This window comes from Watersipora subatra, chromosome 1 (assembly GCF_963576615.1).
Source record: "Watersipora subatra chromosome 1, tzWatSuba1.1, whole genome shotgun sequence".
NCBI classification, from domain to species: Eukaryota; Metazoa; Bryozoa; class Gymnolaemata; order Cheilostomatida; family Watersiporidae; genus Watersipora; species Watersipora subatra.
In genome coordinates, this window is record NC_088708.1 from 8,072,695 (window position 1) to 8,187,357 (window position 114,663).

Consider the following 114,663-nt stretch of genomic DNA (forward strand, 5'->3'; position numbering starts at 1 on the left):
TATTACAAAAACAATCTTTTTTTTTCAAAACGGCTTATTTTTTAGTTGCTAACAAAGACCAATCTATTGTAGTTTACTACGGTATTAGTAAAAAAATTAAACAAAAAAAAGGCAATAAGCTAACCAGAAATCAATTTATAAAAACGTTCGTGTGGCGACATAATAGTCGCTCTACCCATTGTCAGTATGGCAAAACAGCAATGATGTTGCTATGCCTGCAAAAGGGTTAATAATAATAATTAATTATATATATAGATGTGATCATGTAAATTATACAATAGCTATTTTATAGAATAATTATAAGTCACGTTATCTCACCTTAATTGTCTGAGTAGTAAAGTACCTCAAGTCTAGAAAATACTCACCTACCTTACTGTGTTTTTTTCCTAGCAAGCTCAATGTGTTCTTGCTAGTGAAGTAAATTCTGATCGTTGAGGATAGCCAACTCTCAACTCAAGAGCGAGTCCACGCAAACTTAATGAGTTGATGAACAGACTCGTGGGCGAGTCGATGAACAGACTCGTGGGCGAGTCGATAAACAGACTCGTGGGTGAGCCGATAAACAGACTCGATGGTGAGCCGATAAACAGACTCGATGGCGAGCCGATAAACAGACTCGAGGGCGAGCCGATAAACAGACTCGAGGGCGAGCCGATAAACAGACTCGATGGTGAGCCGATAAGCAGACTCGATGGTGAGCCGATGAACAGACTCGATGGCGAGCCGATAAACAGACTCGTGGGTGAGCCGATAAACAGACTCGGGAGTGAGCCGATAAACAGACTCGATGGTGAGCCGATAAACAGACTCGATGGTGAGCCGATAAACAGACTCGATGGTGAGCCGATAAACAGACTCGATGGCGACTTCTCTCAATTGTTACACCCTAGCAAGCCAAGCGCAATAATTCTTGATGTTCGGTCAATAGCATTTATAGTGAAAGCAGCTATGATACGCTGGCTAATATCACAATGCTGAAGGCAGAAACAGTGACAAGAATTTTATACCCTATTTGCTTTTGAAAATCAAACAGAGCTTATTCTAAAGAACGCAGTATCTTTATTGGTGTTATATCTCTCAGTACCAAGCAGTAACACACCAGCAATGATAAAACTGACAGGTTATATAGCAATTCCAAGAAAAATCTACAGTTGATTGGCTGCACAGTAATTAGGTCAACCAATTCCACAATAACATATTTCGAATACAAAAACGGTAACATTTGTCCCTAACTAATCACGCAATACGGGTATTAATAATTTTTAGTGTTTGTATAGTAACATACAAATTTTAGAACAATATGGTAATAAATGATTAACATAAAAAAAACTGCTAGTATAACCCATACATATACACTACATTGGACAAGTGTTAAGCGTGTGCCTTATAAATGACTATTCAAATTTGTCTGAATTGCGACGAACGTAATATAGATCCATTGAGTCAGCAATTTGAAGCTGCCTGATTATAGGCTTGGAAAAGACGTCATCAACTCTCTTACGCATGCTGACTGTCTATAAATACGGGTACACACTGATTTACAGTTCATTCGCTTTTACAAGCATGAAGCACTCGTGCACCTTTTGCGATTTTTCTTGCCACAAGGAGCGTGACCTACAGAGGCACGCTCGTGTACACAGACACCGTTGCTCCTCCTGTGATGAGGTATTCACCACTCAGCCTCTCCTGCATGCGCACGTCTCTGCTGAGCACCGGAGAACACAGTCTACCCAGACTGAATCCCAGAGACCGAGGGCGCGTTCACCTCGTCGCCAACACCATCACCATCACCGAGGGCAACGCTACCAAAGGCCACGGCAGGACCGAAGGCCGTACTGGAGGCCAGCCCGTGATGCTTGCCCTACTCCACGGCATGAAGTGGAGTCCAAGATCGTCCGCCCATCGGTAGACTCCATCGGGGATGATAGTGACCCTCTCGGGCTACTGGACTCACCAGTCAAAATTGACTTCTGAGTGCCAGTAGTCCCACCAACCACCTCGGCCCTTCTCAGGGCCACCATTTCCATTTTAAGGGTTTTGTTCTGCGTCAACAATGGCGGAAACTCAGTGTCGTACTTATCATCCATTTTTTTTATTACACTAGTCAGCATCTGATAGCACGCTCTGTGAATCTGAGAAGCTTTGCAGACAAGTTGAAGGCATATACCATTGGACACAGAACTGTCAGGCTTTTTAAAAAGTATTTGTCAGGACTTGTGTGTTCGGTCAATGTTATCAAATTATTTTCTTGAGAACCAGTTATGCGGGCTACGCAAGCCATGTCAAAGCTCAAACCGTGCATGTTAAGAAAAAACAATTTCAGCTGGCAATGCTTTGACCTTGACTTTCGTAATAAAGCGACAAAATGTGGCTCACTCAGTAAAGAGCCAATTACATTTCAGTGTAAAAGGAGACAACTTTTTAAAATCTACCAAACATAAAATGTGAAAATTTTCCGACTAGTGGGAATGGTAGGCATGGCAACGCATAGGATATAATAGGATATAGACTCTACACCAGGGGTGTCCAAACTTTTTGCAAAGGGGGTCAGATTTGGCGTGTTAAAAATATAGGGGGCCAACCTTGGCAGACATTTTTCACATATAACAGCAAATAATTGAAATAAATTTTACCGAGCCAATCTGTGTTTCATATTTGCTTTTTTATTTCAATTTCAGTTATCTTACGCATGTTTTTTGGTTCGTTTGAAACATGCTTATAAAAATTGCATTGACATTATGATTGAAATTTAATAATCACTTAACTTTTTTTTAAACTAACTTTTTTGTAACAATTGAACAGAAGTAATTGTATTCTTGAGTACAAATTACACTTGCAATGTGTAACAATTATCTCACTATCTTAACACGCAGGCAACAGCGCTTCTGCCCAATTTATTAACCCCCTAGAACCCTGGTCGTTTTTGTGAGTGGTGTCAGTAACCCTAAGCAATCTGTCCAACGATCCAAAGTTTTTAAACTTATTAAATATAACTAAACATGCTCATAATACAATGATATTTGGTAAAACATTAGTAAAAAGGTCGAGCAACTCACAGCAAATGTCATCAAACAGAAAAAACAGTGCGTAAACATTATCCGGGCCAAAACTATAAAAGCTTGTACAATTTTAAAAAAATCATAAAAACATTTACAGTAGCATCATATCCATTGAGCACATGTTCATCATCATTTTATGACTCAACATATAGTGGAAAATTGTAGTTAGTATCATAAAATTTGTTATTTGCATCACCATCATTTATGACCTACCAACAAACGAGTCGAATCAATTTTTTCGCGATATCGTTCTCATAAAATTTGCTATTAAATCGAAGGAAGTGAAGATATTTGAAAACTGTTACAAATGGACGAGACATTTCTGGTCAAACATCCTGTGCAAGAATTAATGATTGGTTTACGCTGCTACTTAGAAACTGATTTTGTAAACAAAGCCATGCGAATGCCAGATTTCAAGCCGTTAGGGATTTTGACACTCCCTACGCAAGGCTGGAAAATCGGCGTTAGGGTTCAAAGGGTTAATTCCACAGGCAGGCCAGACGTTATTGATTTTATGACAGAGGCTGCGGGCCAGATGAAAATTGACCCTGGGCCACATTTGGCCCACGATCCGAACTTTGGACATGCCGGCTCAACACCATCATGACCTATCTCCGGGGTGTCAAACTCATTTTCACCGAGGGTCACATCAGCGTAATGGCTGTCCTCAAAGGGCCAGATGTAAGTTATAGTTGTAACAAAATGTAATCGAATAATGTAAAATAAATTTAACTAATCTTTGGTAGCAAATAAATCTGACTTTATTACTTGAAATCGCAAACAGAACAGTTGCACAGCAAAACATGCAGAACACTTTTTTTGTAAAAGAATCAGAAAAATTACACAGTACCCATTAACATGGGCATACTTTCAGTAAAATCAAAAAGTGTGAGCTGCTAAGAACATGCATTTGTTTGCATACACGCATTAAACCTGCAAACACTAAATAATTGCAATAGCAGCAACACAAAATCACTATGTAAGCAGATAAAAACAAAACACTATTTGCTATTTGCTGAAACAAAGTTAGACTTGCACCAAAAAATTGCAAAATATACAGTGTTTGACTTAAATTACTTATTTATTGCGTACAATACAAAGTTATGAATATTATTTATACATATACAGTTTGTCATGAACATGAAAATCATGAAACGCTAATTCCGAACTTTTTCTTGCGAGTATTATCTTTCAAACCAGAGCATAGCAAATCTACATGCCAATATAACTCAAATAAACTGTCATGAACATGTTTCAAATAATAAAAATAAGTTAAGTAACTCTGTTCTTGACTTCTCAGACTTCATAGGAAGCTGTAAGAATCAATATGATCCTATCGAGATTGAATGATAACTTTAGTCTGACTACGGCTAACAGCCTAAAGTGCATTTTTATTCGAGCATAACGATTCAAAGTGACAAAATTAAAAGTTGGTAAAAACTTTGAAACATTAAAAATTATGTATCGGTTTGATTTATGCAGTCTTTCACTGTCTTACCCCTTCTGAATCTGCATATTTACCTCTGGAATTGAAAAAAAATTGATCGCGAACGATAAATTTTAAAGTGACCGCGATGATTTTCAGTTTGGCTAGATGTCGAAATGGGTGTAGTATTGAAGTTATAACTTTTGCGACAGAAATCACTGAGGCATATTTGTACATCTGTTTGATTAGCCAAAAAGATTTTTTTCTGACTAATCAAAATTATTCTTATGTAATTTAAAAATAACGATACAAGGAATAGATAAATTTTAGAGACAAGCTAACTCACGTTGGGTGCCTAGCAACGTTATAAATACGGGAGCTAACTCCGTCGCATGTGAATGAGTAATTAAGCTCTCGCAGGCCACATAAAATGACATGGCGGGCCACATGTGGCCCGCGGGCCATGTGTTTGACACCTGTGACCTATCTAGCAAATGCAAAAAGATTTCTAGTGAAAAGAGGTGCCAACAGAAATGCAAGATGAACTGCCTTGGATCGCGGCCTACAACACTGAAGCATTCAATGAGAAACTAGGGCTTTTTTGGGTTTCACGCATTATTTTTATGGGCGTACCTTTTTCCTCAATGTCTATTTAGATACTGATTATAACTTCATTAGTTTTTTTGCGTATTTTATCAATTATTTTATGTGGAAATATTTTAAACTAGCCTTTTTACAGCACCGTATTTATAAACAATAGTTTATTATGACTTCATGATAACTGAACTATAACTCCTGGTCAGCCAGAAATAAATGTCATCAAAGAACTACAATGGAACCTCGGTTCTCGAATGCTCTGGTTCTGGGCCAACTCGGTTTTCGACCAAAAGCTTTGAGATTTGTTCGTTTCGGATCTCGAACATAAATTCGGTTCTCGACCAAACCAGAGCATGCACATTGAAATTTAACTTTCGGAGCAACTCGGGAAACAGCATGAAAAAAAATCCGTTAACAAAGGGAGAAGCAAGTTACAGTTAATAAATTCTTTACAAAAAGGAAAAGCAGCAAATCTTTGTTGTTTCCCTAGCAAATCTTCTCTATCGAAGAGATTTGCTAGGGAGACAACTCCTCCAGTCGAGTTACCCTAAACTGTTTTCGAGGAGGATTCTACTTCAAGGATGTGAAGTAAATATGCCATTGCGGTTTATATTTTCTCTTTTGCACGATTTTTGATGTAACCGATCTGTTGCACTTTGTTGTTTCATTATCAATTTCTGGTAATTTTTGGTATTGCATCTTAACCTTTAATGTTTTAAGAGCAAAATTAACGAAATGTTTACTTTTTGTTTTCTTTTTTTCATCATCATAGATACAAAATCTTTAATGAAAATCAAAAACGATCTATCTCTACCTGTTTTTATTGATAGTATGCAGTATACAGTACAGTTAATGAAGTAAAAGGTTAAAAAAAGACTTCACCAAAGTTGTTTTCTCGACTTGGAATGAATTAAAATTTACATACATTAATTTTAATGGGAAAAATTGTTTAGGATCTCGAAAAACTCGGTTTTCGAACAACCTTCTGGAACGGGTTATGTTCGAAAACCGAAGTTCCACTGTACTTAAAATAATGGAAAAAATTGAAGAGGCTGAACAAGTTTACAGGGGCCCCCATGAAAGTATTTAAATAAGCCCTAAGTTCAGAGTTACCAAATCACATCAATTTAAATAGCCAATCATAAATTTCCATTCTGATGAACTAAAGAAATCTCATATGAAATAATGCTATGACATACAAAACAACAAAACCTATTGTGACATCTACAAGGGGTCTCACTTCAATATTCTACCAAACAATCTGGAATGAAATAATCCAAGTGTATAGGTGAACCGGTGCCAAAATTTTGTGATGGCAAACAATTTTGCTAGATGTCACACGTTTAACCATTGCGTATAATACTACAATGTTTACCTGTGACAACATAATGCAGAATTTTATTCGAACAAGAGTAAAAAGCTCAAGTTATAGTGATATAGCGAGTCATAGACCCACAAATGATGAGAGATACCTTCAGGCATATCTTTCTGCATCTCAGAATCCATGAAACTGCATTGCATGCAAATTTTCGAGGCCTTTGCTTTGTGTAATGTAATTTGAAAGTCAGGTCTGGACTCCATCTGCAAAAGGAGAACTAGCATGGAAATGGCCACACATTAAAATCCTACTAAAAAAATTTTTTTCGTCTATATATTATTACTTATACCTATATATTATATTATTCGTTTGTACATGCGCTCATTCGCGAAAACGCCACCATATTTGTAGACAAACAATCGTCATCCTTGTTCACTTTACGTTATTGAATAGTATTTTTGGTGTTATGTCGATATTATATCAGGATTCTCTAGAAGAAAGTGTTCAGCATCGCGATACTGGATTGTGAATAACAGCGTCGTTCTCAAAAATTAATTGCAGAAGCTTCATGTTTTCAATGGTAAAAGTTGTCTACAAAGATGGCGGACCACGATAGAATGACGTCACGAAAAAATCAAGGACTGTGCCACGAAGTCTAATCCTGAATATTTTGGGATGCGATACACACTTTTGGTCTTAGTTTTGATTGGTCATGCAACCTCTTTCCCAACATAGCCACAATAAATCAATAGGTACACACATCTTTGTTGACAAATCAATAGGTACAGACATCTTTGTTGACAAATCAACGGGTGCACATCTTTGTTTACAGGTCATGTATAAAATGTCATCACAGTAGTTGAAGAATCATTGCATGTAGGAGCAAAAACAATAGAGCTGTTTCAGACTTTCAAACAACATGGCTGAACATTTGAGACACAAGTAGTTCAGTAAATTATTAAGACGTCGACTGGGAATGCAGCCAGGATGAATATTGAGATAGTGAGGAGAACGACTTTCATGGGTGTACATTTTTTTTAGTACCACGTCAACCCTGATTACATTTACAACTTGGTTTTTTATTAGTTTTTGCTTTATGATCAATCATGTGACATAAATATAATCTGAAAAATTACACATATGCATGTGACAGAGTTTTCTCTACAACGTATACATAGCTTTATGTATAGCTATTCCAGGTTCCATCAATGTTAATCCTCAAATGCTCATTCATGTAATAGCTAACTCAGGTCTGCTGCTCAAACTATACGATTCTAGGTGAACCCTCAATGAGTGGAAGACAAACAATGGTTGTAGGCCTTTGTAAAGATAAAAATTTAACACAACGAAACGCAGTATTCATTTAGGTATTGATCACAACCTGTTATTAAACGCTATAGACACTTAACAGCCTCTGCCTTACTATGGACTAACTACAAATTGGGAAACCAAGTAGAACATTGTAAGTGTGGATGTAGACAAGACTAGCACAGTATCATCTAAAGCAATAGTAGTGCTGATAGGACAGCCACGAAGGCCAGACGAATATAAAATACAGTTGGAATAGGAAGCACAAGTTTACCTCCGACTGCGGGCTATTCTCATCATGAATGACATCTTCATCTGGTGATGCTACAGAATGGTTCACATTGAACTCCACTGTAATTCTAAAATAATATACGATGATATGGGGTAAGCGATTGAAAAACAGCCTAAAGGGCTACGGAGTTTTTTCTCGTCATTTTTTCTCTATTACAATCTATTCACTCAATAGCATAGGGCAAGGGTGTCAAACTCATTTTCACTGAGGGCCACATCAGCGTAATGGCTGTCCTCAAAGGGCCAAATGTAACTTATAATTGTAACGAAATGTAGAAGAATAATGTAAAATAACTTAAACTAGTCTTTGATATTAAACAACTCTGACTTTATTACTTAAAGTTGCAAACAGAACAGTTGCACAGCAAAACATGCAGAAAACTTGTTTTCGAAAAAAAAATCCGAAAAATTGTACAAAGCCCATCAACATGGGCATACTTTTAGTAAAATCAAAAATTGTGAGCTGCCAAAAACATGAATTTGTTTGCATACACACATTAAACCTGCAAACACTAAATAATTGCAACGGCAGCAACACAAAATCAATATGTAAGCAGCAAAAAATCAAAACATTATTTGCTATTTGATGAAACAAAGTTAGACTTGCACCAAAGAAATTGCAAAATATACAGTGTTTGACTTAAATTACTAATTTATTACATACAATACAAAGTTATGAATATTATTTATACATATACAGTTAGTCATGAACATGAAAATCGCGAAACTATAATTTCGAATTGTTCCTCACGAGTATTATCCTTCCGAGCATAGCAAATCTACATCCCAATATAACTGAAATAAACTGTCATAAACATGTTTCAAACAATAAATATATGTTCAGTAACACTGTTCTTGACTTTTTAGACTTCAGGGGCAGCTCTAAAAATCTATATGATCCTATCAAGAATGAATGATATCTTTAGTCTGACTACGGTTGACAGCCTAAAAGGTGCATTTTTATTCGAGCATAACGATTCAAATTGACAAAATTAAAAGTTAGTAAAAACTTTGAAACATTAAAAATAATGTTTCGATTTGATTTATGCAGTCTTTCACTGTCTTACCCCTTCTGAATCTGCATATTTACTTCTGGAGTTGAAAAAAATTGATTGCGAACGATAAATTTTCAAGTGACCGCGATGATTTTCGGTTTAGCTAGATGTCAACATGGGCGTAGCAGTTTAGTTATAACTTTTGCCAGAGAGATCATTGAGGCATACTTGTGCGTTTGTTTGATTAGCCAGAAAAATTTTTTCTGACTAATCAAAATTATTCTTACATAATGTAAAAATAACAATACAAGAAATAGATAAATTTCATAGGCAAGATAACTCGCGTTGGTGTGCCTAGCAACGTTATAAATACGGGAGAATGAGTCTCGGGCGAATGAGTAATTAAGCCCTCGCGGCCACATAAAATGAGGTGGCGGGCCACATGTGGCCCGCGGGCCATGTGTTGGACACCTGTGGCATAGGGTAACCAACATTTATCTACGAATTAAACAGAGCATTTGCGGTAAAGTATTGAAACACGTCATATACTCACGTTTCATCGTTGATAACCTTTGTCAACTTTACAGTGCTTCCTTCCACCGCTGTTGTAAAACCAGATACACTTGGAGCACTCTTTAGAACATCATTCTTTTCTGTTTGAATTTCACTTTGTAGAAATTCTAAAAACTGTTGGTCACCTGAAACATTAGGTACACAAGCCAATTCCTTACATTCATTTTGGTAGCTACTGCCATAAACGGCTTTATCTTCTGCTTGTGAGACTATTCACTATTAACGACATCGCTAGCAACATGTACAAAAAGCAAACTGCAGATGCAACCTACAATCTAGACATGTAATATCAAACGAGGGTTTGCGCAGCTGTATGGCCATAAGGCTCATGACAAGTTTATTGGTGATTCATGACGATAGCAGCTACATCGATCTGCTATAATGGTCATGCAAATCCCAAATAATAATATGAGACAAAACATTTGCAAACAGCTAACATCTTTACAAAGAATGCTTATATATATATATATATATATGTTTATAAATGTAAATGGTAAATGTTTATATATACTATCGAAATTATTCTACGTAGATAATAATCAAGCTTTAATAAAAACCATTAAAGGTTGACTTGCAACAAAATTCACATTACAGCTATTTGATATCAAAACATTCACCATGTCTTACTCTGTTGTGTTGTAGGTGCAAAATATGTGGGAATGCGATTACAAGCTCTTAAAAGCTCAAAAACGAACAGTTAATCGCAGCCACACGAGGCCGCCGTAGTTTGGATTCTCTTTCCAAAACGGCTCAAATGTGACGTAGTTGTGGTAGATGGTTTCTGTTTACACTTTCATGCAACCTTATTCGTCGAAATATTTCCACAAATATACTTCACGCATTCAATAAAACCATGTCTATTGTTCTTACGCGTCTGTTTTATCGTCATTGTAATGCTGTCACTTTTAGCAGTGATATCTTATAACTTGCCGTAAAAATTCGTTTAATTTTTTAGCCTTAGCTTGAAGGAGTACATATCATTGTCTGATAATCATGACGAGCCTGTTGGTCACCTGTGATAATCGAAAAGTGCTGCAGAAATTTTTTGCGAAGTATTGGGTCACATGATCAGATTACGACTTGCCGATTAGACCAAACCAAAACAAAACTGTAAAGTAGCGAGCAACTATATTTGATACGGGGTCTTCGGTAAAACCCGAAGTGTTTGTCATAAACTAGTGCTACGATAAGTTTTATATTGAGCTTTTTATTGGCCTTTCAATTCACGTGAGAACATCACGTGACAAAACAATAACCAAACTGTAATGACTACGTCAGATAAATAAACAGATTCCAATCTACAGCGGCTTTTCGTTTTTGAGCTTTTAAGAGCTTGTAATCGCATTTCCACATATTTGGCACCTACAACACAACAGAGTAAAACATGGTGAACCTTTTGATACCAAATAACTGTAATGTGAATTTTGTTGCAAGTCAACCTTTAACAATATTTTATATATTCAAATGCTTGTTGCATCATATTTTTTCGATTCATTTGTAGCTATGTAAAAAACTACTCACTTAAAGCAATCTGAGCATCTTGCTTTGGTAAAATACCTTGCAGATTGTTACCGAATGAAAACTAAAGAGAACTTATGTCTACACTACTACAGTTTGGGCTGATTAGTACTTTTGGCATCAATTTAAATTTTTCGTGGTGAACCATAATCCAATAGAAATGCTGTAAAATAACAGAGCGTTGCTTCTGGAACATAAGCCATATAATAGGTGCCCTGGTCATTCATGACAAGAATGACATGAAAAAGGAAACATTGAAAACGAGAGATATCCTGAGTAAATACAACCAGCTAGCGGTAGAAGCAAGGGAGATTATCCCGGTGAGTAGTGAATTTTACATAGCGCCCCTGATGGAACATGAAGAAATACAGTGCACCCTCAGAATACGATTACCCTGATATACACTTTTTTCATCTTACCAAGTGGAACATGATGATTTTTTCACCTTACCATACGAATCTTATTTCACCATTCAAATTCAACAAAATCTTCGCCCGTGTTCAAATTTGGCAGATGGTGTGCTTATTACATACGTCAAAATAACTAAGACGCCGAAAACACTTTCACAATGCCTGAAAGAGACACGATGATCGATTTTTCTCAGTTCAGCAATTTTGTGAGTAAAATGGCAATATTTGTCAATTGAAACCAGTAGCGAAGTTGGAGTTGCAATCCCTTGAAATAGAAGGTCAGTGGTCAGACAACTTCCTTTAACCTGCTAACAAAATCCACTTTTTACAAAAAACCAACATTCAGGCTTTCTTGGCGAATTAGTGAATTATGTTGCAAATTAGCGAATTATATAGAAAACCAAGCAAGAAACTAATTGGTTATAAAATTTTAGTATTAAAAAGGTGAACTTCAGTAAAATACTTGACTGCAATAAAGGTTGACTTGCAACAAAATTCGCATTACAGTTATTTGGTATCAAAAATTATTCACCATGTCTTGCCCTGCTGTGTTGTAGGTGCAAAATATGTGGAAACGTGATTACAAGCTCTTAAAAGCTAAAATACGAACAGATAATCGTAGCCATCACGAAAACGCTGTAGATTTCCCTAGATAGATCCCTTTACAAAACGGCTCAAATGGGACATAATTAAACACGATGGCTTCTGTTTACACTTTCATGCAACCTCCTTCGTCGAAATATTTTCACAAATATACTTTAGAATTCAATAAAACCATTTCTATTCTCTTTACGTGTCTATTTCATCATCATTGTAATGCTTGCTGTCACTTTCAGCACTGATATCTCCAAACCTACCGTAAAATATCGTTTAATTTTTAAACCATAGCTCGAAGGAGTACATATCATCTTCTGATAAACATGACAAGCCTGTTGGTCACCTGTGATAGTCGACAAATGCTGCAGAAATTGTTTGCGCCAATTGGAAGGAAGTATGGGTTACATGATCAGATTACGACTAGATGATTAGACCAAGCTGAAACGGAACTGTAAAGTAGCAAGCGTCTACATTTGATACGGGCTTTCTGGTAGAACCCGAAGTGTTTGTCATAAACTAGTGTTTGTGTATACATGAAGACATTTTATATTGAGATTTTTATTGGCCTTTAATTTCACGTGATAACATCATGTGTCAAAACAATGTTTGAGTATGTCATCGAAATAAAGAGATTCCAGACTACGATGTTTTCATGATGGCTGCGATTAATTGTTCATTTTTGAGCTTTTAAAAGCTTGTAATCACATTTCCACACATTTTGCATCTACAACACAGCAGAGTAAGACATGGTGAACCTTTTGATCCCCAATAGCTTTAATGTGAATATTGTTGCAAGTGAACCTTAAAAATACATACTAAAACTTAGCTCCAAGTGTGTGTTTAGTAAGCTAAACTTATTTAAAATGAATTTAAAGTTTACCTTATACATACGTCTGTCGTGAAGGTATGAACTCTCTCAGTACGTACTGCACATAGCACATTGCAACGTTACATTTTAATGCAGATCATAACCAATAAATACACTAAATATACTACAGTTACTGTAGGTAACTATGGTTACTAAGGTTGACTAATTAACTATAGTTAACTGCAGTAACTAAGGTTAGTTAAGGTATTTTGCTACTAATTTTTAATATGTATAACACTGGTATAAAATTTTGATGATTTTTACCAGGGGATGTTTGCATTATATAATTACTATGGTTTCTATACCCCTTCATATGATTTTTTCACCATGATGCCAACCAGTGTCTGAAGTGGAGAAAGATTCTTGGGGTACTCTTCATCATGCTAGGAGGGTAGTGTCCAGGGCCAATGGCCTTGCTCGCCGCTCACAGGGTGAGTCTGAGAGGGGTGCTGCGCCCTCTCAGTAGAGAGGGGTCTGGGGGTACTCCCCCGGAATTTTTTTTAGCATGAATGTCCCTAAATTATGCTGTTTTCCATAACTTAAAAGCCTGTGTTGTGTCCAATAAGAAATTAAAAGTGGGCTTAGCTGCTTAACCTGTGCATTCTATGACTATGGAGACTCCAGGTTGTGATGTGAGTGAATCAAAAAACCCTATGGACAGTCCACACAGACCCCAGACACAAGACAGTCCCATCTCCAAGCCACCATGAATATTACTATATGATAAGCTCAGTCACTATTTTTTGTAAATAGAGAGACTCTAAATTCATGAGTCACAAATTCCTACTCACCTTTAAAGAAGCTATCTATTGGCCCATGCCGTTTCACTATGAATTGAAAGAAACGAAGAAACTAGTATAATAAGCAAAAGTTTATTCAAAACTACCATCCAAAACACAAGAGAAGAATCCAAGCAATGATTAATCTCAAGCTATTCAAGGATTCTACAGGGCGGCCGCCACAGGGCCCGGTCGATTGTGTCGGTTGGTAAAAAACTGATCGGTTCTCAGGTTTTTAACAAAACAATCTAGTTGATCCGCTATATTAGCAAAAGACTAACAGAAGAAATTAAAGATCAGTAGCGTAATTCTCTCGTCTCGAAAACGCGTACTGTTTTTGGTATAATGAACTCGAGCTAATATAAGTTCGGGAAAAAAAGGAAAAAACGTTGCGTGAATATTTCACTTCATTCCGGTTTTACTGATTTTAATAAGATATAAGCAACCTTATATGAGCGGGTACGCGTCCTAGGGAGTACCCCCACTAATTCTTCTTAGGGGTACGCCGTACCCCTGCGTACCCCCCCCCATTTCGAACACTGATGCCAACCCTGGAGCGAATTAAAACCATATCCCAAGGGTGCACTGTACTTGTTGGGTTCAGTCAGCTGGACAATGTCATCAGAAGAGCTCATTTTATTGACAGTTTGAGCAGTGATGGTCAGAGGGCATTTTTAGTCTGGGGATTGGTGATGATAGTTTGGCAGCAGCAAAGAACAGTCAAAGCACAAGCCAAAGCACATTACGTGGGCATAATATGAGGAAATGATGAGACATAAGTTTAAAGCTCAAGCACAGGATGTGGATGCAAGCATTGATGATATTTTGATTGACTTATTGAGAAGACTGCTAGTAGGATAATATTATGATAGATATGGAGGGGAATGTGAGAAGGGAATGCGATGGATAGTGAAGAAGATAAATGACAGTAAGGTTAAAAAAGTCACTACTGAAAGCTAATGAATTGAGTAGACAAGCTAAATGTATGTCGTTACATGATGCTGTTGAGATCTGCTAAGCGTCTGAATCGGTAAAACGATATTCAAGCTTGTTGCAAGAAAATAACTCTAGTACAAGGGGAGTGAATAAAGTAAATTTTGAACAGAAACCTGTCCAGTCTCATTGAAGAAACTGATGTTAAACTGGAAGAATTTAACGTAAAGGATGCAGAGCTACAAATGAGACCAATAGCAAGCCAACAGAATAAACAGCAAAACACCAAGAGACAGTTGAGAAAGAAGTAGTGTGGCTCAAGACAAATAATAAAAACAAAAGTAAGAAAGGCCTAGCAGAGACGAAGAGACTGGAACCAGAAGGTTACAATGTTTAGATTGACACGAGAACATTGAGAAATAAAATCGAAACTCTTGATGAAATTAATTGTTTGACAACCTTGTAAAGAAGATTTTCCTAGTAGTCATTACAGGAGAAAGCAAACTTATCAATGAAATTCAAGTGCAAATCTGAGCCAGAAAAGTAGAAAGCATCCGCCCTACCACTAGCCAAGTAGACTGAAGAAACACTGTCATGAAGGCATCAAACAACCATAATTAGAATATGCCAAGTAAGAGAGTTGCTCAAGTTTCCTCCATCAAAAACAAAAGAAAACCAAATCAAAATACCAGTTTGGAGATTTACAGGATTTTGTCACAAGGCTAAAAGCCTTTGGCCATGCAGCTATTAATGGGGTACCACAAGTTTAAAAAGTACAGAAAAAAGGGGATGGAAAGTCTTATCCAGTTTCTCATTATTTTAATTTTAGTCACAATTATGGTGAAGAATCAACTTCCTTTACATTTAGATATATGCGAGTGTAAATGATATAGAAGGACTAATAAAACAAATTAATGTAAACTAACCCTGTGGTTCAGACGGAATATCGGCTTTATTTGTCAAAAAAACTTGTTCAGCTATTGTTACATCCTTATGTTTTTTTATTAACCAAAGTTTAAAAACTGGTATTTTTCCATCTAATTTAAAACAAGCTACAGTAACCCCATTATATAAAAAAGTTGATGTAAATCTATGTGATAATTATTGTCCCATTTCAATACTTACAATTTTTAATAAAATATTCAAAATGAAACTTTTGTGAACATTGCCATGATTTTTGGAAAATCATAATACGGTTTCAGAAAACAACTATCTACAGCTGATGCCCTTGCGAAGTTTAAACATCAGACCTTACAAGCCCGTAGTGAAGGGAAGTGTGTATGAGGAATTTTTGTGGATTTCAAAAAGGCTTTTGATACCATCAATCATAAAATTCTGACAACAAAACTTGAAAAACACGGCTTTGACAATACATATTGTCAATGGTTGAAAAGTTATCTAACAAATCGAACACAATCAACTAAGATTCAAAATAGTATTTTTTCATCGCAAACATTACTTCATGGAGTTCCTCAAGGCTCTGTCTTAGGTCCTTCATTGTTTTTAATTTGTATAAACGATCTACATAACTGTTTGCTACATTGTCGCTGGATACTATATGCCGATGATATAAATGTGTTTCACGAATCAAAAGACCTTAATAAAGTTTCCAATGATCAAAACAATGACCTTTAAAGTTTATATATTTGGTGAACCTCAAACAAATTGACTATTAATATGGAAAAACCCAATACATTGTTTTGCAAAACCCCCAAAATAAATTTAAGTTTACTGATAAAATCCTTAACATAAACTCACAAATTATCTCTAACTCTGATACTATTAAATTTTTAGGTATAACGTTAAATAAACATGTAAATTGGTCACACAAAATTTATTTGATCTTGCAAAAATTACATCCTATTTCAGGGTTATTGTTTAGATGTTCCCAGCGTCTTCCTGAATATATTTTACTACGGATTTACAATTCTTATGTAAACTCAAAAATAACTTACTGTGTTGAAGTATGGGGAAATGCTCCAGCTGTGTACTTAAATCATCTATTTTTTCTTCAAAAAAGGCTCGTTCGTATTATTTGTAAAAAATATTTCCTATATCCTACTAAAGAGCTTTTCCAAACCTTTAAACTTTTGGACATTTTTCGGTTATATAAATATCATACTTTGCTTCGTGCTTTTCTAACATTTCAAGATTATCTTCAAAACATTGTGTCTGTAAAAATTACGAGACAAAGTTTTATAAGTTTACCCTTTCCACCATCTAGCTCCACTGCCAGCCATTGAAAAACAACATACCAAGAATCGGTGCTATGGAATCAACTACCTATCTATATGTTAAACAACAGGACCATTTCCGAATTTAAAAATAGTCTAAGAGTTCATTTTCTGGAGCGGGAGTGTCTATTTTTTTCTGCTATCATCTAACTGGGCCTTGCCTTGACCGGTTCGCCATTGCATATAGGCCTCATCATCATCTCCTTTGTGTTGCTATATTTATTGCTCGTTATTAGAAATTAATTATACACTTTTATGTTGACAACCATGTGATGTGTTTATCACTTCAATTTTTTGTTCTATTTTCCCATTGATGAAATAAACAAACACATCTTGAAGGGAAAACTTAGCTTCTCTTAATTGTCCCATTTTAATATAATTGTCTTGTCTCCTCACTCTGTTGTTTTGTCAGGAAAAGGGGACACGGAATGGCACTTGTAGGACATTAAACATGTGCCATATAACACATGTAATAGATATTCATGACAAGTGCTTCATCAAGAAGAAACCCTTTGAAAAATGAGAGAGAGAGACACTCTGTGTAGTTACCACGAGCTAGCACTAGAAACAAGTCAAACAACAGAAACTACACTACCAACAGTGAAGAATCGTAAGGTCAAAATGCTTATTTAGACCAGGGTGATTCTATACAGTTAGTTAGGTCTGCAGAAAATGTTAGCGAAGCAATAAAGACATTTTGAAAACCTAGAAAATCTCTGTTAAACTGTGTTTTACAAACGCGATTTGTGTTGGAATTGTGATAATTTCAGAGTTATTTTCTCCTTTTAAGAGTTAAAAACAATACTATTTATACATGCACTGAATATATATATATATATATATATATATAAATATATATATATATATATATATATATATATATATATATATAAATATATATATATATATATATCTAAAAATATTACCTTCACTTTTGGAATGAACACCCCGAGTCAGTATTCTGTTGGTACCAATTGAGCTACTAATTTGTAACTCGGGCACAGAAAAAAGAGGTGATCTATCTTTTTGTTCATTGCAGGTTAGCAAGGACTGAATGCGACTACTAACAGATAAACTTCGAGGCTTGATGACGCTGGCCTTTAACAATATATCTGTTTGTTTGCGAAGCAAAGATGCTGCTTTGATACCACGTTGAAAAAGTGCCATGCTGAGCAACGTTGAAATTTGCAAGTCTAGCGCTTCACCGGAAAACGTGAGTTTGGTTGGGTTCACTTGATGGCATGTCGGATAATATTTAAAAGGAATTATGGACGGTTGGGCGACAGTCAATAGGGCGACAGACACTTAGGCGACACTTTCGGTTTGAAAGGCGACAACTTCAGACGGAAAGGCGACACAGCGGACAAACAGGCGACAATTCTGGACATTGAGGCGACAATTCTGAGGACAGGATTAATTCAAAATATTAAGTCCTGTTATGGCTTGTTATGTTGTTGTGAGTTAGTAGTGAAAACTAACAAAACACCAACTTTATTGATGCCCAGATCAGAAATCTTGCATTAGTATATTTTTTACGCCTTGCTCCACCTTATTTCCTTAGCATCTATTACCTGCTTATATCCTCATTAATCTGATTACATTATTCTTTTACACACAGTAGAATTTCATATTGTATTAATGAATGTACCAAATATTTATTTAATTGAGATAGTTATTATTTAAAAAAACTGCTGAGATTAATCTGTCTTTAATCACCCAACTATTCTTCTGTTCATCTTTTTCCACAAATTTAACTTTAGAGTCTGTCAACACGCTCAGACGTCATTTAGCCAGTCACTATTTTCTTTTTCACTTTCTTTCTTGAATGCTTGGAAAAACTGGCAAGTTGCTTATCAGTGTGGCAAGAGTCTGAGATTCCTTACCGCCTAATTTATGACATCATAGATTTACCAACTTTTTCAACCTCTTTGAAGCGATGCATTCTTGAGTCACTAGCATACCGCTGTTGATGAGTCATTATACTACCTTTGGCTCATGTATCATGTATTAGGACCCTCAGTAGTAGATCTCAAATTAATGTATATTCTTGTTCTGATTGCAGTATGAAAATAAATACATACATATGGGTTTAGCTTTATACATTTTAATAAATTTGCTTTTTGGTACATTTATACAAATATTAAAGCTGATTTTTATCATATATAACTTTTAAAAATACGTATATCAATAGTTTGCAGCATTAATTTTTTTTACAATGACTTTATTCTGATTGATACTATGTAGATAAACCCATCTAGCGATAGAACTTCTCTTTCCTATCTAGAATGACGAGATCAGGTTCACGGTTATAAACTGGCAACTGAATATTACTTTCTACTAATTCTAAAACTTACATGAGAAGATAATTTGAATTACAGGAGTATAATTGTACACAGTGACTCGCAGGTGCTCGAATGCACTTGCACTTCCAATCATACACAAAAATAATTGCAGGAAATTCTCTACACCACTATTTAATAAAGTTGATATTAAAGTTCAAGCCGATGGCTGCCTATGTAATATCTTCCCATCTTTTCTGAAGTCTGTCCTTTGTTAAAACAGTCGTGTATAAAAAAGATGCCATGATGTGGCATATGGCAGCATTAACCTGCAACTGAGTATATATCACAAAGGTCTTTGAGGTGTTGATCACTTCTCATTGTCTCAAACTACAGGTTGTGTGTGCCATCGGGATCTGTGACAAGGGTAATTCGGTCAAATATCCCAAGTGACTCTAGGGTAACATGGCATCAGGACCGGTTGATTTCTATGCTTTGGAATGGATCATTTCTCCATAAGCTTTCTGTGATGCTGTTTAGTCTTCTTGCAACAAGCTGCAGAAGTTAGTAAAATATGGATATATCTTAGACACCTATGTCAGAAAAAGCCTTCATTCTTCATACTCAAATAAAATCTCAACAAATATAGATCAGTGTGAACCGCAATTTAGCCTATTGAGTCTGCATTATAATGACATTGAATAATTATTATAATTGTAAAGAAACAAGGATAAGGAAATCATTATTTCCACAAGTAAATGAGAAAACACAATAATAGGGAATTGTCTTTTCATCTCACACAAAGAGCAAACTCTTCTCCCAGTTACTGTTAATTTCGACGATCGAAACCATAAAACTATTTTTTCTTGAGGTAAGATAACTCTAAAGTTTCAACAATCCGAGACAAGATAACTCTAAAGTTTCAATAATCAGAGACAAGATTGTCGACAATTCAGCCGAGAATGTGACTTTTCGAACAGTTTTGAACAAACATGCTGATACAAAAGCAAGTTTTGATGTTTTAATTGAATAAGCTAGATGCATGTTTAAAAAAAAAACCTTATTATTTTGTTAACTGTCTGGGCTAGCATAATCAGAGAAATCTCAATCCCACCAATGATATACAGCCCCCCATGGGGGCTGTTTATCATTGATCCCACCAATGGCGTTTAAAAATACATGTTGCAATTTCGATTTATAAAAAATTCTGTAAAAAAAACATTAACACTGTCAAGGCTACGTTTCAAAAATATACGTAAGCATTGCACACAACGACAGCATCTCATAGTTTGTCAGTACATTACCTTGCCTTCAACCAAACAGCAAACCAATTTGTCGCCTTTTAGTCTAGAATTGTCGCCGGCTTGTCTGCCGTGTCGCCTTTCTGTCTAAAGTTGTCGCCTTTTGAACCAAAAGTGTCGCCTAAGTGTCTGTCGCCCTAGTGACTGTCGCCCAAAAGTCCAGTTACCATTTAAAAGTCCCTCGACAACCTTTTATTAAATCTGCTACCACACAAACAACGAGTCCCACAAAATTGAGTTCAGTTTTAGGAGTAGCGTATATGTTTCGCGTAAATATGTACGTGCTCTTCCGACATCGTCATGTTCAGAGGACGTTTTATCTTTTAAAAGATAAATTAACAAAATCAAACCATTGTATAAAATCAGTAAACAGTAAATTATTGTTTATTTAAAACGATATTTTGTTGATTGTGGTTTTAAAACTTTAAATGTTAATTAATAGCTTTCCGTAGGTTAAACCAATGATATAAACCCCCGTGGGGGTTTATATCATAGGTTAAACTTCGACGACAATGTCATTTTATCGATATTTTATATTTTATTAGCAGAACAATTGTAACTATGTTTCATATTATTACATTCAATCAATTGTACGCTGTAATCAATAGGTTGAACAGTTTTTAAATCGATTTTCGTAGTTTTATGCTAGCATGTCAAACTAGTTTCCTGAATATTTAGCAGAGAAGACGAAAATGTAAAATAGTTTGTAAAAATCCTGTTGTATTTCTTTTGTTTCTACTGACTAGGATTTGGCAACAATTGGTAGGTTATCAGATTTAGGCATCAGTTAGTTTTATGCCAAAAGTGTACCTTTATTTCTATTGCTAACATAGTAATTTTTAGAGGGTGTTTTACAACATAGTGACACTGTCATGGGTGGATGTGGAAAAATTATGTTATGCATAATTAATCTGAATCTACACACAACATCAGTGTTGAATTTGCTTTGTCAGCTCATTCTATTTTGACTATGTTCAGTTGGTGTTCTTTTGCTTTGTCATGTGGGAACTATTTTGATTGTTACTGGTTCAGGTACAAGTGAAGGTATGAAGCTATTGTAAGCAATTCTGAATTTACCAGTAAAATTTAGTTTTTATTCTATAAGTCCAACAATTAAAATACACAACCAACAAAATTCTAAACAATAATATTAATGACAAAAGGTTAAAATATCCAATAAAAGTTACATCCTCACTCGAACGGTCATCCATGTTTGCTTGCTTGGTTCTTACAGCTGCGGGTTTCAACAGTCAAACAAGAGTCATTGCATTCCTTATGTATAGAGGCTCGTTAGTTGAGATAGGAAAGTTGAGTAGGGAAGGGAGGCTCCAGAGGCAGGGGAAAAGAGAGGGAGGCTCCAGAAACAGGAATGTGCCTCAGCAGGCAGAGGGACCCTCAGCTGGTCCTTGAGAAGGAGAGATAAATAGATCAATTAACAGACGCTGAGTCGTTGGAGCTGTTCTCTTTTATAGATGTCTCTGTTAGCCTGTGAGAAGGTGTTTAGGCAATCAGGTTCTGTTCCTTGCGTTGCAGAGAGTTAGAAATTGAGTGAACTTGTTTTAAGTACATCATGGGAGTGTAATGATTGGAAATAATGACTACTAACTCCAATTGTCCTGGTCGTGTTTGGTACAGGTCTGATATCTTTTAATGGTTTTCTGGCATGTCAATTGACGTCCCTTTACTCATGGGCTCATGAATGGCACCCCTCTAATGCAAAGAGTTTCAGTAGCTTTCTATGGCGTTTCCAATAAAAAGTCGAACTGTTTAATTTGACGTTTTTTAATTTTATTAAATCAGAGCAACTGCTTTTCGTGTGCAAAATATTGCGAGAGCAAATGCAATATTGTATGCGATGTCTGTTGTTTATAATATATTTACAAAACTGATAACTATCTATTAATTCTTATTTTCAACGCGGCTTTGTATATACGCATGTAACTAAATATTGTATTATTATCTTATTGCCGTTGATTGAAAAATTCCGCAAATAAACGTAATAATATATAAAATTATTACTGATTCGCACAGCATCCCTGCTTATCACAATGGCTTCTAAATTCACTGTTGCATTGACTGAATTCACTGACTGCATTGGCCAATATCAGACTGCAATTTGTTTAGACCATAAAAGATACTTGTAGCTAGCTTTGTTTAAGTAATGAGGTTTATGGTAATGGTTATTTTAGCCGATTGTTCACTTTAATCACACTCATTGTACTTGTGAGATAGGCATAAAGTTTGTATATCGCTGTTAATTGGTATCTTTGAGTAGTAGATAGATTCGGGCATCGTTTGGTAGAGTTTGTCATCCTGGCATTTGGTTGCATTCATTTGAAGTTCTTTTTAATGTAAATAATAAACCAATTCTTTCATTTTTGGTAGTTTCAATCTATCAAATCACATGCATTTAAAGCATCTCTAAATCAATGTATATTATTTTGGAACATGGCCTATGAGCTTTTTCATGAGCTGTTTTGAAGGTGGTTTTGTTTGTTTACTGGATTGTCATGTCTGACACCACTATACAATTAACTTTAGGCTGTGCAGTATTACAAGTTATGACACTTTTAAATAGCAAAGTAATATAGTGCCTAGACATGCCGAAAGTCTGCTGTAATGTGGGTAATATGACTCCATTTTTTTTATTTAAAGAGCTAATCTCTTTAAAATTTTAAGTCAATTTGGCCCAACCAATTTACTGAAATAGCATGTTCTGTAAATTGACAAGAATAGAATGTACAATAGCATGTCCATGAGAATGGATTTTATATGGTAGATTCCATGAAATTTAATGCTCATTTCTAGTATTACACTCCTAAGAGGTGAAAGAGATACAAAAACATTTGTTCACAGGCTGAGACTCAATGTTGTTCACATGTTTGGTTCGATGTAGCTATAGTTCGATTCTTACTATACAATAAAATTGTCCGAAAGGGCAACAGCGCTATGGATATCTATCTGTTAGACTACTAAAGACATCAATATAATAAAACCTTAAATTGCTGTCCAGCTTATCGGGAATCTGACCGATTCATCTGCTAGTCATCCTATATTAATCATGTGAATTTTGATCTTGCAATGCTAAGTGTTTGGTGTTGGCAGCCTGTTGCATATTTTTTAAGGACAATTACTGCTAATCAAAAACTCTTGCTCACTAGCTAAATCTATATATATATATAAATCTCCAAGTTTTTCATCTGTTGATAAGCTGTTTTTTAATAGCCATGCAATGTCGGGCATTCGGCTAGTATTGACTGTAATATGAGCAGTGTCCTTCCGTCTGTCTGTCCGAAGCCACACTAAAGTTGCAAACATACTAGACGATTTTATCGCATGCTTCATGAGGAGCGCGAAGATATCGCTGGCATGTGCCTAAACACACTTGAGTGATTCACCAGCAAACAATAACATGGGCACGCAGTAGTATGTAATATGGAGATTCTGGACCAGAATTTTTGCCCTGGCATTTTTTGTCTAAAGATGGAAAAATTTAGAATTTAAAGTTTTCAAAATCCGAGGGATTTTGAAAAATGGATGTTAGAAATAAAATGGAGAGAGTTAGAAACAGGCACGGCTGTCACCTAGGTGACACGCGACTGCAGGACCTTTCGGTGCTGGTCACGCTTGCCATTTGTACCTTTATTATACAAAATTCTTTAAACCATGAAAACTCAAAATCAGATACACAAACTCATGCTGATTTAAAAAAATGGATATTAGAAATAAAATGGAGAGAGTTAGAAACAGGCACGGCTGTCACCTAGGTGACACGCGACTGCAGGACCTTTCGGTGCTGGTCACGCTTGCTTTTTTTGCACCTATTTATTATACAAAATTCTTTAAACCTCTGATTGTCTATTTATTATACGCTTTTCTTTAAGCCTACATCAATTCATTTGACTAACATTTAAAGCTTTGTAATAATAAATAAAATGGAGAGAGTTAGAAAGCGGGCACCACCTGAGGCGGTGTCTGACATTAGAAACCTCTACGGAGAGGGGAATATGAGCTGGCTTCAACAGGATGCCAAGCGAAGCGGTATTAAAGGATACAGCAAAATGAGCAAAGCGGAGCTAGCGTATCGTGCTGGCGATCGATCCAAAGTGATTGGTAAAACTAGTAAGGGTATACCAATAGTGGTAGACGGTACTTACAAAAAGCCACACCCGGATGATGCCCTCCGCAATGTGAGAAACCTGTACGGAGACTCTACCTCCAGTCAGATGAGGGAGGAGGCGAAGCGTATGGGGTTTGGGAATACAGCGAAGCTGAGAAAAGCCGAGTTAAAGGATATTGTCGATGGCAAGAAACGTCTTACAGTGGATGACTTGAGTATGAAAGATCTAAAATCTTTAGCTCGAGCCAGAGATATAACAGTTGGGCCGCGTGTGAAAAAAGCGGACTTGGTGGACGCATTGAGAGGTGTTGATAGAGCGCCACGGGTGGAGATAAGAACCACTTTTGTAGACGAGGTCACCAACAAATCTACTATAGATGTATCCAGTTATCAATCAGCCAACATAGACTTTGTATGGAATCATGCCAAACCCGTCATTATAGGTAGGATTAATGATGCGTTTAACCGAACTAAAAAACTTCGCGTAAGTGCTGAAGTTGCATTTTCCCATCTGGAGCGTGGTACTATAATCACTCGATTCTGGGGTACCCCTAGAGAAGGCGCCGTACCAATCCTAGCATCAACCAATCTGGATGAAGAATTAAACAGACAGCTAGCGAATATAATCAGAAAAATTGATGAATTTACGAACAATGGTTCGGGGTGGATTTTGGAGCGAGTATCTAGATTTTATTTGGAAATTTATCGGTGGAAACCTCTAAGAGGTGGAACGTACAAACCAACCCCTAAAGCTTTAGCGAACAAAAATGCCATCATAAACGTCAACAATGGAGGTGCCAAAACAATGGCAGTGATAAAACGGATTGCAAAATCTATGGACATTCCTTTTACTACCAAAACCGAGAAATCAGCGTTAGTTAAAAAAATAAAAGAAATAGATCCAGAGGCTTTGGATGATAACAAGTGCTTCTTGTGGGCGATACTCTCATGCCTATACCCATCATCAGATCACGTAGACAGGTTATCAAATTACACGCCATATCAAAACAGCTTGAATACCAAAATGTTAAGTACCCGGTCACCATAGACCAGATTCAAAAGTTTGCTAACAAGAACAAACTTGTGATTAATGTGTTTGAGTGGAAAGATGGTGGAATGGGGATTGTTCACACGGATGACAGGTTGTATACAGATAGTGCAAAAGGTCTCCCAGAGGTGAATTTAATTCTTTATAAAAATCACTACATGTGGATCAAGAGTATGTCAGCGTTAATGAGGAAGCAAACTGATCACAGAGGACATAGAAACTATACCTGCCTACGCTGCCTTCATCATTCTACTTGTGAGAGAACATTTAAGGACCACATCAAAGGGTGCCTAGCCGCTCACGATGGTACTTGCGTCGTCAAGATGCCTGAACCTGGCTCGGTCATGAAGTTTAAGAACATTAAAAATATGGAAAAGGTGCCTTACACCGTCTACGGGGACTTTGAGTCTGTTATAGACAAAAATACCAAAGTCCATACAGCGTGTGGCTACGGCGTAAACCTGGTGAACAGCTTAGGAAAGTCATTGAGGTTTGAGACTTACAGGGGTGAGGATTGCATGGAGAGATTCTTTGCAGAGCTGGATAGAATAGAAGAGTTGATAGATAGCATTCCAATCGCGAAAATAATAATCACTCCGGAGCAAGAGCGAGAATTTAAAACTGCGACAGAGTGCTACATGTGTGGGCGCGAGGCTACGGAAGAAGATTGGCTAGTTAGAGATCATGATCATGTCTCTGGGTCGTACAGAGGCCCCGCGCACAATAGCTGCAATCTCAAGCACAGACAGACAAAAAAGATTAACGTGATATTTCACAACCTCAAGGGGTATGACTCTCATTTAATTGTCAAGGCTTACGAGGGGTACAAGGGCATCGATGTTATAGCGAACACGGATGAAAAGTACATGTCAATGAGAATAGATCGCTTTAAGTTTATGGACAGCCTCCAGCACCTCAATAGCTCATTGGCTACATTGGTGGAAGGTCTAGATGATCTACCGCACCTGAAACGAGAGTATCCAGAACACTACGGCTTGTTGGCGAGAAAGGGCGTGTATCCGTACGAGTACATGGATTCTCACGAGCGGTTTAAAGAAAAGCAACTTCCAAAGATTATACACTTTAGTTCATCGCTTGACAATTATGCCGGTATAAGTGATGAGGACTATCGGCATGCTCAAAAAGTGTGGAAGGAGCTGGGGTGTGAGACTTTGGGTGATTATCACGATCTCTATCTTAAGACGGATGTCTTGCTTTTGACTGATGTTTTTGAGAGCCATAGATCGACAGCCATGGATGTATATGGTCTCGATCCGTGTCACCACATCTCAGCACCCTCATTGTCATGGGATGCATTGCTTAAAATAACAAAACAAGAACTGGAGCTCATCAGTGATGTAGACATGTACAATTTTGTAGAGAGTGGTATAAGAGGTGGTGTGTCTACATGCGGAGGCTTGCGATACGCCAAGGCCAACAATCCTTATGTAGAGGGGTATGATAAAAAGAAACCAGCTACCTACCTGATGTACTTGGATGAGAATAACCTGTACAGGTGGGCCATGTCGCAAAAGCTACCGACTGGTGGTTTCGAATGGTTGAAATCGAAAGGGCTGCCAGACATTAATAATGATGAGGGCTACATGGCGGAGGTAGATCTAGAATACCCAAACAAGCTCCACGACGAACACAATGATTATCCGCTGGCACCCGAATCAATGAAACCTGATCAGTGGTCAGAGTATATGCGCGATGTGGGAGAGCTTGGCAAGCTTGGAGAGCCGTGCTATGCAAAAGTTCCTAAGCTGGTGCCAAACCTTCGAGATAAGCGCAAGTACGTCGTACATCACAGTATCTTAAAGTGTTATTTGAAAAAGGGTCTGCATTTGACTAAAGTACACCGAGTTCTCAAGTTTAAAGAAAGTGCATGGATGGAGCCGTACATTCGACTAAACACCAATCTTCGAAAGCAAGCTAAGACTGATTTTGAGAAAGATTTTTTCAAGCTCATGAACAATGCGGTATTCGGGAAATCGATGGAGAATGTTCGCAAACGGATAGATGTAGAGTTGACTACTAAAATGAATCGCAAACAAAAGCTCATAAATAAGCCGCGATTCAAGTGTAAGAAAGAGTTTAATGAAAACTTGGCGGCCATTCTCATGAGCAAATCTACAGTGACCCTAAACAAACCTATTTACGTCGGTCAGGCCATTTTAGATCTGTCCAAACTGCTCATGTACGAATTCTTTTACGATGACATACGATGGCAATACCCCGATGCTAAAATGATGTACACTGACACGGACAGCTTAGTGTTATTAATCGAGACAGAAGATTTTTATAAGGAAATGCCGCTCGAAAAGTATGATACGAGCAACTACCCTAAAGATCATCCGTGCTACAGTGAGAAAAACAAGAAAGTGATAGGTCTGCCCAAGGATGAAGGTGGTGGTAAGGCGATATCGGAGTTTGTGGCTTTGCGAGCCAAGTCATACTGCGTAGAGGGTGAGGGTTGGGGACTGACAAAATGCAAAGGAGTAAAAAAGTGTATAACCAAAAACCTAAAGTTTGATACCTACAAACAATGCCTGGATAGTGGAGATCCGGCTCCGAATGCAACCATGACGACACTCCAGTCCAAGCTACACGAGATAAAAAATTGGACATTCAGCAAAAAGACTCTGTCGGCCTTTGACGACAAACGCTATTACCTAGATTCAATAAATAGCTTGGCACACGGACATTACAGAATAAATGACATTAACAATGCCGCACTTCTTGAATAGGAAAGCAAAAGAAAGTTTAGATGAGTTGAGTCAAAGATGGATCAATGCGATGGAGTTGTTTGATCTCGTCCTACCCCCTGTGTATGACGAATATAAAGAGTCGACGGAAAGATATACAGTTCGAGGTAGACCCATACCTAGGTATGAGAATAGAATGCCACCAGAACTGTGCGTTAACTTACCCGAACTCAAAAAGCTGGCCAAGGCAAAAGATATACCCGGGTACAAAACGATGAAAAAGGCGGCTCTACAAGCCGCATTGTCATAATTTTATACGACTGTATAAAATTACATCATGGAATAAGCTATACCCGCGATGACTATAGTGCCGCCAATTAACAATTTATTTCCTTCGTGAACGTTGCCCTCGGGCGGTGACAATTCTGTTGATGGCTTTACAGAAGGGGCAGGTTTTGGTGAAAATAATTCTGTAGGAAATATAGATGGCTTTACAGAAGGAGTTGATTTTAGTGTCGGTGCTGGAGGCTGCTTTAGTGGTGCAGGTTTGGGTTTCGGTGGCTGTTGTAGTGGCACAGGTTGCGCAGGTTTTGGCTGTTGCGTGGGTTTGGGTTTTGGTGAAGGCTTTAGCGGTGTGGGTTTTGGTTTCGGTGGTGGAGGTTTTATTCCTACGCTATCAAACGCTTGGGCTATTTTAATTTTATCGTTAAATCCTTTTACGCTTTGTCCTAAAGCGTTCAAGTTCAAGTCTGACGGTATCATGTACAGACCTTTGGCTATAACATAATTTGTTTGCCCGCGAGTTTTAGTGAGGGCGTCCTCAAAGTTTGATATAGAATCTTGGAGAGATTGCTTTTTCATGATCAAGTCATTGACCAGAACTAAAAATTCTTGTTGAGACTCGAGGGAGGAACCCGCTTGTCTAGCTTGCACCTGAGCTCCCAGTAAACAGTAGACGTAAGCTCTAATACTATCATTAAGTCTAACTATTCCGGGGGATGTGAATGACTTACTATGGTCGGGCACTACCCTTTTGTAGTCAAATGGGTCTTGAGTTACAGAAACCATTTTAGTACCCGCACTCGAATTCCACTCCGGAAATTGGTAATAAGTACCCCAACCATTGGCACCACTCCGATGCACATCCATATCCGTCTTATCTTTACTGCTTGATGGATATTTTGGATACGGTTTGTGATGCCTGCCTAGATCAGCCATCTGTTTTTGTAGAGAACCTACTTTACTACCACCGTCTTGTATGATAAATCCGAGACCTCCGGCTGGTTGATCAATCTCAGGAATATCTTTAGCGCTTACTCTAAACTCATTGAGCAATTTGCAGTACTCGGTTTTGTTGTAAGGATTGTTGTACGGATCAAAATCTCGATCTCCGGGACTTCTAATCTCCATTTGCGCCAACATCTTTTTAGTTTGGTACATAACGTGAAAGTTTAAAATAGCTTTTGTAAGAGGTAGACCACGTGTCAACTGATCTTTACTGACACCGCACAAAGCAGTCGCGCAGTATAAGGCAAACTTATATTGCTGAAAATAATATAACATGGGGTCATCATACCATCGATTGACATCATCAAAGCTTTTAACCACTACCGGTGCTGGTGAGATATCGACAAACTTTTTGACAAAGCTATACGATATTTTGTTATGTTCGTCTATCGCTACGACGACAGTTAAGTTGTAAAAATCTATGGGATAACCGCTAAATAGTTGTCCAGTCATTTATTAATAAATGACCTCTTTGACAATAAACAAAACCGGTCGCATTGAGCTCGATCGATCCGTGAAGGCAACCGGTATTAGCCTTAAGACAATTACGTTATATTTATCTTTTTACAATTTGACCGAGGTGACCAGTTACACGTACAACGGTAGAACGACTACTATTCAGCCGGGGTATTACACGTACGAGCAGCTCCTTTCCAAATTACCAGGCTCATTTAAAGTTCATCAAAACACTTTAAAGGTTAGTACTGACGCGACGATTACGGGTGGACTAGCCAAACTGATAGAGAATGAATATTTATATCTGACCCCATTGTGTTTGTATTTATACATCGATGGAATAGACACGTCTAAAAATTTATGGAACGGTAAACGATCAAATCTCCTTTCAATTATTCCCATAGGCAGAACTGATGTGGGAGAAATAATACAACACCATCCTACTAATAATTACAAATCCATGCTCATTGGCGAGCTCAACAGCTTAAACGTGTCAATCTCGGATGAACGAGGTAACGCTTATCCCGGAAAATTTATTGCGGAGCTCGAGTTATCGTAGAATAAATGTATGGCAGTAAATCAAAATCTGTAAATGTGCATCAAGTCAAGCTAGATCGGGCGAGGCTTTATGATGGTAAATCCTTGTTTATGCCAGTTATTCCTCGAGGTGGAACTATTAAGGATATTATTCTCTACCGGCCGTACACACCCGGAGTGGAATTGAATATACAATTTTTAAATGACGAATCCGAGGTTGTAGGAACGTATTCCGGGTTGTTAACTAATAAACTTCATGCGATCAATCTTCGGGTAGAGGGAATTGTGTCCTGTCTCATATTCAGTCCTAATATAAAAGAGCTTATAGTATTTTATGAGATATAATAAATGGCTAGTATCGCGATTATGGTAGTGGGAGCCGTCGTAAACTCTTTAGCGTTCGCCGGTGGAAATTATCTTTTTTCAAAGATTGATAAAAATGGAGCTCAGGAAGAAGCCAAGAGACATAATGCGGCGTTAGAAAAGCTAAACGCTGAACAAGCGGATTACAACATCAAACGAGCCAAAAACCAAGATTGGCTAAACGAGCAAAATGCTCGAAAGCAGGAGGCTACCGATGAAATATACTCGGTAAATTCGGCCTTTGATACTTATGAAAAGCTCTACGGTGAAAAGCCTACACTACCTCACCCTGATTTAAAAGCGCCTTCTTTAGATTACACCCCTAGCTCTGAACAAAAAAAATATGAGCGAGTTTTTGTAGGCGCTACCACGGCTGCGGGTGTAGGAGGTTTTGCGCTAATCCAATAAGGTAACAATTTTTGTAATCTTTGCAATCTTCGCAAACTTCGCAATCTTTGCAATCTTCGCAAACCTCAACAATTCCTCGTAGCAATTCCTCGCAATCTTTGCAATCTTCGCAATCTTTGTAATCTTTGTAACAATTCCTCGTAACAATTCCTCGCAATCTTTGTAATCTTTGCAATCTTTGTAACAATTCCTCGCAATCTTTTATGGCGTCATAAAAGATTTATCTGTGCTTATTTATTTCATACGCTAACAAAGTTAATGCCGCGGCGATGATTATCCACAAGTTGCTTTCGAGATAATCTACAGCATTTTCCATCATGTGCCAAAATGCTTGTACTGCGCCGGAAGTGTTTAGATATCTGTCATGAAAGTACGCGGCCAAGTCTTCCAGATTTTTCTTGATAATTTTGCCAATGCCGCTTTCGATAATATCCTTCGGATCGGTAGATTTAGGAATAAGATCTTTTACCGCATCAGATCCCAACGCATTCGCTACCGCTTCGAATATGGCCGTTAAAATTCCTCCAGCGGCTAACCCACCACCAATACCTAAAATTAGGTTGCGCTGCTTTCGCATCTTTGCTGTATTATCCGAAAGGTCTCCTTTTAGATCACTGATTAAACCGTTTTGCGCATCCAACTCTTCTTTTAGTTGTTGCAACTTTGCGAGTTCATTAGGAGATTTGTCCTCTTTAGCATCGAGTTGTTGTATCTGCTCTGTCAGGTTCGCAGCTTTTGACACAGCCACTGATATTTGTCCTTCTATAGTTTGAAATCTCTGATCAATAGCTACTAACTCTCGTTCCGGTAACCTTCCCCCTATATCACTCATATCACTCATATCAAATTCTTCGCGATAATTAAACTCTGATGTTTTTCTGTTACTTTTGAGCCGATCTATGAAATTTTTTGCTCGGTCTTTCACCGTGTCTCCCTGTTTAGATAGCCATGACTTGAAGTCAGTCAAATTGCCTTGATCCGCATCCACTTCTTCATCCACCGGAGCGATGGTTCTAGCATTGGCTTTTTCTACTCTTTTCGTGTATTCATCTTTGTTCAAGCCAAAAAGTCCTTGATATTCCACGGTTGGGATCTTTGGATTCTTGACAAAAAGCTCAGGGTTACGCACATAAGTCAACATTTGCGAGCCTTTGCTCGTTTTTACCGCGAGGCCACCGTCATCCATCAGAACAAACTTGGAATGATCTATACCAGAGTATATATCCAGCTTGGATAGTTTTACACCGATTGTATTTTGCGTGTGTGTGTCTACACCAGGCGTATTAACGGGAGGATTAGGTACACTATCTATAGAAGAGGCGAGATAGCTATCAATTTCTTCTCGCGTAAGAAACCTTTTACTAACAAAGTCATCATAAGTACCTCCGCGTCGCGAGTATTCGTCATAAATATTTATAGCCGCATTTATTCCATCAACATCTCGGGGTTTTACGACTTCAACAATAGCCGAAAACAATCGTTTATCTACAACCCTACCTTTCCCCTTTTTTAAAATTATTTCATCAATGCTGGGCAAGTCAGCTTGAGCGAGCCAATTATTCGCCTTGGATATCGCATCATTTTGTTCATGAATGCGCGGCTCGGTAAATGATGATGCGGGCTCGATAAATGATGGTTCTCCCGGGATTTCATCGACATCGGGGTTAAAGTCTTTACCTTCCAAATCCATATTTATTTATTATAATAAATGTATACAGGAGAATTAAACCATAACCTGTCCGCGAGAGACAGGCAGGGTCTAAAAGAGCACAAGATGCGCGCGCGAGTCGTGCACAATCCATCTACAGCGAGTCCTAGCGATGAGCTAGTAATTAAAATGCCCCAGCTAACGCCCAATGCAGTTCTTTACCCCAAATCGCTTAATCTAACCTACAATTTCAAACTAGCCAGCGATGGAACTGAAGCGGACATTCCCGATCACCTTACATCGGCGATCGTAGAAAAGTTTAAGATGACCATAAATGGTCAAACTATATCCGACATATCCAACTACGCTCATCTAGCGATATATAGAGAGTTTTGGCATTCGAAGCAAAAGTATACATACAATCTTACGCATAGAGGTATTCAGTCTACAGCGACTAAAAAGAAATGACATTCAATAAACGGCGCGGCTGAAGACATTCTCGCAAAGATTCACGGTGAGAGATATTCTTTTCACCTAGGATCATTTTTGACTTACGCCGCCTTTACTCCGCAGGCGATCCAAAACAATGTAGAGTTTCATATCAAATTCGCCGCGGGTAAGTATACGCTGACCAACCTCTGCTTAGAATATGACTACATTTTAGAACCCAGTTTGGCTGAAGGTATTAAACAAAAATATTCTAATCATAGTCACATTATCAACGATTACAAATCTCACACGATCAAGGATATACAAAAAGAAGAGTCCGAGTTTGAAATAAACATAAACGCGAGCTATGAAAGTCTTCGAGCGATCTTGGTGTTTTTCAAGAAGGATAACTCTGTTGACACTAAATTTTGGAATCTGATGCTAAAAGATGTCGGACTAGATATAGACGGCGCAACAAACCAGCAATTTACATCAAATTACTTAGCTCCCTACTCGTATGAGAACGCGGTCAAGTACTTTGGTGATGGAGAAGCGTTCATCAACCAAGAAAAATTTTACACGGACAAGTTTTGTTTAATTATAGATATGAGGACTTTGAATGATGAAAGATCGAGTGGGACGGGTCGACAGATCAAAGACTATGTCAAGCTTAAGCTATCAAAAGATGTAACGCAAGACGATGGCAAAGCGTTTGTATTTCTAGTGACTGACAAATGTGTATCTTTTGTAAATAACCAACTGAGTAATATCGAACAATAAATGGACAATTTACTTCCAAAGCATCCGCACAACGCAATCCTTTGCGGATGAACAAACTCGGGTAAGACTTATCACGCGCTAAATGTAATTGAAAGGTATTACCTTCATGCTTTTGATCACATTTTTATCATCTGTCCCACATTCCATGACAACAAGACTTACAATCGTCCTTGGCTGAATAGGTGCACAGTTTTGTGCAACGGTAACTTGGTTGACAACCTAGAAAGCCTGATCAAGCGACACTCCAAAGGCGGCCAACTGTCGGGTAAAAAGTCGCTCATCATCATTGACGACTGCAGCGCGGAAAAAGACCTCAACAAACACCGCACATCACTCAGCAAGATCGCTTTTAGCGGGCGCCATGCCAACCTAACCACTTGGTTCATAACGCAGCGCTACGTTTCGGCTCCCAAAGATTTTAGAGAAAATATTCATTGGGTCTTGGTAACCAAAAACAATTGTAAAAAGTCTTTTGAGACTCTTACCAGCGAGAATGACATTATCCCGTCAGAGCGCCGCGCTGAAATAAAGGCTGGACTAGTAAATACTTTTATGCTGTTTGTCAACACTGACCTTGGACAGTATTTGATCCTTAGCAAATGATTGAACAAATATTCTACGCGACGGGTTCACTCTTCTTTTCTCTGGGAAGCTTTGTAATCATCAAGTGCTACCTGACATGGAAACGGTTGTATAATAAAATGGAACCAACAATTTCACTACCGGAGCAGGCTGAAGAGACATCAGTACATGATGCCAACTATCGAAAAAGGCTGGTAAAGGCACGCGTCAAGACGAAAGAAGACCTTGCCAAAATGTCAGAGAATGAAGTTAAAAAGTTATATCTCAAACACGAGCAGAGCATCATTGACAACGTTGCCGGTAACGTATCCAAGGTGTTCGCCAAACTCTGGACAAAATCTGTGTCTAGAGTCGTGTCTGTAGATGAGGTGGAACTGGAAGCTGAACTAAACAAAGACGTCTTTGTCGAGGCATTCCTCAAAGAATATTTCCCGCCATTCTACTACGACTACGGAATGTATTTGGCCCCTTTCTCAGTACTGCTCACTACTGCCAACCACATCGACTACAAGTGGGTAGGAAATTCTCTAGAAATAAATGACAACGGTCAAGAAGAACCCCAAGAGGATGACGCCGATGCAGACTCCTCTAGAACCTCTGAGTGACATTAACGATGAGCTCTCCGCGATAACCCAGCAAACTGAACATCCCGAAGAAACTGAACATCCCAAAGAAACTGAACACGCGTGGATAACCGTCGGTCTCGGTATAGCTCTACTGTTGATAGGTTGGCAATGGTACACAAAGCCACTAGCACTAACGTCTACACCAACTCCCACACCAAAGCCTACACCAACTCCCACACCAAAGCCTACACCAACGCCCGCTGTAAAAGCGAGAATATTCTAGTATAATAAATGGCGCAGATGAACAACACTCTCAAGGATATTGGTAACGCGCTGTACCAAGGCGCTTTGTTAGCTACAGGGTTAGTAGTCACTAGAAAAGCGGTTAAGGAACTGGGTTTCAAGGACAGACCCGTCGAAATGAAGGTCAAGAGTCTTGGCATGTTGTCCGCAGAAATTGCAACGGCTAGCTTTGTTCTGAAAAAACTACAGGACGCCGGACTGCCCGCAAACGTATTTAAATAAAAATTTTATACTCGAGAGTATAAAATTTTGCGAGGTTTACTGTGCAGCTTCTTTTGTGCCAGGCATACGCTGAAGCAGCTGCTGAGTTAGCTCTTCTTTAGCCTCCGCTCTTATTTTGTCAACGTCAAAAGACTCGAGCTCCCGACGTACGGCATTGTATTCATTCACAATGTCCTCAAACTCCGCGTCATTAATAAAGTTATCATCCAGCACGCGTGAGATCTTTTTGTTTAGCACAGATATGCCAGTGCACAGAATGGCGTGCTTCTTGGCATGCTTGACCTTTTTCTTGGCGCAGTGCTTCGCTATGGGTGTCAGTACCGCAGCCATCAGACCTGACGCAACACCTAGACCCGTTAGTACCACACCAATGGGCAGCCCTACTATAGTAAGGGATGTAGCGATACCAGCTGTCGATTCCACGGCGGCCAGTGACGATAGAGTTATTTGAGCATTCTGTAGACCACTTACCGCCTTGCTGTATTTCTTGTAATAACCATTCCGATTGTCTCTCAGAACCTGCAGCTCATTGCGAATGTCGCGCACTCTGTTGTACCGCTCAAAACCTCCATCCGGAGGCGCTGTCGGCAGTTTGGGATATATTTTTTCCGTCATTTATTGTATATCTAATCCCTCCGTATCGGGTGGTACAACTTGCAGCTGCTCTGCAGTAAACGTTCGGTCATCAATGCCTTGGAGCGTGTACACGGATGGTTGATTCTCAGCTGAACGAATCTCATCTATGGTGTATACATCTACTGACCAAATGGCATCAGTGGCTCTGTACCGCGTGTCATTGTGCTCTTCTCCGGGTTTGTACAAATACCGCACCAATGAGTCTATCGGCAAGTCTTCAGTGACCTCGTCATACTCGGGTTGTGTTACACTGTCAAGTTTTATAGCATCCATCGGTTTCATATTTATCATACTAGTTTCTTCATCATTTATCGCAGCCACTACACCCGGCAACCTCTTTACCCACTCTCGGTTGGTCTTGTCAGTTTTAATTTCCTCAGCGTACTGGTGAGCGAACAATCTTTCTGACAACGTTCTATTAAAACGCTCTACAAACGCTACCTTTTTCTTATTAAGGCTTCTAGATATTTTTATGCCTTTCTCGTTCATCAGCTCTGTGAAAGTTCCCATAAACTCACGCCCCTTGTCAGACATTATTTCTTTTGGATATTCCAGTGGTGACCTATTATATATACATTTAATAGCCTCAACCGTATCAGCCGCTGTTTTCTTTTTGAGTGGCTCCGCCTCTTTGTACCTAGAAGCGATGTCCACCACTGTCAGCGCGTACTTGTACCCCTTGTCAGTGGGAAGGCTCAGCAGATCAATTTGGTGAGTATGGTTTGGTTTGTCTTGGCTGTAGTGGGGAAATTTTATACGCTTTGGCTTTGCCTTGTAAATCTGGTAGATGGGTTGACGGTCAAGCCAGTTTTGAATCTGACTTCGTTTCAACTCGGGGATTTTTTCATGCAGCTTCCTAGCAGCTGTCTTACCACGCTGATAGCCAGACGGCGAATAATATAGTTTCTTTAGCTTGTCCATTTATTTTATGTCGACGGTTTTTAAAATTGGTTGACAGTTTTTAAAATTGGTTGACGGTTTTTAAAATTGGTTGACAGTTTTTAAAATTGGTTGACGGTTTTTAAAATTGGTTGACGGTTTTATTGTATGTCGACGTATAATAAATGGAAAGGAGAAATAGACAACAAATAGAGCAGAAAGCAAGAGAATTTGCTATAGAAGGCTATCAGGGTATGAGCAACAATGAGCTAGGAAAAGCAATACAGCGAGCTCACTGTGAAGGTCAAGCGAGAAAGTTTGAAATAGAAGGCTATCAGCAAATGGATAAAAAAGAGCTAAGAAATGCTACAAAAAAAGCTAAGAAAAAAGCTAGAAAAGCAAGAAGATTGCGAGCACAGTTTGAGAGTGATATGGAAGAATTTAATTTACAAGACTACCAACAAATGAGCATTGATGATATAAGAAATATTTACATAAGAGCATGGCGGGATAATTGGCGGTATTATCGAAAATGTGCACTAAGATCTGTGATATTATCTCATCCAAGCTTGCGAGTGTACTGTGACCAGCAAGCACAGAGACTAAACATACTAGACTATCAAAATATAAGCAATGAAACTCTAGGAAGTGCTATATCGCAAGCACTGTTTCAAGAAGAACGAGAAAGAGGAAGATCACAGAGATTAAACAACTATATTGTATATACGAGTTTCTGGTTAGATGAGCGTGCAATAGAACCTATAGTACTTACCTCTGCAGAAGCAAAAGATCCATGCTCTATATGCTTAGCTGATATTTCAGAAGCGGTGGCTACACTTTGCAAGCATATATTTCATAAAGAATGCATAGAGGAATGGGCTAAAAACTCAATCATATGTCCAATGTGCAGACAATCAATGCATATAAAAACTAAACTAAGCCTACATCAAATGACCTAATGTTCAGTCAAGCGTATAATAAATAGACAATCAGAGGTTTAAAGAATTTTGTATAATAAATAGGTGCAAAAAAAGCAAGCGTGACCAGCACCGAAAGGTCCTGCAGTCGCGTGTCACCTAGGTGACAGCCGTGCCTGTTTCTAACTCTCTCCATTTTATTTCTAATATCCATTTTTTAAAATCAGCATGAGTTTGTGTATCTGATTTTGAGTTTTCATGGTTTAAAGAATTTTGTATAATAAAGGTACAAATGGCAAGCGTGACCAGCACCGAAAGGTCCTGCAGTCGCGTGTCATCTAGGTGACAGCCGTGCCTGTTTCTAACTCTCTCCATTTTATTTCTAACATCCATTTTTCAAAATCCCTCGGATTTTGAAAACTTTAAATTCTAAATTTTTCCATCTTTAGACAAAAAATGCCAGGGCGAAAATTCTGGTCCAGAATCTCCATATTACATACTACTGCACGCTCACAAACTGCCAATAAAATTCCATATCATTAGTTTCTTCGGAGTTATTGATAAATTTAAGTCAATATGGTGCCTTTTAGGCAACTTCTGCTTTTGTTATTAGGCCTATCTCACTTTCACAGATTGTACATTACAAGAAGACATAAAAAAGATTATTGTATTTTTAACAATGATATTTTACAATTTTTATATATAGTTTACTTTGTAGTAGTTTTTTGTTTTTAATATAATAAATATTTACCATGCTCAAGATGGTCAACCTGCACAACGATTGACTCCAAATGTTCGTTTTCAACTGGGTCTCTTTGTAATTTTTGTGTGTTGTGTCGTACTGGACTGGGAGTACTCTTATTAAATTTATGAACAATTTAGTTTGTAAGGTTCTTTGTTCATTGTAAAATTTTATCTTGCCATTGATGGCTGCTTGTCCATTGTCGCATCGTTTGCAGTCCGGTCATGACCCAATGTGCCCACTGCTTTAATCACCTCGTTTTTGAAATAGCCATATATGCTCCCATATTACAAGAATATTAGTGAGCCTTCTACACCGCAACAGCTACCACAGCCACATAAAGTTTATTACTTTGACAAACCGCTGACCGTGTCCTCACAATTGCAATACATTTTGAACCATCACTTTTGTTTTTAGCGTAGGTTTTATCTTTCTTGGCATTTCAGTCTAAGACCTCAGAGAATGAGGTTGTACAGAATTTCTGTTTCTGTTCACTTACTATTACTGTTTTTACTATTCACTCAAAGAGACATACTTATACATATTTACTCAACCACATTTTAACTCTCTCCTGGATAAGGTGATAGAGATATGTACACATAAATTTTTTTTATTCAATATTTGACTTTTTAAAAGATTCTTTAAATATTGTTATAAACATTTGATGTCGTATTGTTATATAACTTCTTGTAAAAACTACAATGTTGTAAAGTAAACCTCATATAGTATTCTTGTATGCTTTATTTTATCTTTGTTTCATATTATAATTCGTAGTTTTACGGTGTCCACGTCTATAACAGCAAATAAAATTATCTAACAAATGAAACCCGTTCGAAACTCCACGTTGTCTTTGGAAGGGCAGTTACACAGTGTTCATTTTGATGATGTTTCAATCGTAACCAAATAACAAAATGTTGTTGCTGTAGTTACATCGGTGAACATCAATACAAAAAAATTATCAGCCATAGAATTGCATTCTAGGAAAATCCAACCAATCAAAATGCTCCTCGTGCGTAATAAAGTTGTGAGAGAGAATGCCTAGCGTTATCGCTTTGCATGAGCTCGCTGAGCGACTTCTAGCGCAAATTAGTGCCACGCAGCGCGAGATCGCACCAAATATCGTCGAATGTATTTGCACTTTCAGCGCGTTAGGAAAACAGATAGCCTCACACAGGAATTCTACTCGAATATCCTGTTTCGCTGCATGGTATAGCATTTTTATTTGGGCTTCATAGACAAAAGCTGAGGTGTTACTTTGAAAAATTGACTAGGTTTGATGTTTGGCAATTTTATGAAATCAGAAACTAAAAAAATTATGTGTAGCGTTTACAAAATAGTTGCATAGATAAATAACATATATTATCAATGTATCTGGATACAACTGCCTTTGTTCAAGCTTGATGAAAGCTGATTCTGGTGTTAAAGCTTTTGCTGGATTGAGGAGCAACAAGCTGACTGGCCATAGTGTGACACAAGGAGTACTTGTACATGTACCTAATGGGTATAAAATTTCAGATTTTTGGCAACCGTTAACCAGAACATCTACGCCTCTTCCCATCGTTGTGCTTTAGATTCTCAACCATCTTTAATTAATCTGCTTACTAAATCTTACCATTCTCCGTGTAATTGCTGGTTCATGAACTGCAGGTTGAGAATAGCGGAAGTAGATGGCGACACCTGTGGCAGATATCAATGGAAGTAGCAATGAATCGAAACTATTAGAATGTATCGACAGACTGCACACAGAAACTCGGTCGGATTTACCTAGCATACAGTCAGCCATGCTCGAGTCGCATGGGCAGAGTTACGAGCAAACAGAAGCCATGATCAACTCATTGACAAATTCTACCAAAATATTTAAAGTCGAGCGAAAAGGAGTAACGCACTACTTGACCATTAAAACTGAAAATCATTTGCGGAGATCGGGAAGTGTCGAAGTTAAAGAAGTCAGTGAATTACTGGCAAGGTGTGTTAAGGCTATCAACCAGGTGAGAGGTCAAATGCTGTCGTTGAGACCTGACTATTTGAATGAATTTTCTCTATTTCCAATATTTATTTTCCTTGTAACCATTTGTTTGAGTTCTTACACTTGGAAGTTCTGTGAAGTACCAGTCAAATTTTTGTAATTTTATTGCTAATCTATCACTTTAGTTTCCATCTTTGATTGTGTCACTTAAATATTTCTCTTCTCACTTAGTCCTAATTTAGTTGAGTCAAGGTTTATTTTTTCTACAACTTGAACAAAGCTTCTTTAACAGTTGTACAATTCAATTGCAACAGAAAATGCTAACAGTTATATAATTAGTATAAGTTCGGGAGGCTTTTGAAAATTATGCTACCAAAAGCTGAGTTTGACCTTTCTGCGGAATTGAAGGAGATCACTGCAGTCATTTGCTATCATCAGACCAATAATTGCAAGTTGATTTCAGGCATTTCAGAAGGCAGTTTTTATTGTAGCAGATGTTGAGTGAAGAGTTAAATAAATTGGCTCAATGACTTCTTTAGAGGTTTACAAAAGATACTGTTGTAAATTAGCCAGTAAATGTATTTACATGAGCGCTATAATGTAGGGGAATGGTAGTGCTGGAGCTTCTGTAGATGAGATCATAAACTGGTTGGGCGCTAATGGCGGACCTGCCCATCTTTCTGAGAAGAAAGAATTGGAGGCAACATTGCAAGATGAGGTATGAGGTATCAAGATTGTTGCGTGTGTTCTGTAACTCAGAGATGCATTAATCCGGCTTAATAGAGAAGGAACAAAGAACATGAGTTATATCAAGGACTGGGTTTACCTCCCTTTTAATTACTGTTCGTATTATTCATAGGATGGCATTGAATCAATCTCTTGTCTATCATTTGTTGAATTTTTCCATGAAAATGTGTTTTACTATGACTTTTTTCCAAAATGATCTTTTTACCATAGCATTTGCTGACAGGAATTTTGTAACCGCTGTTCGATGGACAATAAAAAGCATGTCATTTCACATTTGTTACTGTGCGTGTGAACGGTGGCATATAAAATTTCCTGTGTGCTGGTGTTGTTGTAGTTACAAGAAATACAATGTTGACATGAATATGAAGCGTGGCTATGTTGGTTAAGATATCCTTCAAACATGCTAATACTTTAATTTTGAATCTTTTAAAAAGATTTCAAGATTTCATATCAATTTTTACCAAACAGGTTAGCCTCATGAAGATCAAAACAAATGCGACAGGGCTGTATTTCTCTGTAAAAAGAAGAGGCCGACCTTGTGGCAGTCCTTCCAATGCCAAGTCAAAGGTTCTCTGTATGCCAAGTGTGACAACTGTCAAGCCCTCACCTAACAAATCTCCGTCTACCAAGTCAACAATGCTAAAACGGAGTCCTGAAGAAACACATAAACGTACAGGCAATCTAGGCAAAAGAAAGGTAACGCTCGCGCTTGATGTACGGCTAGTTAGGCCTATTGTGTATGTTGTATATGTTCACATGTTTGCCTTGACTAAACATAAAGAGCACACATTTGTGTAAAATATCTGCTTGTATCTAGCTCATAGGATAGACAGGGGATTGACTTTAAATAAAATGGCTGAAGTTTGAAAGATTTACAAACATGCTATCCGTTCAATAATCATTCTATGATCATAGAAATAATGTTAAACCTTTGGGAGTTGTCCTTCTGTAGGAGAGTTTTGTGCACGGTGTATAGCTTTTAAGTGGGGCGCACTTCGCATAATTGCTGCTAAGAAGTCGTAGTTTACTTCAATATTTGATGTGCTCTTACCATATTCAAGCTGACATGATATCGTACTCTTGGTTCTCAAACTATGAAAGTTAATTTCAGTGAATTAGCCAATTATATTCCCATGATTGTTGTGCTATGGAATGAACCTTGGTGCCAAAAGATGTTGCTCGAAAAGCTCTGCGGGTATTGTTAACAAAACTAATAAAGGGTTAGAATTAAGTCAGCCATCTTATTGTCTATGAGGTGCAGGAGAAAGATCTTTAACAAACATACTGCTTTGTCAGTAAAAATAAAACGTGTATTAGTAACAAAAAAGGCAAAATAATATAAAACAAGCAGCAATATCAAACCTCAGACTTCATGGTCACCAGCAGACACCCTAACTAACTGCACTATCTGTCCTTCACAAATATGCCCTTCACATTATATACTAGCTGTGCTACCCAGCGTTGCCCGGGTAATAAAAAAGTCTTTGGTCAGAAAATTGATTTGTATTATAAAATATAACAACATTATATTTCATATCATGAGGAAAAAGTTTCGTGCAGGTCAAATAAATTTAAAAAAATACAATCTATAAAAAGGTTTAGTTGTAAATGTGAAATAATTAGCAAGTAATAGCTAAATTAAGTCTGTTTTGCTGTGATTACAATAAAAGATGATTTGGTAATGATACAATTAATACAAACTGAGAAAACAAAACAAAAGTCCTGACTATGTAGAATTAATAATAACAATTCTTGCATAGAAGTGTGTGTGTATAAAAAAGGTTACTGTTCCACCAGAAGCTATCCATTAAAACTTTGAATACGACGATACGGAGACAATAAAATTGTCCGCGCGAGAAGAATTGGCCTTGACCCCAGATATAGTAGTCGAACCTTACGAAAAATATTTCTTAACAGGGGCATTGTAGTGCGTGGCCGCATCGGTAAAATAATCAGCGTGCGCTATAGCTGAACGCACCTACAGACGACAGACGACCAACTGTGAGAAATATATATATAGATAAGTAAGATAAGATTTATAAGTAAAAAGATAAGTAACATTAACCTATTCCAACACTCTAGTTAGTTATTATAACACTCCGCACTTTTTAGAGCGTAGAGTGCTGCTAGCAGTAGGCCTGACCACTTATCTATTCTATTATACATGTATGTATATATATATATTTATATATATATATAAGCTATATATTGTAGCTTCATTTTCATTCACAAGAAAGTCTTTAACAGCCTTTGCGCCCCTTTTGAGCCTAAAAACCTAGAGGAGTGTCAAAAAAAATACTTGCAAAACTTACGATCATCCTGTTATCAGGAAGTTAGTTTTTATAGAGAACATACCGATGGACAAATGAAACCAAATCATAATATAGCTATATCTAGTGTAGGTTACACTACGCATGTCCGTCACTCATTCTTTCATCGAACCTACGCATTGCCAAACCTATACCTTTGTTCACATGTCTAACAATTAATAATAAAGCCTCTTTTTCTGATTATTACATTATCTATTATCTCGTATATATATTTCTCAAAGTATGTGTGTCCCTCCAGCTATAGCTATTATTAGGATAGCTTAGCTGGACAGTGCTTACGCAATGTCATGGCTTACCGTCATTAGAAGCCTTGTACTTATTAACTAGTTTACTGAAATTTGCCATTTCCTATGTGCCAGGCTAAAAGTGGTAGGTGGGCAAGTGGTAGGCAACTCTCATCACTTCTCATCGTTTATAAGCTGATTTTTAATACCATTTTCCATTGGCAATGTGCCAGGCTAATAGGAAGTAGTAGGCAGCTCTCATCACTTCTCATTGTTTATAAGCTGATTTTTAATACCCGGGCAACGCCAGGAAGCACAGCTAGTTAATTATATATTCAGTGTACTCATAATCCATTCATTCTAATGCTATATATAGTTACATCAAATACAATACTAATCATCAAGTGTTCAAGTTGTGAAATAAATTAAATGAAATACAATGCTACATTCTTATATGAATATCTGCTGCAACATGCAACAAAGTTGACACATAAAGCAAATATTATTAAATTATCATTAACTTTATATGGCTGGGTTGGGCCATACGTTGAGCTTTGACTGTATTTTAAGACTAACTCATAATTTTTTTATAATAACAGAAATAAAGCAGTTTTACAGACACATTCGCATTCATTTTTGTATGACGACATAAAACCACATTTGTTAGCGTTGTGGTCTTTTCTAAATGATTACTACAACAGGGTAATTTTTAACAAGGCCTTCCTTAGTATCAGCTAGTATAATACTCAGTCTAAAAAAAGAAATGGTTTGATGTCATTTTAGTTACAGCTGTTTAAGTCTTCTTTGGAGTTGCTCACACATGTAAAAGTCTTGCAGTGATACAGTTTTCATATACACCCAGACCCCAACCATTAATTAGGCACAGTCTTGAATTCCTAGTTTGTAGCATGAGTGTCTATTCATAGACTTACATTCCTCCCATATTCTCTAGCATGAGCTTTCTTGTTGACAGAGAATAAAAAAAAGCAACGAGGATTATGAGTTCTATGACACACCAGGAAACACAAGCATGCACCTCAACACAGCAGGCAAAGGCGAGCCCATTTGTGATTTTTGTCTAAAATCTTCATCATGTAATCGTCAAAGCATGTTCGAAGAGCTTCTCCTATGCAAGGACTGCAACGCCAAAGGTATTATATAATTTTTACCCATTTTAAATTAGAAATTAGTTTCAGTAAATCAAAGGTTTAGGAATATGGTCTAACGTATGATTGGTCCTTTTGTACACTATTACGTTTTTTGCAGCTCACCCCTCATGCATGGGGTATTGTGAGGTGCTTGCTCGCCGTGCCAGTATGGGGCCCTGGCAGTGCATTGACTGCAAGACTTGCTGCCTCTGTCTCGAGTCTGGGCATCCTGATGATTTGCTGTTTTGCGACGCCTGTGACAAAGGCTACCATATGTTCTGTCATTCACCTGCCATCAAGGAAAAACCTAAAAGTAAGTAAACCCATGGGAGGTGATGGCTAGCACATGTATTGCTATTTCACATTTAGACCGCCTGTATTGCAGCTTTGGCTGGGCACCAGTATTTATATTTGGATAGACAAGTGGGCTTGCAACGCTTGTATACACGACGGAGTTTGCCCAGAGGACCTCATTACTGATGTGCCGGAGGATGGGATGCAAGACCAAGTGACAGATTCTGCAGCGGATACGGGCGTTTCCGGAGCCACTCATCCTCTTCCTACTAGCTCTAATGGACCAACTATCTCAAATTCCCAATCAAACATGGCAGGTTGGCTCACCACTTGTTGATGATGAACAGTTTGCTAGTGAAGGATTCAATTTCAGATGCATGTGTATTACCTGATCATTATTAAGAGCTTTGCCATTCCTTCTACCATTGATTATTGCGACAACGTGTTATAGCAGTGTTATAGTATTGTCAGTCCAATATAGCTTAGATTGCTAATAATAAGTTTTTGAGTTGTTTATATGCGAAGGCTATAGAAATGATATGGGCAAGCTCTTTGCTGTTGGCTATGTGAATCATCTCTAACATTAACGCTACACACCAATGCCGCTAGTCACAATCAGCCTTGCGTTCCTTCGCGGTGTCGGCTTTATCTTTGTCTCTCATATGCAGTTGCTCTAAAGTTTTGTTCCTCATGCTACAGCCAGATATAATACGCTCTACATTTAATGGTATTTTGTATAACAGTGGAGGTCAAATCACCGTCCAATTCATCTCCGGCTCCAGCTGGTCCGACTCAAGCACCACTCGCCTCACCAAAGGTGATGCTTCCAGAGGTTCCAAGTCACTGGAGTGTCACTCACGTCTCCCAATACATTCATCAATGCGGCTTCCCTGCAGAAGCCCAGAGGTTTTATGAGCAAGTAAGCCATGTAGCTTTCTTTTCATTAGCTCAGACAACTTACTGCTGTCATATCTGTGTTGTCAAGCAGCATCCTGAGCAATGTCCATAGGGTGATGTTAATACTTAATAACTGTTGTAAAACTTTGTGTTGACTCAACGCCAATCCTGTGGTTGGAGTTACCTCATCTTGCCGCTAGGCCCTAACTTATATTATTTTAATACCAGAAGTTTATTCCTTATTTTATACGTATCAGTAAGATGTGTCATGATGACAATTGAAATGGGCAGCAAGAGGTTTTTTGCATAGACTGTTTATGTGGTAGCAAGATTTGTTGTCAATGGTACTTGTCCCTTGATTTCTTCAAAAGCTATAGATGGAATATCTCACCAGCTTTATTCTTAGATATACGACTTACAATGAAGATTGGTACGGCTTCAACAAAATAGATCCAACAACAAACATTTGTGTTTAGGTACCAATTAGTGTAAAATAGTCTCTCTGTCGGTAGCCCAGTATATTTTAGCTCCATCTTGATGTTCTTCGCCTTAACCTCAACTCTGAGGGTGTTTCATGCAATGGCTATCATCAAAATATACACTCGGCTCCCCCAGAGTCCTCTTTTTATGTTTAAACAATGTTTTTAAATGGAAGACACTTATCAATAACACTAAATGCAGAATCGTTATTGTACAGGAAATGTAAATATTAAACATATTTTATGAATAACGATAAACTGAAAGAACAATACTAGTGTGAGGGTAATGTTTTAGCCTACTCTTGTGAAGCCTAATGTTTCCTACTCTTGTGAAGAGAGTTACTAAATAAAGTCATTGCCCACCCTACCTCTGCAGTATTTAGTTTGCAGCGACACATTGGTGAACCATTGGTGAACAGAGTCAGCGATCAAGCAGGCGTAGTGGTAACACCTTTTGTCTCCAATCGCAAGAAACTTGGGTTATAGTGATTTTAGCATTAGATTTATATATGTCAAGGTCTTCATTTTCCATAGATATTTTACTGTGTGTTTCCAGCAAGCTTGCGATTAGATAAAGAAATAAATATATTTTATATCTGTAATATCTGTATTTTTTACACATGTATGCGCAATCATTGCTTGTATGAAAAAGTAATTCTAGCAGTAATACATGTACTACATATTTGAAGTCGAAATCATCCAGACCTAACATAAACAGAATGTACAGCGTAACCTTCTATTGTTGTATACTCGCAAGCATCTTGTTATTTCCACAAACCTTTAGGTTTATATGGTTCGCTTACACCATTTTCTTACAATACGTAATGGTTACTTTCATACAATACTGAGGAAAGGAGTAGCTCGTGTTATCTAAAGAGGCACTGAATATTTAGCAGCAAGGATAGTGAAATAGAATCTGCATGTACAGCTACTGCTGAACTGGTTTGAGGCATATAGCTGGAACAGATTGAAGACATTGCTATATATATTACAGGAGATAGATGGCAAGTCATTCATGCTGCTCATGAGGCAAGATGTACTCTGTAACATGAACCTCAAACTTGGACCAGCCCTGAAGATCTATGAGAAGATTAAGATGTTGCAGAAAGGCCCTGCAGTTCGTTTGCATCAGCAGTAGACGAGACCAATTTCTGATTTTGCTCTTTGTTGTCGTCTCTGTTGAGATGCTAGCTAAACTTTTTAAGGCATTTACTAGTAACACTCTTCCTAGCTTTCAACAGAAGAGTGTGACTGTAATTTCTATGTAAGTTATATATCAATAGTTTGCTCACCAAACCTCCCTAACAGAAGGATGATTTTGCTTAGAAATAGTGATAACAATTTTCTAGAATGCATTTGAACTGAGAATTCTCATTCCTTTTTACTTCATATTTATATTTAGTTGCAACATACATATCAGTACGCGTGTGTTTGCAGCACTCTATGAGCATTTTTATTATTTTAGGGCGCTGATGGGTGTGATATTTAAAATACAGTGATTTTTCACTAAAAATAACCAGTTAAATAATCTATGACAGCCATCAGCATAAATAGCATTCAACGGAACACCCAGAATATTGGCTGGCAAGTGTTCCATAACCACAGACAATCTGATCACCATTTCAATAGCCAAGAATATCGACTAGGCATACAAGGCATACAAGCAGGAAAGGGAGTGGAGAATTGAACACCTTCTAATGACTAGTGACAAGGTTTGCTGCCTGATAAAGCCGACCTTGATCAAGACATTTGATGCAGCCTATGTCACGATTGCGAAGTTGAATGTGGCTCCCTAAATGAAGTAGCGAGAGAGTTGCTAGCAACACCCAAGTCCTCCAGCATGCTGTCTGTATCAGCATCAGCACTTAATTCAGTGCTGGGTGTGTACTCTGTCGCCTCTCCAGAGCTGCCTTCCGAGCCCGCCTCTGCCTACAGAAATCATTTGACAATTAGCAACAATTGCAGCAACATTTAAAGGTGGTATGGTAGTCACAGTTTATATTTTTTTTTAAATGGTTGCAAGACAATTTTCCTTCACAAGCTTCCTCATCAAACAATTTATAATTGTTCAGCTCACTTGCTGCCAGACCTGTCAACCTGGTGCTATGCAAATGAGGGAGAAATTAGGGTCTAAAGCCTCGCACCAGCGGACAATTGGTTAAATGGGGACCTAAGCAGGTTAACGTTGGATTTCAGCTCTAAAATTATGCTCAACTCACATCCTAACTACCCTTAGTGCTTGATGCAATGAGGACAGGGCTGTATCTACCTGTTTGAAAATGGTACTGCGGGGAGCGCCTTCTCAGTGGGGGGGGGTCCGGGGGGTTCTCCCCTGGGAAATTTTATAGTATAACTAGTCAAAATGGTGCAAATCTAGCACACTTGGCTCCCGATGGGGCTCATGTTCTAACAGCAAATTTGACATTGTAAACCAGTTTTCTAAACACAAAACTGTTTATTAAGATTGTCTTTAACAACACTTATTAAAAATATAATGTGAATGAAAGCTGGTAAAGGGGTTGGCCACAGCTAACATGAGGTAGAATTATCACCAAGTACAATGCTGAATGGTGTAGGAGACAAGTAGTCTCCTATAAAATGATCTCCAAACCAAAGCATAGCAAACCTACATGCCCATATAACTCAAATAACCTGTCATAAACATGTTTCAAATAATAAAAATATGTTCAGTAACTCTGTTCTTGACTTCTCAGACTTCATAGGCAGCTCTAAGAATCAATATGATCCTATCGAGATTGAATGACAGCTTTAGTCTGACTACGGCTGACAGCCTAAAAAGTGCATTTTCATTCGAGCATAACGCTTCAAATTGACAAAATTAAAAGTTAATATGAACTTTGAAACATTAAAAACAATGTTTTGATTAGATTTATGTAGTTTTTCACTGTCTTACCCTTTCTGAATCAGCATATTTACTTCTGGAGTTGAAAAAAAATTGAAAGCGAAAAATTTAAAGTGACCGCGATGATTTCCGGTTTAGCTAGATGTCAAAAAAGATGTAGTATTTTAGTTTAAACTTTTGTCATAGACATCATTGACGCATATTTGTATGTTTGTTTGATTAGCCAGAATTTTTTTTCAACTAATCAAAAATATTCTTCTGTAATTTGAAAATAATGATACAAGGAATAGATAAAATTCAGAGGCAAGATAACTCACGTTGGGTGCCTAGCAACGTTATAAATACGGGTGTTAACTTCGTCGAGTGCGAACGAGTTGAGCTCTCGCGGGCCACATAAAATGACGTGGTGGGCCACATGCGGCCCACGAGCCATGTGATTGACACCTGTGTTCTAGAGCACAAAACATAAATCCGGGAGGTTTTATTTTTGCGGGAGGGTAATCTCAATTCCAGGAGGGTCCCGCAAAATCCGGGAGAGTTGACAGCTCTGCTTGCTGCATGGACGCAGTAACGCAGGGTAATGGCAAATGCAGAATTGCCATTATCATCAGGTAGCACACTATCTACTCTGGGCTAATTAAAAGCTCAACGATTTGGCTACCATTATTGTTAGTAGCTTTCTGGGATCTAAGGCTTTCAACTAGCTCTGATTATGACCCGAATGTCGGTCAAGAAAACAAATGTTGTCATATGGGTAATTACAGATGCACTGTCCCTTTGCAGATTCTTCAGATGGGGATACGTAGATGTAAGCTACCGCATGCCTGTCATCATCTTTTAATAGAGAAATTGTATATTAACTAACTTGTTTGTGCTAAATTCTGGTTTCGTTTTATCAAACTTATTCTGATACAGTCATACCTTGGCTTTTAAAGATTCTGTTCTCGACAAAATTGAATTTTTGACCAGCAAATTCAAGATTTTTACGCCACTGACTTTAACCAGAAATTTGATTTTCGACCGTATCTTACTGTACTTGAAAATAAAATTTCATGTTACAATTGGTGGAAATATAAAAAACAAATGTTTCTGCTAAGCTTTTCTTTTCACATGATCTTTGCTAAAGCACATTATTTTGCCGTTTCATAAGAATTATTTTAGATCATAACATAAGTGTAGGCTAGCCTTTGCTGCTTTAACATTCATGTTAAAATTAATAAAAATATGGTTTTTTTCATGTGCTTTGACTGTGTTTTATTCTAATAAAAATATTTATTTCTACACTTTGTTATTTATAGTATACAGTACAGAGACTTTGAGTAAACAAGGCTAAGATACGAGGTGCTACAGATACAGTAGTACAGTACATTCCTCAACCTAGTCTAGTCTATAAATAGATTTTTATTAAACAATCTCTGTATTTTACATCAGCAAAATTCATAGACACTCCATGGACACACCTAGGTTAATCATCTCAGAACATCGAACACACCTAGGTTAATCATCTCAGAACATCGAAACACCTAGGTTAATCACCTCAGTACATCGACACACTTAAGTTAATCACCTCAGTACATCGACATCACTAGGTTGATCACCTCGGTACATCGACAAACCTAGGTTAATCACCTCAGTACATCGACACACCTAGGTTAATCACCTCAGTACATCAACATCACTAGGTTGATCACCTCGGTACATCGACAAACCTATGTTAATCACCTCAGTACATCGACATACCTTGGCCAATCACCTCGGTACATCGACAGACCTAACTTAATCACTTTGGTACATCGATACACCTAGGTCAATAAACGCAAGTCCGTAATTGATACCTGTGTGTATTCTCAAATTCGGAGTTATCTTCTATACACTGATTCAAATGATACACAATCGACAGGGTAATCGTTCTTATGACCAGAGGTAAGCCTGTAAAAGAATTTCAGTTATCCTAGCTTAAAAACATTTAATATTGAAGGTCGGATCTACTTTCCCTGCTTTCCTGCTGCTTTCCCTCTCCTGAAGGCCTACACTGCCCCGCTGCCAATGAGGCCACTACGACCCAATGCTCGTGTCGCATTTTGTACCCATATCACCGCTAAAACTACAGCAATTCTTTTAACAATTGTGAAAAAAAGGCCGTTGAAAGCTGAACGCGACATAACTTTCAAGTAAAGTTCACGTAGGGCGCACTTCCATATATTTCCTTTCCGCCTCATGGAGACTTTGTGAATAAAAAAGACGTATCTAGAATATGCCCTTGCAGGACAGTTAAAGTAAGAATAAGCTACCCTTGCACAACAGCCAGAATATTTACCTGCAAGATGAGAAATGATTCACAGTTCAGCCTGTCCACCAAATGCACATACCTGTGTACTTGACGCCTGTACGGGTGTAGTGGTAACTTCTACACGAGAGGTCGATGTTGATCGGTCTTGCTGATTAGGCCTCCTCTCCGGGGCTTGTTGATGCTCATGTATATTAACAGTAGCAGCAATGTGGTGTACTGTACTCATCTGCACGACCGCAGGCAACTCATAGTGATGGAAGAAATAGACCATCGAATGCTACAATTGACGATATGCCAAGCTACACAATAACACAGCCTGTGCTCTCATCAACCATTCATTTTAATCGCGCATAGCCCAGGCCTTTATTAATATGGCAAATGGCAATTGCGATTTGCTGAAAGTAAGACTTGCAATTAAAATAAAATTGTGTATTGCGGCAAAAGTGCACCTAGTTACATAAAATATACTAGCTTTGCTGCCTATGGTTGACAAGCTTGTTCGACATCATTCGATTGGAGCAATATAAGGCCTGAAAGTGGCGGCAGCAGAGGCAACACAACACCAGTGATGCTCATGACTGTAAGTCGAACCAATCTACCAAATTACCAACCTTGCAACCAAATCTAGTGGCATGCAATTGAGCTATTCGTGGGACTCCTGTGAATTCAATTTATTTAGCCCTTGAAAACCAGTCAGAGGATTAATGGCGTATTGAACAAATTATTTCCAGTAGAGAGAAATTTATATTGCAGATGATTGCCGGTAAGAGATATTGTTAGAAAGCACAAACATACTATTATATTAGCCATTGTAAAGATGTGAGTGTGTGATAAACTTGCTACTTATTCTGAAGATGAATATTAACAGCGCGTACAGTTAGCCTGGCCTCCTTACCAATTCTTAGACGTAAAACACAGAATTCGTACAAATATTTGTCTTAACATACGATGTAACTTCCATCGTACAATGCCCCAAATTTCTGGAAATATTAAATTTATGCAAATGAAATTGAAAAAGCAAATGTATTTTACATAGACATGTAAAATACATTTGCTTTACTGTTACACACAATAATGTGAAGTATATACATTAATCATTGTTTTTGGGTTCTAGAATGAATTAAACAGGAAACAATCATTCTTACAAGAATATTTGGCCAACATATAACAAAGATGAAGCAAACATCAGAACAGGTTCGGCTGTACATTGTCAGCCGAACAAGGGTTGTAATATAAATGCATAACTGTAAGTTTGATGCTAGAAGTAAGGCTAGTACATGCATACACACAGATGCTATAGGTCCTATTACTCATCTAAGAATGCTGCCGTTATTGTTGACCTATAATAAAAAAGAGCAAATAATGCCTGCACCTTTTTTACAGTATTTTAAGAGATCTGAAGAGTACGCGAGTACAAAATAATGATATACCTGTATGAAGAGCCAAGAAATGACCAATGCAAGGAAGCTGTACTGGCCATTAAATCGGTAGTGGTATGCGTAGAAAGCAAAGTGGTAAAGGTAGAAGAATCTAAAATTGATTCACACAGACATAGATGAACATTTATCAGACAAATGTCATACAACTCAGCGCATCAACTCAACTCATACAACGCATCATACTGTCAAGCGCTATTATATAATATACATGTATGTCATGCATCAAGGCGTGCCATACATAGTGGTGCGTGGCACACCAAGTGTTTAGACTGAAATTCTGTGCATGGAATCTACACATACATTATTATCCTCACCTAAAATTTACTTTAAATATCCTCATAATGACTGCAATTTATGACTCAGAGCAACAATTTATGATTGATGTTTGAGCAATCCCTCGCAGAATGAGTATGATGTTTGCGTAGCTTATTGCGAGCAGACGCTGTGCGGGGTTTTTAAGAGTGTTGTTGTACAAACAATGGCTCTGTGATCTTAGCTGGACATGTTTGAGTCAAGGTGCAAGAGAACCTCCACGACTGGAGACATGCCCAGTCGGAGAGAGAAATTTAAGGTTGGCTGACATACCTGTCACAAGCAGCAGCCTCTTTTTGAAATCAAACCCCTACCAGTTGTTTGCAGATCGAGTATTCTAGCCTACAACTGCTTTCTTATGGTTGTTATATGCATGTAAGTACGTACAATAACCATCACCTCCAATTGACCGAGCACCATTATACATTATAGTGTCATCTTTACTGACAGCATAGCAGTTTAAAGCTTTTAGAGACCATAAAGGTATGGCCACACGTGACGATTTTATAGTTAGTTCTGACCGAAATCACGAAATGAACGAAAAACACAACTAGTTTACCAGTTTTACAGCGACCAATCAGTTTCCTTACCACTGGCAGCAACCATAGCACAAGCTGACTGGACTACACTGCTAAGAATGTAATATATTTGTATAAAAGGCTAATTAGTAATCTACTAAGATAGATTGGACTCATTAGATTAGGCTTATTAGAAATCCATCAACATGCCGGACTGATGAGTATTCAGAAGAGTGCACATGTGTAATTCTTGATACAAACTGACTATAATTGTGTAAAAACAGTTGATACATGTGTTCAGGCACTCGCGGTTGAAGCGCTATACAGTGCACCCCAGAATACGACATCCCCGTTTTACGGTTTTTTTGCCTTACGATGTGGAACACAATGTTTTTTCGTCCCCTCATTACAACCTTTTTTCACCACACGGCATCAAAAAAATTTCTCTCGAAATTTAAATTTGGCGGTTGGTGTGCTGAATACATCAGCGTCGTAAAGATCCTGATATGCTATTCGTCAAAATCCCTAATGACACCGCCTGAAAGAGATGTGATGCTCGCTCTCTTTCCCTCTCCCTCTCATAGGCCCTAAGATTGATAACAAAATCACAGCAAGAAGAATCATAATAATATGCAGATCGTAACCACCAAACACACTAAAGTTACTGCAGGTAATTATAGTTACTAAGGTTAATATAAGCACTATTCTGTTACTAATTTTTAATATGTACAGTACGATATACAAAATATTGATACTTTTAACCAGGGCTGTTTGCATTAGATAATTATTATGGATTTGCATACCCCTCTATACAACATTTTCACCTTACAATGACAAAACTGGAACGAATTAATGTCATATGGCAGGGGTCCACTGCACTAACAATACATATTTTGTTAAACAGAAATTTGCTGCTATGATTAATACTCGCTTGTCATTAATTTAAAGAATGTGTTTATTCCACCTTTAGAATCTTCAGCAACTCATTTACAAAAGTTTTCAGAACATTGTCTTTACCATTAATAATTTTGCGAGCATCGGTTGAACTAGACTGTTCAGAGCAGTCTGTTGAAGAGTTGGTACGACAAAAGAAAGTTTGCAAGTCTTAATTGACTGGTTCTGGTTTTAACCATATGTATTAAAAGATAATACTATACTTAAACTAGGAGAATACCCGGCGTTGCCTGGGTAATAAAAAATCTTTGGACAAAAAACTTATTTTTATTTAACATATAAAACATTTATCATTCTAACCTTTAAAATTCATACCATGAAAAGTGTTGTTGTGCAGTTCAAATGAACTGATAGGTAAAATAAAACAACTGTAAATATTTTGAAAAATTTTCAAACAGCTGCAGCTTGAAATAAATTAGGAGGAAAAATAAAACTGTAAAGGTGTTATAATGTAGATGTGAAATAATTAGCAAGTAATGGCTAAATATAATCTATTTTGCTGCAATTACAGCAAAAAATTATTTGGTATACAATTATATGATTTTAGTTCGTTTCAGTGTTGGCATCACAAGACGAAAATATCGTAGAGTGGTATAGAAACTCAGTCATTATCTAATGCAATCACTTCCCGGTAAAAATCATCATCATTAAAAAATAGTAACAAAACAATATGTTAGCCTTAGTAACTATAGGTACCTACAATAACTTTAGTGCATTTTGTGGTAGTGATCTGCAAGAAAATGTAATATTACAATGTACTGAGGCTCTCACCTTCGAGACACACGTGTAACATAAACGTTGAATCTAACTTAAATGGATTTAGCTTACTAAAAACATACATTACTTGAAGAAAGTTTTAGTATGCATTTTATTAAATTTAAACTAAAATTTTATCAATTATCTGTTTGCGAATCCGTTGTTACTCAAACGGATTCGCAAACAGATAACGCATAACAGTCGCCAAAGAATAATTTCGAGTTGTTGAAATTATTGTTGATATAGCATGGCAGAAAACCAATTCGCCCAAGTAGGGCGAGGAAAAAGCGCAACGCGTTTACAGAGTCAGGTAAAAAATATTTTATAACATGAGCATCGTAACCGTGGGCGCAATATATCACTTAATATGTCATTTACCTTGTGCCATCGACAAAAGGATATACGATAAGAGCACTAGATTTCTGGGGACTGTGTAGCTCAGTGGTTAAATGCGTGGTTAGAAACTTGTGATTGTAATCTCCGTTAGTTCAAATCCAGCATGCAGTGAGCTTTTCATTCCAAGATTTTAATAGCTATAACTAGACGGACCGATTCACAGACACAAACTTTGAGAAATATTATAAATAAAATAATTTAAATATATATATAAAGACTAGCATTAAAGATGAATCTACAAAAACTTTTGGTAGATTTTATCAGAAAGTCTCGGTACTTCTCTATCATTTGTGATTGTTTTTTATGTTTGAGGTGATCTGACTGCCAAGATGTTTCAAGATCAAAATCAGCAAAACTTGGTCACAGTTAAAACGATTAGAAGAACAATAGATACTACTTTTCCTTGATTTGAGCGCATCAACCACGATCAAGTTTTGGTGATTTTAACCGCTCTTAAACATCCTGACAGTTAGACAACATCGATGGCAAATGATAGACAAATACCAATACTTTCTGATAAGACCAACTAAAATTTTGTGGAAATTCATCTTTAAGCTGGAGACTCTTATACATTGTAGTAAGCCTGGCATTACTCGAGATTTATTTCATTTTCAATCTGCCCGCGGCATACGTGAAGATTCTCAATGCTAATTACTAGACTGCTGTCATGACAAGAATCCATGAACAAGCATTTGAGTTTCCAATCAGCTGAGTGTTTAAGATTAAAAGGCTGGTTCTCAGAAACCGGACAGAGTTTTAAAACTAAGTATTTTTGGCAACCTGGCGGAAGGCGTAGAAGCATATGCGTATGAAGTTTGAACAAAATCAGCAAAAAATTGAAAACATAGTTTTTACACATTCGGGATTTATGAATTTACTAATAGTGATTTGATATATTCTTACAGAGCAATTCTCTAAAAATCTTTCAAAGTTGTTTACTAGCATCTTTAGCAATGACTATTGCCTTTATGAACAACATAAACGACGTCACAAAGTTTGATCAGCTTATTGTAGGCCTTCGACAACCGACCGGCCGAAATGTTCTAGAATGTGCGCTATGAAAGAGACTGCAATGATATAACTTTGAACTATGACACACTTACCTCAGCCAATGACGCTTGCTTATTTGTGTGTGACAGCAGACAGCATCATATTGGTCAGCCATCCACACTATCACTATTATGTAGAAGGCTGTCACTGTGTCGTTGAAGAATTCAGACATTATTGCCTCCATGCCAATGAGAGCCATTATAATGGTGAGAAGTGGAGCAGCAGGGAATGTCACCGTTGTGTTGGTTTCTATCATATTGAGCAAATCAACTGCAAGTGAAGCGGAGCATTTAAGTCAAAGTTAGAAACAGGGTTGGCTTGGTTTAAACCGATGGTTTAAACCCGGTTTAAACCAGCCCGAAAAAAACCAATTTTTATGGTTTTTTCATTATTTTTTGTGAAAAACAATATTTTTGGCTCCTAGTGGTTGATGGGCGGTAGAAATGCAATTATATGTAATTATCAGCTGTGGAAGTTTATTTAGGACACAGCAGTAAATTGATGGCAGAGCTCAAGTTGAAACTACATGAAATCCTAGCACAGCAATGAATTAGTGAATTTCATTTTCAATTGGTTTTATCAAAAGATATGATGATCTCTTTACTGATGAAATATAAAAACCATGTGAAATATACTAATCCAATCATCGTCTCTAATAATGAATGAATACTTTCTCAAGTCTGGTCAGTGAGAAAGGATTACTTATAATTAGAAAATAAATCAATAAAATCCTTTTGGGCAAAAGCTTTAAGTTTGCAAACTAATATTTCATTTATTGGGCACAAGACAAAGTAGTTGGATTGTTAGAATTCTGTTTATCAAGTTTGTTGTGTTTTGAAAGGCAAAGGTTTTAAGGCAAAACGTAATAGGTGTGCTGTCGTAATGCGAGGTCACGCAGATAGGCTTAAAGCTCACGTAGCAAAATGTCAAGCTAAAAACACCAATTTAGACAGCGATGCTAATATTCAGGTGATAGAAGTTGAGTCATCTGCCACTTCTCCAAACGCTAGCAATGCATCTGCATTATGCTCTGTTCTACACTACCACACGACTAATCACTGGGATTAAAGTTCCTACTTTTACATAGAGCTGTATGTAAAATATTCACTTTATGTGATAGGATTTCTGCTCTGTATTTCATCGATCATGTTTGATTTAAGACTCATTCTGAAATTTCCATATGTTTTCTCTCTTTTTTCCTATAACAACTCCCACAGTACCATCTTTAACAGATGATTTCACATATGTGTGTTCAATACTCAATCATGCAGCTATAGTAAGTGATGTTAATTAGACTTAAAATTGCAAAAACCTTGGTAAAATTATAAAAACAATAAAAACCGGTTTAAACCATAAAAACTGGTTTAAAGCAAAAAAACCTGGTTTTTTTCAATTTTTTCATAAAAACCGTGGTTTTTTCCAACCTTGGTTAGAAAACATAAAAACTCAGTGACAGAATAAATACAAGTCATGATGCGCGTTACTCACCGATAAACACGAGAATCTGGTGATGAGAATACCTCAACAGCATGGATATGGACAGCGTCTGTCAAGAAATGCAGACAATTGTTTGAAAAGAACAGGAAATACATGCTAAATGGATTCGCCAATTTACAAATAAACAAGGTGTATCAGGCTCTACAGTTAGGACTTTTACAACAGAACGATGGTTACCGAATGGTCTCAGAACATAGCGGTGTGTGTGCAAGGAATCAATTAATTTGTTTATAAATGTCACAATGCAGTTTTTAAGAGTAAAACTAACCGAAAATTATTGGAGGAAGGCAGAGATTGGCCATGGCATTGTGTCTTTTTACATGTTCCTTCATAAAACTATCCAACTTATGCAGCAGGGATAAGTTATGTATAAACGTAACATCAAGTAGTACACAGCAACAAAGTGTTTTAGGCATTGTTTTAACAGTATTTACTGTGAAGAAGGATATAACCATTTTTACAAGTCTTGTATTTTCTAAGGTACAATAAAATTTAAGGATTGTTCGTCTTGAAGCAGTCCGAAAACACAGCTAGATAAACTTTGGAAATAATTACATACATGCATACATTCTATTGAATTGATAGTCAACTTTTGATTTGTAAAGCACCATTTACCAGTCCACAAAAATAAGACATTTTCTATATGTTGGCAAAGTGATCCAAACAGTTTTTGAATTAAATAACTTTCTACAGGCACTACACATTTCGCCAAGAGTGAATCTAACTGATTCTTAGTGAGTGCATTTACTAGCTGCCTGAGATGCCATTATAGTTGTCAGACCTGTAACTTGATCACAACACCTCAGGAGATTGTGGGCGATCTTTTCTATAGCAACTACAACTCATTTATAAGATGTAACCTGTTGCAGACAATTCCGTGTGGCATGTCTCTCAACTAAACCATGCATGCACCAACTGCTTCCATGAATGTAAAATAGACCAACTCGCTGTAAGCAAGCAGGCTCGTACCATCTGTAATGCATAAGATATTGACTTAAACTAGTATCTATAGTTGATAGTTTTTGTAAAACTGCTCAGCAGCAATGCTGTAAGTACATCCCATGGTTACCACAACCAAATTGTAAATATTTACAGCTGCAATAATGCAAACAACATGAGGCCAATCAGTAAAACCGTTCATTCGTTTTGGAAACTCTTCAATTGCATGGAGGTTGTGAGAACTGCCGAAGGATGTTATAGAAAAACTATGAGAGTTATGAGACTACTTGGACCTGCCAGTATGCCAAGCTTGATGACTTACAAATATAATCATGACGAATAGGGCAGCTACATAGGAAGATCTCTCCATCCAAATACTGACAAACCTGTAGTGCTCATTTGTGACGACGTTACGAAAGTAACCTACAAAAAAAAAACTAACATCTGATCGACATTAAATTGACCTTGAGATGGGAGCGCTGACGACAAATGAAAAGCATGGTCAAATAATTCGAAGATAAAGGATATGACACCTTGATTGGACTCATGTTTACCCTTGTTGTTGTCCTTCTCCGCAAGGGCTTTAACACTAGACATCAGCACGTCATCATAGCCTAAAAACTCATCCATTATAAATCTGCTCATCCAGTCTCCGAAGCACTCGTCCACATCTGGATCTGAAACCAACACAATGGCAAGCTGAACAATAGGGAGCAAATTTGTCCAGCTGCAAAAAGTTGGCGACAAAAACTTTATTTTATCTTTATCATTCAGGTCTATTCAAACTACTCAAATGAAAATTATTTACTTTAAATTAGTTACAAAACCGATACTTTATAAAAGATATATTGTTTGGTGATAAAATAAACAAATAACCGCAGTAACCAAAAAATATACAGACATCAAGCATAGACAACACAAGCTACAAATGTCTGACCTACCCAAAACTTTAAGGAGGACTGTAATATTCAACCGGTGTCTTGTTTTGGGTGACAAGCGAAGGAAGCCATACTCGAGGGCATATTCTACAATGTACTTCTCCTCAGGCCAGACTGCAGGACACAAAAGAACAAACTACTGTCAGGAATACGCAAGCTGACTGTCATCTACAGGGCATCAACTGATCGTTAGATTAGCTCCTACCAGTGTGAATGGCAGCAGTTGACTCACCGGCTTGTGACAGCATTTCTAATTCACTTGCAGAATTTGTTACAAAATTGTATACTGTTTGTGTAGTCTCAGAACCCTCATCCAAGACCTCATCTGAAGTAAAACCCTGAAAACATATACACCAGTTGGTTCCTTACCATGCAGTAGGGACATCGCGTAGCTAACACATACTCAAGCGCTTGACTACCGGTATGCCTTGAACAACTACCGCTGTTACATTGCCCGCTTCCTTGCCATAAAAGAAATAAGTTGTCCATGATTCTAGGGTCAGACTCAATCGATTCTAGGGTCAGACTCAATCGATTCTAGAGTCGGACTCAATCGATTCTAGAGTCGGACTCAATCGATTCTAGAGTCGGACTCAATCGATTCTAGAGTCGGACTCAATCAATTCTAGAGTCGGACTCAATCAATTCTAGAGTCGGACTCAATCAATTCTAGAGTCGGACTCAATCAATTCTAGCGTCATCGGACTCAATCAATTCTAGAGTCATCGGACTCAATCAATTCTAGAGTCGGACTCAATCAATTCTAGAGTCGGACTCAATCAATTCTAGAGTCGGACTCAATCAATTCTAGAGTCGGACTCAATCAATTCTAGAGTCGGACTCAATCAATTCTAGAGTCGGACTCAATCAATTCTAGAGTCAGACTCAATCAATTCTTGAGTGGTGCGTCGCGTGGCGTGCCTACACGAATGCACCACAGCAGCTGGATCATTTTATGTAAGGAAAGAAAAGTGGTAAGCGCTGTTCTTTAGTTTATATGACAGTTTTGTTGACAACTTAAGCCGCTTTTGTTCATAAACTTGATGGAAAGACCAAGTCATTGGTGCATGGAGAAAACTGAAAAAATAGCAATGCTACTTGATTATATAAAAAGAAAAGTAAATTGTATAAACCTGCAACATCTCACATTGTCAGTAAGACTAGCTCCATGGCATGCAAATGGCTCACAAAGTTTATTAGTGGCTCACGCTTTGTGGAATTTTGCAAAATTAGTGTCTGGCAGGTAAGCCTGGTCCTGAGGGTGATTTGTAAGATTAGTAAATGAAGTAGGTATGAGAGGACCAGATTCCTATCTCAATAAGTACCTCCAAGGTTTCCGCATCACTGAGCTAGTCTAACTTATGTATAAGCTAATGGCCAGAATAAATAGCCTGTGTGCAAAGCACTGACTGAAACCAAATACTTGAAACTTCAGCAACTTACAAACTAATGACAAAAACCTAGAACCTGTAAACATCATTGTCACAAACTAAGTAATAGACAGCGCAAGTCTAACCTTAGTTAAATAGATGACGCTTTTTATTTGAGCAAATTCTGATCTAAAGCTAATAATCTATCATTTGTCAGACTTTCTACGAATTTTTCTTATTTAAAAGCTAACAAATGACAGATCAATGTTGCTCTGCCTCGACAACTAAGTGACATAGCAAGTGTTGCAGAGCATATACAAGATTCCGTAGTCGTAGTCGTACCAAATTGAAATGACACACTTCATACTTAAACAGTATAACTAGCGAGCGAGAGCTACTAACCTGAGGACTGCCCTCGGTCCCATTTTCACATGTATTGTTCAGCTGAGAAGTCTCATTGGATTCTGATACGTTTAGGTTTGAATCAGAAAAGACATCGTTATGTTTCTCATCACCATATACAAAGTGCTGAAGGTAATTGAACACACCGTACTCCTTCTTGTACGATTCTTCCAGAGTATAATTCTCTGATGCATTGTATATAATCTCTACTCTCAATATGCCATCTTTAGGCCAATCCTGTTCAATGTCTTTTAAACAGTTTGTAGGTTGTTGAGAAAACATACTGTGAATATAGACTAACACGAGAAGCACTGACACTGCCTGTAATAAGAAATCCAAAGTACAAAAGTACAACTATTATAAGTGTGATTTCAACTTTCTGACAAAAAAAACTGTGTTTATGACGACTGTATTCGCTCACTTATTCTACACCCATAGGCCATATAGTAATATGTTGAAATCAGATGAAAGCCAAGTATCTAATGAAAATAAATAATCTATAATAGCAATCTATATTAGATAAATAACACATATGACAAACATCGTTTTCTATTTTGTGACACCAACATACTAGGCCAACATCAACCATCGTGTGTTTCGGTTTATGAGCTTTTTGTTAAGTACTACAACCTTCAATTCATAATCTCGACTCCTCCGCAATACTACTAGATTACCAACTTTCAAAACAAGTCTGTTCAAACCACCTAATAATTCTTGATTTCTGCTATTTCATTTTTTTTCCTTTTGGCACGCAATGAAAAACATCATTTTGTTAAAGATTACCATAAATATAATCTAATAAATTTAGGTGACAGACCAAAAGCTTTGCATGATCTGAACGGTAGATAGGAACCAGATTTACAAAAGAAAGTGACTGATAATCGTCTGCTCAAACATACTATAATTAAACTTATGTAATTAATTATCCCAAACAAATCATTTGATGAATAGCATTCTCATAAGTAGTAAAAATCAGTATCTAGCTGCACCATTGTTCGCTATGCTGTATGACATACGACTGCGTTGGATAAATACACAGCAAAAATACCTTGATAAGCAGCATAAATTCCAACAAGCGTCTGGCTGAAACCGGAATAGTTCTTGCATAAGTGAGTGCAACTCTGTAAAACAGCGCGTGAAACATCCTATCCCTGGCATTTGGATTATCTCTTCGTGCCTCCATGGCACCAAATCATTGAAAAACAGTTTCACTTTAAAATAGATACTAGCATCTAAAAATAAAGTAGAACAGCTTATAGAATTCAGAATCAGCGTTGATACACCTAAAATATTGAAGGAAAACTATTGTTATCCCAAGTCAATGATAACTGAATTATTCCTGATTTTGCGTTTAGTCTATAAGATTCATCGGTTTAACATATATAAAACAAATCTTCTATGATGCAATGACATTAAAAACAAGGTATATATTTAGTTTCAAAATAGGCGATGCTGTCTTTTAATTATATCATGATGGATTCCACCGAATGAGGTGTTTGGTTATGAGGATATACAGACTACTACTGACAACTCTCTCCTATATCTGTAAGGCGTTAACCATGAAAGAAACTACAGTCCAACTTGGATATACACAATTCATCCATTCTGATATTTATTTCGCATGTTGAAATCATCACGAGTTGAAGCAAATATTCTTATAAAAACACATTGTAATTTGTTTCATTCAGTCCAGAGCCAACTTCTACCCAAAATATTTCAAGTAATTACATGTAGTACTAAAACTTTGAGTTATAAAAAACTAGGAACAAAGTAAATGTAAAAACTTAAGTTAAATTATATGTAAAAACTAAATTAATAAGGTGTTAATCCATAAAAAAGAAGTTTTTATTGTTATTTGACCTTGGAGACCAAGTTTAGGCTCGGCAATGTTTAGGTTTAGAGGTAGAGGATGTAGTAGAAAAACATGGCATAACAAACATTAACTTTGACTAGATATAGTTTAAATCAACTTACTGTATAAAATCCTTTGCTATTTTACATTTTATATTTAATTTCTGCCAGATCCTTTTACCTGCCAAATGTAATGCTTCATGAAAATTTACAAAAAGTTGGTTGTAAATTGTTTTGTATATTAAAACACACTTTTCCTTGACTATCAAAAAAATCATATGCAGACGTGATTGTGAGTCGTAGTTTGACCAACTCTGATAATCTGGCTCAGGTTTGTTTCAACGAGCATTGTAGTCCAACTTACAGACTGAATGTCTATTAACTAATACAGGCGGATAAGCCTGTCTATTCTCTACAGGACTAACATGTAAGTTAGGTGGCTTCACACATGGCAGCAACGAGAGTGGGTAACTATTTACATAATATTTACCTTGCCTAGCCACCTTCTACCTACTAGAAAGGGGTTATTTGCTCGTTATTCTGGCCAACTGGAACAGAGTGAACGCGCTTAGATTATGGCCTAGCTCTAGCAACACATTAAATAAATGTATGCAAATCTTTGTCCAGATCACAAAAAGGACAATAAGCTTTGTTGCTAAAGAGAGATAGAAAATAAGAATGCAGGTCATTTCTATGTGTATAAACTTTACCGTGAGAACTGAATACTTCTAGTGATCCATTCCTCTATGCCCTTAGTCAGTACTTGGGAGCGCCAATCAAGAGGCCACAAAAAAGTGCTCCTATGCCTCTTACCAATACCTGAATCTTATGTTTGGTTTTACTACCTAAAATTGCCTAATGATAAATTAATTTTCTGGTGAGATTTAGTCATAAGTAATTTTACCCAACGGCAGCCAAGTTACTCAATTGTGTGGCAGACATTACAGTTATTATCAGGTCATTCAAAATTGCTTCTATTACCATCTGGAAAATTCATTTATTTTCAAAAACCTGTGTTGTACATCAAAACCTTGGCACTATTCCAAGTTTTTGGAGACATTTTGGATTTAATAACACAGATTTGTCGTTGGCGCCCTTGCGATTATCTACTGATTATCAGTTGGTTGCTTTGGAAACATTTTCATTAAAGGTTGACTTGCAACAAAATTTACATTACAGTTATTTGGTATTAAAAGATTCACCATGTCTTACTCTGTCGTGTTGTAGGTGCAAAATATGTGGAAATGTGATTACAAGCTCTTAAAAGCTAAAAAACGAACAGTTAATCGCAGCCATTACGAAAACGCCGCAGGTTGAAAACCCTTTCCAAAACAGCTCAAATGGGATGTAGCTGAACATCGTGGCTTCTGTTTACACTTTCATGCAACCTCATTCGTCGAAATATTTTCAAAAATATACTTCACGCATTTAATAAAACCAGGTCTATTGTCCTTGCGCGTCTATTTCATTATCATTGTAATGCTGTCACTTTGAGCACTAATATCTCAAAACCTACCATAAAAAATCGTTTAATTATTTAACCTTAGCTCGAAGGAGTGCATATCATTCTCTGATAAACATGAGGAGCCTGTTGGTCACCTGATAGTCAAAAATGCCGCAGAAATTGTCCGCGCCATTTGGCAGGAAGTATGGATCACATGATCAGATTACGACTACATGTAGATGATTAGAGCTGACTAAAACGAAACTGTAAAGTAGTGAGCATCTATATTTGATACGAGCTTTCCGGTAGAACTCAGTGTTTGTCATAAACTAGTGCTATGAGACGTTTTATATTGAGCCTTTCATTGGTCTTTAATTTTACATGATAACATCACATGTCAAAACAATAACCACAATGTTTGAGAACGTCATCAAAATAAAGAGAATCCAAACTACGGCATTTTTGTGATGGCCGCAATTAACTGTTCGTCTTTGCGCTTGTAAGAGCTTGTAATCACATTTCCACATATTTTGCACCTACAACACAGCAGAGTAAGACATGATGAACCTTTTGATACCAAATAACTCTCATGTAAATTTTGTTGCAAGTAAACCTTTAACATGAGAATTTACTGGGTCAGTTTTTGTTTTTAGCCATTCGCTGGTTTATAAGAAATTAGGGATATACATGTACAATAGAAATGATTTTTTTAATATGTCCTGCCTGTAATGGACAACAGTGAGAGGCTGACATTATTGACACTCACTGCACAACTTCGAAACCTTTCAGCAATGGCGTGTAATTTTGTAGTAAACCACTTTCTAACCAATGTAGTTCTACCATGCATATAGCTGTGCATACTCCATTTAACTAACCTAGAAATATACTGTACAAATGAAATGTTTTGAGTAACACAAATCTATGTGTTGTAGCCCATGGCTTGTGCACCGCATGACTTATGGTTTTGAAAGAAGACACTATAAAAATTATAACTGGTTATTGTAGTCTTTTCAGAACCAACACTGGTAATCCATCATTTTCCAAAAGTTTATCAAGACATAGTCATATTCTTAGTTTTATCTTAAACACAGCCAAACATAGCCTTTTTAACTGCTCAAATTTTGGCAGGCTGCTTCAGTGTTAATGAAGCAACATACCAAAATTAGCTAAATTACCATTTTGTCGTAATTCAGCCGTTGTGTTCTGTTTCAATCATGTCCTTTTATTTATCAACAAAAACATACCAACTGATGTCGCTACCTATTAAATTAGTCCGAAATAATCAAGCAACCTAGCATGAATCTCGAACAGTTTGCTTAACAACACCAAAATGTTTATAAACCTATTACAAACGTATTACAACCACAACCATAGCAAAAGGGAATTTAGAAAACGAGCGCTTTTACTCCAACAGGTTCAAACTTCCCTTTCAAGCCTTATTTATTTCAGGTCTAAAATACCAACCTGCTAATAACATGTTAGGGTTCTGTTCCCGGTAAGACCAATGGTGGTGGCAAGGCCATTTGACCTTAAAATGCTCTCTCCACCAAACGTGACAGGTCAGTAAACACTCATTTGGAAACTGCAAGGGCGGATGAATTCTTAATGAAGAATCAACAGCTGTTCATTGCAACCGTGTATGTCTGTGGTCATCGAGCTTTCCTTGTCAGTGCTCAAATATGCCTAACCAAGATCACAGAGCCATTGATTGTACGATAATGTTATTTTTGGACAGCTTCTGCTTGCAACTAATCTAAACGAGCAGATCCTACACTCAACCATCAAGAGCGTGCCAGCAACACACGAACAATAGAAATATTTTAAGATGTAGCTGTAACCCTAATGTCCTAACTTCATAGCAATTCTGTTGATAAATATTGTCACCAAGCAATATGCTTTTTATATTGGGACCGTCCTTTACAAGTTTATTTAGTTTTTTTTTAGGATCAATTTTACATTGAGGATACATGTGGTTGAAAACAAAATCAGTCAGTTTGTAGTTATATTTTAGTATTAGCACAATAGGTTCTGCATTTCCCTTGCACTAATTAGCTAAGCTAAATGGGAAAGAAAATTTGAATTACTTCATAATTATGTTTTGTAGCTTTCTTATTCGCCATTGAAGTATACCGTTTTGTGTTTCATAATACTTTTCTTTTGCGTTGAATCTAATTTTTTTACTAAAAACCTTTTTTATGGTTGCTTGCTTACTTACAAGTTCGATTACTAAAACAAATATTTAGGCTGAGCGGCTCTCTCATAGTTTCTCCTGCTTTATAACATTTTATGCAGTGCTCTTACATCTGTACCACTATATCTTGGTGAAAACTACGTCTACAAGTTCTGTAGGTAGCCTCCAAAACCTGTCTGAAAATTCAAGGTTGATATTCGAACTGTTTTTAAAATCCTACTGTTAATTATCCCAGATTAACGACAAAAGAGACTATAAGTATCGAAACATACAACTTTTACAAACACCAATATCAGAGCTACGGAAACTACTTCATCTTTAAGACGTTTAGGACCAACAGAATATCCCGAGACAGCGGATTCGCGTTTTCTATTACCGGATATACTCTAATCTTAAAACTTCATTTGTTTTAACTACAGTACTGTACATCAAATTAATGATCATATTTATTGTAAATTATTTGTTTATTAATAATTGTTTTACTAATTAACCATTTAACTTTGTTTAGTTATTTTATTAAAATTGTTGCAGTATTCGTGGCTCCAGTTTAACCGTTTGCTCCAATGTTTGCCTCGTATTTCCGTTTGATTTCATTCAGCCAAACAAACTTGCGATCTATAAGATTTCGGGTGATTAACTTATTAGTGGAGTGGTGCTACCTTTGTGTGCGTTTCAGTTTGGCTTTTTATTACTGTTGTAACAAAGTATATTTATATAATGCAGTTCAACTTACGCAGGTAAGGCAATAACTCGTGCGACTTGAAAAGACAGTTTGGGTATAACAGCAGTATATCCTACATATAAATTATACTGATGACGCATGCATACTTTTTAGTGTCAAACAAAGCTTAGTTGCACTTGGATCTATTTTGTGTTGACAACCAACTTTATATTAATTAAAATGTAAGTGTGAACAATTCTTTGCTAACGTGAACTACCAGCTCACACAACAGATTATTTAAAACTGAATAGTGGTCCAAGCAAAGCATTTCATCTGCTCTGCGTCTGGCTGCTTATCACAATAAGTTTTAATTAAATAGTAAATAGAGTTAATTGTAACAGAACTGTCATTTTGGTCAACTGGTTCACATATGAATGCGCAATTACGACATGCAGGGCTCACTAGACTTGTTCTTATCTAAGAGATTTGTGATACCAGTGAGTTTAATAATACCAATAATATTCAATTTATTGTATATATCAAACCATTTTTTAAAAATTTTTACAAAAATAAGTGTTCAAAAGATGGTTGTAACATATATGGGCAAATTTATCAGCAAATAAATTGGCGTATAAAATGTAATAGGCCAAAAAATGATTACAGTAAAACCACTAATTGAACGTCATGGTGCTCTATTTTTCAACCCTTCCTCTATAGTGCAATTGGAGGTGGTGTTTAAATAGAGGTTGCCGTTGTATTTTTCAAATGGCTTGTCAGATGTTTGAGAAGATAAATTTTGCCCTTTTACAGGTCGATGTGAATGTCGCCTATGTTTTGCCCTCTTTTTCTGGTAGAGTGATATTAAACCTTTTGGATGCAAAAAAATCTGCTAACTTATCTGCAACTTGTCGAAGGTGTCTTAATAAATATGTATTGAGAAACTGAGAAAGATCTCTACCAGGTGATATCTATTGCTTGCAAGTAATCTGTGATGATATTATAGCCTGTGTCCTGCTTTGCCGTTTGTTGGAGCTTTCATTTTATATTTTATTCTAAATTTTAAGACATATTTTTATTTTATATCTCTATTTAACAATGCTACATAAAAGCTCATTGCACTCAGTGACGTGTTTACTAGTTTGCAGCCAAAACTAGCTTTTATATGCAATAGAAGAGGAGTTATGCGCGCCCATCCATTGTAAGATCATATTATTGCAATGATTCTATCAAATAAGATGCTATAAATTTGCAAATTCACAAGTTACATAATGATAATCTATCAAATGCTACAAATATATATTCATGAACAAGTGACATGAATGAACCATACTCATAATACATGCAAAAACAAAAATGTATGTTTTTAAAACAAAAATATTTGCACCCTTTGCTCAGCCAGCTGCATTCTGATTGTTGCTTTCGATGGAGTGAACATCTTCTGGCAGTCCAATAATTTCCACAATGTCTTCTGACCTCAACTCTTCTTCTGCACTGCTGAACTAGTCGACATTAGCATCCAAAAAAAAATTTTTGGTAGCTCAAAACTTTTATGCATTGCACTTAGCACAAGTGCAATGCGTAAAAGTTTTGACCTTTAAACGCAACCTTTAGCCTAAAACTAGTCGTTTATCTACCGTAGTAAGTGTATACTGTTTTTATATACTTGTACATCGAAGTATCAAACCGCGTTAAACAAGGAACTACTATTAGCCTGAGACCGCTATTGATTATTTCTATGGTGGTTGTTGCTTTCAAAGTTTTAATGAAAAAAGAACGAAAAGCTTTGGAGTAAGACAAAAGAGAATTAATTGTTGTTGATGTTGACGATTTATTATTAATACGATTTTGCGGAAACTTTTCTACTGATTAATTAATATTATTGGTTCGTAAAGAGATCAAAGATTGTCAAAGTGGTGGTCAAATAGAGGTGGCGATCAAATAGAGGTGGCGTTCAATTAGAGGTTTTACAGTAGCTCAGCTGTAAAAACAGAGAAAAATTTACTGTAATGCAGAGCGGATAAGCAAAAAAACCTGATATCCTAAAAAAAAAATTATTATTACCATATCTTTGAATATTGGAAGCGCTTGACCTTCCAATGAAAAAAACATTGGATGAACCTTGAATGGAGAAAACATTTCACTACATCAAATCTGCTGCACTGCTAGTCTGTCAGCTCTGAAAATACAATGACTTTGTCCGAGAATGGTGAAGGGCCATCTCTGCACTAACATTCCCTTTGTGAAAGTCACATAGGCCACAAGAGTATTGATGACTGCCCAAATATAGGTTAGGTAGGGAAGAAGTGTTTCATTAGCTGCATTCAAAAAAGTTTGTCATGTTGTTGTAAAATCTGTTTTTAAACACCTTATGTCATGCTTGCCATTACTAAAATATGTTTTGATACTGGAACTTCCTGACTACACCACCTATTTCTCATTCTGTAGCTCTATTTTGACACGGAGTTGTCCCTCCACTGAAATGGTAAAGTCCTTTACTTTTTGATGAGATCTTGTTTTATTGTTTGTAATTGCTTGATTTTATCTAACCTTGAGTGTGCAATTTAAATCTTTAAAAGCTATATAATAAGCAGGTACGGTAAACAATCAAATTAGGTAATAATAGAATAGAAGGTAATCTGCAGAAATACTAGTGGTTGGTCGTGTCTACACTTGTTGAAGTACTATCTCTTTGTTGAATTTTTAGCTTGAAAATTATGATTAATTTTGGTAAAACCTATGTCAACTTTGTGTTATTGGGTTTTCTATTCAGTGGCCCAGGAAAAAGACTTATAAGGACTTGTAATCATCAATCTCTCATTATTTAAACCAAAGTGTAATTGTTTTAATGCTAATAGTTTTTAATTGCTGAACAGTGAACAGGTTTTGGTAAGGGTGTTAAATATGTTAATTTGCCCTTTTCATAATTTTTCAAAAAAAATTTTAATTCAAATTAGCGTTTGTGATTAAAGAGCATTTCATTGCCGGCCTGATTTTTGGTGGCACCATACTAAACAATCCATTTAGTGCTTATACGTAACCATAAGTTCTGGATATACATCTTGTATATGCATTAGCTGTGGTACTTGTGCTAAAGCAGTATACAACTGCTGTTAACATTCATAGGTTTACCGTATAAACAATGTATTGCATTAATTTTTAAATGTCTTCCAATCATTCTCCCACTAATCATTAATAAATAATAACGCTCCTTTGCCATAGTGTTTCTTCTCAGTTTAGCAAACTCTAAGTGAACTACTCCAGTGCTTGCTTTAGTGATCCTTCCTCAGAGCCATAGTTCATATTACACTGCATTGTGTTCGACTATTTGAAACAACTTAATATATAATTATGTTAATCGATTCAAATGAATAAAACAAATGAGTTTCACAAAGTTGGCTAAATTGTATCATGTTGTCCAAGGTTTAAAATTGTCAACTTCGACTCAATTCTTCGCAATGAACACGCTCCTAAAACAATAAAGCTCAAACATTTCTAGTTTGTTGTATGCCATTGTGCTGGCATAGGTAGCACATTGTCCATGGTGTTAATAAATGTCAGTTGAATACATGATAGCAAGCTTTCCTTTTATTTGAAAAACTGAAGATGTAGTGATGAAATGCAAGTATATAAGCTCAGTAAGCCTAGAATTTGCTGGAAACATATGCTAAGTGATAAAAAGCAAAGAACATTCATCATAGTGTAAAGAAATGTTTATGAATTTTGAGTTTCAATGCAGTTTCATTTAAACCAAGTGCTCGAAACTAATTTTATGAAAACTGTCCTATTTCAGAATAAAAAACGCTAACTATTTTGAGTGGTCGCTATTTCTCATATGACAGGACTTCTTGTAAAGGCTGGAATCCAATCCTTCTTTGCCTCACCGAAAGAAAGACAATATTGCTATGCGTCATAAACTCAATTGGTTTCTAAAATTCTAAAAATTGAGTCACTCTTGAACTACTTAAACGAAATATGCATGGACCTCTACTTTTAACCTACTGCGTGGCAGCTTGAATAACAGTGTAGGTATTTAATTGCATACTCTACCAAACAGCCACCTTAAGGTTTCAGTCTTATTTGGTAGGTATTTGTTACATGACTATTATTATCATTATTATTACATATCTTTTTAGTTTCGACATTTATCGCAAGATACCGAAAGACCTGACTCAGCCGACTACGACTGGCGCAGTCATATCCATCTCTAGTATTTTGTTTATTTGTTTTCTCGTCATCTCCGAAGCAGCTGCCTTCCTCAATACAGAATTGTGAGTGCCTTTTCATGTAGCCTACAGTCTAGGGAGCCTACAGTCTTAGTAGAAGGTCAACCAGATGTTTTAATATGGACATCTCATGTTTAGTCCATACAGACTGCAGCTGTAAACGGCTGTTGAGCTTAAAGCTTCACCATTTCCAAAAATCACCAGACAATTCATTATTACGAGTTGATGATTCACGATATTATTATGTAAAAACTTGTAAATTTTTTTCAATATTTCTTTGCATATTTTAATGTAAAAGTATTTATTTTGTGTTCGTGATCATTAGAAATATGTATTTCATTAATGACCGTGTGCGTGGAAGGCCATGGGATGAGCTCATTGTCGTACTAAAAGGCCTCTGAGTTCTAGTATCACTCACCCTGAACATAGGCAGGTGTCAGATAAATCATTATTACACAATTATATCACTTATACAAATGGCGCAATATCTCTTTAAATGGTTGCGATTTTTCAATCTTCTACCTTAAAAATCTCTATCAAACAATTGAATCGCCATATCGTGAAGCTCTAATTGAACTTAGTACATCAATTTATATGGCTAACATCTTACACTCGGTTGTTTACTATTTGAGAGTTTATATGTTGTCATTGTATAGTTTTGTGATACGCGTGTTTCTGCAGTTTGCTAAATTTTGTGTGATTGTAATTAATGTCTACCATCACATGTCTAGCAGTGCTGCTTTTCTTCGCTCCAACTCTTGCATACGGTGTGCTTTTATGTTGTGATTTAGTTCCTCTCAGATGTTTGTGACGAGCCCGTCTGATGATGCTCAAGAGAGGATAACTGTTCGTATATCTATTGTTGTGCACTCCATGAACTGTCAGTGTGAGTCAATCGTCTTCTCTTTGTTTCTACATTCTCATAATCAAACTGTTTGTTGATATTTGTTATTATCACCGTGTTAAGTTTTCTTATCAACTTTGGTGTAACATAGCGGTGTCTGTTTGCTGATTGGTGTAGTTGTCAGTTATCTATCACTGCTCGAGTCAACTTGGCAGGTTGAAACATAATTGTTCTGAGTTTGTGTTGTGCGATTAAAGGGTGATTAAATTTATCAGGATTAAATTTGGTTCTTGGGTGAATAAAAGTATGGATTTCTGGCTCACATATGTTAGTAAATAATCGTAATACACCTGCTAAATATTCATGATTTTAGTATAGTTGAAACTGACGATTTGCTTAGCATCAATGGCGATATAAACATGTTCATTTCAGATTGTGCCAAACACACACTGACACTGTCCGTGTGTATTGTAGCCTCATATCATTTGACTCAAGTATTTCGGAGACTGCTAATAGCGTTATATTATTTGGAAAAGCACTTTGTTTCATGACGTCATAAAACTTGAATTACCTTAGACAAAAAGAGCCTTTTTGTTTACATCACGGAATTGTTGTGTAGTGAAAATTTGGAGCTGTTGCTTTATTCTGGTTATTCTTGTTGGTTTGGTCCAGTAATAATATTCATACTAGCCACTCTAGCTGCGCATTGCATTATAACAATCGATATATTGTTTACATCCAACTACTCAATTTTGTGCTAATTATTTTTTACGCCTCGTTTTTTATTCGTAAATGCTCAAGCATTACGTTAGTAGCATTCGCCTGTTTGTTGTTGAAGAGATATTTCAAGGATAGGAAGAGCAAGGGATGTTTGTGGTCTAAGGCTAAAACCTTGCTACTACCGCTCTATCACTTCAATGTTGGTGAGCTCCAATTGTGTGATACCCAGCATTAACACTAATATTAATTGCTGTGTTTCTGATCATTTTACATTTTTTGCAACCAACATGTGACGCGATGGCATATAAGTGGCATGTAGCTGGCAAGAAAGTGGCATGCGGGTGGCATGTAGGTAGTATGAAGTGGCATGTAGGTAGTATGGAGGTGGCATGTGGGTGACATGTAGGTGCCATGTACGTAACACGCAGGTGGCATGCAGGTGGTAGGTCCTTTTCAGTAACTGTCATACATTCATTAATTTGCTCTTGCTTGCTTGCCTTTGGTTCCAATTTCTCCTCATCGCAGACTTCTACAGCTGGAGTACTAGTCTTTTGAAAAAACTTTCTTCCTAGATTTTTGCTCAGCAAAAAATTATATGATTGGTGGAAGATTTCTCTTACAGATCTAGGTGTAGACATACAAGATGATATGGGGCGACATGAGGTTGGTCATGTGCAAGACGTTGTAAAAACCCCTGTGTCTGATGGGTGCAGATTCAAAGCAAAGTTCTCAATTAATAAGGTCAGACAGCGCTCTGCTGCTTTTCAACTTGCCTCACTCAGAGGCAGCGAGTCATGTCTTTCAGTACACAGTTTGCTATGTCAGACTACCAAGGTTGTTGTTTGATTACTAAGGTGCCAGGAAACTTCCATATAGCCACCCATTCTTCTAAAGAGAAGCCAAGCCATGGTAATATGAAGCATACCGTAGAATATCTTTCCTTCGGAGACCAGCTACCACAGGTAACTCTCGTCTGCCAATTTTCATGTACAGTAATACTTCAACTTACAGGTGCTCCAACGTACGAGAAACTTGAGATACGAGCCAGCTTTTAAGCAAGTTTTAGCACTAACATACGAGCTATGTTTGAGATACGAGCACGTGAGTCAGTTGACAAGTATGCCGGAGGTGTTTTATGAGAACAGCATCACTCTGTATTTTTCAACTGCTCAGTTTATACTTTTGTACCGTGTTTTTTGTGCGCGATTTTCAGTGCAGAAGTATGTGAATTAAAAGTACTGTGCGTAGACGGAAAGTTTGCCAGTAAAATGAAAGATAATAGAAAGAAAAATCAAATGATAACAATTGATATTAAACGGAAAATTATTGAAAAATATGCGAAATGTGTATGCGTGATTGAGCTAGCTCAGAAATATGACAGAAATACATCTACAATTATCAAACAGAAGGATTATGTTCAGGGCATTTAGTTCGCAAAAGGACTAACCATAGTTTCTAAGCGGCGCAGCGATCTTTCCGACCGCTGATGGAGAGACTGCTCACAGACATTGGATAAAAAATAAACAATTGGCCGGTGACAGCGTAACTAAAACGATGCTATGTGAAAAGGCCAGTGCTATCTATCAAAACTATAAAAATAGACATTCGGACAAGTTGGCTAGTGATCGTGCATTAACCCTTTGTGACGACACCTGTGTTCGTCCTAATCGCAACATGTTGAAAGGGCGACAAAGGCAAACGTCCTTAGATAGGTTTATCTTAAAATGGCCGGCTAGTCGTGAAAGCGAAACAAAGGAAAAATTAGCTAACCAGCGAGAAACTCCAAACTATGCACGCTGAAGAAATTTTAATTACTTCAAGTTAAAAATGACAGTTTGCTTTTAGGTTTGCTTCTAAGTTTGTCTTTTAAGACTGATAAAATCCAAATTTATCAAAGTCAATTGTTGTAATGAGGGATAACTTATATCTATCTCCCTCTCTGGCAAATGCTAGCGTTAGCTGCTATTGTATGTATTTAATTTTACATTTTAATTAATCACATTTCCTTGCATTATTTTTTATTTGTTGCTTTTTGAAGGCATGTGGTAAGTTAGGACAATAACCAACATGTTCTTTCTGATACAATATCTCGTTTTGAGTGTTTGATTTGCATTTTTTTAGAATATGGAAACGAATCAATATATATTTAATTGTTCTATATATAAATAAATTGCACCAACATGCGAGTAAATTGACATACAAGCTCAGTCTCGGAACGCATTAAGCCCGTAAGTCGAAGTATGACTGTATAAGTCTTTCTTCTTTGTAATGCATTACCGGTATAAGGTTTGTCTATAAACTGCTCCTTGGAGACTAGCCAACTGATATGTATGTTTTGCATCAGTGGACTTGCATCTACCAATATGACAGAGTCAGAGTGTTAGATATTATTCTAGTACGAGAAGTATATTTACAGGCTGTGGAAGATGAAGTGCCTGGAAGTTTTAATGCCTTGAAAGAAAGGACGTCAGAAGAGAGAAGCGATGGTAAGTTTCTGTTTTTATGAAAAATTATAGTTAGAGAGTTGTCGACTCTTGACTTGTGTCAGATAGCTTAAAGGTTTACTTGCAACAAAATTCACATTACAGTTATTTGGTATCAAAAGATTCACCATGTCTTACTCTGCTGTGCTGTGGGTTTAAAATATGTGGAAATGTGATTACAAGCTCTTGAAAGCTAAACAATGAGCAGTTTATCATAGCCATCACGAATACGGCTTTAGGTTGGAATCCTTCTTAAAATGGCTCAAATGTGACGTAGTCTAACATGATGTGCTTTTGTTTACACTTTCATGCAACCTCATTCGTCGAAATATTTTTACAAATATACGTCACGCATTCAATAAAACCTTGTCTATTGGCCTTATGCGTCTATTTCATTATCATTGTGATCCTGTCACTTTGAGCACTTATATCTCAAAATCTAGCCTGAAAATCAGTTTAATTTTTTAACCTTAGCTCGAGGGGGTGCATATCATTCTGTGATAAACATGACGAGCCTGTTGGTCACCTGTGATGGTCGAAAAATGCTGCAGAAATTGTTCACGCCATTGGGCGGGAAATATGGTTCACATGATCAGATTACGACTTGATGATTAGACCAAGCTGAAACGAAACTGTAAAGTGGCGAGCATCTATATTTGATAAGGGTTTTTCGGCAGAACCCGAAGTGTTTGTCATAATCTAGTGCTACGAGACGTTTTATATTTAGACTTTTATTGGCCTTTCATTTCACCTGATAACATCACGTGTCAAAACAATAACCACGTCGAGTTGAATACGTCATCAAAATAAGGGATTCCAATCTACGGCCGTTTTTTTAACTGTTCGTTTTTTAGCTTTCAAGAGCTTGTAATCACATTTTCACATAATTGGCACCTGCAACACAACAGAGTAAGACACGGTGACTTTTTGATACCAAATAACTGTAATGTGAATTTTGTTGCAAGTCAACGTTCAAGTACCATAAAGAAAACTGGTATGCATTGCAGGGCTGGTGCAGGAACTTAATACTTACTCAAAATGTTGGTAGAAAATAATACACTGAGGTTATATCTTTGGAAGTTAAGCAGTGGTTGCAGCGCATGTCCAGGGGTCTAAGGTATAAGGAGCACACAGGCAATCACAACATATCTTGTGAGATCTTTTATTTCAGCCGCCGCAAGTTGACTAATGTAAAGGTTGTCGGGTTTACATTGCTCAAATCTTCCAGCTATAATAGTACATGAATTATTCTTTATAAATAGGTAAAAAGGTGCTTGACTTATGTATGTAGGACTTTCCGGGTGACTCTGTGGGATTACATCAGAACAGTTTAGTGGTGTCTAGGGACTTCTCATGTGTTTAGTCCCTAGCCGCTGTATGTTACATGGAGATATCTTTCTGAGAAAAATATATTAAGTACTTGTTGTGTAGATACAATATCACTGTATTTTATGATAGTGATATTGTGACAATAGCCAAACAATTTAATAAGTAAGGCAATATGTATATATGGACGCACTTCAGAGGCCATTGGCCAAGGCCAAGCTGAGAAGAGGTACTTGTGACATGAGATCCTGTAGTTATACTTCTACGCGTGTCTCATAATCATTCAAGAGCTTTGTCTTAGTACTAATTACGGTTATTTAAATTTGTACAAGAGAGCTCCGGAGCTCTTGGCAGCATGCAGTAAGCTCAGATAGATTGGCTAGCTCTGGCTAACCAAGACAGTAAGCCTTTTCTTGTTAGTGACCGGATTTCATAAAGGGATATCGCAAGTAGCTAATATTCGGCAGACAAGCTTTACTGAAGACGAGCTGATGTTAATCTAGTCATATGGCCATTTCTTGTAGAAATGCTCACACATGATTATTTCCTCAAGATTGTTCCAAGCAAGCTAGAATTTCTCAGTGGAAAGGCATACACCCCTTACCAATACACCTACGCTTACAGGGTGAGCATTTGACAATGTTGAGATGCTTCAATCTTGAATGATTATAATATATAATCTATATATATAATTTCAGTGTCTGTCTGTTGTCGTTCGTATGTCCAGTTATAGTGGTGAAGCTTTGGTAAGGAAAAATCTGTTTCACTGAGGATTTGAACTCGCAACATTCAAATCACAAGTCTGCTAACAAGCTCGTGTAACCACTAGGTTAAGTCGTTCTTAAATTTCTAAACTCTTTATCTATCTTTATCGCGATTGTACATGCTAAACATGTGCTTTTTATTATTAATTAATATTACCTTTTGCGTTCGTTTTTCTTTAAAGGTTGACTTGCAATAAAATTCACATTACAGTTATTTGGTATCAAAAGATTCACCATGTCTTACTCTGTTGTGTTGTAAGTGCCAAATATGTGGAAATGTGATTACAAGCTCTTAAAAGCTCAAAAACGAAAAGCCGCCGTAGATTGGAATATCTTTATTTCGATGACGTAACCACGAAATTTGGTTATCGTCTTGTCACTTATGTTCTCACGTGAATTGAAAGGCCAATAAAAAGCTCAATATAAAACTTATCGTAGCACTAGTTTATGACAAACACTTCGGGTTTTACCGAAGACCCCGTATCAAATATAGATGCTCGCTACTTTACAGTTTTGTTTCGGCATTATTCAATCGTCAAGTCGTAATCTGATCATGTGACCCAATACTTCGCAAATAATTTTTGCAGCACTTTTCGATTATCACAGGTGACCAACAGGCTCGTCATGATTATCAGACAATGATATGTATTCCTTCGAGCTAAGGTTAAAAAGTTTAATGACTTTTTGTGGTAAGTTATAAAATATCAGTGCTAAAAGTGACAGCATTACAATGACGATGAAACAGACGCGTAAGAACAATAGACATAGTTTTATTGAATGCGTGAAGTATATTTGTGAAAATATTTCGACGAATAAGGTTGCAAGAAAGTGTAAACAGAAACCATCTCTCACAACTACATCACATTTGAGCCGTTTTGGAAAGGGAATCCAAACTACAGCGGTCTCGTGTGGCTGCGATTTTCTGTTCGTTTTTGAGCTTTTAAGAGCTTGTAATCACATTTCCACATATTTTGCTCCTACAACACGACAGAGTAAGACATGGTGAATCTTTTCATATCAAATAACTGTAATGTGAATTTTGTTGCAAGTCAACCTTTAACAATATTTTAAAAACTGTTTTACCATTACGCATTACCTGTTTTTTAATTGGTAGTTTTCAAATGTGCCATTTCAATCTCCGGTCTGTGGTTACACTACTATTTCTAGTTTTTTCTATGATTCGATCGCTTTTACTAAATACTTTTCATGCGGACAATTGTATTATCTCAAGTAAGAATAGCCTCTACATTCTCTCTCTGTTCAGTTGACAAAGTATCAGACAAAGACAGTCCAATATCTCATTTTTACATTTGTACCAGTATCGAGATGTGCCAGTATCATCGTATTCAATTTTTTGTTGGATATCTTCCGTTGTCACAGTAACCTATTTTATGCACACATCTCTATACTCTTATTGTTATTATTAATCCTACATGTTCAGGATTTTTATTTTGTTTTCTCAGTTCGTATTAATTGTGCCATTACCAAATGGTCTTTTATTGTAATCGTAGCAAAACAGACTTTATTTAGCTATTACTCGCTAATCATTTCAAATTTACATTTAAACACCTTTACACTTGTTTTATTGTTCTCTTTATTTATTTAAACTGCACAAAACACTTTTCTCAAGATATGAAGTTTAAAAGTTAGAATGGTAGCTGTTGTTATACATTAAATACAAATAAATTTTATGTTCAAAGACTTTTTTTAACCCAGGAACCTCGGGCATTCAGTAGTATTTCTATAAGAAAGCACTGCCTTTAATCTTTGTCTAGTATATCCTGATCTCTAAGCTTGAATTCATAGGTTTATATGTTTAAGGTGTTCCACTGAACAAGTATGAGTATACACAGTCTAAGTCATATCTCTTATCATAGAAGCATATTCTATTGACATTCCCCTCTCTGTACAAGTTCCTCATCCCTTTGAGAAAGAGTTGCTCTATCTATTTCTATCCAGCTATAAATATACCTGAACATGTTTTCAATGCTATAAGTTTGTGGATTTGGTAACATTGCAAGAAAGAACCTTTTATTTTTAAGGAGAAGAGGTGATATTGTTTGTCATATGTGAAGACTTTTGTGAACTTTTCCTTGATTCGTCAAAGGTTTTGTTGGAAGCGAATTAAGTTATTCAAAAACTTTTGCCCAAATAATCGACTCACTTTGTGCTATATCTAGCCGTATGCATAAAGTCAAGCAAATCAGCTACCGATTTTAGATGTATATTAGTAATGCACCATCCGTGCCACCTATCATATATTACGGTGGAGCTTCCTTGGGTTATTAGATATTGCTGGTCTGTAAGCTGATTGCCCACGTGAAAAAGCAAAGTATTATCTAACATGAGCCCAATTAGGTGGGTTGTGCATGTAGAGTGCTGCCTCAAAAAAGCTGCCTGATAAATTGAGCTGCCAGCCATGTATAGTTAATCATCGGGAGTTGCACGCATTATTTCCTCCTATGATTCCTCCCAGAAGTAATAATTGAAAAAATTGCTTCACAAAACTGGCAAACATCGCACAATTAGAGTGAGGGGGGGCTAATTAGTCCTGCTGCCTTAACGCTTGATGCCGTCTGACTTTCTTTGACTGCTCCATGTCACGGAGGAGGCACCTAGAGAAAAAGCAATAGTTTTGCTCCCAACTGGTACCAGTTTATCCCAGCGGAGGCAATTATCAGTTTGTTCTTTCATTTAAGCAGCATTGACGCACCGTGGAGTTGTCTACTCAAGTTTCTTTTTTATGGAATCCCTGATTGAGTGCTAGTTTTTCCTATTTTGAATGGCTTTTTAATTTCCATATTCAACATCTGACCTTGACTTCTTTTGTGAATTTTTGTTGGTGAACTAGTAAGCCTAGCTTCCCTATATGTACTGGTAATATATTGCGGCTACTGAATAATGCTAGACTTATGATAATTACGATTATGCCTGGGATAAATCAAGTCCACCCGTTTGGACTGAAAATTATGTAAGATGAGAATATAGAGGGAGCGATGTATGTTGGTATACTCATCTTAGACAGTCTTGAGGATGAAACACTAAACCTTACTTGTTTACAAAAATGTCCAACATTTTTTTATCTGTCAAAACATTTCATTCAGTTCAGCATAATCTGCAGAGGTTGTGCAAGGGTTGGCCTTGTTATAAATTTCAATAAGCATCAATTCTGCTCAAAAGTGCTTGCTTAAATATGGTATGTGATACTAAACAGTTCTGTGTGTGGTTGTATAATACGCTACAGCTTGATTATCTACAGCCTCGTTTTCTACTTGTAGAACTACCGTGGGCTCCATGCTCCCGCCATCTGGTTCCGATTTGATCTTTCCCCGATAACCGTATCTTACGTGGAAAAGAGAAAACCTTTTTACCACTTTCTCACCATGGTCAGTTTCTGAGGTCATCTATTTGCATTTTGTTTAATTTTCCTCTGATTTATTCTGTCAGCGCTTCAGATGATACCAGTCTATTCGGCATTTCCTATTTGTCAAAAAATGTTGATAATGGCAAATGAGTGCTGAGGATTTCATTTGTCTCGTGCCTGCAACACGCTTTCTTCAGTGCTTTCTAATGGCTGCTAAAAGTGTCATGTATTATACATGAGACGTTGCAAAAAGAGTGACACCAGCTCTCGGTTGAAGCATAATTCTTATAATAATCGACTTTGTCTGAAGCACATCGAGAAAACCATTTATCTGAGACCAAGTGGCTAATAAGGAGGGTTTGTGAAATGTGATTACAAGTCATTTGCTAAAAATCAATATTATTAAATTTGTGCACTGGTCAGCCACTTTTGACTCCATTTTATATGAGCGTGAGCTGAGCTTACCCCGTCACCATTGATTATTCTCCTAATCGTGCTGTTTATAGGTGGTATTTACCTTAACCAAATCTGACACGGACACGCTGTCATCATGCTACATCTGGTCATTGCTCGCATCGGCTTAAAACACCCTAATCGTACTGACTACTACTGATGTAACATTGAACATACGCGCGTAGCTTGTGAAAACAGCCAGTTCGCAATTATAGCTATACCTTGAGTCAGCAATAGTTCATCAATTATAGCTATACCTTGAGTCAGCAATAGTCCATCAATTATAGCTATACCTTGAGTCAGCAATAGTCCATCAATTATAGCTATACCTTGAGTCAGCAATAGTCCATCAATTATAGCTATACCTTGAGTCAGCAATAGTCCATCAATTATAGCTATACCTTGAGTCAGCAATAGTCCATCAATTATAGCTATACCTTGAGTCAGCAATAGTCCATCAATTATAGCTATACCTTGAGTCAGCAATAGTCCATCAATTTGTTTGTATCTAAAAAGACTATTTTGCATGGGAATTTTAGCACAGTAAAAGGAAGGACAATTACAATTCCATTTAAATGAAGCTACTCATCGAATGCCTCACCACATTTACATGTAATTATGAACTTACACAAAGTATCAGTAGATTATATATCAGTAGATTGTATCAGTAGATTATATCAGTAGATTATATATCAGTAGATTATATCAGTAGATTATATATCAGTAGATTGTATCAGTAGATTATATATCAGTAGATTGTATCAGTAGATTATATATCAGTAGATTATATCAGTAGATTATATATCAGTAGATTGTATCAGTAGATTATATATCAGTAGATTGTATCAGTAGATTATATATCAGTAGATTGTATCAGTAGATTATATATCAGTAGATTGTATCAGTAGATTATATATCAGTAGATTGTATCAGTAGATTATATATCAGTAGATTGTATCAGTAGATTATATATCAGTAGATTGTATCAGTAGATTATATATCAGTAGATTGTATCAGTAGATTATATATCAGTAGATTGTATCAGTAGATTATATATCAGTAGATTGTATCAGTAGATTATATATCAGTAGATTATATATCAGTAGATTGTATCAGTAGATTATATATCAGTAGATTGTATCAGTAGATTATATATCAGTAGATTGTATCAGTAGATTATATATCAGTAGATTGTATCAGTAGATTATATATCAGTAGATTGTATCAGTAGATTATATATCAGTAGATTGTATCAGTAGATTATATATCAGTAGATTGTATCAGTAGATTATATATCAGTAGATTGTATCAGTAGATTATATATCAGTAGATTGTATCAGTAGATTATATATCAGTAGATTGTATCAGTAGATTATATATCAGTAGATTGTATCAGTAGATTATATATCAGTAGATTGTATCAGTAGATTATATATCAGTAGATTGTATCTGTATGTTTCTATCATTTGTGATTTTTTTTCTGTGTGAGTGATCTGACTGTCAGGATGTTTCAAGATTAAAATTGACAAAACTTGATCACGGTTAAAACACTAAAAAATAGCGTGCCGAAAGACAACACTAGTTGCTATCGTTGCTATAGTTGATATTGACAATTGCTCTCAAGCTGAAGCTTTACGCATCTTCATTCTGTTCGTCTTTTTGCAACTATAGAGGTCATTATCACACGTTCGCTTGGTCTGAGCGTTTTAAGTGTGATCAAGTTTGGTCGATTTCAATCCACAAACATCCTGGCAGTCAGATCACCTCAAACATCTAAAACAATCACAAATGATAGAAAAATATTAATACCTTCCCATAAAATCTACTAACATTTATGTAAGTTCATCTTTGATTAGTAAGGGCTCTTTTACATAACGAACTTGCATTTGCTCGTAAAATCTTTGTCTAAACAAAATAGAATTTATCATGAGGCTTTCTATGTAGTATAATTGTAAGTCATAAGTGGGATGTGCACCCCAACTTGCTTGAATTAGTTCCGGAAGGTTCCTTGACCAACTAAACTGAACAATACTGAACTGCATCTGTAGTGGTCCCCATAGTTATAACTATACATACACTAAATGCATAAACTGTTTAGGCATCTGATCATTACTCCGCTCCCTTGATATGTTGCGTTGGTGGTAGAGTGCCTGCTGCACATGTGCATAGTATGTAATTGGCTATATTTAGCCTCAAATTATTGCCGGCTGCTCGAATTTTCAATTTGCTACCTTGTAGCGGCCTCCCTTGGAGAGGTACATTCCAGCACGGTTTAACTACAGTAAATCATGCTTGTATGTGCACAAGTCTAGTTGGAAACAGGCTTCATTGCGGACTAACTATCAGGCATTCGTGTCATGGAAGTACCTAGCTGACACGTGGGCCGGCATTAGCTGATCACGTGATTAAAAGCTTTGTTTTATTACTTGTTTACTGATGGGAATAACTCAATTACTCTTTTTTATCATATTCAAATGGGTTGCGTTGAAACGCGTTTTCCATAGTGCACTCAAACCACATAAGAAAAAATTTTAATCGCACAGTACACGCAACAGAAAAAATGGTTTCTGTAAAATTACAATCACTCAGGGAAAGTAGTTTTAGAAATTAAATTGAAAATATTGTATTCGAAGTGCATTGTGCTGTCAATCTGTTTACCTAGTCAATGGTTAGAGGCTCTCTAATTGATTGCGATATCTAGATATATTGGTTATTTGGTGAAAGGCAATAAGTGAGAGCACCAAGTCAGCTGAAAGTAACCCCAACCTTTTCAATATATGCCTATTTTTTATAGCGCAAGCTTTAGAAATTTTGATATTCCGTGAGGGTTGAGCTTGGTTGGATTGAACCAGCCCTAAGGTTTGCACCAGAATAGATGACATTGTTGTTTACCTTGGAGGTCTATGTGAAATATATTTATTTGTTTTTTAGTTAATCAATGTTAAATCAATCAATGTAATTTTGCAAAACTAAAACAATTTTTGGTGTCTAGTTTTAGACACCTGAGCATACATTGTAATTTTATGTATCACAAAGCTAGTGCATTGCAAGCTTTCCAGAATACTTGGATTTAAGCAGACATGTCTCTAGAGTGGCCGGTACTTTGAGTTTAAAAATATGGTAATGTTTGTCATATAATTGCCAAAAAAATCTGACTAACGAAGCTTGAAGCTGCAACTGTAAAGCGATTAACATGCCACCCTTGAAATTGTGACCATGAAGCAACTAATATGTCAGTTATAAAACTTAGCTTCTTGCATTTAAGCAGACATGTCTGTAGAGTAGCCAATACTTACAATATAAAAATACGTTTGCTTATCATATACTTGCCATGAAAACCTGGCTAACGAGTGACCAATATTTCAACCTTGAAGCTGAACAACACAACACGCTGTACAATGGCTGTTTCTTAGTAATTTCTGATGAAATTTATTGCTGAAATAGACATGAATGTTGTCATCTGGCTATTATCATGTTCTCGCAATCACGCCCGCTCAATTGATTCCTAAGAGACAACGATGTTGGTTTTCTCTTGACAGTTCTGCGCCATAATTGGAGGTACGTTCACCGTGGCCAGCATCATTGACTCTATGATATTTACGACACACAGCTATTTCAAGAAGGCAGAGATAGGCAAGCTCGGCTGAAGTCACTTTCTGTCTAGTAAATGCTCTCACGAGTATAACTAGTCTACCTTCTCTAACCTTATCTCCGTTTGTCTATTAGCTAGCTTAACTATTTCCTGTTTTTCTTTAGTTTTTGCATAAGAGTCATTGGCTCTTTTCACTCGGCTGTTTGTTCTTTATCTCAGTACCTTAAGAACACGATGCTTGCCCCTTGTCATCAGCTTGATATTACGTTCCATACTGAATTCTCAAAGGCATTTCATGTACAATTCTATTTGTAACCAGATATATTATTTTTGTCTTTCTCAGAATAAACTCAAGTAATGGTCTCCATATTTTGGTTTAGTATTTAACTAGATATTTAAACTGTATTTGCAAATGTAGACTGAGATCCAGATGTGTCTTTCGTCTGAATGCGTATTGTTCTAGTGAAGTATGAATACATTGCCATGAATTTTCTCCAAACACGTTATCATTTTGATATAGCATGTTTGTTCTCTCTTTCAATATCTACTAATGATATCTTTATGACATATCTATCTGTTATCTCTGCTTATAGTAAGTGTGTATTTCATAGGTAATTCATGTTCAGAAGTTGTAGATTTGTACACAGTATTTTGTCACCTTCAGCCAAGGATGGCAATAGATTTGTATTCAAGTGATAACCATGACTCTTAATATAAAAGCCATGCTCGCCTGTCTTTTGTCGGCTCTTGGGAGCAAATTAATGCTCGCCAATGCACAGTTCATTATGGCTAGCTCTCCATCATTATTATTGAATATGAACATTTTCGTCCGCCGTAGTTAGAAGCTTGTTCTATTGCTCTCGGCATGCGATGCTCTTCTGCAGTGTGTTAAAGTTGTAGCGAGTGGCAGCGCTGTCAGGTATAGTCAGAGCTCATCTCTGCTTGCACCTGCAATCATATGATATCTATATTTGCGTTTAATTATCGAATACACCAGCTACACACAGAAGTAATTTATCGGAATTGAAAATAATTGCTGCCGTATTGTACATTGAACCACCGAAGAATACGGATGTTCTCTGAAAATTGATAAACTACATCCGCAGTGAGTTCCATGGCTGAGAGGTAATAAGTGTTACTTATTGTTACATTTTTCAATTTGCATTTTGTGTTTTTTTTCAGCGGGAAAACCTTGTAAATTTACCACCAGACACTAAACACTTGAGTCTAAACTTTGGGCCTTTCCTAGTCCTAGATAGTGAACTGCTGCAGGTAGCTGTATTCTTTCGTGCAAAGTGTTCCTTGTGTTGTAAAGTGTGACTCTCTTGATAGTCAGTCACTGGTCTGATAGAGCATTGATAGCAATGCGTAAGCGTCATCACATTATGCAGTCTTACCTATATTTCTTACTGTACGCTCAAGTAACTCATTATAATCAATGATTATTGTTGTGCCAAATGCTTTTCATTCTATTTTGTGTGTATCTGGCAATGCGAGTGGAGTGTGCGGCGTGTGCTGATTGATAAGGGATTTTGCTGTTCAACTTGTCGACTCGCAAGCTTTTATTCCGCCTTCTATAGTCAAAAAGAGTGAAAGGCGGCAGTATCTATTAAACACATGCACTGATACAGAGCTTGTAAGTTAAATCACTCGTCTCTACCTGTCATTCAGGGCCTAACAACTCCTTGCCTCTACTGTCCACGTTTTTTCTGCTTGTTTTGGAAACCTCATTCATATTTCTCTAGCCATCTTGCGCCGTAACAATAACAATGTCACTCTCTCCCCCTGATTTGGTTAATCTTATTTATCCTTTTTTGTCGTATAGTTCTTATATTCACTTTCTCTCATAAACATAAAGTAAGCTCTCCCAATTTTTTCTTGATGCAAGACAGGCGTGTCTCAGACATTTCTCATTGGCATGTTATATTTCTACTGCCACTAATTCAAAGAAAATGTTCTGTAAAAAAGCATTCATGCACCCTCAACAGATATAACACAACCTTTATGTAAATATGTTATACCTTCGCTCGCATTTTCATGTTATATAATAAGTGTCTGTCGAATAAAACCAAAAAATATTCTTGCTGTCATTGCTCACTTTTTTCATTATTATTATTCACAGATCATTCTTACAATTGACAGCGTTTATTACTATAAAAGGACTGCCAAGGAAATTCATTTTTGGTAGGATTACTGATTTCACCGCATTACTGCTTTTTACGTTTTTTGTAACTTATAAAAACACAACAGAAGAGTGTAAATCAGGTAGAGCTATGTCAAGGTCCTGTTGGCATCCTGCCAGCTTCCTTTAGAAGTGACTTTTCTTCCCTCTTAGTTCTTTCACCTCTGGTCATGGCGGCTCAAAGAAAGCCTTCATCGCAAGTTCCTTCTACGGATATTGTGCGGACGCAACTTACACACACTGCTCATTGATAAAGGTGACCTGATGCTATTGAAAAGCTTCATTGAACTTGGATCATGTACCTCCTCCAGCACAGTAGATCGCTGTTTGCTTTCACTTCTTTGCGCTGTACTTTGTGGCTGCTCTGCACCTGCCGTACTGTATTAAGACTTCAAGTGCATGAGCATTAGAAATGGCATAAATGCTGCCAAGCTTGGCAAGCACCTATCAGTAGACATCGATATAAAAGATAGCAATTATAGATGCCATACATTCCACTGGCTGGGCCCATTGTGCTAGCTCACTTTTTTTGCATTTGCCAGCTTTTCAGAAGCCCCAGCTTTTCAGACGGCTCAGCTTTGCAGTCACCGGAATTTTCAATGCAAGAAGTTTTAGTGGCGCAGCCAAACCGATGGCACTACATATATGAGAAGGTTGTTTTTAACCTAGCACATCATATGAATGTAGTGTGAAAAATAATGGTTTAGCAGAAAAGAGTTAGTTTGCTCAGGACATAGCATTAGAAGCCACAGGCTACATTGAGTAGCCTGTAAACCAAATGCATTGCTAGGTGGAACCTTCCTTTTAAAATTATCTCATTATATTCCTTCTAAACCTATCTATGCCTGTGTACCATGGTATCGGCTGTTCGATGTCAGTCCGGCAACAAACCATGAAGAATGGAGATGTGCCTGCACCTTCATGTTATATCAATATGTGCCTGCACCTTCATGTTATATCAATAGAAGTCAAAGTTTCTCTTTTTTTTATTTACCAGGCGAGCGATAATGAATAATTTCAAAGTCTTTCACGAGAACACTATTCATACAATAGGGTTGAACGATTGGTTTGGCTAACGCTGAAAGAGGTCATTGATTCCAGCAAGGCAATGAGCTCACAGTGCCCTTGTTTACAATTAGTAAACACTGGACTATTGCTCCAACCTTATAGGATCATGAGATTGGTTAACTCTGTTGAATAGCTGCAGTGCTTACAGCTATTTTTAAGCTCAGTTGTTCACAAAGTTTACTAACGCGGCTAAGAAATGTCGACTTATCATTTCACTCTGCGATCAAACACATATAGCCAGTCTTCACCCTGCGATCATACACCTATAGCCAGTCTTCACCCTGCGATCACACACTTATAGTCAGTCGTTACCTTCTGTAGGTTCTTACAGGAGCACCCGAGTTGCGCTGGAGATCTGAAGGGCAAAGGTTCTGCTGACACTAGACTCTTCCACCAAGGTATGGCTTTGCTGCATAATAGACTTGAGCAAGTTTTGTCAACAGTAGTTTCGCATACCTGAGTCATATCTGTCAGCTGTCAGCATTAGGCAAACAACGATGGGTTTGTGACGGATAATATAGTCAGTAAAACAGTCCAGAAAGAACTTTATTGCAAAGCTATTACATTGATATAACGATATATATTATTTTATTTCTAAACACATGCATACAATAATTTGACTAGTTCAGCTGACATTGTGGCTGGAGTTTTTAAAAAGCATCTAAAAGCATTCAACTTTATACAAGTTGATTTGGAATTACAGAAAAATATTACAATTTTATGTTGAGGTTTTTTCCATACTTTACCTTTTTAACACTTAGCTGATGAGTTGTCATTAGAGTTTAAGATAAACAGAGATATATAATTGTAGTATGTTTAGGTAGTTGTATAGTGGCTCTTACAATGTTGACTACTTTATTATATCACCAAGCGAGTAGATTAGTCTATTTTAAATATCTTGCGATGCTCCTATCGTATAGAGTGAAGTGGATTGCATGCGCGTCTGTGATTTGTTGTCTAGTTGATGCCAGAAATGATATAAAGCACTGATTCCTTCCTAACTTAAGTTTCACTTTCTGTGTCTCTTGTTCCCACTTTCTTTATTCTGAGCATTTCATTTATATATTCTGAAATAGAATTCACTCATCAGATTTGGTTAAGAGAGTTATAGCCTTAGTATCTTATAGGCTTTGGTTCCAATACGCTTGGTCTCCTGTAGCCATCACCCGTACTAGTATGTTTAGAACAGACTCGTCATTGAGTAGTCCTAGACACGTCTTGAGCTGAATAGGCGAGGGCAGTCTAAAGAATTTATCAGTGAATAACACCTATTGAAATTTGAACCTATAATATAAACGAATGGAACTATTAATAGTTAACAAATCTGTTTGTATTTTTGTCATCTTACATTTTAAACAGTAGCCCAGACAAACAATGCTGTGTGTATAGTACAGTCTAGTGTAGTGAGACGATTTCTAATTGCTTCTCAAGCAATTTTCTTACCACCAAGCCGGGAGATTGTATGATGGCAAAGGATGCACATGAACAGTTCAATAAGAATGCGATTGATTACACCTATTAAAAAAACTTTGTCAATAAAAAGAAGGCATAAGGAAAAGCGTCTACTAGAATAGTATCTATTAACTAGCAAGTGCCATTACGGCTGTAGTCTAATCCATCCTCCGTTTTCTCAGCGACCTGTTTGCTGATGGAATAACTATTCGATACGGAAAGTTCTCTAAAATCTTCTGCGATCAAATTGGTTTCTAATTTTTTGCTTTATTTGCGTAATCCAAGTTTGTGATACAAAATCGGTGGGCTTGTCAGCAAGACTTCGATGGTCTCGAGCTGTTGTAGGTGCAGGATAATGGCTCAGTTTTGAGTTGGTGAAATCGTTACTGGTAAAAATACCTCTGTCCTCAGCCAATTATCTCATTGATTCACTTATTTGGCTTGAACTTATGATCAATGGATTGCTAATGATTAGCCTTTTATCCCGGAGTCACCTGTCGATCCACACACAGATCCCCGCACGCACGCATTACACACAAATAGAGCAGCGGCGACTCCAGTCATTTAAGGGTTACAGTGATTGGGAGACAGTTTAGTCACGACTGTGCAAGGGTGGGTTAGCTCAAATTCCGTTGATGCTCATATATACCACAGAGTGAAGGCTGGTTGCTGTGTGTTATCATGATTGTCATGAAGTTGATCAAGGTCGTTGACCATAAGTTCTCTATCATACCACTGGTTTCTTTGCCTTCCTTGATTATTAGTAGAAATACCTTTCAGGATTTTGAATTCTTGATTGTATATGTGGTATTGTTGAGTTGAACCCAACTAGCTAGTTTCTCGTTACATTAGCACAGTCATATAGAAGGCATATGAGTGCAAAGCCTGGTGAAAGCCACCTTGTTATGAATAGAATCAATCGTGAAAGTGAATGCAACCACCAATCTATTGAGTCAAAGCACCTTCAAGCCATGTCAAGTGTCGCAGCGATGAATGTGACGCAGAAAATCTTGAATTGTCACTGAACGTTGTGTGAAATATTCTTTCACACACTTTTTATATTTCATCTATATAAATTGCCAATACAGTAGGCGCTCCTACAACATGAATAGTCCATTCTAGGAATGTTTACGACTTTTACGTTATAGGGATTTTATGTTATAAGAACAGTAAAATACATGTAAATTGCAGAACCCGTTCTAAGATCTTTCTAAACTCACCCCTTTGGTCATGCAAAAAGGAAAAACTTGACTGAACTTTTTTATATTGTGGGCTGTACCGTAATTGCAGTATTATTGGTTTGTATTGACAACTTTTCTTTTTTTTCTGATCAATCTCACTGGTTTTATAGACCATGATTGCAGTAATTTTACAACAAGTTGATGGGGAGCGCACATCTTTGATGTTCATTTACACCAATGTGCTTTTTTTAAACATGAAAGTCTATTCCGCAAAGTAAAACTAATAACAAATGTTTTATATATTTACAATAAAGCATAACAACAAAATATTTTTACTATAAATTAGCCATACAACCTGTTTGTCATCTACCTGTACCTAAAGGTCAAGTTTAGGATAAAAGATAACTTTTGACAATACTCCAACTCGTGACATTCAGATTGGTGGATCGACGCTGTAACACTTGTACCAATCAATCGTCTTTAAAGGTTGACTTGCAACAAAATTCACATTACAGTTATTTGATATGAAAAGATTCACCCTGTCTTACTCTGTTGTGTTGTAGGAGCAAAATATGTGGAAAGGTGATTACAAGCTCTTAAAAGCTCAAAAACGAACAGAAAGTCGCAGCCATACGAGACCGCCGTAGTTTGGATGCTCTTTCCAAAACGGCTCAAATGTGATGTAGTTGTGAAAGATGGTTTCTGTTTACACTTTCATGCAACCTTATTCGTCGAAATATTTTCACAAATATACTTCACGCATTCAATAAAACTATGTCTATTGTTCTTACGCGTCTATTTTATCGTCATCGTAATGCTGTCACTTTTAGCAGTGGTATCTTATAACCTTCCTTAAAAATCGTTTAATTTTTAGCCTTAGCTTGAAGGAGTACATATCATTGTCTGATAATCATGACGAGCCTGTTGGTCACCTGTGATAATCGAAAAGTGCTACAGAAATTATTTGCGAAGTATTGGGTCACATGATCAGATTACGACTTGCCGATTAGACCAAACCGAAACAAAACTGTAAAATAGCGAGCCTCTATATTTGATACGGGGTCTTCGGTAAAACCCGAAGTGTTTGTCATAAACTAGTGCTACGATAAGTTTTATATTGAGCTTTTTATTGGCTTTTCAATTCACGTGAGAACATCACATGACAAGACAATACCCAAATTTCATGGCAACGTCATCGAAATAAATTGTAATCACATTTCCACATATTTGGCACCTACAACACAACAGAGTAAGACATGGTGAATCTTTTGATACCAAATAACTGTCATGTGAATTTTATTGCAAGTCAACCTTTAAGCATGTAAGAACACAGGCGCAGCTACCAATTCTCTGCTTTGTCGACACATCTGACGATTTATTACGACGAACTAGAATGTCAAGGAAGTCATATTTATAATAGGTATAATGCTACACGCACGACGATTTTTCTTTTCTCTCGCAAGTGCGGAAAGATAGATTATCATTCAAACCGAATGTGAAGAACTCGTTCGACTTCACATTTCACGTTAAATGAAATTTTTTACGTAATACGAACCAAAAACTTCACATAAATTTTTTACGTTATATGGAATTTACATTATAGGAGGTATACGCTATAATAGGAGCATCTACTGTAATTGGTTTTTCAATATTATATGTTTATGCAGTGACCAGGAGTTAAGGTACCTCTGGCATTACATTTGTTGTAAGATTTTTTATGCGTTCTTTACGCCAAGCTTACTCTGGAAGTTGGTTGTTATGATCACATGATATCGTCAGCATAAACAAAGCAAAAGATATTACGTATATCGATAATTTATTAAATATTTTGTTAGAAGAGCCTATACTAGCTGACATATGCGAATAAATAGCAATCTGTCATATTGAAGACTCACAGGCAAGGGGCATGTCGGTCAGCATACGCAAAAATCGTATCAATGTAGATCAGCTAAGCCTTAGGTAGTGCTTCTTTCAGTGAATGCCATATGCATTATGATAAACGTAAAGTTGATGAGCTTTCTCAGGTTTATCGTGAATGTCCTACAGACATCAGAGTAAACGCAAGGTTAGTTGCCTACGGATAACTTATATTCAGCTGATGAATAAAGTAAATCCTTTCTTACTCTGTAGTAATCATCATTTGATAAGCAATCGTTAGACAAAGGCTTCCCATGTGCTGAAAATCATAACTCTATGCATGGTATGTACAGTGCAATAAACACTACATACATGGCATTTTTATGGATATGCTCCAAATGCGCTAATGATGCTGCGGATGATGGCTTGTGACCTTACTATTGACCCCACTATAATCGCTCTTCCTTTTTTCACCCTTGTTATTACTTAGAGCTTTAAGCCTTTGTTCCTATGTACAAGTGCTGTACAAATAGAGACTAACGGTATTTCTTTAAACTAGCATAGCCTGCATCAAACACTTCCCTCTTTGCAGTGCCAACTGTGCTATCATTCGGAAATGAAGTAAGTTGCCGGGTGGCACTAGTTAACTGGATTACTCTCAGCATTGAACCTGCCGCTAAAAATTGTTATTTGATTATTCGCACTAAAATTTCAATAATTGTGAAAGTAAGACGCATATAGGCAATTTAAATTGAGAGTCGTCTCGCATTGAAATATGGCACCTCCTGTTCTTATTGACTATAGGGAATGATTAGGCTTATAATGGGAGGTCATTAGTGAGGGTTACTTGATCAGCCGAGTTCAAATTGGTCCGGATTCAATTGCTACCAATTATCTATATATAGATTAGCATATTTATAAATGGAATAGATATTTTTTGTGTGAACAAATTAGAATAATGGCATGCTCTTAGAGAAGTTAAACACTTAATGGTCGAATAGAGATGGAACAATATGGCATTATTTGATCAATTAGTCTTGCTTTGCTACTCTCTGTGTGGGCAGTCATATTACACAGTCGCCACTTCTCGTGCCACTCCCTTCAATGAAGCGCAATGTGTCATGCAACAGCAGGTACTTTTAGGTGCGCTCAGCTGCAACAGGGATTTGTGTAGTTGAGCTGAAGTCAATGAGAATGTGTCATGTTACGTGTAGCGCACCTCATTAGCTACTTCATGTAACGACATATGCTCTCAGGTGTCTTTAAATTGAACATGCACGCTGTTGTCTCTCACACTCTTAAGCCATTATCACGCGTTGCATATTTACTGCTCTGTTTATCAATAAATTAAACTATTTCAAGAGCCATCTGGAGCCATATTCGGAATAAAACCAGCGTCTTTAGTTGATAAGTAAATTTAAATTACCTATACAAAGTCCTTGTTTCCCATCTAAACTTCCACTCCGGGCGCAGGCAGAAACACACTCATCCTTATCTGATAACACATTAGCAGAGACCTGTTCCTCGAGTGCATCTATTTCCTTCTACTTCCCTTTTACACATTAGTCACTTCTAGGCCAAAAACGTCTTCAGCAGACTCAATTAGTAGTCTAGGTGTAATATGAAGTAGACATGGCCTGCAGGTTAAAGAGATTTGCCTGCTATAAAAATGCCGCTGAATGCCAGAATGAGCTACTGATCTTAAAATATGCGATTTTATGCTATATAAATTATACCGATGATATCATATCTTCAAAGAGTCATCTGTTCTAGAATTCTTCTCTGAAATTGCTTCTCTTAAAAAAATTGTTGGTAGCCTTGTGAGAAATAAGAGGCAGGAAAATAACAAGAGATAAATCTTTGTTCGACTTTTAAAATTTTTGGATTTATAGCGAGTGATGAAAAGTGTTTCTGTAACGAATGCAAACTCGGCATTTAAAGTTGTAAAATGTTGTTAAACACGAAGTGCCAGAATTTAAGTTTTCTCTTGTTCAACTAAATAATAATTCTCTCTTTCAGAGCGAACAATTTGCTCGAGGCGGCTTCATGATACAAACCTTCACTAATGCCTTCACATTTTTGCTCATGACTTTCTATTTTCTGAAAAGAATGACCTTTAATTTTGCACTTTATTAAAATCCTTTTTTCAATTTCAAATGAGAAAAGTATGTGAAGATATCATGCCATAAATCCAATTAATAGGATGATTGTACTAACTTCATCTCAATTTAAATGATAAAAACACTATGAAATGCAATACCAACCACTAATACCGGTACATGTATGCCTATGTATATATGTACATGTACATGTATGTGTATTTTATTTTATCAATTAGTAGAAATATAACGTTAAGCAAAATGAAGATATGGTTATAATATTAAGTTAAACAAAACAAATGAAAGCTCAGTTATTACTTGTTAAGGCATGATGAGGTCCGTGTGCGCAGTAGCACTGCAGCTAGTCCGGGTGCTGGGTCAACAGGAATTGGAAAACTCAAACAACAATTCTGGATTAATCTAGGCTTAACAAATGGCTTTTAACATTAACTCTAAAACTAGTAAATGCAGAGGTTTTGCGTAAGTCTATTTGAAGACTTCTATTTTGATAGTACTCTTTGTTCGATTGTTTTTTAACCTGGTGCAATCGGTTTCAACAAGTTAATTATAATCCATGTTTGATTGCAGTGTTTACATATTATTTCGGCTGTTAGCTTCTGGAATGCATAATAGTGACCTTTTAAAGAAGTTCTTAGAAGGTTTACCATGACTTTAACCTCTACACACCCGCCTCACTAGCCTTAACTATTTTTAAAATATTTGGTGAGACTAGAGCTCATTGTCTTGCCTAGCAGGAGCTGTCAAGCTGTAAATGTATGAACATTTAAGCTTCAAAATTCTAAAACTAGGATGCATGTACCTCAGTATAAATAATGTGTTATAGTCCATATTTATTTTGTATTTCAGTGTCTGTTTTTTTGGTTATGTATTATTTTTTATGGTTTTGATGAAGGTATTAAGAGTTACAGGAAACACATCATGGTGTTCTACAAAGAAATAGTTTGCGCTACTAAATTAGTTACATTTACCTATAAAACTTCTATCAAAGCTCAAATTATCATTACCTATAAAACTACTAATAGTCATAATAATGATGGCAACAAATAGTTTTTTGTTCTTTCGGTAACATTGCAACAAATGTAATAAAAGGTGGTATAATACCTATGCTTAAACTGATCTACTGTATTAGTATATTAGTATATATATTTGATATATTATAATATTAGTATATATATTTGATATATTTTTTGTCATTTTTGGTTGTAGTCTTTATTCAAAACTTCTAATGTTTATATCAACCACTAAGGATGACGATAAGCAAAATTATTTTACTATTTGAATTTGTTTTAATACTTCATTGGCTATAATGTTTTTTCAAAACAGCGATTTTTTCCAAATTATGCCATATTCTTAAAATAGTACTTGTTGATAATCCTATTTATAGCCACAATAGATATGCAATGTATGTGCCATAAACTCGCCAACTACCAACAGCTGACATAATTATACTAAATGATCTCTCTAGGATGTTCTAAGTGTGGTAGTCAATCTGTCATTATTTAACCTCTAAGCATTACCATTCTCTTGTTCGCTGTTTATGCTAACTGCACTAGTTTAGAGTCGACAAAACTTGGCTATAGTTGGGTCAGCTATTCTGAAAGAGCAATTTAAAATTTTATGCCTAAATGATTGACTCACTTTATGCCATATCTAGCTACGTGCATAAAATCAATTTTAAAAAATTGAATCAATCAATTCGGTTAATAAAATCTAATTTCGGGTATACTGTAGTAACACACCATCTATCCCACATATCATGTATTACTGTAGACCTTTTTTGGATTATTAGATATTGCTGAGCTGTAGGCTGATTGCCCACGTGAAAAAGCAAAGTAAACCTAACCTGAGTCCAATTAGGTTGGTTGCGCGTGTAGAGTGCTGCCTCAAAAAAGCTGCCTAATAACTTGAGCTGCCAGCTACTGTATGTATAGTTAATCATCTGTAATCATCGCTAGTTGTACACATTGTTTCCTGCTAGGTATGTATAGCTTTTTATTGGCATGGGTAATCATCAACAAAATGATGTTTTTCATTACATGCCAAAAGAAAGAAAACTTAACCACAATCCGCCATCAACGAGTCAAACACTCCAAAATGTTTGGCTACAGCAGCTTCCATATAGAACAACTTCAATTTAAACTCTTGTTGCTTTTTACTGTAAACTTTGAAGGCGAGCATATAATCAGCTCTGAAGCTCCTCAACATTTTAGTGCTGTCAATTCATACGACTAATAGCGCTGCCAACTCTAGGCTCTTAAAATGCACTTTTGCATATTCTTAGTTTCTACGCTTTCAGACCTGGGCTCTTATTGGTCAACACACTCTCTTCGCTGGGCTCTTATTGGTCAACACACTCTCTTCGCTCTCTGACAGCTGACAAACACTTGTGAGTTTACAAAGTTGATACTGCTGAACTTATGGTTCCCTATTGCTTCATAGTCTTTCCTCTTTAAACAAACGTTACTGCCGCAGCTGCCGGCCTGCTGCCTTTAAGCAATTTACAAAATGTTCTGATGCCTTTAAATATATCTTCAGCGGGTGTGTTTTGGTGGCACACACTAATTATAAATCATTTGATGAGTCAGATATCAGCTACCGTAATGTCCTTGTTTCTATTGAAACAATCGTGTTTGCAGCTCTTCAGAAACCCAGAGTAATTACTGCAAACGGCTGCATATTATCATGTCATCAGCAGTCTATACTTTCACTCGCTGCTCTCTGTGTTTTTGAGAGATCTCTATTTACAAAGTTTACTACACAGCGTAATCTAGAAGCTTCTGAACAAATGATTGAAAGTTGTCGCTAGGGTTTGTTAGCAAATGAAAAATGTTAACAGGTTATTTTAAAACAGTGTCTACCTCCCGCCGCTTTATTTTCAGCTAAAATTTTACCACATAACTCGGATCTTACAGCCAGCAGTTAAAAAATTTATTCAATACATTGTTGATATACAATAATTGTTCACATATGTGGCACACAACTGACCTAGAGAGATAAAAATGTTCATATAGGTTTAAAAGTTGTCACTATTGTTTACACCGACATAGTCACATGATTACACGCACCAAATATGGTTATAAAGCACATAACAAATAATGCCGCTCAACTGTTGAAAAAGCTTGACTTATTTATTATATCAAGATTTGATGTGGGTGAGATTGCTGAGTTGATGACTGAGAAAATATCGCTTTGACGTAAAGCACCAGCTCTCAATTTGTCATATTTTATACATGTATGTTGCAAAAGTTTAACTACTGAATTTAAATGTTGTCTGTGCTTTTGCATACCAGAATAACTCTGCTACTTTAGATGTTCTACAGTCCCACTTCAGCTTATGGTCACCTCTCCATACAAATGTCTTGACACGCTACACAAAATTTATAAAACAGGAAGTTATTTTTTTAGATGACGTACATTATTTCCCATAGCATTGCAATTATGCAAACAAAATTAAAAATTTCGTCTACATTAAAAATATTACATAAAAAGTAATGGAGAATATATTAAGTAAACCAATTTAAACCCAATTCAATTTGATCCATACATTTCTTTAACTCCCTCATCAAACTTACACATTCCTGAACCTACACTTCCGCCTACATGTATTTAAAGTAAAATAATGATGAAACCTTTTCTCACTAATTATTACTTTATCAATTTAGTCGTAATATAATATTAGGATTTTAACATGCAATTTTTCTGCAATTTCATGCAATGTAATTGTTTTAATGCTGTACACTTTTAATTGAATTACTTACAGTTTTTTTACTCCTATAAGAATATGCTCACCAACGTGCAACATTTTCGACATGCAAAATTATTAGAATACTAGATGGGTGACTATGAGTTTATTTCAAGATTAGAAATGTGATTCTAAAGATACTTTAAGGCAACAGAAGTAACATGTCAGCATCTTCATCTATCTAATTGAATTTCACAGTTTTTTTGAGTTATGAAGTAAATCTTTTTAACTTTTTGCAAGTTTTTATTAGCAAAAATTGGTAAAAATCTTTATGTGCAGGCAGCTGTGTTGAGATTAGTACTGATATATAGTTGTACTAGATGAATCCCCAAGATTGCGCGGGTAACAAAAAAGTGTTTTAGCGGTGTCAACTACAGATCTATACTGATTGAAATAGTCTTGGTGGCCGTGCGAGTTTAAGCATTGTTCTTCATGTATGGCTTCACCTCATCTGGTATGGCTTCACCTCATCTGGTATGGTGTTAAGCATGAAGCCATGAATGATTAGCTTGTACAATAAATATGTGCACAATTTATTCCATAGTTTAGCTAGTTACACAGCGTTGTGTATTGGACAAATGACTGTGTGCTGAACTGGAGGTTGTGAGTTCAAAACCAGTGCTCAGCAGATCTTTCATCTCTAAAACTTTATTGCTGGACATGCAAACAGACAAACAGATAAGCATTGAGATTTAGACTAGGTGAATTCCTGGCATTGCCCTGGTATTAAAAAAGTCTTTGCACAGAAAATTTATTTTTATTAATATATGCAGCATTTGCCATATTACTTTTAAACTTCATATCATGAGTAAAGCGTTTTGTGCAGTTTAAATAAATTAAGAGAAAAACTAAGAGAACTGTAAAGGTGTTTAAATGTGAAATAACTATCAAGTAATGGCTAAATGAAGTATGGTTTGTTACAATGGTTACAATGAAAAGTGAATTGATACTGATACAAATAAAAAGAATTGAAAAAAAAATCACTAATATGTTGAATTAATAATAAAAAAGAGTACATAGAAGTGAGTATACAAAAGGTTACTGTTGCTGCAAAAGCTATCCATCAAAATTTTGTAAACGATGATACTGTTATCTTTCGATAGTCGATATTTGCACAAACATAAAAATGAGAGATCGAAATAAAATACATCAGTGAAGCGCACGAGGGTACATTTTTTCACCAAATGGAGAGAGAATATTGAGGCAATTCTTACTCGAGAATGTTCATTTTCAATTTTCTGGATGTTGCTCTTTGCAATAACCGAAAATTGAAGATTGAAATTGTGCCATTACAGTTGCGCTGTAACGGAACATTTGAAATTAAAATTACAAACGAAGAAAAATGAATAATGGATTTTGAAAGAGTTTTTAAAATAATATCACACAAAAAATGCAAAAGATAATATTAATTCATAATAAAACATACATATTTAGCTTTAATCGTGATAAGGATACCGTAGAGAAATCCTTGTGGTCAGATGCGCGTGTTTGCATACTTGCAATTGCAATCATCGAGGGTTCAATTCCAGTACGGTGGGATCATAGAGTTATCTTCTCCTGACAACTCTATGAGTAGGATATTTGTTATTGCTAGATCTTAATTACTGTAGCTGGACAGGAAACAAAAACCAACTAAAGACAAGCATGAAGATTTATATATAAAGATGGAGTTACTATATTGAGAAATGTTTATTAAATTCTATTTTATACTTTATACGTTTTGCAATGAGTTATTAGTTCACCATGATTTATATCTGATGTTAACCTCGTTTATTATTAAGTGAGAAATTAAACAATAGGTACTCTTTAGGGTCTGCATAGTATAATGTTGTAAAAAAGTTGAGTCGATTCCATCTGCCATTGTTTTTATTGAAAACCTTATTATATTGTTATTAAATCACTTTTGCAAGTCAGCAATGTCTACAATCTTTAAATAAACTTAATGGGATTAAATAAGATCAAACGTTATAAAACAAGAAATTCTAAGATTGTTAAATTTAGCCGATCTTAAATTATGAAAATTTACTACTTTTGAGCACTTTAATCTGCAACTGGTATGACAATGAAGGCAACTTGACATTTAAGTTGTGTTAATCAGATAATGAAGTTTTTTATGCTTTCGACAAAAAGTGCCTACCGGTAAACGCAACAATAATTATAAATAATTTTTTTCAGGTTGTTATCAGAGCTGGCGATTGGCTTTTAGGAAACCTGCTGCCAGAGCATAATGCAGAATGAGAGCTGGCTCTCCTATCAGAATGAGGAGATGACTTTAGCCAATGTCAGCCTTAACACGACAGCCGACCTAAAGCTCAAATTTAACCCTATACAGACAGCGACGGTCATATTCTTCACATGCTTGCTTACTAGTGTTGTTATCGTTGGAAATGCACTCATTATAATTTCCGTGCAAAAGGTCCACAAACTGAGGAAGAATAAGTCAAACTACCTATTGGTGAGCCTTGCAGTATGCGATATGTTGGTTGGACTCGTTGTAATGCCCATGGCCATATTACCAGAAGTTTTCACAGAATGGCCTCTCGGTAAAGATATTTGTTTTTTGTGGGTAACCTCGGATGTAACGCTATGCACTTGCTCCATTCTGCATATAATGATGATCGCTATTGACAGGTACTGTATTATCACGTCACCGATGAGTTATGAGATGAAATATCGTACAAAGAAACTTATAGCTGTATATATACTAATCGCGTGGGTAGTCAGTATTCTCATTAGCATGACACCTGCTGCCATTAGCCATCCTCCAGACTACGGAAAGGATGGCAGAGGTTGCAAAGTGAATCAGAGCATAGGCTACCAGATGTATGCAACTTTTGTTGCCTTTTACCTGCCTCTCATAGTTAAGCTCTGTTTGTATGGTAAACTTTTCATGTTGTCACGGAAACTTGTGAAAGCAGAAGCTAAGAATCACCCGCATCTCGGTTATCAAGACAGCAGTTGCGATGATCAGAACTCGACACCTTCTGGTCATACTTCGTGCAGAGAGTCGCCTATCGTTGGAGTCAAGAATGGAGTGAATACCTATAAGAGCAAAGACTTGGTAAATGCCACGGAGTGTGTTCCTCTTAACTCCACTTTGCATGTAGGGCGTCACCTTTTGAATGATGTAATAACTCGATCTCATTCAGTCGGTGAAAATGATCTCAGACGAGACAAGGAGAAGTTGAACAATAATAAACACATATCGGTTTACCACTCGCAGCATTTGCCTGTTGTAGAGGAGGGCTCTAAGACCTCGACACACAAAGGACCAATATCAATGGCCAAGCGTTTATCTATAGCCGCTTCAACTCGTCTCTCAAGGCTCCTGCATCCCCCTCATGAACACAGAAATACTCCTAAAAGCAACATGGCTGCCATTAGGACATTAGGTGCTATTATGGGCTTATTCACTGTTTGTTGGCTACCCTTTTTTGTGCTCGCTGTAGTCGGGCCACTCTGTCCGACTTGTGAGATTTCACCAACCGTTTATAGTGTCTTCCTATGGATAGGCTATGCCAACTCATGCTTTAACCCTTTTATATATGCCCAGTTTAACAGAGAGTTTAGAACTCCCTTTAAAGAGATTCTCCGCTGTCACTGTCGGACTGTAGATGACTCTGTTCGTCACTCTGATTACATATACAAATACGGTGGTGAGAATGAGCACTAGTATACACGTCGATTCGTTGTTACACCCACAGTATGCATTTGATTGGCAGATGATATAGTTTTATCACTAAAATTTGAATACTATTGTATACATGTTCCTATTTTTGTTATTATTTTTTATAAAATACAAAACAGCTTAAAAATTAAGTGTAAATTTTGATTCAGTCCCTGAAATGGCATCTAATTTCCAGCTCGCTGCTTCATATATGAAGAGCTGCTAGAAGGAAGTAAACAACTTGCACTTAACAACCCGCTTAATCAAATGAATCGCAGTCTGTGGCCAACACAAATTTATTCAGATGCTGTAAGTGTGGATAATGATTCCTTAACAAACAAAGTTTAAAAGAACAGCATCAGGCATAGGATAAGCAGCCTTTTCGCAAAAACATAAAACTGATTGGGAGTTGTTATACTGTTCTGCAGACGACTCCTTATTATAGACTCCATAATTTTAAAGCCGTTTTTATGAACCAAAATGTTTGAAAAAAACTAGTATGTTGGCAAATCGTTGTAACAAACTTTTAAACCAGCTAGCAGAACAAGCAAACATAATTTACATGGCAGCCGCTGTTGGTCACAATCAGTCATCAACCGGCAGCAGAAAATTAAAACTAAAACCACAGCTATCAGTTTATAAAATGCTCCAATGTTATGTTGGCAAATCACACAAAAATCTATAAAAGTAGCACAAGTAGTTACGTGAATATAATTATATATAACAACATAACATAGGAATAATAGTAACATACTCGGTATATATATATATATATACACTGTATATATATACATATATATATACACTGTATATATATAGATATATAGATTATATATATATTAGATATATATATATATATATATATATATATATATATATATATATATATATATATATATATATATATATATATATATATATATATATAACAACAACAATAAGCAAAAGACAAGAAAACGAAACATCACTTGGTATAACCCTCCGTTTAATAAAGAAGTCAGAACCAACATAGAGAGACATTTTCTCAAACTAATAGCAACATACTTTCCTCCAACGAGCAACTTACACAGCATCTTTAACAAAAACACTGCGAAGATTAGTTATAGTTGCATGAAAAGCGTTAAAGGTATCATTAACCATTGTAATAGCAAGAAAATGCCATCAACCAAAACTGGGAACAATATAAACCCAGGCTGTAATTGCAGACAACCTACCGAGTGTCCATTAAATGGTCAATGCCTTACTGAGCAAATTATATATCAAGCTACAGTAAGCACAAATAACAATAAAGAGACTTACACCGAAAATACGTTTAAGAAGAGGTGCGCCAACCACAAGTCTTCCTTCGTCAATACCAACAAAAGATCAGCAACCAGGTTAAGCGAACATGTATGGTCCCTCAAAGAGAAAAACAAAATGCATACCATCAAATGGAATATTATCCACAGATCAACAGCTTACAATAATGCTGCCAAGAAGTGCGAACTGTGCCTGTGGAAAAAATTATACATTATGTACAAGCCACATATGGCAACACTGAACAAGAAATCCGAAATGGTATCTGGTTGTTGACACTCTAGTAAATTTTTGCTAATAAACAGTTATTAGATTAGCTTTTTATTGTTTAGAATTTTAATATTTAGCCTTCGCACTTTTACTACTGCCATCAATTTGTAAATTTACAGTGCTCGCATGCCTCATTATAAGATCACTACCTAGCTTGTATGTTCCTACGTATATATAAGCTTTTGAGCATAAATGAATGTCACCTGATTGGTGTTTTTAACACGAAACTATTAGTGGTGTAAATATAATAGTCAAAATTCTTATCTTCTTTTAAATTATTCTATATATATACATATATATGTATATATATATATACTAGCTGTGCCACCCGGCGTTGCCCGTGTAATAGAAGAGTCTTTGGACAGAAAATTGATTTGTATTTAACATATAACAACATTTGCCATTATAACTTTCAAAGTACATATCATGAGAGAAGTGTGTCGTGTAGTTGAAATAAATTAAGAGAAAAATAAAGCAACTGTAAAGGTTTTAAAACTTTGTCAAACAACTGTACCTTTCAAGCTAGTAGCCTGGCATATTGCCAATTGAAAACTCCACTAAGCTAGTTAATAAGGTTAGGCTTCCAATGACGGTAAGCCATGACTTTGAGTCTGTATTGTTGTCAAGCTCAGCTGTTCTAATAATACATGTAACTCTAGCTGGATTTCCAACAGACGGATTTTCAGACGGACTTTGAGAAATATATATATATATAGATGTATATGTATGTATATATATATATGTATATATGTATGTATATATATGTATGTATGTACATACGAATGTACATATGCATGTACGTACGTATGTACGTACGTACGTATGTACATATGTATGTATGTATGTACGTATGTATGTACGTATGTATGTATAGATAGTATAAGAAAGTAGAACATAAAAAATAGACACATACAGGTTTTCACCATCCCCTTCAGCATGTTCATAAAACCTGTCGAACATAACATTTATTTCTGTCATTGGAATGTGGTTATTGAAGAATAAATGTAACAGTTTTAAAACCTCAGTGTGTCTATCGCCAGTCTCTGCCAATGCATCTGGCATAGGATGAGGCATCAGAGGCTCTTTCTGTTGTTTGTGGGCAAATTTGTTCCAGACACTACGCAGAGAAATGTGTATCTTATCACCATGAGCTAGCTCTGATCAATACGCAGATTGATGACTTCTATCAAGTCATTTTTGCTAACCTAGGTTACCTCTGTGCATCAAGTTGAATATACACTACTTTAAACTAGCAGGTATGAACAACCTTTCACCAACATGGAAAAACCTTCAGCCTCATGAAATAAATTATTCATTTGCCTATATAGTTTGCACAAACTGGGTACAAGTTCATGCAAATCATATAGGCAGATATAGTTTAATATTTAGCCAGCCCGGCAGCAACAGGCTCTCTAGTTCTAGTACCTCACTATCAACTTCATAGGTATGTACTTTTTAGAATTGCCTTCAAATTGTCATCAGAATTCATGTATTAAACTATAACTAGCAGGTCACTGTCCAGTAACTCATTATCTCCCTTTGAGATAAGAAGGTATGTCCTTGACAAAGTATCAGCAACATGTAGTTCCTTACTTGGTACACATTTCACAACTTTGTTCGAGTATTCTGAACATGCAGAAGCAGCCTCGGCAGCCTGAATTGAACCGTGCTGTTAGATGTGAGATGCTGAGAGCTAATGGCTTGTGATTAGTCTAGATATTAACAGTCCTACCATATGTAAGCATGCCACAGCCAAACACGTCTGCCAGAAGCTTTTTTCAATTTGAGTATAATTGAGCTCTGCTAGAGTTAAGCGCTGAGAAGCAAAAGATATAGAATGATTGTTCTGTAACAAGGCAGCTCCATGACCTGGAATGAACGCATCCACTCGCAATAACACACTCTTAGATGAGTCAAAGTAGGCCAGCAAATGATTTCTAGTTAGAGCTATATTGATCTCAACAAAAGCTGCCACTTGCTCTGGTCTCCATGAAAAGCGAGAGTCATTCTTTAGCAAAATAGTTCAAAGTTGTGTAACAGCTGCTAGGTTCGAAATTAGCAAGTAGTTTACTGTACCTAAAATACATTGTATACTAACTTTATCTAAAGGCATCTCAGCAATCGACTTGGTGGATCCAATTTGAGGCAAGACAAGATATGTGACTCAAAACAAGTGTCTAGTTTGAAAGGTATATTTTTCTGTTGCCAAGTCTTGGACATGGCAGCATGACACTGTACAACACCTACATGTATGTACAAGGTATCCCTCAGCCTGTTTTCAGTCTGCTCATCTTTCACCTCACTGACCTTTTTCTCAGCATTGTTACTGCACTTATTTGCAAAATGATTCTTCTGGTCACATTGGAAAAATACTTTGCGATATGCGAACTCTTCCCTGTAAGATGGTCACACCCACAAAACTTGCATTGGCATGCTACTTGAGAAGAAGAAGTCACTGCTGGAGCGAATAATTTAGACACAGCAGCTATAGACACAGACAAACTGTTCATTTGATATTTGGGCTAAGGATCTGTTACTATCAGCCATAGCTAGTAGTTTAGTATCTTCTGTGGCTCTAATGTTGTTAGTGTCATGACCCAACATCATGCCTTCATCTCTTTAAGCTGAGGATCAACTAAACCAAACACCACCTTGAAGAAGAGCACAAGCTCCTTTAGGACCTAAGGCTTAGGTTGCCAATGTCACAAACCGTAGCTGGGTTTTTCAGGTATTTAACAAAGCTGTCAATACTTTCACTCTCTGACTGCTTGAGGCTCTAAAAAAAACTACACAGGATATTCTGTCTAAGATTGTAGTAATAGTCATGCAACATTTACTATACACTCTCATAGTTATTCTCATCACCATCATTATCATATTCAGACTGCCTATACACCTCATAAGTTGGTAAATTCTAGTCTCTAGAACTGGCAGCCACAGTCGATCAAGGAGACAGCAGCCACAGCACTACTGAAGCAAGTTCCTAAAGAAGGGAGTGAGAGTACAACTCCAACTTTGAATTGGAGTTGCAGCAAAAGAGCTAGCTGATTCTAGCACATTCTCTGTTGCCACCTGTTAATTAAAAGCCAGAGGTATACAGAAATCAAATTCGCAGCCAACAGACAGCTTTCAAATGATCTGAGCCATTTGTATCATTTACCAGTTCTCACCAGTTGGTTTCAAATCATCCTCACCCGCCCACCTCAACAGCAATAAAAAATGACAGAAACAAACCACGATAGCAATCACAATAGCAAGCAGCAAAATGCTACAACAAAGACCAATGGTGCAGACGACAAAGACAACCGTAATGGAAGTCAGCTAAACAAAATCCAACTACAGAACAAAACAAGCAAAGGGGGAGACACACAAAACATATTTCACTGCTACCACAATGTCATGTTTTTGTAATTATTTTAGAGGTTGGATGACAAAAGTAACTTTGCGAGTAAATTGGCTGTGTAATTTTTAAGCTATTCACCATCTGATTCTTTTTACTCATTGTGGTAATTCTTGTTAATTCGGTGATCACTCGACCACGCTGACACACTGACAGAAATGCAAATATGTGAATCTAAAAGTGAAATTTATCCCAAGCTTTGCATGAGGGAGTATAGTAAACAAGAATAGTAGTTTTTAAAAATAAGAGTTTATTTGCACAGAACTATTTGTTGTCTAATACGACGTAAGTAAAATATTGTAAATACAATAGCCTTTGATAAAAAGTTTTCACCAAAGTTAGGCGTGTGGCATTGTCAACAACTTGCATTTGTAGCAGAATAAAATTACTTGATAAAAAAATGACATATTCAGCGGTTTTAATAGAAAATATTGTCTTATAAGCTACAGACTTGTGAGGCACTCCAGTTTTATTTCTCATAGTGTGCCGCTTGTTTAGGGGCAATTCAGCTGGCGGTTAGCTCATGAAGTAGCCCCAACATATTCTTCTCACAGGGAGCTCTTAATACGCTCTATGTAACTGTGGTAAATATAGGTCGATGAATCATTTTATTTTACTTAGTGTGCCACTTGTTAAATATATAAAAAACTGGCTATACACAATAACCAATACCAGTGAGTGATGACCTCCTAGAAGTAAAAAAAACAATACTTACATAAAAAAATTAAAAAAAGAAAAACCTGTCACTAATTGGGTTGACCCAGCAAAAATTGAACACAGTTTTTTTAGTGTTGACAGGGAGTCGCACAGCTCTATAATTTAAATTTGCTCTTTATGTTGCGTTTTGTTAAAGTTCCACTAATATTCCATATGACTGCCAGAGTATTGGAGGTATCTAATACCAGTAGTTATTAACTAACATGAACCCATATTAGTTACATTTGTCGCTTTATTTTCATGTTTTTTATGTTTTGTCTTCATGAATTGAAATTTATATTGTCTAATTATTATACTGTAGATATGGCGGATATTCATCTTATAAAAATTGTTTGCTGTAAAGTATATGTAATAATTCATGGTTTTTTACGGTGCCTATGTTGTTGCATAATTCTAGATGATTGCTACACTATAATTTTTGAATATTGTTCAGTGATAATTGTTGTGTAATATGGGGCAAGCAGGGCATCGTGATTAGGCGATTCATACATTTACTGCCTAGTCCAATTTCGTCGCTTATTGTAAACTGGTAATCAACTTCGATGCAAGCTTTACTCTTGTTTGAATCACAAAAGTAAATTAAATTATTTAATTTAAATAAATATTTAAATATTATTTAAATAAGATCATTGTCTGTTGAAGAAATCTGCTTATCCCTTGAAGGAAGTATAAGCACAACTGTACACTATTGTAAAGAAAAGTATATTAAAAAACATTAATGTTCTAGTAAAGAGTGTAGCGCTCTTTTGTTGGTTTCAGTAAGTTGTAACATAAACAGCGTTGGGTTCAGTGCATTCTGTTGATTACAGCAGAGCATAGCCAACAGCCAATTAAAAGATTACCAAGCTCAAAGTTGGAGTCGTTCTCTCAAGCTTCCATTAGGAATTTGCTTCAGTAATGCTGCCAACTCGACAAACTAGTGCTGCCTATTTATTCTATATACTAATGCAGTCAAAATTGAACTGTTGCTGCCATCTGTGTTCATCATTATGATGATATTTTAAGCAAATCCTGAGTACTTTCTAGTCAGCGATAACCGAGTATTGTTTACATTTTTTGTCTCTTCGAAGACAATAAAAGATTCTGATTGTCTTTAATGTTTTTGCTTGTTTGTTTAACACTTACACTATACACTTACTCTTTACATGTACATATATACAGTAACTTACACTTCATATTGTACATTTGTATTTGTTGGCATTTTGTAGCTTTCATATGTTGACGATTCTTAACTTCTGACACTTTGAAAACATTGGTTGTTAGTGACAGCACTATTGTGACCTTGTGCACATTTTTGTCATGAGCAGACAACTCGTTCCTTGCTTCAGATGATTCTAACTGTTATTCGTTGTACACAATGAACTATAGTGACTCCAAGGCACTCACCCAGGCACATGTACTCTTTCATTGAACTGATGCCCCAATGCCAATGAGATGCATATACATGATATCTTACCGAACTCACTCATTCTGACCTTGTCAAAATGACCTTGACATATTTCACTCAGGCTACAAAAGGAGTTCACCTGCTGACCTGCCCTCCCTTCTAAATGTGTCGAGTATTAGATTGTTACTTAGGTTTCTTTTTTAGAATTGCTTAGCTACTGAGGTTTAGTAAATTAGACTCAAACTTCGGTTACTAAACATATCCTTGCAAATAAAAAACAACACAGGCTTTCTTTAAATAAAAGCATTTTATTCAAGAACCTTTTGAAAGAAACTTAACCAATGTTGTATGTATTTGAAATTTTTGGCTAGCAATGAAAGCATCCAATGTGTATAAGCTATAAGGGAAGGATTCTACCCAGCCTCACTGTAAATAGCGCTGGAGATGAGGCTAACATGAGTAAGTAGGTGTGTGGGCAGCTAAACTACAGCACAGAACTAACAAACAGCTAAACTACAGCACAGAACTATGACTGTTGACTAACAGCTGTGTGTTCTACAAACTCTCAAATGAGTGTTGACTAGCGGCTGTGTGTACTACGAACTCTCATATGAGTGTTAACTAACAGCTGTGTGTACTACAAACTCTCATATGACTGTTGACTAACAGCTAATTGTACTACAAACTCTCATATGACTGTTGACTAACAGCTAAGTGTACTACAAACTCTCATATGACTGTTGACTAACAGCTAAGTGTACTACAAACTCTCATGTGAGCGTTGACTAACAGCTAAGTGTACTACAAACTCTCATGTATATTATCTGTAAAATTAAGAATACATATCTATAGAATCTATTTTAACTATAAAACCTCTTTGTACACATTTCTATTCATTTTACTTCTGCTACCTAAATTTGTACATGTTTACCTTATATTTGGCATGTAAACATTTAAACGGTTCGTGTGAGGACACATACTTGCCTCTCGTTAGCCTTAAATCTTCTTCTTTAAACAGCCATGATTGACTTGGGTATTGCATGTTGAGCGTATTAAAAGGCTGGAGGCTAATGCAGCTACTATTATATAGCTACTACTATTTATATGTACATGCTTTGATACTAATCATTAATTCTTATCAACAGCTGATATTCATTTTATAATGTTTGCTAATTGTAGTTTTTAGTTTGTGGATTATGGGTTATAAATCATAAATTGTTAATTATAGATTATAGATGTGCAGGCTTATAGATTATAGGCTATAACATATATGTTGTATAGCTCAAAGATTATAAGTTGTGCTACATGTTATAAGTGTTACAGATTATAGCTTATATGTTATATATAATAAGTTATACATGCAGCTACATGTATGTAGCTTATGTAGTACATGTCATAGGTGATAGCTTATATGGTATATATTATACGTTATAGCTTATATACTATATGTTGTTATTTATAGCTTACACGCTATAAGCCACAGGATATAGTTCGTGGCTTGTAGCGGTTCATTATTAAAACAGTATGAAACTAGTGAGAATATATTATAGAAATCGGTTTAACAATGTATGACTAAGCGCTTAAACGCACATATCGTATTTTCCATTTCTTTTTTCCATAATTTATATAAAACTAATTATTAAGCCAATATGCAGCATATTTTTTTTGTAAAAATATATGTTCATACAATTTATCTTCAACATCTGCTAGGCTGCCTACTGCGATGTAACGATTAAAGACTTAAACCATTTGTACATTCTCAACATTTAGGGCTACATGATGAAAACTAAAAAATGCTTATTTCTGACCCTTCTGCTAATATTCTGTACATGTAAATAGAATGATTGTCTATTATTTTGATTACAAATGAGCAACTACATTATGTCTTATATAATATATTTTACTGTTTAAGATATAAGATCTATTATATAAATGTATTGTCAACAGCTTACTAATCCCGATTTAATAGTGCAGTATTTCTCAAGTTTTGCTCCATAAGATGTGTAAGCAATAGTTCAATCAATAGATCAACACAGTATAACTGTTTATTAAGTTATTGGATGATATAATCATACGATGATATCTAAGGGAGTGCTGTCCTGGTAGTCCCTCTACACCAGCCTAAAACAATATTATATCGACATGAATAAACTAGTTTTGTGTAAAAATACTATCATATTTAAAAACAGAATTGACAAGTGATTCAAGTATATCATTTATCCGCTCTGGTGACAGTAATAGTAGATTGAGTAATTCAGCTGATATGGTAAACAGAATTCGTTTTATGTTTTTGTCTGTCTCAGCATACTTAATGAAATATCGCTGAGTATATTCTCATGAGTGAAACATGCAGGAGACATTTCTAATTATTAAACCTACGCTGTTTTTACTAGCGTGTTGCAGGGTTCTCAGGCAGAAGAGCCTGTCCTGTCAGTCAGACAGTTGTAGTTGAGGAGTGTAAGAGTTTACATCCTATCAGTTTAAAGGCAACAAACAGCTGACTTGATCAACAAGGCTCTAAGTTAGGTATCGATACTATTACTGCAGGCAGGCCATTACTGAAGAGAATGTCAAAATTTATGTTTAAGACGTTTACAGCAGATTTTTTGAAGAGTACTTTTATAAATTCAATTTTAAAATGTTTCACAGATTTTATATAGCATAAAAATAATTATGATGTCAACATAAGCTTCTATACTTGTACTCTACGCGTGTGCTATATTTAACAACTGTCATTTTTGTAAGTCGGTACGGTATTGCTATGACTGAAATATTCAGATCTTGGTTTGGCATTCATGATAATGAAGGTGAAATTGAAACTGTTTTTCTTTCTGCAACGGGTCAATTGGACCATTATATGCTACTTAAGGAGTTGTGCACTCTTTTTCTGCGTTGTTTTCAGTCCTTCTACTCTTCATGAAGGTAGTATATATTATAGCTGCCTAGCCTTTGTTTGCATGCTTCCTGTATCAACAATGCACACAAATGGAGGCCTGTAAAACTTTTTGACATCAATTGCACAAAGGTAACTTTCACCAATTTATTTGGTTAAAAAATAATTTTGTAAAATATTGCTCTGTACGGGACTCCAACCCGTGACATTTAATTTAGTAACGAAAACACTTTTTTACCAGCGCTAACAGAAAAATATATAAGACTTGAGAAAATGATAGCTTGAGAAATTAGTTCTCAAGCAACTGATTTTGAGAATGTGACTTTTGAGAAATTACATTCGAAAAATGTACCTAAAATCACATAAATTTTTCTTATGAAATTGAATAAAAGTACATAAAAGTTCATGGTAATTTGATTCTCAAATCATACAAATGAGTGCAAAAAGCTGAAAGCTCCAAACTAAGCGGAATACTAATTAAAAATATCTAACTTACCCACAGTTTGATATCAACAACTTGAGCAAATTACTGTATATGATGTGTAAGTTACCAACTGGAGGTACCTTACTCCATATGGTGGATTATAGC

General features: G+C 36.6%; 6 protein-coding genes and 1 long non-coding RNA gene across 9 annotated transcripts in view; 5 read left to right on the forward strand and 2 right to left on the reverse strand.

Annotated features, from left to right (window-relative positions):
• LOC137407600 (complement component 1 Q subcomponent-binding protein, mitochondrial-like) overlaps positions 1–18,148 on the reverse strand; it is a 24,260-nt gene extending 6,112 nt beyond the window's left edge. The window contains exons 1-4 of the mRNA XM_068094082.1: positions 17,833–18,148; positions 9,548–9,692; positions 7,983–8,067; positions 6,555–6,663 (exon numbers count right to left, since the gene is read on the reverse strand). Of these exons, the coding sequence (XP_067950183.1) occupies positions 6,555–6,663; positions 7,983–8,067; positions 9,548–9,692; positions 17,833–18,073 (580 nt within the window). The 5' untranslated portion in view covers positions 18,074–18,148. The remainder of the gene's footprint in view (positions 1–6,554; positions 6,664–7,982; positions 8,068–9,547; positions 9,693–17,832) is intronic.
• Positions 18,149–24,421: 6,273 nt separating this feature from the next.
• Positions 24,422–28,404, forward strand: LOC137395126 (uncharacterized). Its single transcript, XM_068081971.1, has 2 exons — positions 24,422–25,479; positions 25,575–28,404. The coding sequence occupies exons 1-2, from the start codon at positions 24,422–24,424 to the stop codon at positions 28,402–28,404; spliced, it is 3,888 nt and encodes a 1,295-aa protein (XP_067938072.1).
• Positions 28,405–40,763: 12,359 nt separating this feature from the next.
• LOC137385773 (uncharacterized) lies at positions 40,764–48,644 on the forward strand. 2 transcript variants are annotated; one of them, XR_010977801.1, is made up of 8 exons: positions 40,764–41,105; positions 41,688–41,801; positions 42,299–42,526; positions 45,358–45,535; positions 45,651–45,845; positions 45,952–46,139; positions 46,570–46,745; positions 48,197–48,337. XR_010977801.1 is itself a non-coding variant. In XM_068072325.1 (8 exons), exons 1-8 carry the CDS (start codon positions 40,785–40,787, stop codon positions 48,338–48,340), a joined length of 1,548 nt encoding a protein of 515 aa, XP_067928426.1. In that variant the 5' UTR covers positions 40,764–40,784; the 3' UTR covers positions 48,341–48,644. The 2 variants fall into 2 exon arrangements, 1 of the variants encoding a protein (XP_067928426.1); XM_068072325.1 differs by having other exon boundaries at positions 45,952–46,143; positions 48,197–48,644.
• Positions 48,645–48,786: 142 nt separating this feature from the next.
• On the reverse strand, positions 48,787–64,204 carry LOC137385772 (membralin-like). The gene is made up of 11 exons (XM_068072324.1): positions 63,975–64,204; positions 62,927–63,247; positions 61,387–61,492; positions 61,158–61,268; positions 60,771–60,893; positions 60,539–60,639; positions 59,269–59,326; positions 57,834–58,050; positions 53,786–53,885; positions 52,435–52,632; positions 48,787–49,131 (listed from the first exon to the last, which is right to left on the reverse strand). Exons 1-11 carry the CDS (start codon positions 64,107–64,109, stop codon positions 48,967–48,969), a joined length of 1,635 nt encoding a protein of 544 aa, XP_067928425.1. The 5' UTR covers positions 64,110–64,204; the 3' UTR covers positions 48,787–48,966.
• Positions 64,205–69,006: 4,802 nt separating this feature from the next.
• LOC137401793 (endoplasmic reticulum-Golgi intermediate compartment protein 1-like) lies at positions 69,007–87,204 on the forward strand. Of its 2 annotated transcripts, XM_068088285.1 has the most exons (10): positions 69,094–69,149; positions 71,519–71,555; positions 73,207–73,341; positions 74,088–74,182; positions 75,483–75,601; positions 75,715–75,822; positions 77,277–77,346; positions 79,194–79,294; positions 82,712–82,819; positions 86,790–87,204. In XM_068088285.1, the coding sequence occupies exons 4-10, from the start codon at positions 74,098–74,100 to the stop codon at positions 86,895–86,897; spliced, it is 699 nt and encodes a 232-aa protein (XP_067944386.1). In that variant the 5' UTR covers positions 69,094–69,149; positions 71,519–71,555; positions 73,207–73,341; positions 74,088–74,097; the 3' UTR covers positions 86,898–87,204. The 2 variants fall into 2 exon arrangements, with proteins under 2 accessions (XP_067944382.1, XP_067944386.1); XM_068088281.1 differs by lacking the exon at positions 71,519–71,555 and having other exon boundaries at positions 69,007–69,149.
• A 1,136-nt stretch (positions 87,205–88,340) lies between these two features.
• LOC137385801 (uncharacterized) lies at positions 88,341–102,755 on the forward strand. The gene is made up of 3 exons (XR_010977805.1): positions 88,341–88,478; positions 90,414–90,490; positions 102,620–102,755. It is a non-coding gene; the product is annotated as an uncharacterized lncRNA (long non-coding RNA).
• Positions 102,756–102,904: 149 nt separating this feature from the next.
• On the forward strand, positions 102,905–104,134 carry LOC137397275 (5-hydroxytryptamine receptor 1D-like). The gene has a single exon (XM_068083566.1). It carries the CDS (start codon positions 102,921–102,923, stop codon positions 104,115–104,117), a length of 1,197 nt encoding a protein of 398 aa, XP_067939667.1. The 5' UTR covers positions 102,905–102,920; the 3' UTR covers positions 104,118–104,134.
• Positions 104,135–114,663: the final 10,529 nt, after the last annotated feature.

Bases quoted from the DNA above. Each gene is read 5' to 3' on its own strand.
- LOC137395126 (XM_068081971.1), top strand. From the start codon at position 24,422: ATGGAGAGAGTTAGAAAGCGGGCACCACCTGAGGCGGTGTCTGACATT. The intron at 25,480-25,574 runs GTTAGTTAAAAA...ACCCATCATCAG, and splicing joins ACCAAAACCGAGAAATCAGC to ATCACGTAGACAGGTTATCA.
- LOC137385773 (XM_068072325.1), top strand. From the start codon at position 40,785: ATGGCGACACCTGTGGCAGATATCAATGGAAGTAGCAATGAATCGAAA. The intron at 42,527-45,357 runs GTAACGCTCGCG...TCTTGTTGACAG, and splicing joins GCAATCTAGGCAAAAGAAAG to AGAATAAAAAAAAGCAACGA. The intron at 46,144-46,569 runs GTTGGCTCACCA...TTTGTATAACAG, and splicing joins TTCCCAATCAAACATGGCAG to TGGAGGTCAAATCACCGTCC.
- LOC137385772 (XM_068072324.1), bottom strand. From the start codon at position 64,109: ATGGAGGCACGAAGAGATAATCCAAATGCCAGGGATAGGATGTTTCAC. The intron at 60,640-60,770 runs GTAAACATGAGT...TTTTTTTTGTAG, and splicing joins GGAGAAGGACAACAACAAGG to GTTACTTTCGTAACGTCGTC. The intron at 59,327-60,538 runs GTAAGTCATCAA...ATTTCTTGACAG, and splicing joins TATTCGTCATGATTATATTT to ACGCTGTCCATATCCATGCT.
- LOC137397275 (XM_068083566.1), top strand. From the start codon at position 102,921: ATGTTGGTTGGACTCGTTGTAATGCCCATGGCCATATTACCAGAAGTT.
- LOC137401793 (XM_068088281.1), top strand. From the start codon at position 69,130: ATGCAGTTCAACTTACGCAG. The intron at 75,602-75,714 runs GTCAGACAGCGC...TTGATTACTAAG, and splicing joins CAAAGTTCTCAATTAATAAG to GTGCCAGGAAACTTCCATAT. The intron at 75,823-77,276 runs GTAACTCTCGTC...GTATATTTACAG, and splicing joins TCGGAGACCAGCTACCACAG to GCTGTGGAAGATGAAGTGCC.